The sequence below is a fragment of the Sprattus sprattus genome, assembly GCF_963457725.1.
Source record: "Sprattus sprattus genome assembly, chromosome: 6".
NCBI classification, from domain to species: Eukaryota; Metazoa; Chordata; class Actinopteri; order Clupeiformes; family Clupeidae; genus Sprattus; species Sprattus sprattus.
Window position 1 is genome coordinate 15038115 of NC_137925.1, and position 133239 is coordinate 15171353.

General features: G+C 43.8%; 5 protein-coding genes across 5 annotated transcripts in view; 3 read left to right on the forward strand and 2 right to left on the reverse strand.

The window, feature by feature from the left end:
- Positions 1 to 22776: 22776 nt before the first annotated feature.
- On the forward strand, positions 22777 to 52297 carry kif7 (kinesin family member 7; the record flags this gene model as incomplete). Its single annotated transcript, XM_080840516.1, has 18 exons — positions 22777 to 23107; positions 24255 to 24455; positions 25511 to 25910; positions 26656 to 27238; positions 28069 to 28218; positions 29600 to 29749; positions 30085 to 30215; positions 31011 to 31165; positions 32217 to 32378; positions 32730 to 32932; positions 35614 to 35811; positions 37913 to 38038; positions 43647 to 43823; positions 44632 to 44847; positions 45049 to 45255; positions 49131 to 49329; positions 51035 to 51229; positions 51727 to 52297. The coding sequence occupies 18 exons, from the start codon at positions 22777 to 22779 to the stop codon at positions 52068 to 52070; spliced, it is 4128 nt and encodes a 1375-aa protein (XP_080696642.1). The 3' UTR covers positions 52071 to 52297.
- Positions 52298 to 53053: 756 nt separating this feature from the next.
- Positions 53054 to 56413, forward strand: tssc4 (tumor suppressing subtransferable candidate 4). Its single transcript, XM_080841208.1, has 4 exons — positions 53054 to 53111; positions 53731 to 53885; positions 53971 to 54034; positions 54378 to 56413. The coding sequence occupies exon 4, from the start codon at positions 54413 to 54415 to the stop codon at positions 55415 to 55417; it is 1005 nt and encodes a 334-aa protein (XP_080697334.1). The 5' UTR covers positions 53054 to 53111; positions 53731 to 53885; positions 53971 to 54034; positions 54378 to 54412; the 3' UTR covers positions 55418 to 56413.
- A 1159-nt stretch (positions 56414 to 57572) lies between these two features.
- On the forward strand, positions 57573 to 75867 carry ano9b (anoctamin 9b; the record flags this gene model as incomplete). Its single annotated transcript, XM_080840370.1, has 24 exons — positions 57573 to 57593; positions 62862 to 62930; positions 63389 to 63520; positions 63945 to 64084; positions 64378 to 64427; positions 65006 to 65064; positions 66273 to 66352; positions 66539 to 66673; positions 66972 to 67068; positions 67324 to 67384; positions 67863 to 67945; positions 69072 to 69176; positions 69403 to 69570; positions 69877 to 69913; positions 70003 to 70114; positions 70516 to 70573; positions 70857 to 70954; positions 72134 to 72330; positions 72688 to 72840; positions 73069 to 73216; positions 73727 to 73885; positions 74168 to 74261; positions 75332 to 75444; positions 75834 to 75867. 24 exons carry the CDS (start codon positions 57573 to 57575, stop codon positions 75865 to 75867), a joined length of 2403 nt encoding a protein of 800 aa, XP_080696496.1.
- Positions 75868 to 82654: 6787 nt separating this feature from the next.
- On the reverse strand, positions 82655 to 116285 carry pkp3b (plakophilin 3b; the record flags this gene model as incomplete). The annotated part of the gene is made up of 13 exons (XM_080840113.1): positions 82655 to 82696; positions 86309 to 86396; positions 87094 to 87289; positions 87397 to 87550; positions 88043 to 88225; positions 88842 to 89006; positions 90103 to 90220; positions 91721 to 91895; positions 95472 to 95676; positions 96515 to 96638; positions 98128 to 98846; positions 102247 to 102341; positions 116060 to 116285. The coding sequence occupies 13 exons, from the start codon at positions 116283 to 116285 to the stop codon at positions 82655 to 82657; spliced, it is 2490 nt and encodes an 829-aa protein (XP_080696239.1).
- A 9889-nt stretch (positions 116286 to 126174) lies between these two features.
- The window catches only part of cd81a (CD81 molecule a), a 32598-nt gene continuing 25533 nt past the window's right edge, over positions 126175 to 133239 (reverse strand). Inside the window, exons 3-8 of the mRNA XM_080840106.1 lie at positions 132283 to 132380; positions 131334 to 131408; positions 131032 to 131148; positions 130627 to 130725; positions 129465 to 129548; positions 126175 to 128927 (exon numbers count right to left, since the gene is read on the reverse strand). Of these exons, the coding sequence (XP_080696232.1) occupies positions 128865 to 128927; positions 129465 to 129548; positions 130627 to 130725; positions 131032 to 131148; positions 131334 to 131408; positions 132283 to 132380 (536 nt within the window). The 3' untranslated portion in view covers positions 126175 to 128864. The remainder of the gene's footprint in view (positions 128928 to 129464; positions 129549 to 130626; positions 130726 to 131031; positions 131149 to 131333; positions 131409 to 132282; positions 132381 to 133239) is intronic.

A 133239-nucleotide genomic window follows, 5' to 3' on the forward strand; every position in this document is an offset into this window, starting at 1 on the left:
TGAACCTGTGCATCCTTGATTTTGAAGATTTTTGAATTCATAGTTCGCGAGATATTTGTATTTTACCGTTTCCCGTAGGCACTATGGGTTATCGTTTCCCGTAGCAAGTCCCACTGACCGATTGTGCACCGAAATTACGTCACAATCAAACAAGCTACGTCACGCGCAGAACCTATAAAATCGGATGGTCAAACTCGATTGTCAGTTTTTGCAACAAGACAATTAAGTGGCTTATTATTTACACATACTGGAACAAGAAAACACAGACTACATATGGCAGTGAAACAAGGTGAGTTTCCTATAGATCAAACATGGTCTGAATGGAAACCATATGGGACCATCATACCTTTCAGAGTATAATGAATGGTAAACTGTTATTGGTTACCAAGGGTCTTACATTAAAGTGTTCTCAGAGATTCTAGCCCCGGATCTCAAAATAATGATATTTAAAAAGTGCCCCGTATTATTCTGATAATTCAATACAGACTTCGAAAATAATATGACATTGTTGATCAAAGTCCAACCGCACCCCGTCAACGGACATATGCTTAATCTATCTATAAATCCAGAAATCTCTGTGTGTCTGTCTGTCTGTGACAGGCGTATCTCCCTGACGGTGGTTACGTTAGTTATGAGATTTCGTGTGTAGCTTACGCATGTCATGAACCTGTGCATCCTTGATTTTGAAGATTTCTGAATTCATAGTTTGCGAGATATTTGTATTTTACCGTTTGCCGTACGGTGCAAACCCATCACCGTTATGAGCGAAGCGATTTCTAAACCCAATGCATTTCAACGGGAACCAATCCATTGTCACGTAGACCAGCGATTTGGGCGTGAAATTGTGTAGGCTATTCATGAGGAACACATGAACACACACTTCGACGTCTGGAGTAGGCCTGCTCATCTGTAAGTACATTTAACCTGTTTACGTTAATTGCTGTGAAATTAGCTAGCCTATGCATCGAACTGATTAATTTTAAAGTTGCATAGGGACGTATTCTTTGAAAGTTAGGGACCTATGTTTTATGCATCCATACATAATCTCAAATTGTTTTTGTTGGTGTATCTCCAAAAAGGCTATACAACATTAAAACATTTCTTAATGAAAAGGAAAAATGCATCACAATAATACTTCAGTGTGTAACCTGTACCTATGTGGAGTGCAAATATGTCTTGCTATTACCCTACCCAACAGCTACACCGACGTCTGCTAACACTACAGAATGCACAATTCCTACGGGCACTGCACTAGTATTAAAATAAATAGAGCCTGTTATTGTACCTACCATCCCCAGATAAATAAGCATGCCATATTACCCACAGGTCTTTAAGCATCCTCTTTGCTCCCAAAGGCTTCATAGATGTTTCTGTAAAATGATCCTGAATGCCACTTAATGCCAATTTGACTTCAAATGAGGAAATGTCAACCTGGGAATAGAACAACTTACATTGATTTTACTAATCATAACATTTTGAGGAGGTAAAAAGATTGTCAGACAAATATTGTGGTATTCTGAAACCCAGGAACTCTGGGACATATTGCAACTACACAGAAACTCTTGGATATATGGAGAAAAATAAATAAAAGCCTGGCAGATTACGATTTTATGACATTGTGACTGAGTCTGCAGCACTTGTGGGCTTTAGTGTTTCGCTGATGACAAACTGGCCCAGAGCATAACGTGACATTCCTTTGGCAACTCAGCTATCTAGAATAATAATTAATATTAGTAGCCTAACTTGTCGCATTGCCAGGCAGAACAATCCTGAGCGAACGGCACTTTTTTTCTCTTAAACTTCTCCCCGAACGATAGCTAATTAGGCTTAATCAAGGTTTCATGAGATTACCTATACAGCAGACACTTTTAGTTCCCTTGCTAGCATGCTAAAACCATTAACTAGCCAGATGACTACCGGTAGGCTATATCCATTTCAACAAAGCAAATCGTCCATCAATGTTTTCTCTTCGCAACTAAACGACGAAAACTTTCAACGTCTGCGCCCTTTAACATTTGTAGATGTAGGCTACACAACAAGGTCTGCCACACCCTAGCAGACACTAATTATGTTGCTTTTACGTCACTTTTCGGAGCAACAGTTGTCGCCTGGACTATAAATTGGCCAAGTTTGAAAAGCACCTTGACAAAAGCAGTCTCATTTACAGCAGCAGACCAACGACACCGTAGGTTAACTGCTCTCCGTTCTAGCGGGCCTGAAAGCGTTAATGGTCTCCGAGACGGCTCGGATGATCAGCTGTCAAAATGACAGGACGCTGTTGCCTAGAAACGTGACTGTTGAGTCTGCTGAGTGCTTCCTCCGGTTGACAGCGTTTGTAGCCCTCTCGTTCCCGCGAATGTTTACCCACAATTGCTACCCTGAGCCTGGCTACATTTTCCTCCGAACGAACCAACGTGTGCATAAAAAAAAAAAAAAAACACCGAACCACCGAAATATTGTCACGACATTGCTGCTTTACGGTTTGACCTACATAAGGCCATGATGGAGTTGGTTGACAAAACGTTTCTTAAAGTAATGTCAATTTTTGTCTTCCTTTATTGTGGTTACCATGGATACGATTCAGCGCTAAGGGCAGAGAGAGAGGAAGAGGGGGGAGGAGAGGAAACAAGTGAGGAAATTGAGAGACTGTGTGAAAGAAAAAAAGGTAGAAGGAGTGAGAACAGAGACAAAGTGAAGAAGTGATGAGAAAAAGGAGAGGAGAGAAGCAAATGAAAGACAGAAGGTGGAGGAGGGAATGAAAGAAAAACAGGAGTAAAGAAGTAATACACACACACAGACAAACACAGAGTCATTTTGAGGAGGTGGTGTGTGTGTGGGACGTCTGGTGTTTTGGGCATTCAGAGATGCCTCTCCACACTAGGCTACTCACAGAGCTGTTGTTGCGGAGAAACCTGCTTGCCTGACAGACCTTCCTATGGCACTCCTGTCAGTGCGCTCATGCAAACATATTTATGGATCATCAGTTGCTATGTTGCACTGAATTATTGGATTATGGTCTTTGGTAATTACATACTGAGGAGTAGAATCAGGTTTTCTGTCGATAAGGAAACCCGGTCTCGGGTTCTTGGCCTGTTCTGGTGCTGTTCTACTGGACCCAAGCCAGATTGGCTCCTGATCCACTCCAGACTCTGATTTGTGATCCTCTCAGCAGAATATTTGGTTTGATGTCAGCGCTAAATTTGGAGGCCTGATGTCCTAAACCCATGTTACAAGAAAGCTGGGTTTGGCATTCACCAAAAATTAAAAAAATCCTGGTCATTATTGTTATTGCATCCATGCAGTGGTATAGAATGTTTCTTTCGTGGAGGGCCTAATGTTGTTCATTCGTTTTTTGGAAGAAATGCTTTTTCTATTATATAGAGGTCAGCCTATTCTCCTGCCAGGCGTACTTTTCAGTGCCACATGTGGGGTTAAATTGCTTCGAGGTTGAAGTGTTTTTTAGATTTAAAAAAAGGAGCTCTCTCTCTCTCTCTCCTTCTCTCTGTTATGTTATGCATAGCCATAGTTTTGTCCCTGCTTCGCACAAAAGTTCAAAGAAATATAGACAGGGATGGCAGACCTTCCTTTAAAGAAGAACAAAAAAAATATAACAATGCAGAGATTCCACCCAGAACATCTGCGCCTTGACCCTCAGATATGGAGTGCTTTGCATGATTACTTTGTCTGGGGGAGCTTAGGGGATGAGGGACATTAACAGCTCCTGACCTGAAAGAAATATAGTTTTATGCAGATGTGTTTCTGACATAGCCAGTCACTGGTCAATGTATATCTGTAAGGTGAGGTAAGAAAACATCTGTCAAAAAAAGCAGAATCACAGAAGATGAGGTTGAACTGAATATTGGGTCTGCAGTATGCAATGAAAACAATTCAATTAATGAAGATTACTATTCAATAACTCATTAAACACTTCAAGCCATCCATCTTTTGTGAGTTAAACACCTTGGTGACTGAGAATAACAGGTGTGCACTGAGATTAGGATTAATCCCTAACTCCTTTGCAATTTTGAAATACTATCTCAAGCATAATCTCCTCAATTAAATGTGGTCAGTACCTGGGTCCTCCTTCAAAACCTGATCCTATTTCCCAATGATATTTGACATCACGGCGCCAAGGTTACCTCATGAGTGCAACACACAGAACACCTGAGACAGGTGAGGGGGTTGGTCTGCAGCATGGGGAGGCTTTATCACCTGTGACAGATGCTACATCTCCAACCCCCTCCAAGGCCTGTGTGTGTGTTTGGTGTGTGTGTGTGTGTGTGTGTGTGTGTGTGTGTGTGTGGTGCGTGTGTGTGTGTGTGTGTGTGTGTTGCCTTACAAGCGCAAACACAGAGACTGTGCACACACAAGAGAGGGGCTTTCAGTCCACTGATAGGAACAGCTGGCAATGAAACTTCTTAATTCCATGCCCCTCCCCCCTCCTCCACCTCCATCCTCTCACCACCACGGCCTGATTACCACAATCAAGGAACAAAGAAGGAGAAAAAAAAACAATTGGATGGCAAAATGAAGGACCTCCCTCTATGAGGGTTCCTTACTTATTCCGCAGAATGGGCTGAAGAGGCTTTATTAAAAGTGTGGCACAATCTCTGACACAGTTACGGTGGCGTGCAAATGTTGACACCCCTGATTTAAAATTTCAGTTACTGTGAATTGTTAAGTGAGTGGAAGATGAGCTGATCTCCGAAAGGCAAGTTAAAGAACATTTTAAGCAAGATTAGGGTATTATTTTAGTTTTGTCCAATTTGAGAAAAAAGGGAGGAGATTTGAACTCTCAGATAACATTTACCAAGGTCTCATACTTGAATTAGCTTGGTAGGTCTATGGCTTGTTCACAATCATCGTTAGGGAAGGCCAGGTGGTGTACATTTTAAAGCTTTATAAATCTGACTTCTCAGGCCTTGTGCCAGCAGCCAGGGCCTCCTCTAAGCAGCAGAAATAAAAATGTAATGCAATTAAGAAATGGTAGTGAAACGGAACTGTGGACATCTCTGGACATCTCTGGAAGACCAAGAGAACTTTCTGAGAGAGTTACTCTACTGTGCTGCTCTACCGTGCAGTGACACCTGCACAAATATGACCTCCATGAACTTCCTGTGTCCTCACCACAACATTCAGCATCATACATTTGCAAAGGAACATCTCAACAAGCCTGATGCATTTCGGAAACAAGTCCTGTGGACAAGAATCAGAACTAAAAGCCTTTTGGAAGGACAAATGGGTGAAAATCCCCCGAACAAGAAATTAAATACTCTTGGCTGGCTACAAAACATTTCACAAGCTGTGATACTTGACAGAGGATGTGTTACTAAGTACTGACCATGCAGGGTGCCCTTTGCCTTGGGCCCTTTTGTTATTCTGAAACTAAATGAAAAGATGGAAAAAGAAATGCCATATGTAACTTTATGCCTTTAGGAAATCAGGTAATCTTTTTTCTCATTTAGGGATCAACATAACAGTAATTTTTACACCAGGGGTGCCCAGCCTTTTGTATGCCTCAGAGAAACGGCAAGAATCTGACACAGCTTGGGCAATTCTGAATAAGAGAATTCAGAATTAGGGCAATGTGTTTTTTTCCCACTCATTAAAGGCTTTTAAACCAAGTGTATGAGCCATGCATGGTTAGGGTTTGGCCATGCTGTGCGTTTTAGGGATCACTGCTGCCTACATTTTATGTGCTGTTTGCATTGGTTGACACCTTATTGGTTTCAGTATCACCTTTCAGGAGATTTTTAGGGGACAATCTGTCTCTGAGAGTTGTGAAAATTATGAGTCAATTTTCTCACTCACCAGTAAGTCTTTACTACCAACCATCACATGTCCACGCAAGCCAAATCTATGAATCTGACAACAACATTTTGACAAATCAATAATCTGCCATGTTCTTCCCCAGAAGGAGAACGAGTGTGATGATAGCTGTCAAAAGCAACACAGTTCTGTCTTTGAAAGTGAATAATTTCAGCTGCTTTTAGAAAATGACAGTCAGAGTTTTTGCTGTAGACAAAAAAATGTAAACGTGATTGGCGGGCTAGATTTAAATAGGCTTTGCTTTTGTTTAACATGCAGACTGGTGGTTTTTGTTTCTCAAAATAAGAGAGTAATAAAACACTTTTCCTCAGGAATAATTGGAAAGATTTACATTTAAAAATCTAACAGGAAAAAAAAAACATGAAAGAAATTTGCAGAATTTATTTATGCTCCAAATATAATTAAATAAATTAAATGTTTAGAAAAGGTTGATATTTGTCTGTCTGTGTGCGTGTTTGTGCGCTTGTGCGTGTACATGTAAGTATGAATGTTTGTGTATCATATATACAGTATAACGTATATATTATATTATGTTATCCAAATATACTATTAAACATTACACTGTATGACATCCCACTTTATTGTGCTGTGTATTGCCTGACCTCCATGTCACTATGACCAACCTAAACTGGCTTCGACATTCTGACAAACCTTAAACACCATTTTAGCTATGAAGACTCTTAATTTCTTAATTTGAAATGCCATATTACCAGTTCAGCTTGATCAATTTCAGGTAGAGATATAATTCTGCAAATAGTCTTTGTTTTGGAACCATTTCAAATACCAGAACCAATAAAGATTCCACATTTAATGAAAGACATTTACTGTAAAGAGAGCTATAAGGAGAGCTTATTACTTGTCACTATACTGTTACCACATTATGTGTCGTTCTGTGGGAGTATTATGGTGTCTGTTTTGCCAAGCTCTACAATCTGTGATACTGTAAAAACAGGTGCTGTCACGTTAAAACACACGGATTATTTATGTTAATATATGAATTTTACGTTACAATATACATTTGATGAAAAAAACGTACATTGATGATAAATAGTATAGAACACAGTGCAAAAAATATAAACTGCCAATTGATTCAACAGGTGACAGAATTAAAAAATAAATCCCGGGGGGGTTGGCAAACCCATGTTAAAGGCGGCTGCATGCTACAGCGTTGGGGGTTAACGGTTGCGCAAAATTTACTCGGTGCAGTTCATGCTCCCAAAGGTTGCGCGTGTTGTCATGAGCCTGCCATTTGCCTGGCAGAAAGAAAGCTGTTTCCCTAACAGAAAGTCTGAAGCTTGAAGTTCTTTTCAAACCTTTGCTTGGGTAGCACTGTTAAACTGAGCAGACATGCAGACTACATTTGAGTAATCTCATCACGTAACATTCGTTTTCTAAAAACAATCACATAGTATTGCATGTTTAACTGTGGTAGAAAATACGTTAGCTTAATGCTAACGTATATGGAAAATCCTATAGACACCGCGCTAGGTATTAGCATCAAGTAATTCATGTTAATGTTTTTGTATGAGCCTGACATTTGCTCTGCAGATAGATAACAGGTTCCCTAACAGAAAGTCTGAAGCTTGAAGTTCTTTTCAAACCTTTACTTGGGAAGCACTGTAAGACTGAGTAGACATGCAGAATATTTTAGTAACCTCATCTCGTATCATTCGTTGATAGAATGCAGGCTGCGAGGCTCGCGTAAGGGCTTACGTAAAAAATGACGCAAGTCTAGAAAAAGGGGCCGACGCACGCAAGACGTAAGAAGTCGCGCAAGGGTCGCGCAAGGGGCTTGCGCGGCCTCTTGCGCTTGCGCTTACGCTTACGTAAGGAAGCATGAATCAGCCTTAAGAGTGCAATGAGGGGGTGTTAAAGAGGACTGGCCTTGGTTTAAGGGTTAGAGCAGAGACTAGTTAAAGGATTCTGAGGTGTAGGCTGCCTAAGCGGTAATGTGTCTCACTGAACAATTCTTGTGAAAATAAGTGACAATCAGGACAGCTCACTGTGCTGATAAAAGAATCACGCATGAAAAGAAATCTGACTCTATAGAATAATAAAGATAAACTTCAACCGTCAATACGCAAAACGAACCCCCCATGTTCCGTGTCTCCAATCTTCCCGTGGAGGAGGAACAAGCCACCTAAGAGGGACTCTTCTTCTGAAGCATCTCCCTTCACCCCTTCAATTAAGCTGACGTCATGGGTGTTGATAAAACGAATGGCCACCTGTCGGTGGATGAAGTCTTTAAGAGCAGGAACGCTAGCTGTTCTCAACACATGGTGTAGTGTACAGTTACTGGGAGCAACAAAATGGTAATGGCGTGTTTTTAGGTCACACTAGAAATACATTGCCCAACAGCCTGGCGCTCTAATAGCAGGCACCACAGATGAACGATCACAGTGCAGCGCCGCGCCTCCGCGCCGGTCTTCATTGCCTTTCCGCAGCTGAAGAACTCCAACTGACAAAGAGTGAAGAGATCGTCGAACAAAAAGACAGACAGCACCAACAGTACGTATTTAAGATCTTTTTGGGCAGGGCGTGAGGTAATGCATGTTGTAGGTTATGGCTTGGGGCAGTCTAGACGAAGCAACAGGTTGAATGCAATAGGCGGTCAAAAGGTGGTCTACCTTTAACATATCAACTTATAAGTATTTTTAATATTGTACAGTGTAAGGCTACTGCATATAATTGTTAATTGTTTCAAGTGTTAAGCGACACCACCATTAAGACTTCCATCGTTGGATCTCTACATTTTAAATATGTCTCATGTCATGGAGACAGATGACCTTTAGTCACAAGCCACCTTCTCCATTCATCCTGTTTTTTCCTGAACCTAACACGGACTTCAAAAAATCATGTATGCTCAATTTCTTTTCTTTGCCAGTGGAAATGTGCTTGATGCGCAAATACTTGTTGAGCGTAATGATTTATTTAAATGTAATTTAGTATACTAGTAATATCGCGTTGTATGGTGATATTCACTTGAACTGGTAAATTGCACAGAATACGAAGTAAACCGGGGCATACGGTTTAGAAAAGATCAGGCAAACCCATTTCAAATAGATTCGTGATATTGTGCATACTTGTTTACATTCAAGAAGGCAATTTAACATAAGCGTGTAGTTAACATCTGCCTGAAAGTAGACTGCCGACTACCTCGTTTACTATGCTACCCTTTCCAAATCGATTTTCGCGTTTTTATAAACATTGCCGTACATAACGTGCCAAGTCATGTGTTTGCCACCTACGTGTAGGCTAGACTATTCCGTCTGATATCAACAATTGTTACAGGTCAACATTTTCTCAGTTCTTTCCTTCAGTGGGCTAGTCAGCAGAAACTGATCATATAGATCTACTTGTTATTTAAAAATCATTTACGTCACTAACGACTGTTTTATAGTCTTTCATTTCAGCACCAAAGTTGTGGACAGCGACATTAACCCTTCGATCAGTTCGGTGGCTGTTCAGTGCTGTTAGGCTAATATTGTTTGGTCCGGACATTCTTAATTTAATATTTCTGTGACAGATCATGTCTTCTGTGTCGATGGTTTTACAGATTTGAGAGTTATAATTCGCATCTCGCGAAAATAATCTATTGTGTTTATCTTTATCTTTTCAGGATGCGAGTTCAAATCAGCCCAGTGGAGCTGGCTTAATATGCTTATCATGGTGTTTAATATTTGCCAGTTCATCCCGGTTACTCGCCTATTATCAGCCTTTGTCAACACGGCGGCTGGTAATTATCACTCTCACACTGGCAACAGTAATCACCCCCGTAAGACTAAACCCGGACATGTTTAAAACGCTTAAACCGTTACACGATTAAAAAAAAAAAAAAAAAAAAAACACACACACACACACACACACAGATAAAGCAAGTCTGTAGCTTTGTCTGATATTTAACCAGTAAAATCACTTGTCACCCAAGTGGGCTACACCTCGCATAAAAAAATAGTAAGCCTTTTGAAAATAGCTATTTTTCTGTATTGCGCGCTTTGAGGTGGCAACGTGCGTTGCGAGTACGCGATGTTATTTGATTTTTTTTTTAAAAGTCAAACCAATATTTAATTTAAGCCTACAGTTTTTTGGCGAAAACAAATGGCCATTGTCAAGCAAAAACGATATTCAACAGCTGTTAAAGTACACTGATGTGTAACAAATGTTTTACAGCAGTTTGTGTGCTGTCAGTTCTGTAGGTTGTACACATTGGGGGTTGTATTCAGAATAAAAGTCTCTTGATTCTGTAAAGACAAAAAGGCACCGTTCTGCACGATTTCGAAGCCAGGAGGAACATGGAGAATAAATCCTGTAGCCTGCTATGATATCAATACAGAGGAGGCTGTTAAGACCACATACTGATAAAAACTAACTAAAGTCATTCAGTATTGAGAGGTTCAGGGATTGCTCATAAATGTTTTATATCCTTTTTTTCTGAGGGTTTTATTCGGATCTGTCATCTCACCTGTGTTTGCCCGACTGAGAGTTGAATCAAGCAGGACACTGTGAATGTCCTTCAAATGATGACAAAAATGCTGGGGAGATGGGGGTAAATTGGATGTAATGAGGGGTAATATTATAATTGATCTGGTTGTGCTCACACACAATGACAGGGAGGTGGAGTGAAGTAAAACTGAAGTCTTTACATGCCTCAGCACTCTTGATGCCTAAAATGTGTCCTACGTACAGTTGTGTATTACAGAGATACACAGCGATACACAGAGAAACAACATCATTCCACGCCACAATTGTTAGTAAACAATTGGTCCACAAAAGGCAATGTGGGGTGGTCTTATAATCTGCCCCATTTGCCCTGTGTGGTGCCTGCGAGACCACAGAGGGCCAAGTAACCGTAGTGATGTGGAGTTGTTTGAGGGGAGAGCCTACTCCGTCTGTAGCTGCAGGCAACTTTGAAAAGGGGGCCAGTTTGCTTTTGAAGATGCAGCTCTTTTGAAGCACCATGGGGCATCTACAAAAAGGAGAAAAACAGAGAGAGAGAGAGTGAGAGAGAGTGAGAGAGAGAGAGAGAGAGAGAGAGAGAGAGATGGAAAAACATCAAACATGGCAGAATTTTGTAGAGAGAGGACAAGCCATTTAGAGGAGCATTTGATGTGCAGTCACAATCAGTGGAGACACCAACTGCCATGGGTTCCACACACATTAATGCATGCACGCACACACACACTCAGGCACACACACGTGCATGCATGCATTCACACACTTAGAAACACACACACATGCATGCACGCGCACACACACACACATGCATGCACACACATACTCTCACACACACACACATGCAGGCAAATACACATGGTCTTGGACTGGAGTGTAATCAGCTCTATAATGCGTAATTGTTGTTGGAGAACCCCCGTGAGGTATTTTCTCATACCGCCTAATATAGCATGGATCTAGTCCTAATATAGCATGGATCTAGTCCTAATATAGCATGGATCTAGTCCTAATATAGCAGGGATCTAATCCTGATATAGCATGGATCTAATCCTGATATAGCATGGATCTAGTCCTAATATAGCATGGATCTAGTCCTAATATAGCATGGATCTAGTCCTAATATAGCATGGATCTAGTCCTGATATAGCATGGATCTAATCCTGATATAGCATGGATCTAGTCCTAATATAGCATGGATCTAATCCTGATATAGCATTGATCGAGCCCTGATATAGCATGGATACGTCCAATATGGCATCGATCTAGCCCTGATATGGCATTGGTGCAGCCATGATCTAGCTCTGATCAGACCTTGATTTGGCCCACATTTGGCCTGGATCTGCTCACAGTTCAGCCCTGGTATGGCCTGCACTTGGCCCTGGTATATACCTTGATTTGGCCTTGGTATGGCATGGATGAAGCCCTGATCCGGCTCTGATCCTGGTATAGACCTTGATTTGGCCCTGATATAGACCTCGATTTGGCCCTAGTATGGCATGGATCCGGCTCTGATCTGCTGCAGTGAACCATGCCCAGCCTGAGCCTCCATCTCCCCTCCCCTTCCCTGGTCACCGGTGCAGCGTAGCCTCCCTGGGGGAGGCTAATTCAGGTCTGTCAGGGGGGGCTGCAGTCAAACTGCCCCGAGCCCTAATGATGACATTTCCTGAGCATCACGGCGAACAGGCTTAATAACTCCCACTGCTGGCCGTCCAGCTCTGACCATAATTCCCCTTGATTTGACTGGTGTTAATTGATGCTGAACAGTTAATAACAGGGAGACTGGTGTTTGGCATGGGTCTGTGATTCCAAGACACGGCAGTGGTAATACTCTTGGTAATGATTCATGATTAACTGCTATGTATTGTAGCATGCACTAATGAACACTGCTGGAGCTTTCTGTTGCTTCTGGTTTTATCATCAGAAATCCGATCCTATGTAGATTATTATTTAGATAGTGGGAAAGAGGAAGCAGGAGACAGAGAGAGAGATGTAGGCAGATTTACTGTGGCTAAACTGGTGGAGCAACTATACCAAGGTGCTAACAATACCAAGGTGCCTACAATACCAACAGCAAGGGCTCAGAAATGTTTATCTGTACTGGAAGTCACTTTGGATAAAAGCGGTTACTAATTGTACAAATCAAACTCAGATAGCAGGAAAGGGAGAAGAGAAGAGAGACAGCCGTGCTGTGTGTCTTTGGGGGGGGGGGGGGAGTGAAGAGGAGGCTGTAGATTTGATCAGGGAGAGAGTAGGTAGCAGAGGGGGAGTTGTTGGGGAGGGGGATGGGCGTGAGTGTGGGGAGGGGGATGTGACAAATGTGGAACCAGATGGGTGATGGCGACATCATTGGGATGTGTGTGTGTGTGTGTGTGTGTGTTACCAGTAGCCTTAGCCACCAGCAGATATCTTCTTTCTCCCCCACAGTGACAGTACAGCCCCCAGCACACATGTGTATGCACCCATACACACACACACATACACACACGCACACATATGTCCCACACACACAAACATATGTATATTCAGACATGCAGACACACACACAAGTACTCACACACACACACACACACACACACTATCTTTCCTCGAAGATATAAAGACTCTAAGGGACCTACCTGGCATGTTTTCTAACAGTGACCGTCAGTTTGGAAGGAAACAAACTGCTTGGCATAAATGCGCTTTTGCCTGAGGATGCATGTAGTTCCGTCTGTTCCAGCATGCAGATTTGATAGGTCTCTCATTGCCCCCTGCTGTCTCTGCTCTGTCGACGATCTCCAGGTTTCCCTTCAACACACTGCAGTTTAATTTGAGAGCTTCGTCTAGCCTCCGTCTAAAGAAGACGTTTCCCGAGGAGAGGTTAGGGGGATGCTGGCGAGCTCAGACGTCCACTGAAGGATGACTAAACAAGCCCAGTAATGCCTTACAGGGTTAGGAGAGGTTAGGTGATTCTTCTGTTTCATTCATCACACAGAATTTCTGTCCATGGCGCCACGGGAGAACAAGGGCTCTTGTTTTATTGGTAAAGCAATAAAGATGATCTACTGGCTCAATAGCAGGCCAATGCTGTAACGCTCCTCCAGATTAGAGGGGTTATCGTTGGGAAGCCACAGTGATAGCGACAGTACTCAGCAGCAAAACAATAAAATGTGAGAAATGTTTTGGAAAAGATTCAACATTTTTTTTTGTTGTTTGTTTGTTTTTGTAATATTCCCGTGTGATATACCTTTCCAAAGAGGAAAAGATGTGTGAAATCGTTTTCAAAATACGAATATTCTCCTGTTATATTCCTCCGTAGCTTTCTTAGAGAATTCTCTCTTTGAAAATGAATTAGGGAGACAACGTGAATATTATGAAGACCAATGAAATGAATGAGAAATGAACAAATGAATTATCTCCGAGGCATGCATAGAAATGACATTCACACAACAGATGTCACAGTGTGTGTGTGTGTCTTTGCATTTGGACAGCTTTGAGAGGAGCTGCAGATGATCTCCACACTCAATGGAACGATACACACATTATGGCTCACAAGACGCATTTATACATTACGTCTGTGCTGAGAGGAAAAACCTGTTCACTGCCTGTAGATGCCATGAGTCTCGTGTTCGCATGTTCGGACTTGGCCGATTTCCATTTCTGCGAATTCTAAAGATCATTTAATCACTCTCGAGACTCGCACACCGTTTTCACATTAGTTGAATGTTTTTGAACCTTTTATCTCTATTATCTACAGCTGTGGGGGGTTTCCTTCTTGGGGGAGGGGGGATACGGGTAGGGGGATATTTGAATAGGACATCAGTGAGGGTAAATGTGTGAGTGACATCCATGTGTGTGTCTCAGAGAGAGAGTCAGGGAGCGGTCAGCCCCGAACGCTCCCGCATCCATCACTCCTCTAAGCAGTCCAGTGTCTGCTCAAGAGGCCCAGTGCAAATGAAATGAGAGACGAGTAAAAGGCCATTTATGTCATGTTCACCCAAAAGACAGTCTGATCTGATGGGACAGTAACGTCGTTACAAGGTGGGTGCAGCGCCCAGGCCGCAGGGGAAGATAAATGAGCCGGAGAGATTTTTACATTCAGTTTGCGCCATTTTATTTAACCTGGCAATCACAGAGGTAAAGCATTCGTGTAATAAAAAGGAAAGTACAGGTCAACGTTTTTTCACGTGTATTTGATTATCCAATTTTTTTATGACTTTTTGATTTTTTTTTTTACGTCAAACATGTATTGTTGCCTCCTTCAACGTATTCATTTGCTTGCAAATCTCCAATCATGTGAGTTGCTCAATGGCATGCTTTAAAAAGTATTTAGTCAAATCGATCCTTTTTTGCATAATATAGCCTTACACATTGAATGCCAAAGATAGGCGCATGATTGTTTGGTGAAAGAACTGATTTAATGTGTTGAAAATGGAGTCTCTTTGATTTGTCCTTCATGTTTGATTCATTCGCAATCTGAAGATAGCTGTAATCGTAAGACAGACCAGAAACCCCTGTAGGTGCAAAAGCACCCTGTTTGTATTTATAATGCAATGGACAACATGAATTATCATCTAATTACTCAGTCCGTTAAAGTAAGTCTTTGTTGCGGTGATTATTTAAGAATGAATATTGATTTTTGTAATGCTATTTGACTGAATTTTCTGTGTTTGTGTGTTTTCTGTGTGTGTGTGTGTGTGTGCCTGTGTGTTTAAATGTGTGAGTTTGTGCATGTTTGTGTAGTTGTATAAGTGCACGTGTGTGGGTGTGTGTGTGTGTGTGTGTGTGGCTGTGTGTGTGTGTGTGTGTGTGTGCTTGTGTTCCAGAGCTGGCCGTGTATTGGAGGAGATATGAAAAAGGCAAATTTCCTGCTGTGGACTGAAGCAAATTGCAGCCGCTCTTCAGGTGATCATTATTCCCCCATGTTGAAATGGCATTGAGCCAGCAGTGAATGACGGCCATTTTCAGAGACACACTTTTTAATCCAAATGTCAATATGTAACATATATATTGCTTCTAGAAAAAAAAATACTCATTCAGTATTCAGTATTTTTATGCTTAATTTTGCAGCACATTGTGTAACATAGCTTTTGTTACAGGGTAATTATGCCATTGTATCAAGGCTAGTGTATTGAGTAAGGAAGAGTACCAGCACATTACTGTTTTGCACAGACATAAACAAGGGTTGGAGTTGGAGTTATGACTAGGGTAAGGGTTGAGGATGTCCAGGCACGGAGTATCAAAGTGCCGTGACAGACTGTGCATTACATTGTCTGTAATGGTATTGTTACAGTGTAAAAAGGGCGGTATAGCATTGCAACATAGCGCGTTGCGTTTCATCTGAACACCTCAATAGGGACTTTTTCTTCTACATTCACCAGTTTACCCAGCAGCTGATTTGGCCCTGATCTAGCCTCCATCCAGCCCTAATCCTGCCCTTATCTAGCCTTCAGATGGCCCAGATCTAGTGACAAGTCCAAAAACCTAAAATGTCAAGAAAATCACACGAGCCGTGCAAGAACTGTGTGCCCACATGCCAAGTGCTAGCATGGCTGACAGAATTGTTTTTATGGCAAGAGGCAGAAGCAGTGTCCTTACTGTGTGCAGCCTGTGTAAGGGTGCCGGAGAGTAGTGATTTCTTCCTGTGATTTAATGCAAAGCAAGTGTGTTATTTTATTGTAAGCCAGCATTTTTGTTTTCATAGACAAGCTACCATTCCATCGCATTTAAAACATTATTTTATACATGGTTGTCTTTATCTTAGTGTAGTATAGTACATAAAATGTACTTCGGTCCTGGTCAAGAGATGTCACTGGATTATAGCACAGTGGTTCTATATTTTCTAAATTCATGTATTTACCTGTCTTAATATCATAGTGAAAATATTGATTATTGTCTAAGTGTATTTTTGGCTGATTTGGAGGCATTAATATGGCTGAGCCTGTACTCAAATGGGTTGACTTCCTGTAGGATGGAGCAGAGCATCCTAATTGATTTTTTCCTTCAGTTTTCCATACAAGATACAAGATGTATACATATATACTGTATATATATATATATATATATCTTGTATCTTGTATGGAAAACTGAAGAAAAAAACACACACACACAATATCCCTATTTTAAAATGTTGACACGTCCCAACACTAAAGTGGAGAAGGGAAAGACTAATTACCAAAGATATAACAGAAATAAGCTTAATATTAGCTAGTCTTTGTCAACACAATTCTATTCAGTGGCCTTCCCATTATTCCTGCAAGGTCAAGGACCGACAAAAATAGGATACATGGTCGCCTTGAGAGACCATCTCAATAGATTTCATGTTCCAGAAAGTTCTTTCTTCCCTTAACCATCGTGTCTCCAGATCCGGTCAAAGTGTTTTTATGAGAGCCGCTCATGTGTCGGCAACATTTAACATAAGGCATACAGGACGCACTCCTGAAATTACCATGTTCAGAGCAGAGGCGGTGCACTCTCGCCGCGGAGGGCCTGAGTGACCTAGCAACAGAACGACTCAAATTGCCACCATGCTGTTCCCCAGTGAGAACCTATTACAGACAAACGGGACCATGGTTGGCCTGACTCACCACGCTTTATCCTCACAGCTAGACCGTGACAGTGGTATATTAACTATGCGTCTGATTGAAAAGAACCTTTTAAAACCGTGTGTTTGATTGAAAAGATAATTTATTTAGCTATATGTTGAATTGAAAAGAGTCCCTTTAAACTATGCTAATACAACATCGGTAAAGGTTGAATGGACTAAGGTTAAATTCAGCAGTTGTTGTTCAGAATGCTTAAACCCAAGCCACCAATCCCATGTTTGTACTTGTACTTGTTAGCACATCCGAGGAAACAGCATCTGTTGACACACACTGAGATGCTTTTCTGGTCACAGCTATATGTTTCAGTTTTCCTATCTCAGACCCTGAAGGAGATGTTTACTGTGCAACAGGGTAGCACGTTACGTAAGAGACAGGTTACTAATTCATCAACAGACAGTATTAATTATAACAGCACAAAGTGCCTGGAGTCCTCACTGTGTCTTTCTCCCCCATAGACCCCCTTAGACCACAACCCCCCCCCCGCTCAATTGCTTTTGTCTGAGTTATAATTGCAGCACTGTCTTTTATAAGGGCACTGCCAGTGTATTGATCCTTTTTATTAAACTGAAAGCAGGGGCAGTTAAATCAACTGTGCATCCTGGGATTGGACGCTGGCGGAGCGGACAGAGCAGGGGGTTGCAGGGTCTCAGGTGAGAGAGTGGCGAGAGAACGAGTTAGGGCGAGGGTAGATGAAAGGATACGGGAGCATCCGCAAGCTCTCATGGACGGCGGGAAAAGGCCACAAGGATTCCAGGCCTTGGCATTATTAAGTTCCATCAAAATAGAGATTCTTTTAAGGGCAGCGGCAGAGGCTGTGGTTGTGGCATAGCTAGAAGGGCGTATCTGTGGCTGCCGCGGCAACTCAGCATCTCGTCTGAGTCTTGGCAGTCCTTTGTCAACCTGGGTGATACGTGCTGATACGATAAGAACAGAGTAGCTGTAGTAATTATAACTATTCTGTACACAACTCGTACGGAGATTTGCATACACTCACAAGGTTTGGCATACGTTTCTACATTCATGTGATCCTTGTAATTTAGAGGAAGGTGAAAAATAGGCTGTCGCTGCAGCTCTGAATATTTTTGAGTCCCAAGCTCTCAAGCTCTTTGTCAAACTGGCGGATATGTGCTAATTGTGAAAGACAGAATTGAGGGCATAATTGTGAGACTGCAGGATTGTATTTGTCTGTTCATGAACTTGAACACGCATGCAGGTGTAAGGATGAATAGGTACAATCATATTTTTGATTCAGATGACATTCACTGTGTGCACATTCAAAATTCAAAATGGCCGTCACACATTTTTGCATGCTGACAGCTGTCTAATAATTCTCTTTTCATCAGTTCAGCTTGCCTCGCATGTTCTGATATTATTTTATTATATATTATTTATAGGAAATGAGGATCACTTATTAGTCATTCTTCTGATTAGCACGTTTTGCTTTCCCAATCATCCGAAAAAACAGGGGGAGATTTTACCTCCAGGCAATATCCTGCCATGAGGTGACGATCTCCATTAATTATCCTGACACAAAACCCCTCTGAGCTGTGTTTTCCGGTCGGAAAAGCAAACACATGGAATCCATAGAAAGCACTCATGTCAGTGCACTCACGGGAGTTTTTATATCACTCTAGCGACTGAGATTCAGAAATATCATTGGTTCAATGAAATTGTTCAGTAGTCTACATAAAAGACTTAACTGTCTTCATGTGTTACTTGTTTGAACTAAACCAGGTTCCTCTCGTATTTTCAGATAAAAGGTATTTTACACAATGGCACCATCAGCAGGAGGATGTTTTGATGAATGCCTTTCTGCCTCAGAACCACTGTTCCATCAATAGTGGTCAGCTATGTAGGCATTACACTTATGTTTTTCACACCACAGTAACCTTGAGGTATACAAAACATACATACCATAAAAATAAACCCTATATATTACAGTGCAAAGTAATCAATTTCTTCCCCAAGAAGCACAACTCACCATTTGTCACCTAGGGTTGTATTCAATTCAATTCAATTCAATCTTATTTCTATAGCGCCAATGACAAATGAAATTGTCTCAAGGTGCTTTACAGAGCCCAGAGCCAGAACCCTGTAAAGCAAGCAGAAAGGCAATCCCTTATAACAGAATCCATAAGGGAAGGGTAGAGAAGAGAGAATCAAAAGCAAGCAGAAAAATTCACAAATGCATCGGGATAAACATATAAGCATAAATGTGGCATACAAACATGATGCATACAAGATGGTATATGCATGACACATATAAGATTGATAGTGAGTAAAAGTGGGAAGAGCTAGCAATTCAAAGTAGTGGTTGAAGAACAGCTTAGTGAGTACACAATATCTTCATAGTGCCAGCATGCAATTATAATGGCACAGAAATGGGTAGTTAGGCTGGGAATCTGAATGCGTGTGTGATGCATGATAGGCAATGTGTAGCAGAAGTTTGGACACGACTGCTAGGTGGTAATGGGCTGCAGGAAGCAGCATATTCATGTTAAATTACACATCCATGACATACTTCCTTAATAACTGAAGAGTAAAGCACAATAGACTAATATAATACATCTTAAAAAAAAGATAATTTGAACATGTTAACATTATATATTTAAACTGTGGAAATAATGCTCTCAAGACACACAAAATCCGTCAGACTTGCATTCAGTAATCTTGCACCATCTGACCATGTGGACTCATACTTGTTAATTCACATTTGCACTGAATTAATATGGATATGTTATCAGTGAATGCCTAATGTCGTTAGCAACTGCAAGCTTTCACCTCTGGGCGTGCTGAGAGATGCCTGTCGAGGCACTGAGCGCTGTGGAAGACTAGTGATTTTGTTGTTCATCTGTATGCTGACAACAAGTCTCAGTCTACCTCAGAGACCAGTGCCCTGCTGCGGACGTTTCCGGTTTCCTGGTGACCCCTCATGCTCTGATGACTTCTGTTTGTGTGTATTCATCCAGCAGACCCTTTAAAGCAACCTTCAAGATAATGCATAACTGAGATCACAATAAACAGCTATAACAACAATAAAAGCTTTTTATTATCTATCTGTCTTCTTATATGTCTACTGATCCATCTATCTATACTTAGTTAGTTATTTTGATATAACTCTGGGGAAATAAGGCAGGGAGGCCCTTAATCCATATGTTTTAATATCATGATTAGTGGTGTTTCAGACTAATCGTCATCATCACCTTCAGACTTCTTCAAGAATAAAGGAACCAGCACCTTGGTAAGGAAGAATAAAGTGCAGAAAAAAATGTAATATAAAAATGATATGTGCATGTTTTTTTAAATACTGCAAATAAATATTTTCAGAAAAGCGCACATGATTTTCTACTATCCTTTTTTGTGTGGTGCAGATATGTTCTTCAATAAGTATGTGGTCTAATTATAATAAGCTAAATAATATGCTGTTCTGAAACGTCATGATGGGATAAACAGTACAGATTTCCTACATTGATATACTGAGTAATATCTTATAACATTTCAAATAATGTAAATAATCATTGCCGTTACAGAGAGAAAATGCTTTTAAAACGTACAGGTTAAGAAACAGCCTTTTTATTCCAGTGGCACAGCTTCACTGTTGAACCCAATTCAATAAGATGCTTTGTGTTGCTTAGCCATCTCCAACCAGCCCCCTCAGGCTGTGTCTGTGTGTCTCTGGTGCTCCTTGCTCCCTCCCCTCTCTCCGTCTGTGTCTTCATCAGCATAGATCTAGTTTAGTCTCTCTTACACACAATAGCCTATCTACTGCCATCCCTGCATCAGGTTGATACACCAGTTTATGAAACATGTTTATACAATTCATCATCTGGTCTTGACTTTTTCTGAAAGGTTTGGTAGACTATAACGTCCAACGAATTATCACAAAGCTCATTGCTGTCCAGTACTGACATTACCTAACATTGCTGCACAGTGGTCTTAGACACGGTCCAATTAGTCTCCCATGCATGTATTACCTACAGGCTTATTTGACTGACTTGCATATTAATAGGTAAGTGGACACGTGGTTAGATGATGTGTTAGTAAGTACAGAATATTAAAGGAAGGCATTTGGCCATAACCGTAGTCTTCTTTTCTGTCCTATGGTCAAATGGACATTATAAATGAATATGACCTACTGGCCACACTACTTTAAAAGCTTATTTCCCCCACACTGTTGGTTGGTTCCAGCATGGGGATTGCCATTTAATTGGCGGCGGGGCCATGTAGGAAGCCTCGCAATGACATCACTGCATCCTTCTTCTGGGGAATCTCGCAGCTGGATTGAGGATGTGCCCTCCTACCTTGGACTGGAGATTGATGAAATAGGAAACAGTAGTAACAAAAGTTTGGAGAACTTCTCATGTCTTGCTACACTTGGGGAGGAAAGTAAATGCAAGTTGAATCACGCGTTGCATTATTTTAGGAGACCAGTCGGAGGTAATGTATCTGGCAAAACACGAAATGTAAAAACAGATTGGACATTAGCTGGCTCGACCTTTTTTGTTTTATTATTTAGCTAGCACAACTTGGCTAGCCTCTTAGTGGCTATGCAGAAAACAAAATAATTTGTTAATGCTTCGAATACGATTCAAACTTGTTTTCATGCACGTTAGCACCCTATAAAGAAGTTGGTTTATTTTCCAAAGGAATGCAGATTCTCGCCATCAAATCTAACAATTTAAGTATGCACACTGTTACTTTTGCTAACGGATTATGGGGATACAGCAGCTATCGCTAGCCTGCCCATAGAAAGTTGATGCATAAGTTACTAGATAGCTTAGCACACAAGGCTAATGGGTGGCTAATCAGGCTACTTCATAACAGTACAGTATGGGTACCCTTTCTCTTGATATAAAGTTCATTTTGCCAGAAGAAAATAATGGAACTCGCGAGCCGTTGTTTACCGTTGTTTAAAAGCATCATGCAAATTAACGTTTAATGCGAATTACTTAAGGTTTAACACTTGAACCCGAGTCGCAGACCCCCAATACTCTCAACATGATGCGTATGAGCTCATAGAGGCGGTAACTTTATCCAACAACTTTTCGTCTTTTCTCCTGTGCTTTCCTCAAAGAGATATGAATTAATGGAAAGACATTTACTGTGAATAAAGCCATCTCGCGCAAAACATTCAAAGATGTATTGTCGCGGCTTTGATTTGACTAAAACTATGATGTAGAAATGAGGTTGCGCTCACGTGTGTAACTTAGTCGGGCGTGTTGTTTTTCGCTCCGGTGTGTGAATGCATTGTTTGGTGAAACAGATGCAAAAAGTTGTTCACAAAATCCAAACAACTTGAAACATCAAAAAAAGAAACTACAATGTTACTTATTTCCGAACATTGGAATGATCTCACACATTTACTCTGGACAGAGAATAGTAAAATAGTAAAATTACTTACTTCAGCCAACTTTTATTTTTACAGGCTAAAGCATATCATTTTAACGGGGGATTATATTAACCTTATGCTATTTGATCTCGGTAATTACTTAAATGTGGATGAACATTAAAACAATTATTTTGCAGTTTGGAAACTGCATGCTTTCATCTGTTTATTTGCTTTAACAAACTCAAATAGGAGACATGAAAATTGAACAAAATTGTGTTTTTTGACACCTCACTGATTCTTGCAAGGACTCCTGGTGCTTTTAACTGTGGTTTGTGTAGGTCATTTGACATTTACAAAGCTGTGGTCTCCTGTCTGTGAGATACATGTTTACACATTTTTTTCTTGCTGCAGGGGCTCAGCGATGACTGTGGCAGTGGTCAGAACACAGACCCATGTGTTTATGCCACATCAAGGTGGAAGAGAGGGCCAGATAGAGGGACATACCCTGTAAAAAGCAAGTGTGTGTGTCCCAGCTGACCGAGCACACACACACACACAGGTACGCAGTCGTTGCCCGAGGCGGCCATGTCCCCTAAGGTGCCAGGCCCTGGGCGTGGGATGGAGGAGTCTCCTGTGCAGGTGGCGGTGCGAGTGCGCCCCCTGCTGCCCAAAGAGCTGCTCCATGGCCACAAGGGCTGCGTCAGCGCCGACCCTGCTGCCCGGCGCATCACCCTAGGACACAACCGCCACTTCCTGTGCGACTTCCTGTTCCAGGAGGCCAGTGGGCAGGAGGAGGTATACGAGGCATGTGTGGAGCCCCTGGTCGAGGCCTTTCTGCAGGGGTTTAACGCTACAGTGTTTGCCTATGGACAGACCGGCTCCGGCAAGACCTACACCATTGGAGAAGCCAACATCTGTGAGAGTCTTTGATATCTGTTCTACGCTCCTCTATTCTCCTCTGTTATACCAATCCCTCAACTCTAGTCTATTCTATTCCGTTCTACTGTCCTGTAGTCTACTCTACTCCACTCTAGTCTACTCTACTCTGAACTATATCTTGCTGAGTCTCTCTGTACAGTTTTCTTTCTGTGTGTCTGAATTGCAGTCTCTCTTGCCTCTTTTTCTGACATCATTCACTCTGTCTCTCTCCCACAAAACAGAATGTGTGTTTCCTCATCTCAACCCACTGAAAATCCAAATTCATGAATTTATAAATACCCTGTGAGGAGGCACTGTGTGTGTGTGTGTGTGTGTGTGTGTGTGTGTGTGTGTGTGTGTGTGTGTGTGTGTGTGTGTGAGCCAGTGCTTCTGAAGAGTCACACGGAGGCCACGCCATCCGCACCTCCCACTTCTCAGCTGCTGCTGCTAGCAGGGTTCAGTTCATGGAGGGCAGCTAGCCAACCATCTGAAATCTCCAGCTAATGTCTGCTAGTCTGTCCTGATAGCACTGCACACTGCTAGCGAGCTTCAGAGAGTGCAGCCAGCCAATCATTTCAATCTACAACTAACATTTTTTAGCCTCTCTTCACAACCCCTACCCACTGCTTGCGAGGGTCTTGGGGAGGGCAGGTAGTCAATCATCTGAATCTCCTGCTAATGTCTGCTAGCCTCTTCTCATAGATTTAAACACTGCTAGTGAGGTTCAGAGATGACTGTTAGCCAACCGTGTGAACCCACAGCTAATATCTGGTAGCCTGTTCCGCCACTATTGACAAGGTTCAGGGAGGCAAGAGAGAGTGGTAGAGAGGGCCATTAGCAAACCATCTCAATCTGCATGCTTTTCCATGGACTGCTAGCCTCACCTGGACGCTCTGCACACTGCTCTAGAAGTCCATGCAAGTAATAGCGAGAGAGAATATGGGGGAAGCTAACCAGCCTTATGAATCTGCATGCATCTCTTTTTCCCAAGTTTGTGTCTGCTAGCATCTGGTGTTAGAAATGCTAGCCTCTGGTGTTAGCATAGCTCGAAAAAGCCCCAGTTGAGCCCCAGGAGCACATCCCTCATACTTTGCTGAGGTTAGGGTTAACCTATCTGCTGACCTCTGTGCCCTCTGCCCTCACAGCTGCTTTCAGGGACGAGGAGCAGGGCATTATCCCCCGTGCCGTGGCTGAGGTCTTCAAGCTGCTGGACGAAAACGACCTGAACTACTTCTCCGTGCGCGTCTCCTACCTGGAGGTCTACAAGGAGGTGTTCAGGGACCTCTTGGAGGTAGAGACCTCCAGCAAGGACATCCACATCCGCGAGGATGACAAGGGAAACATAGGTGAGACACACAGACACACTGAAGTTTTGTCTCTATTTGTTTGTGTTTCATCCCATTACATTTTTTTCATCTAGTAGATGCTTTTATCCAAAACACCACAGTGCAGATATTCATTTCCCTGAGAGTGTGTGTGTGTGTGTGAGTGTGTTTGTTTGTGTGTGTGTGTGTGTGTGTGTGTGTGTGTGTGTGTGTGTGTTTGTGTGTGTGTGTGTGTGTGTGTGTGTGTGTGTGTTCCATGGATGTTGCCCCCATGAGCGACAGACACATGGGTGTTTGCCTCCTTGATAGTACGGCCATCTCCCATGCACAAGTTTGCGTGTTCGTGTCTGGTTTTAGAATGGTTCTTGCACAGGTGCTGTGCTTCAGATGCTCACCCTTTGAAGTGGCTGAAGGAGGTGAAGGGTCATGAAGGATCGGAAGTATATATTAGACTGGCCGAATACTCCGGCCGTGTTGGGCTTTGTTTTTAATATCCTGGTGTAAGCCCAGTGAGCAGTGTGATTGGTGAGCAAGGGTGATTGAGGGCAACAGCAGGAGCACATGTTCAGTGGGTAGGCCAGTCCCTGGTGAGTGACGACCACTGGCGTTAGTCACGGCCGTGAAAAAAGCCGCTGACGACCGAGCCATCCATCCATGGCTAAATATAGCTTTGATTTTGTACCGCGCCGCGTATGATGGCAGCTGACAAATGTGATTCAGGGGTTGTCAGTTGGGGCGACGCTTACATGGGAGAGGGACACGCATGAGGTGTTGTGTGGTGTGAGTGTGATTGAGTGAGAGAGTGTGTGTCTGTGTGTGTGTGTGTGTGTGTGTGTGTGTGTGTGTGTGTGTGTGTGTGTCTCTCTGTGTGTGTAGTCTACCTGTGGGCCCTTTAGTAGCATTGAGCAATTGAGTTTTCCAGTGTTAAGAATGCAATCAATCAGGAAATTAGTTGATTGTTAATGTACCCATGTGTGTCTCTGGGTATGTACATGTGTGTTTATGCGTATGTCTGTGTGCATATGTTTATATGTGTGCGGGCGTGTTTGTACGTGTGTGTGTGTGTGTGTTTCCAGTGTTATGCGGTGTGAAGGAGAGTGAGGTGGAGTGTCTGGACGAGGTGCTGAGCCTGCTGGACAGTGGCAACATGGCGCGTCACACGGGGGCCACGCAGATGAACCCCAAATCCAGCCGCTCGCACACCATCTTCACAGTGCAGCTGGAGCAGCGGCGCAGCCCGGGGGGGTCCAAGGGGGGGGCGCGGGCCAGCCCCAACCACCTCCTCTCCTCTAAGTTCCACTTTGTGGACCTGGCGGGCTCCGAGCGCATCCTGAAGACGGGCAACACCGGCGACCGGCTCAAGGAGAGCATCCAGATCAACAGCGGCCTGCTGGCGCTAGGCAACGTCATCGGGGCGCTGGGAGACCCCAGGAGGAGAGGCACACACATCCCCTACCGGGACTCCAAAATCACCAGGTAGCGGGGAAGAGTCCCATGTGTGTAGAGTTAGTGTAGAACTCTTCAAATTGAGTGTAGAAATCTTTAGATGTAGTGTAGAAATAACTCAGGCCTACCATAATGATGAACGTTTATTCTAAAGGCACACTGAGAAGAGTATAGAGAATATATTTATTTGTTAAAGGTTTTTTATGGAATTATTGAATTTTTTTAAGGCCCAAATAATTATAAACGAACAAAGCTTAAATTCAACGTGATATGTAGAATAAAAGGTGTTGTTAATCCAAAAGCATGTTTTGTTTTGGTCAACAAAAACTAGATGTTGGCCCTTTAAGTGGGACACTTGTGATCGGTTGTTTAGAAGATAAGACTGTAAGCGATGGCTAATTTTAATCAACATGATTGTGTTTTAAAGTGTATGTGTGTTTTATTTCAGCCATTCAGTGTTTGTTTAAGGCTGTTATCCTCATCACTGTCATTGTTATTTATTATCACAATAACATTGATGCATTATGATTATATATATATAATTATCTCAGACTCTGTTATTGGTTCAAGTGTTTTACACAACAATTCATCTAATTTCCCTGTATTGTATGGGCAATGAATCGGATTTTGGAGTGTGTTTAGATGAGTGTGTGTGTGTGAGTGAGAGTGTGTGTGTTTGTGTCTGTGTGTGTGGGGGGAAAAGCACCTTTGATCCGCTGCTAAGTTCTGGTGTTTTTTCCTCTGCTTCCTCTCCTCTCGACGGCCCTGCGCTCAGGATCCTGAAGGACTCTCTAGGTGGTAACGCCAAGACACTGATGATCGCCTGCATCAGCCCGTCCTCCTCGGACTTCGACGAGAGCCTGAACACACTCAACTACGCCAAGCGGGCCCGGAACATCCAGAACCGCGCCACGGTAAACCAGGCCAATGAGCCGGGCCGTGTGGAGGGGATGGAGCAACAGATCCGAGCCCTACGTCGGGCCCTGGAGACCCGGCACCGGTCAGAAACACGCATCATCGTGGCCCGGTCCGACCGGGAGCGCTCCGTTCGACCCAACCCGCAGCGGGTAGGAGGTGTGGGGGGCGGGGCATCAGGGGCGGAGTTAAGCCGGCTGCAGATGGAGAGCGCCCACTACAGGACGTGCACGGACTCTGCCTATAGGCTGCTGCTGGAACTGCAGGGAGAGACAGGGCTAAGCACGGCCCAGGTGCAGCGGATCAGGGCGTGGCTCTGCTCGGTGGAGGAGGAGCGAAGTGGCTTAAGCTCCGCCTCCGGGCCTGACAGTGGAATCGATAGCGGCTCCAACGAAGACAGCAATGCCCTTCGGAAGAGCAGAGGAAACACCCTCAGGAACCAGGTGTGTGTGTGTGTTTGCGTCTGTGTGTATATGTGCATTAGTGTGTGTGTATGGAAGTGCGTGTGATGTGCACAGACGACACTGCTGCTGCTATGTTCCCTCACCAAAACAAGCTGTCTGAAAGGTACAGAAAGCATTTGATAAAGAGATCCAGGATGATCCTTCTCTGAATGGTTTAAAATAGAGAACTGCTGCTACCCTCGCAAGGGTTGCTGTTACCTCACATACACTTCACATTTAACAACTGAATTTACTATGGGATATCCTGATATATTGATCAAATAGGAGATCTAGAAGAAAAAGAAACTAGTATCCTACTGACCAATGAAAAAGAGAAGTGGCCAGCTGGGAACTATAACCATAGTCTTCACTTCACCTGGGCATGAAATAATGATGTGTTTGATTTGACGATGAGGAATTAAAACGACATTTTAAATAATATACAAATAGAAATATGATATGGTAATATTGTTTTGTTTTTTGTTCATTTGTTAAATAAAGGAGTCATTATTTACAATTCCAGGTCAGTCCAGGTCTTACAGTATATAGTGCAGGGCAAGTAGGGTTAGAATTTCAGTGTGTGAAATCCTGCACTTATGTTTGTGTGTGCATGGACCATAATAGGACTTTATGTTATGTATTATGATGTGTTTTGTATATGTGTTGTTAAAGTGTTGAAGTGTAGTTTTGTGTATGTGTGGTGTGCGCTACTGTGTGATTCTCTATGTCTGCGTTTATAATATATATCTAACTGAATATTTTTGTATGTGTGTGTGTGTGTGTGTGTGTGTGTGTGTGTGTGTGTGTGTGTGTGTGTGTGTGTGTCTCAGGACTCGGAGCCTGCGCAGGTGGTGGAGGAGTGTTGTCAGGAGCGTGAGGAGTGTATCGCCGCCCTGCTGGCCCGGGTGCAACAGCTGGAGCAGGAGAACACTGACTTCCTGTCCGCCCTGGAGGATGCCATGGAGCAGTACAAACAACAGGTGTGCCGCCGGCATTGTCGTAGCAACTGCATCAGCACCGCCACAATCCCCATCAGCACACATTGCAGTCCACAATTGAAAAAGGACAAATGGGCCCGTACACAGAGCTAGGAAAATGGGGAAGGAGGGTTCCAGTAATTGTATGTTGTTGTACAGATCAGCGCATTAGTGGTTGTCCATTTTATTTATTTATTTATTTTCTATTTCTATTTTTTTCGCTCATTCTTTTTTTAAATAGGCTGTGATGGGTGGTTTTTTAGAGTGGTTTTGAAAGCTCAGGCAGTGGGGTTAGAAAAAGGCAGTGGACCACTTGAAGTACAGATAATTCTATAATGAACCACCATTAAGAGAAGGATTTTTTCGCCATCGCCGTGATGATACATTAATGTTTGGTAGCTAAATTCATTAATGGCTGCTGCCATGCTGAAAACGCAGATGACTTCAGATTGCGGCAATGTACGCCGTAATGTGAATTACTTTAAATGCTGGCCTTCACAGCTGAATGGGCAGTGTGATTTTTAAGTTAAGGCCAAATCCTGATTGATAGGCATCTAAGTAATTACTCCAAAGTCCCGCAATTATGCTAAATACGCAGGCTGTTCTCCTGTGAGAACAATAGGTCATCTTTTCATTCGAAAAAATTCAGACCAGCCTATTTAGCAGGTACATTTTTTTTTTTTAAAGCTGATAGAATTTAACTACTCCTGGCAGCCTGAATCAATTTTACATTGAAATGCTATGCAGCTCGGCTGAATGTAGTGAATTCAGATTGTGTTTGTATGCCTTATCCTGTAGCTTGGTTGAACTGAGTTTGATATTAAGACTGTATATGGCTTCATACGATTGAGTCTGTGCTCCATTGGTTCAGACTGTATATAACCTCATACTATTGAGTCTGTGCTCCATTGGTTCAGACTGTATATAACTTCATGCTATTGAGTCTGTGCTCCATTGGTTCAGACTGTATACAGTATGGCTTCATACGATTGAGTCTGTGCTCCAGTGGTTTGCAGCTCGGTTTTATTATTAGAAGCACAAAACCCGTTGCCAAGGACAGTGGTCATTATCTTTTCGCAGCGGTCTTTATTAAGAAATATCGGACCTGCGAACGTTGGAGTGGCCCATTCAAATCAGTGGTTTGAAGCTCGGTTTTAATCACATTGGAGACACTGCTGTATTTCACCAGCATGTGTGCCCCCTGGGTATTGAACCATGATCTTGGAGTTGTTGGCACCATGCTTTTATGGAGTTCCATGTGTGATTGAAGTATGCTTACATTGGCATGCATATGGCTTGAGGAATTGGTATTACAATGGCTTTTAGTTTAACTGAAGAATGGAAGACAGGTGCAGAGCATCAACCTGTGATTTTGTCCAATCAGGGTGCGAAGCTGCAGGAACAGCAGGACCTGATTGGAGAGCTGCACGGACTGCTCTCACTGCCTGGGGGGGTGGGGCTGACACAGAGACCCCATACTGCCCCCCTGCAACCCACACAACACACACCCTTCAACCCTGAGGGGGGGGAGCAGGTAAGTCATGAGACAAACAAACACACACACACACACACACACACACACAGACACACGCACACACCAAACACACACACACCACCCACACCTTGCCCTTACATGCACCCTCTGCGGTACAGAAACATATTAATGTTGTTAACGTGAGTTTTATTATTGCATTGTTATTAGGTCCTCAATACATGCTTTATTATTGCCAATGTTTTATCATAGCAAGATCATTTGAAAACAAACTTTTAACTGAGTGAAAGACTTTAGTGGTGTATTTTTTAGCATAGATGTGACATGTGTATTCAGATGTTTTGTGTGTATATGTGTGTGTGTGTGTGTGTCTGCAGAGGTGTGTGGACACAGGCTTCATTGGTGAACAGAGCCAGTGGGACAGCAACCAGGAGAGTGTCGTCAGGAGAGACCTGAATGGCAAAGACGGAGAGGACGCCCCCTGCAGGCAGAGCAAGGACAAGCGCAAGTATGGAGCTGATTCACAAACAAACCACTGATTTATTGATTCACAAACAAACCACTGATTCACAAATGAACCGCTGATTTATTGATTCACAAATGAACCGCTGATTTATTGATTCACAAATGAACCTCTGATTCACAAACAAACCGCCGATTTATTGATTTACAAACGAACCGCTGATTCATTGTTTATCAAAGAAACCAATGGTTCACGGATACACACGTATCTGCAACTCGGTCTGATCCAGATGGGAGAATTTCGAACATTTTATAAGCTGCTTATTGTTTGTGTGAGTTTGTGTGGTACGTCCTTTATTTGTCTTTTGTGCTAGCTTTACAGCTAGCTAGTCTGCTCTGGAAGTGTTGCAATGTCTTGCAGTATCAGATTATGTCTTCCAAGTAATGTTTTCTATGGTAATAGATACATTAATTGTACAAGCACTCATGCCCACATCAACAACAATAAAACTATTTGTAATACTATTACTACTCATATACCTTGTGCTCCACCTTCTCCTCCTCTTCCGAGTACTGCTAATACTACTGCTATTACTACTACTATTTCTGCTGCTACTACTGTTACTACTACTACTATTACTGCTCTTACTGTTACTACTACTACTGCTGCTACTACTCCTACTAAAACTAATACTGCTGCTGTCTTCTACTACTAATACTACTGCTGCTACTACTACAACTGGTAAGGCTACTACTACTACTGCTACTGCTACTGCTTGTACTACTACTAAAAAAAAATATGATAATAGTGATGGTGATGATTGATGTCTCTCTCTTGCAGGTTGGGCCTGACATGGTTGAAGAAGGATGAGCAGGGTCAAGGTCACATTCAGGGTCAGGGGTCGTCGGCTGTGGGTGGAGGTCACCTATCTCAGCTCCTGGGCTTGGGCTTCAGCTCAGGGTATCCAGCTTTGTCCAACAGCCTCAGACGCACATGTGAGTGTCTCTCTCACACACACACACACACACACACACACACACACACATACACACACACACACACACAAACCCCAAATCAACCCAAGGTGTCTTCTTCAGTGGAACATTTATGTGATAGTCACAACCATGAACCACCCAAAGCTTAGATTCTGTAAGATTCTGTTTTCTCTCCCTCTGCTCTCTGCTTTTGTGCCTATACATTCACACACACACACACACACACACACACACACAAACCTGCTGCTCCATGTTTGTGTGAGGTAAGAGTGGCAGAGGGCTGAGCTGCTGTTGTGGCCGTCTCTCGCTGCGCTTGCCTCCTGTTAAACCCATCATATTGGCCTGGTCACCGTCACAAAACACAAGACCGCCACAACTCCTCAGGCTCAGTCAGGAACAGTCCTGATAGCTAGCCTAGTTTTACAGGCACTTATCCACAGCAGATAGGGACTAATTGATGTTTATGCACTGTATGTGTGTGCCTGCAATTTGTGTGTGTGTGTGAGCGTGCATGTACACATGCATCTGTGTGTGTGTGTGTGTGTTTGAAATATGTGTGTGTGTGAGCGTGCATGTAGGCATGCATTTATGTGTGTGTCTGTGTGTATGTGTGTGTGCGCGTGTGTCCATGCAAAGAGGGCTTTCTTATGCAAGGCTTTTGAGGCTTTTTGATTCAAGATGTGAAGAGCTGTTATTACAGAAGAATTGTGTGTGTGTGTGTGTGTGTGTGTGTGTGTGTGTGTGTGTGTGTATGTGTGTGTGTGTTACTTATAATGACAACTGTTGAAAAGGCGTGTTGTCTCCATAGAAAACAGAACTGTAGAACAGACAAAACAACAGTTAGATGAAAAAAGGAACAGTATGAATGAAAAAAGAATTGCATGAATATGTACGTATGTGTGAAGTCTGTACATGGTGTGTATATGTTGATAATTGAGGTATAGAGGTGTGTGTTTTTTGATAAAAGTGTGCAGGTTGAAGCTGTGTTTGTGTTCGAGGTGGTTGTGGTGTTTTTGTGTGAAGTATGAAGGTTGTGTGTTTTTCTCCACAGCAAACACCAGTGTGGGGGACAGCTCATCATGGGAGGGGTCCCGGGGTCTCGGAGGCGAGGCGGGGTCAGAGCGGGGCCTGCAACAGGCGCAGCATAAGATTCGGGAGCTGTCAATCACCATACGAATGAAGGAGGAGCTTATCAAGGAGCTTGTTAAAACAGGTAAGCCAGCACCGCCCTCCAACTGAGGATGCACTAACAGGGTGCACTAAGTAGTTTCTAGGGTACTGCTCCATAAGTGATAGAAGATCAGTGAAAAGATAATGTTTTACATTAATCCTGTGCCTGTCAATCGAGTTGATAATTGGATATATGAAAACAGTATGTGCAAAATCCACAGCAGCACTCCACAGACACATTATCTGTTAATTGTTGCTTCAGGGTCTGCGTTTTAGAACAAAACAATGACCTGTTGTGCCCAGGCCATGGACCAGGATAGAGTTTGTGTGTCAGAGAGAGACAGAGAATGTAGAGTCATACGTAGAGTCATATGTGTTGCGTACCTGTGTGCAGGTAAGGACGCGCAGGCCATGAACCGCCAGTACAGCCGGAAGGTGACGGAGCTGGAGACAGAGGCGGAGCAGGCGCGGGGGGAGCTCACCGAGGCCCAGCGGCAGCTCCAGGAGCTGGAGGTACACGGCACACGGAACGCCGCCGACAAGAACCGCGCACAGGAGTGCCGCCGCAAGATCGCTGCCGCACAGAGCAAAGTACAGGTGTGTGACACACACACACTCACACTTATGTTACTTTAGCATTCGTTATTTTTACAGTTGCTAGGACAGAACCCATTTTCTTACCTAGGCATTGTTACAGGTGTGGGGACTTTTATTATTATTATTATTGTTGTTATTGTTAGCAGTAGTAGTAGTACCAGTAGTAGTGGTAGTAGTAATAGCAGTAGTAGTGGTAGTAGTAATGTTAGTGGTAGTAGGAGTGGTAGTAGTAGCAGTAGCAGTAGTAGTAGTTGTAGCAGAAGTAGTAATAGTAGTATAAATGATGTTACAAATATTGTAAGTATATTATACTGTATATTAAAGTAATACATGTAGTTGCTACTCCAGAGTTTTTGATACTACAGCCGGTTGGACCTAACTGAGCCACATCCAAAACTAGCACAAATACTACACTCATCGAGATGCACCTTGTACATGCAGTGCCTATGCCTGGAAACAGCATGTGTATCCAGGCGGAGGAGGTGGAGGGCTTTGCACTGATAGTCTGATGGAATCTGCTGGGGCAGGTTATTTACAGAGGAAGGTGTGTGTATACGTGTGCGTGTGCGTGTGTGTGTGTGTGTGTGTGTGTGTGTGTGTGTGTGTGTGTGTGTGTGTGTGTATCATGTATGTGTGTGTAGAGGCACCACACTCACAGTTGTATCTGTAGGTTTTATTGCTTCTTAAGACTTTAATACCACCAAACTCACACACACACAACAAGCTGGGCTTTGTCATGGCTGTTGGTAGACTTAAGCCTCCATGTCTTATTGAGTGTGTCGAGAATAAGTGTGAAGCCCTGTGTGTGTTTGAGCGAGAGAGAGAGAGAGAGAGAGAGAGAGAGAGAGAGAGAGAGAGAGAGAGAGAGAGAGAGGGAGTGATATTTTTTGTGAAGCTGTTGCATGTGAGTGTGTGTGTGTGTGTGTGTGTGTGTGTGTGTGTGTGTGTGTGTGTTTGTGTGCGTGTGTGTGTGTTTGTGTGTGTGTGTGTGTGTAAGAGAGAGTGTGATATTGTTTGTATTGGTTGTGATCCAGGGAGACTAGATGTTTTCCACTTGTTGATTCCCCTGTTTGGAGGGTGTGATCTTGATCATGACAGAGAACCCAAATGCACGAGGCAGGAAGCAGGTGTAGAGCAAAAGCAACATTTACTGGCTATGTAACCTAGGGTCCAAGTTTACACACATCAGGCAGGCAGTCAAAACACAGGGAGAAGACTGGAGACAGGATACAAGGTAAAAAAAACAAACATGGGGGGGCACTGTGGCCGGGCCAATAAGCCCCCCATATACGGGCTACAATGCCCGTGTGAAGACAGATTCGACTCCGGCCTGCTGTTGTTTCCCGATCCTCTCCCCACCTCTTCACTCCTCCTCACTTCCTGTCCAAAATACTTCACTGTCCTTTCCAAATAAAGGCTAAAAAGCCCATAAATAAATAAATTAAACATTATCAGGAACAAAACAAGGATGAAAAAGACAGTTAACAAAAGGACAGGTGACAGGAGGAGAACAACTACTATCACTCTCTCATCTTCTCTCATCCTTCCTCACTATCACTCTCTCATCTTCTCTCATCCTTCCTCACTATCTCTCTGTCATCTTCTCTCATCCTCCCTCTCTATCACTCTCATCTTCCCTCACCATCACTCTCTCATCCTCCCTCACGATCACTCTCTCATCCTCGCTCACTAGCACTCTCTCATCCTCCCTCTCTATCACTCTCTCATCCTCCCTCACCATCACTCTCTCATCTTCTCTCATCCTCCCCCACTATCACTCTCTCATCCTCCCTCACTATCACTCTCTCATCCTCCCTCACCATCACTCTCTCATCTTCTCTCATCCTACCCCACTATCTCTCTCTCATCCTACCTCACTATCACTCTCTCATCCTCCCTCACTATCTCTCTCTCCACTCTGTTGTTCCACTTAAATATGTCCTCTCTTCTTTCTCTTTCAGCCTCCTGCCTCACTGTTATTTATTTCTCTTTCTGGATCATTTCTGTCTCGCCCTCTGTCTGTACCTCATAGACTTCCACCCCAGCATATTTGGCTTTCTGCAGCCACATGATTTCGATTTCTATCCCTCCCTCATTTTAAAACAGATCTACTTTAATACCCCCATTATCAAAGCAGGGTTAGCAGCACAGCAGCAGTGCTTCTGTCTTTGTCATTCGCCAACACCCTACCCTTATGTCCCTTGCTCTCTCTCTCTCTCTCTTTCCCTTCCCCCAGTTTACCTTCTTTAACCCCCTCTGTGCCCCCCTCCCCCCCCACACATACACACATATGCCACCTCCTCCCCCGATTAATTAAAGCAGTTTACCTAGCCTCCCACTAACCCCCCCATACCCCTCAGGCATTGAAGCATATTAGTTGTACCCATCGTAGCGTCTTTGACTCCCCCTCCCCATGTCCTAAAGCAGGTGTAGAATCAATGTTGGTGTCTTCATCTTTCTCCTCCCCCAGGTCTTAAAGCAGTTTACCCTTATCTAACCCCTCCCCTCCCCCCCCCCCCTCTCTTTTCTCTTTGCCCCCTCAGGTGTTGAAGCATATTAGTTGTACCCATCGTAGCGTCTTTGACTCCCCTCCCCATGTCCTAAAGCAGGTGTAGAATCAAAGCAGTTTACCCTTATCTAACCCCTCCCCTCCCCCCTCCCTTTTCTCTGTGCCCCCTCAGGTGTTGAAGCGGCGACAGCAGGACACGGCGCAGCTGGCGGGTCTGTCTGCGCAGAGCGAGCGGCGGGTGCAGGAGCTGGAGAGGCAGGTGCAGAGCATGCGACAGCAGCAGGAGCAACTACAGCGACGCCTCAAGGAGGAGAGTCAACAGAAGAGACGCCTGGAGAGCGAGATGCAGAGAGGGAAACATAGAGTCAAGGTACACACACACACACACACACACACACACATACATACACAGATACACACACACACACACACACACACACACATACACAGATACACACACACACACACACACACAGATACATACACAGATACACACACACACACACACACACACACAGATACAGACACATGTGCAAACGCGCACACACACAGCTGTAGCAATGCCTGAGGCAGGAGAGCCATAAGAAGAGAAAGTGATATACAGAGAGGGAAGCATGGGGGAAAAAACATGGAAATACACGCACACATTCACACACACATTCACACTCACAGAAAGTCTAAGAAACACATACACACATATACATGGAAATACACACGCACATATAAACTCACAAAAAGTCTAAGAAACACAAATGTATTTGTGCTGCAAATGACATGTATAAATTAATACGGTATTTCAATTTTACATTTGTTGATGAATCATATCTGCACAATAAAATGAATAAAGCAATACTCTAGCGCCGGTAACTAAGAACAGACCCATCCCAGCTTGAGAGACACAGATTGTGATTGTTTAAAGCAAAATCAGACCACAAAATGGTGCATTTTCTGTATATTGATGTTCAGTTATTTGGTGACATTAATTTGCATCATTATTGTAGATGTTTACATTATTTTGTTACATTGGAAGTTGAAGTATACAGGAGTGAACAACACACAATGCTACCTGTATCAGATACACAGTTTCCAAGGGAGATGTAATACTCCTAGCCTAGCAGCTGTGTCAGAGACCTCAGTCCAGTTGTCCATTATCAGAGAACCCGGTCCAGTTGTCCACTACCAGAGAGCCCAGTCCAGTTATCCAGTACCAGAGAGCCCAGTCCAGTTGTCCAGTACCAGAGAGCCCAGTCCAGTTGTCCAGTACCAGAGAGCCCAGTCCAGTTGTCCACTACCATAGTGCGGGTCCAGTTATCCAGTAGCAGAGACCCCGGTTCAGTTGTCAACTATACCAAGTTTACCTTTATTCATCTAACATCTATTCAGTCTTTCATCCAACTGCATAATTTTAGAAATATAACCATAGTTTTGGTATTATTATTATTATTATAAAAAGTCTTTCTTTAATATACTTAATATTGTTTTATTTATTTACAATAACATTATGATTTATGTGTCATTGTTGTTTTTACTATATTTGTATCTAATGTTTTATAAGACAAAAGTGTCTGCTAAATACCTTAAAAATATATGTGACTAGGGTAAGGTATACATTGTTTTTACTATGTTTGCTCCCTGGGAATGGAACCCATGATCTTTATCCTGTTTTACCAGAACACTGAGTGGTTTTCTATATTGAGCACAGGGTTCACAAGATTCAAGTGTAGGACCATAGTGTCTGAAATTGTACCAGAGAGCGTAGTTAAAAGAGTTGCTGTATTAAAGTAGCCATTAGAGTAGCCTCAGTTCTCTGCCTCAGTGTCAGACTGTAAAAAGAGTAGTCTCAGTTCTCTGCTGGTACTGAAACCCAGACTGAACGACGCCAGAGGACACGGTAGGAACAAAATACAGCTGTAAAACCTTCTCAGTAATTGTACTCAAATCATAATTTTGAAATAGGTCTGTAATCACTTATTACAGTGGCTTCAAGGGCACTCTGTTTTTAAAGAGGTTTAATGCCTGTATTTTTTGAAGCTGGGGAATTTTTTTTTTAATGACAAGTGAGAGGTGTTGTTCAAAGACAATCAGTTGCCAAGCAATTGAGGGCACTGTTGAAGAAGCCAGTAGGAAGCTCAAGAGTCTATAGTGAGTTTAGTGTTCAACAAATACTGACACACTCACACTCACACACACTTATATACACACACACATACAAACACACACACACACACACACACACACACACATGCATACAGGCACAGACATACACCACAAATGGTGTGTGTATGAAGGGGCTGCAAAATTAACAAACATATGGAGATGGAAATGTGCACACACACACACATCCACATGACACAACCACTCTGAAATACTGCATTGAAGAGACATCAGATGCAGATGTGGTGAGGCTGAAAGTATTTCACTCATCTCTCACATTTTTGTGTGTGTGCGTGTGTGTGTGTGTGTGTGTGTAGGAGCTGGAGATCAGGAACGAACAGCAGCAGAAGATCCTTCGCATCAAGACAGAGGAGATTGCCGCCTTCCAGAGGCAGAGACGCAGCGGTAGCAACGGTTCCCTCATCTCACTGGAGGAGCAGCAGGTCTGAACCAATCATACTCAGCTTTACTGCTCCTCTAGCCAGTCACGTGTGGTTTTACTGTGGTTTGACACAGAGGCAGAGCTTGCCGTTTCTGCCTATGATCAGAACCAGTGGAAGAGTGGGTGTTCTGTTTATGCACAAAATGCACACAATGTTCAGTCCCTGGGCTACTAAGGAAACTTCTCTTATGGCTCATTAAACGAAATGTCTCTGAGCTGTAGTCTATCAAAACAGCCCATTGCCAAGCTTAGTGTGTGTGTGTGCACACTTCCTTTTCTGAAGACATTTTGAAACATGTCATGTGTCCTGTGCGCAAGCCTTGAGTAGCATCGACACCAAAGTGAAAACAGAGAAAATCTGCGTTGCACGCGCAGCCCTCAGGCATGCTGTGTGTTTCCGTCTTTGCGTAGCTAGCTAACACACCGCTGTCATTTTGCATGCTAGCAGTGACTTTGGTTGAAAAACAGCAGAAACTGTGGTTCACACATTTGTTGAACACATCAAGAGATCAAAGTTTAAACCACCAACACTGCTGTGGGGCCGCATTGGCACTGATTGAAGCTCCGCTAGTGGTTAGACACAATCAATTCCATTCAAATCCATGTTATTTATTGTAAAAACGCTGTCACAAAACATTGCCAGAATTGTTTCAAGGCGCTTCACAAAGCCCCGGGCCTGAACCCCCTTAGAGAAGCACAATGGTGACAGAGACAAGGAAAAACTCCCTGTTAATCAGGAAGAAACCTTAAGCAGAACCGTGGCAAATAAGGGGGGGCCTATCTGCTTGAGGCTGGCCGGGTAGAGATAGAAAAAAGAAGGTAGGGACACAGTGTACAATGTACACAGAATACATGTGGTAAATGTACACTATACAGCCAAACATAATATGGTACATACAAACACGATACATACATAATTGCTAGTGGAGTGTGAGAGAGCATTTAAGTATTGTACGGCATCTTAGTGGGTCTACTGTGTGCTGGTTAGGTTAGTATTACAAGAGTAGGTAGAGTAATGGAACAGAAAACTATGTCGATGGTGCCAATTATTTACATGGCAAGGAGTGTGGGGTAGAATAAGTGTATGACAGTGTGGTGGGGGTGGGTACATGTAGGCCGAGGGTTTCTACAAGTAGATCGGGTGGAGAGACTACAGCAGCATCCCACAGCGAGGATAGTCTAGACTAGGAGGGGGAAAAAAGAAACAAAGCGAGTGGGTAGAGTTCCGATGCCAATATGCGTCAAATGTACTTAGTGGATATGGTGATGAGGAACAATGTTTCCACAGCCATTAGCATTTGCAAGCAAAGGTCATGCTATAAAAGAGAGGAAATTTGGTTAGTAGACATCAATTTGATAAACAGACACATTTATGTAAGCAATTAACAGTAGGTAATATTGCTACTTCATCAGTATCCGTAATAGCATTAGCAATGTAATATAGAAGGAGAAAGAAAGAGAGAGTCTACATGGCAAGGTGTTTGGCAATAATATTTATGTTTATTATACGGCTCTTCAGAACGTTCCAAAAAGCCCCGTTGATTTGAATGGGCCATCCCCAACGTTCGCAGGTACTTATTTTCATATAATGACCTGCATATAATGACCGCTGTGCTGTCAATGGCAACGGGTTTTGTGCTTCTGATATAGGTCTTTCGTATCATTCCGAAAGTATTGAGTCCGGTAACTTATCAATGGAGTTTCAGCGGACGGTTGAGCAGCTGTGTTCTAAAGAATGTTCAACGTCTTTGAAGTTCAACGTCTTTGGCGAACTATTTCTCTGCTTTTTAACACTACGTATAGTAACAAATACATTGTAAAAAGACACACTGTGTTAAGTTATTTTTTTGTTTTGGCAAGTTGCCGTATAATAAGCGGGATAATGTATAGAACGCAGGTCCTTATCGGAAAATAAGTCCCTTCAGGGCGAAGCAAGACACCTCCGCTTAGCGTCGGTGTCCGGTTCACCCTGTCGGGACTTATTTTCCGATAAGGACCTGCGTTCTATACATTATCCCTTACTTAATTTTGAGGAGTTATGTGTAGTTATGGTTGGCTGACATGATGCACAAAGATTTGATTAGGATTGAAGAGTGGCAGGCTCCACAACAGTGCCCAACTGGCGACAGCCGCAACACACGTCACATACTGTACCGGGGATCCGTAAGGGCACTCCTTCATGGTACAACACGCGCTGTAGCCCAGTTTTATTGATATTGGGAATGTTATATGTGTTTAGTTGTGATGAAATATGTTTACTTATGTTGGCTGGCTTGGGGCATGGGGAATTTTAATGATCATGCATAGTAAGGGTGGCAGGATAAAATAGCAGTGCATAACTGGCTGGTGACAGCCGCAACACGCACCATATGCTGTACCCGGGAACCGTTAAGGCACTCCTTCATGGTACAACATGTGTTGTCTGTAGCCCACTCCTGCTAAACACAACAACATGGCCAGCAAGAAAAAGTGAAGACTGTTGCGACAGGTGACAGGTTTATGATGCATTATTCATGACTATGGGATGCACTAAAAAGGAATGTCTTTAGTCTTGATTTGAATTAGGGATGCACCGATCTGCTTTTTTCACCTCCTATACCGATACCGATATCTGAGGTTTAGTATTGGCCGATACCGATCCGATACCGATACAACAAACAGCAAAAAACTGTGCGAAATGATGGTAACAAACTGTAAGTTTCATTGGGGGGAAAAGACTGGGATCATGAGACTTGACTTAAACATTTATTTCCTATTTAAAAAAAAAACAAATAAACAAATATAAATGTACTGAATTACTTATTTATTTAATAATTTTGCACCAGTAAAACAATCTTAATCATATAAATATAGTGTAACTGGTTCAGTCAGTGCAATGTAAAACAAAATAAATAATAAAATAATAAATAGCTCCAGATAGCAGATCCTTTCGCTCGCTCCATTTTGTAAACACTGTAAGCTCCGCACGGCGTGTTGCTTGTGTATGACGTCACTCACAGCCCATAGCATAGAATTACACTGAATAGATCAGCCCAGTGGTCCCCAACCACCGGGCCGCGGCCCGGTACCGGTCCGTGAGGCATTTGTTACCGGGCCGCACAGAAAGAATAAATAATTTATATCAATTCCGCTGTATTAATTATTAGCGTCTGAAAGGTGTTTTATTTTGAAAAACGACCGGATTTTCCCGGACGTCACATTCGCCTGTGCCTTTTGTCACGTCAAGACACTTCTCGTTCAAGTGATACGTCACTCAAATAAGCCCACAAACTTAAACTAGCGAAAATTAGTAAAAAAAAAAACAAACATCTTTGGAGAGCTTCTTTTCAAAGGTGAAAAGGCCAACTAAGGAGCCAGAAGAGGAGCCTACGACCTCAAAAAAAGAAAGCTTCTTTCAACAGACAATACCTGGAGTCATACTTAAAATACGGATTTATCGCAACAGGTGATTCTCACGCACCAATTCCGCTCTGTTTAATATGTGGCGACAAGCTAGCACCAATGAAGCCTTTAAAACTGCTTCGGCACATGGAGACCAAGCACTGATTCAGAGTTTTGGTGAGTTGTATTTTTCATGCACTTAACGTTCGTAATACAATGGTGTTGGCAGCAAATTAACTCCACCTAACGTTAATGTTAGCTTTTGTGTATGAGCAGACCGGGCTTCATTCTATCAAATTCGCGGTTGCCTCACGGGTGCAATTGAATGATTCACATCAATATGAATGGATGACGTGTAAAATGACACCTTGAAGCCGGTCCGTGAAAAAAATCCGTACATTAAACCGGTCCGTGGTGCAAAAAAGGTTGGGGACCCCTGGATCAGCCAATAGATAGATAGATAGATAAACTTTTATTAATCCCTTGAGGGAATTTGAATTATCAAAGCAGCAAGGTAATAGGATTCAAGTATATACATAAACATAAATATATATATATATATATATATATATATATATATATATATATATATATATATATATATATATATATATATGGATTGGCCCATTGTCACCAATACCCGATCTGGAAATGTCTTCAATATCGGTACCGATACCGATACAAATATCGGATCGGTGCATCCCTAATTTGAATATGGACAGAGTGCCTGCATCTAGGATGGAAGCTGGAAGATTATTTCATAGGAGGAGGGCTTGATAGCTGCAGGCTCTGCCTCCTATTATGCTTTTTGATATCATTGGAATTACAAGGAGACCTGCACTGTGGGAACGAAGTGATCTTGGTCGGCAATAGGGCACAATTAATTCCTTGAGGTAATTCGGAGCTAAACCACAATTACTATCAAGATTACTGTTACTGACTTACTGATTTTTCATAATGTATTGGAATCAGTGTAATCACTTTCTGCTACATTCACAGACAGGATATTTGAAAATGAAACATGTCTGACCCCATCACTCTTAGCCATCGTAATTATCCCGCCCCCCCCCCCCCCCCCCCCACATACACACACACACACTTTGTCTAATGGCAGCTGTCTCCGGCCCTGTTTTGGTGCAGGTCTGGTCCCGGTGTCTGCCACACTTCTCCCCTAACCCAGCTTCCTGTCATCAGTCTTATCGTCCCCCTCAGTATAAATGAGCAAGGCATTAGAGGAGGGTCAGTGCTGATATTAGCTAACTATGGCCCCCATCCGGCCCTGATGCGGTCCTGACATGGACCTGATCTAGTTAAGACGGGTTATGAGTCCATTATTCATCTCTCAGTCTGTAGGCGTGAAGAGCACTTTCACTTTCGGTCCTTCTGCTCCATGTGTCCATGGCGAAGCTGTCTGGTCAGTGTTTTCGTGTTTGTTGTGGGCACTGGGGGTTTTACGTGCAGGAAACAAGCTGACGGAAAACAGGGATGAAATGTGCGTTTTAGCTTGCAGGCAAATAGCTCTGCACATCGGCATGTTGAAGACAGACACACTCACAAAGAAATACATCCACACGTTTTCACACCCCCTCACACACACTCTATCTCACACACATACGCACCCTCACACAGACATACTGTTACAGAACAGTGGTGCCTTTGGATAGCAGCATGTTGAAACAGGCCCGCAACTGCCTCACCATCCCACTCACACCACGGCTCATCTGTTTGCACCCTGTGTGTGTGTGTGTGTATGTGTGAGTAAGTGAGAGTCTGTGTGTGTGCATATGTATATCTGTGAGTATGAAGAAGTATGCCTGTTTGTGCAAGGCTGTATATGTGAGAGTCTGTCTTTGGGTGTGTATTTGAGCGTGTGTGTGTGTGTGTGTGTGTGTGTGTGCCATCAATGTCTCAGCCTGTTGCCGAGGAGCAGATGTCCTTTTTGGATGAGGAGCTGGAACATGTGTGTGTGTGTGTGTGTATGTGTCTGCGTTAAGGTGCGTGTGGGTGTGTGTATGTCTGTGTGCATATGTTCAAATGTATCTGTCATTTTCATCTAGTGTGAGCATAGGTTGGAGACACATAACCATAGATAAGAGATTAATAAGATTAATAAGGTTATGATATAGAGCATGTCCTCATCTGTGTGTCTGTGTGTGTGTGTCTGTGTGTGTCTGTGTGTGTCTGTGTGTGCCTGTGTGTGCCTGTGTGTGTCTGTCTGGTGTGAGTAGAAGATCGAGGAGCAGAAGCGTTGGTTGGATGAGGAAATGGAAAGTGTGTTGGAGCAGAGGCGGGGCCTAGAAGAGCTGGAGGAGGAGCTTTGCAAGAGGGAGGAGATTCTGGCCAAGAAGGAAGCACTACTGGCGGAGAAGAGTGGCCTAGAGACCAAACGCCTACGCTCCAGCCAGGTCAGATAAACACACACACACACACACACACACACACACACACACACACACACACACACCCACCCACACCTTGACACTCTTACATGCTTCAATATACACCTACACATTCACATGACAGACACACTATACATGACACAGACACACCATATACACACAGATGTAATCATTAAAACACACAAACGGTGATTCTGGAGTTCTAGAAAACATACACACACACACACACACACACACAAACACACTGTTTCCAGTATCTCTCATTAGACACCACAGCACTGTGAGCAGGTTTTCTTTGAACTTTTCGTGCTTTTCGTGTTCTGTGGCACCTGTCCCTGCCAAGTTCCGCTAATTAAAGGGTCGATTACTCAAGGGTCGATTGAGTTTCAACTCCTGACAAAAATCTGACCTTTCAAATCTCAGTTCCGCACCCCTGACTTCTCCGGCTACCAACATAACCTCCCCTCCTAGTCTAACCCTCTAAGAGAGTCACAGTCCTCCTCCTCCAAGGGTGGAGAATACGATATCCATAATCCTCTTCTGAACAAACATGAATTTTATGACAGCATAGTAACGATTTATGGTAATGAGTATTCTACTAAGGGCCAAAGTAGAGAGCTTACATTAACTAAGACCGAATTGTAAAGAATTAACATAAATATGAATATTGATTTTTACATTAGGCTGTTTTTGTAACTTGTAATAGTAAATTGTCCACGACCATGCATTGACCTAATTTCTCATAAACCGCTGCTTAACGTTGACTACACTTCCCGCAGTCCTCCTGATTGTCTGCTGCATCTGCCCATTGCAGGCACTGAGTAAGGACCTGGTGATGCTGTCGGGTCGGATCGACGGTCTGGAACGAGAGCTGAGCGAGCGCAACAGCCAGCTGCGCAGTAGCTCCGCCCAGGACTCGCAGCACATCCGCCAGGAGATCTCCAACCTGCGGCAGGAGAAGGACCAGCTGCTCAAGCAGAGGGTGGAGCTCGACGACAAGCTCCGCCAGGGCAACCTGCTCTCGGCTGAGGTCAGTGGCGTGAGAATAATCATGACTAACTTCTACTGCTACTACACAGCGATGGACTGATTCGCCCTCGCATCACCCTACTACAGCCAAGTCCTTTGTGAAATAAGAGCACAGACTCTTCAAGAGAAGCACTCTGTATACTGTAGTTTGACATAAACAAAGCAACATGACTTCCTAATAAGCCCCCCCCCCCCCCCTCAGGAGGAGCGCAACCTGTTCCAGCTGGACGAGGCGATTGAGGCTATGGACGCGGCCATCGAGTACAAGAACGAGGCGATCACGCAGCGCCAGCGGCAGCTCCGCGCCACGGGCAGCATGCTCTCTCAGTGGGAGATGAACCTCATGGCCAAACTCACCTACCTCTCCGCCTCCGAGACCAGAGCACTGCTCTGCAAGTACTTCGACAAGGTGTGTGTGTGTGTGTGTGTGTGTGTGTGTGTGTGTGTGTGTGTGTGTGTGTGTGTGTGTGTGTGTGTGTGTGTGTGTGTGTGTGTGTGTGTGTGTGTGTGTGTGTGTGTGTGTGTGTGTGTGTGTGTGTGTGTGTGTGTGTGTGTGTGTGTGTGTGTGTGTGTGTGTGTGTGTGTGTGTGTGTTTGTCAGGAGATTGTGCTAGATAATAAGGTGTTCTGGGGCGTGCTGGCCCCCAGTGAGGTGTTTGAGAAGTACAAGTACCTGCTGAAAGTCTCAGACGCCTGCAACTGGAGTGGAGAACAGAAAGATGGCGCCCCCAAGTCCACCAGGTCAGATAGCAAACTGGTGTCTCTCTCTCTCTCTCTCTGTCTCTCTATTCGATTCCCGATCGCTTTTGGACATGCAGATACATTAAAAGCACTGTATTTGGTATAGATTTGTGCGTGGGTGTGTGTGTGTGTGTGTGTGTGTGTGTGTGTGTGTGTGTCTGATTGTGTGTCTCTGTGTGTGTGTCTGATTGTGTGTATGATTGTGTGTGTGTGTGCTCTGTCAGTGGTAGATTAAGCTTAGGGCCAAGCTCACCTACCTCTCTGCATAAAAGACCAGAGCACTGCTCTGTTAGTACTTCAAAAAAGCGTGTGCCCGTATGTGAATGTGGGCTGCGTGTAATCATATGATGAGGAACCTTGCCTGCAAGTGGCAGATAAGTGACCTGGAGTGTTGAATTAATGATGAAATTGATTTAATTTAACTGTATGTATTTAAGTGACCTGGAGAGTTGAATTAATGATCAAATTGATTTTAATTTAACTGTATGGATTGCTGATGGGTAAATTGTGCTGTTATTTAAAAATACCGTGGGACACAAGAGTCAAGTTGAGTCAACTGTATTTGTATTACATTTAAAAACAATGGGACCAAATGATCAATAGCACCAAATGTACATTACAAAGTGTTATATGAGTAAATGGAGTAAAAAAAACAGTAAAACGCAATTAAGGAGAATTAATTAGAATTAAATAGAATGGAAATGGAATTAGAAATGGAAAATACATTAATAAATACAACCATACAAAAACACAAGTTAAACAGATAAAAGCACTAATACAGTAAAACACAATAAAAGACCAACAAGTTACAAATATAGCTGCAAGCAGCGATGGCGGTTTCCTCCTCCAAACATTGCGAACCAGGGGAAAATTTTATTTTGTGACAATTTGTCACTGTATAGAAAAATCCATGCTGCAGACTTGCCAATGGGATATTACATTTCAAATCCAACATTTACAATGCTTTTGCCCTGAAGTTTAGACTGAGTGGAGGTTGTGTGTGTGCGCTTACCCTGTGTGTCTGTGAGAATGTATGTGTGTGACACCAAGCTGTGTGTCTGTGAGAATGTGTGTGCGTAAAACAAAGCCTGCGCGTGTGTTAAGGGGAGACTGAGTGTGTGAGATTTAGGAGCCGCGCGGATGAGGAGACAGAGAGACATTCTATAGAGAACCCCCTAGCAAGTAGTCAAGCATGCATGTTTCAAATATTCACCAAAAATCTACTTTTCATCTTACAGTCAACTTCAGATTTGTGTACTAAACACTCTCAAGTGTCTTCATATGAACTTGTGATTGAATCAGAGTTTCACTTTTTGACCTGCAGATGTGTAAAGCATTATTTTAGCATTAACAATGTTTCCAATTTGCTTTATATCAATCATTTTTCAAGATGTGAAGTTGCCTTTGCACATGGCAACATGTTGTAGTGTCTTCCAAGTGACATACCAGTTTGGTGTTGATACCTCAAAGATTAGCTGAGATATGACTTCACTTCCTGTTTGGCTGCTTTTCTGCTGAATTTGAGTGGCTGTACCGGACAAACCATATGGTAACTTTTTGTGAAATTCGGCACAATTATTAAGGACAGTCCCTTCTTTATTCATACAAAGTTTCATGTCTCTCATTATACCACTCTAGCGCCACCAACGGGTCAAAGTTGGACTTGTGTTAACACACGCAACTTTTGAACCGCATGACCGATTTTCAAAAATGAGGTACCATTGGATTCCCTGGATCAAGACGAATTACACACACCATGTGGCGTAAATTTCACTCAAATATTTGCTGACATATGACCTCACTTCCTGTTTGGCCGCTTTTCTGCTGAATTTGAGTGGCTGTACCGGACAAATGGTTGTGAGGATCAAAATTCTAAATAGTAACGTTTGTGAGGCTAGGTCTGAAGCTCATCTCTGGTGATTTTGAAGAAGATTTGCCAAAAATTGTAGGAGGAGTAGGCTTTTAAAGGTTTTTGATAAAACCGGAAATAGCAGAAAATCTATATAACCGGAAATTGACGCCATAGGGTGTGTTTAATTCGTCTTGATCGAGGGAATCCAATGGTACCTCATTTTTGAAAATCGGTCATACGGTTCAAAAGTTGTGTGTGTTACAAAAGTCCAACTTTGCCCTGTTGGTGGTGCTAGAGTGGTCTAATGAGAGCCATGAAACTTGGTGTGAATGAAGAAGGGACTGTCCTTAATGAGTGTGCCAAATTTCACAAAAAGTTACCATATGATTCTAGGGGCTGCCATTGACTCCCATGGTACTAACATAATAAGAAAGCCTACAATAACAATAGGTTGCCTCCTACCGGAGGAAACCTAATAACAATAGGTTACCTCCTACCGGAGGAAACCTAATTAAGAATAGACCTGACCAAAACCATAAAACCTCAGACTGAACTAAAAGCACAAATAAATGTGCAACCTCAGACTGGACTGAAGTGAACTAAATAGACACTCAGGTCAATTAAAATCCAGGGAATGCAAGTGTGTGAAAGTGTGTTTTCAGTCTAGCTTTAAAATCTCTATGCAGGCAGCAGATCTGATATGTAATGGGAGACTATTTCATAATTTAGAATCAACAACAGTAAAAGCTCAACCACCCTTAGATTTACAACCAGGAAAAGTTAATTGGAGGATCCTAGGTCCCTTGAAGGAGCATAAGGGGTCAATAGATTTAAAATATTGGCTGTACTTTTCACAGTGGGCGAGTGGGCCAAGCATAGTGTGCACTAACCCTAGGGATACCAAAGATATTTACTTCTGTCCTGTTTTCTTTAAGCTTCAGGAACTATTACCCATCCATAACTTAATCAAAAAGAGGTTGTAATCTATTCAGACAGAAATAAATATGAGTATCATCAGCATAGAATGATAGGAAATCCCATGCTTCCTGAATATCTATCCAAAAGGCAATGCATACAGTGAGAACCGAAGGGGACCTAAAATCAAACCCTGAGGAACTCCACACGAGAGGGGGGCAACATTAGAGAGGACACCATCAGTACTTACCACAAAGGTCCTATCAGATAAATAACAGGCAAACCACTGAAGTGCTTTTCCTGTTACCCCAACACAATGCTCTGACCTGTCAAGCAACACCATTAAGTAAAAACAAACTATTATTTCAACTATTGTATACTATATAATTAAAACAATGCCTTTAACCTAGGCGAAGCAAAGTTATAAGGCACACATTTTTTGGTGACATAAGTTCGCAAGTAAGCCAGATTGATCCGTGCTTATATTGTTGTTGTCGTCTGACTAATACATTTGATTAGATTAATTTGATTATTTTATTGAATAGTTTGACAGCCCTAATATTGTACTGTATGTCATATACATCTTCCACACATAGCCACGAACAGTTGTGCATCAGACATAGGTACAGAGATTGTATAATGGATTTTTTATGTTTGTGTGACTGTGTGTGTGTGTGTGTGTGCGCATGTATGTGTGTGTGTGTGTGCATGTATGTATGTATGTAAATGTGTGTGTGTGCATGTATATATTTGAATGTATGTGTGTGTGGGTGTTAGGTGGTGTCGCTGCGTGAGGAAGAGCGTCGCCTGCAGGTGGCGCTAGCGGAGCTGGAGATGCGGGTGGAGGAGCAGCAGCAGCTGGTGGGGTGGCTGGAGGCGGCGCTGGAGAGGCAACACATGGAGGCTGACCGCCGACTCACTCAGCAGCAGCAACAACACGAGAGGAACGTGCAGCTCCTGCTGCAGCAGTGCAGAGGTACACACACACACAAACACAGACACGTGCACGCACACAAATACACGCGCACACACACACACACACACACACACACACACACACACACACACACACACACACACACACACACACCTGTACGCACATACACACACACAGACACACACACACAGACACACACACAGACACACACACACACAAACACACACACACACACAGACACCTGTACGCACACACACATAGACACACACACACACACAAACACACATAGCCCCATATAAACACACTCACTCCAGATGCCTTGTTCAACAGCAGAAATTACATGAGAAGAACATCTGCTCACACACACACATGCACACACACACACACACACACACACTCAGATAGGAATGTGCAGACGCTGTTGCAGAAAGGCTGAAGTACACCTGTCTCACACACACATTACCTCATACAGTACCAGAAACAGCACAAGAGAGTTGTACACACACTCCGGCACACACACACATACAGGAAAGGCACGTACACACAACCCATCTATGGACATCTTCCTCACGAGGACCATGCTCTTCAAATTGAGTCCTCTCCCAGGAATATAATTACACCTGACAACACTCCTGCTGATCAGAGGTTTTGACAGAATACTTGCTCATGAGTGTGTATGAGTGTTCGTATGTGTGTGAGATTATGTTTGTGTGTGTGGGTGTGTGTGTGTGTATGTGTTTGAGTGTTGTATGTGTGTGAGTTAATGTTTGTGTGTGTGTGTGTTTGTGTGTGTGTGTGTGTGTGTGTGTTTGAGTGTTTGTATGTGTGTGAGTTTATGTTTGTGTGTGTGTATGTGAGTGTTTGAGCGTTTGTATGTGTGTGAGGAGTGACACAGGACCATTCCAGGGGGAGCTGGTTAGGGGTAATGATATACAATCATACATTTCCCATCATGCAATTACACAATTCAGACAGGAAAGGGGGGAGGAGCTGGGGTAGAGGCTTGAAGAGTGGAAGATTTCATAGAATCATGTTGTGATATTTAGAGAGTGAGGAAGTGATTTATGAAAATTACTTTGATTGGAATGTACGTGATCATCTGATTAACTTATTGGCATCCAGCTGACTGAACAGGCATGTTTGAATTGAGATTTTTCTTCTTTTCTCTTTTGTTTTACTTCATTAATTCAGCAGTAGTCTGGGTTAGTCATGCCAAACTCACTTGTACATGTATACATCACATTTCTCGTGTCTATGCAAAGAGCTGTGTAACACATGCTGTCAGTGTGAGGGATCCCTGGGAATATGACCCATGGCCTTGGTGTTCATAGTCTCTCTGTGCAGCTGTGTGAGGAAGTAAGGCTAGTTTAGGGTGACGTCCTACAGATACAGGTGATTGGCTGCGTGGCCTCCCTGATCCGAGTGAAGTATCATGTCTGTCAGTGTATGTGATCCCTGGGAATCAAACCTACAACCTTGGTGTTGTTAGCACCTTGCACAACCAGTTGAGGTTTATGCTTGTGGCATCCTACAGTTATGTAAGAATTGTGTATGTGTGTGTATGTATGTGTATGTGTGTGTTGTGTGACCTGCCTGCTCTAGCCGAGGTATAGTGGTAACTACCTTGCACTTCCAGTTGAGTTACACTTGTTCATAGAGGTGTGAATACAGAGATTGACATGTGTTGATTTGCGTGCTCGTCAATTCCCTTGACGTGTGTGTGTGTGTGCCTTGTCTGCCTCAGAGCAAATGGACGAGGGTCTTGCCGGGAGACAGCGGCAGTATGAGGTGCTCATCCACAATCTCAGCAAGGAGCTGAGCCACTGCAAAGCCACCAATCAGGAGCTGCTCAACCACTGCAAGCCAGCCAATCAGGAACTCAGCATGTGGCACAGAGAGCCCTGTGGGCCAACCAGCCAGCTCGGGGAACCGCCCAGAGGTCAGGCTCAACAGGATGTTCTGTTCTTTTCTTCTCTGTTTTATACTATTGTTCACAATTCTATTCTAGTATGTTCTGTTCTTTTCTACTCTGTTTATACTATTGTTCACAATTCTATTCTAGTATGTTCTGTTCTTCTCTGTTCTATTTATTTACTGTATGTGTTGAATCCAGTGGTAAACAGGGTTTAAATATGTAAAAAAAATCGATATTTTGTTGTCTTTTATTCATGATCAGTGAAGTAATTGTATGTATTTGTATACGGTGTATGTACAGAATATAATAACTAAAGAGAGGAAAGACGCTCCCCGAAAATGTGTGTGATGTCATTATATGATAAATATGGACACATAAGAAAACCTATTTGTAATAAACATGCTTCTTTTATGGGGCCTCGTGGCTTTAGGTAGGAGGTAATTTAAATCTGTTCTGTCTTGGCAGTGTTGTGTTAAACATGACTAAACGTCGCCCTCCTGTGTCATGTGTGTGTACTGCAGTCTCCAGCAGCGAGGGAAGGAGGCCCAGTAGTGTGGCAGAGGAGGGTCGGAAGGGCACCCCTGAGCCCGACCGCCCCGCACGTTCCCGTGAGGAGATCCGTGATCTGGTCAACGCCCCACTGCCCCCTACTTGGCGTCGATCGTCCCTGCCCACGGAGGACCCCAACGGCATGGAGGAGTTGCGTCTGCGTGCCTCGGGAGAGCTCCCGGCCAATCGCGTGCTTCCGCCCAGTGTCAACCTCAGCATGGGCGGCACCACACACTGGGGTGTTGGAGCCAAACCCTGGAGAGACCTGAGGAGGTCAAGTCCAGAAATCATCGATGTGCGGAAAAACCCGGTTTGACACACACATCACGGACTCTGTGTGTGTGTGTGTGTGTGTGTTTGTGTGCGTGAGTGTGTGTGTGTAATACAGGACTGACCACAGCCACTCTGACTTTAGACTGGTACTGAATATTCTTCCTGCATTTTTTTTTTCATTATTTCTTTGTTCAATTGATGAGTTTTTTTTGTTTGCCTTTTATACAAATTAGCTTTTTTAAATAATCGCGGAAAACATTCTGCCTTCATTTCCTGTTTACAAAAGCACTTTGATTCTCTCAGTATAGGACATTGTCATATTTTCATCTAATCTATGATGTAATGGCGTCATATCCTTCTGAAAGGCATTATCATATATCTCGAAGATGCTGAATAACAATATGTCATTTAATAATGCTATCTGAATACATCAAATGGTTCAAATGACCCACTATATATACATCAGTGAGTGGTATGCAGTATGTTGTAAATAAAAGTGTCCATTCTGACCTTTATATGCTTGTCTTAATGCTTTGGTAAGCATTTCCCATCTGTTCCACACGGGGTTGTAAGATACAACACTGCTTGTGAAAGAGAGGAGGGACTGTATTTGAGGCATACATTGGCTCACAATGGTATTAAAAAGCAAAGCCAGAGTTTGGTTTAGGTGAAAGAATGATTATCAGATCTAAAAGGTTGTGCAATGTGTTGAGGGTGTGAGACAAGCAGTCAGGGGAGAGGCCCTTTTCAAGGAATCATGTAAACAAGGACTATGTGCCCTCTGACGAAGGAGGGTCATCATTTTTTAGTACTTTAAATAATTTTTCACCAGGTTGTTGTTCATAGTGTTGCTGTTTTTCCAGACAGCTGTGCTTTTCACATTTTTTTCAGTTCAGTTCAGTCTGGATTGTCAGGAAAGGGTGGCAGTGTATCATCTCATGGCAATCACAATAGATAGTATTTCAGTCTGAGAATCCATCAGAATATATTAACCTCCAATCCCCTAGGTGGTAGCAATGCGAGACTTCCAACTGAAATGTACATGAAGAAGCTTGTATTACAGAAGGAACGCTATCTACTGACGGTAAGTCAAGTTCATGAGATGCTCACCATCAAATTGGCTGACTTAGCTTAGATTGAATATTTGATTGAAGATAAATCGGTCGTCTGTGATGCACTTACTAACGCTAAATCAAATTTTATTGCAAAGGTTTTCTTAAGAGCGCTATATTGCCACACTAGCTGGTTAGCTAAAATGCCAATGGTAGCTAGCTCAACTGCGCACTCAGGTAACGTTAGCTATGCAAAATCAAATGGTTGGGTTTTGCATTGCACTTTGGTGAAGCACGTCGTTAAACGTAACATTATCGTTCTTAAATGTCTTGTTTGCAACGTGTAACGCTGTGGTAGGTTTAACAGATTCAGTTATGTTGTTGCATTGGTTGTGCCGATGATGCTTCTGCTCACCTAGCTAGCCAGATCCTGTTACATCAACGCAGGCAGGTAATTAGTACACCACATAGAGTCGAAGTCGTCTGAATTGGTGTTGTTAATCTGAAATTCTCCTTGTTAACGCTCTAAAGAAGCCTAGCCTGAAGATGTAAAATGCAGTCCCCTGTTAAGCATTACTATAAGAGTCGAGCGCAACTGACTGTACTGTCAACACGCCATCAAACTAAACAATGTCAACTACACTTCAACAGATCACGTGTTGCCCGGACTCTGAGACAGCGGAGACAAGTGATCATTCGTCCGGACACAATGGCTGGATTCTGGAACCACTTTCAGTCGCAGGATATCTTATGCGAGATGCGCTTCGCCTTGAGCCACTCGCAGAATCTGTGAGTCAACAGCTCCAGTAAGATACCTCCGTACACACCAATGCACATAGCTCCCAGCGAGAGCCATCGCAGTATGTCTCACTTTAATCTGGTTTATTTCAGAGAGAAGAGGCTGCCGTTATCGACCCTAAGTTATTCCATAGAAGGATAGGAATCACAGTCTAAGGTTGGTCTGTCAGTCACAAATAGGGTGTATGATATTTTAAGGCACAATACACTTCAATGCAAGTATAGTGCCTAGTTTGCCAAGAGTCTATCTTTAAAATGCCTAAGGGAAAATCTGGATTGTTAAAAGCCAAAATTGTATTCTGTGATATTCTGTTTTTCTCTGTGTTATAATGCTTGGCCTATAGACTGCTTGTGTTTATCATTGGTTTGATAATTCATATTCAAGATGAATGATCTACATGACCATAAATGGATCTAGTCTATGTCCCACTGCATTCCTACTGCATGCTTACACTGTATAGTCTTCCGAGGTGAAAGATTTATTTTTCTTCCCCACACAGTTCATCTTGCTTCCAGATCTGCTAGTTCGTTCAACATGTGTGATCCAGAGGGTCAGGGAGAGAGCGCCCCCAACAGGCTGTCCAACAGGGACACCATCCAGCTGCCCGATGAGCTTTCCCTGAGTGACTCGGACCCGGACGATGCCTTCACGCCCTTCGGCCAGCGTGTGGAGGACCTATCATCCTCCTCCGACGAGGATGAGGCCAGGGCGCAGAGACAGCAGGGAGTGCTGCCGCCGCTGGGCCGAGGCGAGGGCGTCTTCCAGCTACGAGGAGGGAGCATGGGCTTCTCCGACCGCAGCCGCAACATCTTTGAGAGCCTGGAGAGCGCCGTGAAGCTGACCTCAGCACAGCTCGGAGACGACAATGTCCTCAGCGGCACGTTCGCCCGCCCCGCCCCACCCTCACCTCCGCCACTCTCCCGAGGGAGGAAGAGCGGAATGCCGCCCACAAGAATCCCACCAAAGCTCCCGCAACCGACGCCACCTGCAGCCAGCAAGCTGCCAGACTACCTGGCCAACCCCGAACGCTGGACCCGCTACAACCTGGACGACGTGCCCGAGACCAGTGACCGGCGCAACAGTCAGGTGGCGACCCAGTTCATCCAGGGCCTCAAGGAGCAGAGCCGGAGTCAGGAGGACCTGGGGGAGTCCTTCTTGCCCACCTTCAACCAGTCACAGGCATCCGGAGACCAGCACAAGATCCTCTTCTCTAAGCCCAGGCCGAGCTCCAAGGAGGAGGGGGCCGGGGGCCAGAAGCAAGGCCGCCAGAGGAAAGCCGGAGTTGGGCTGCTCCACCTAGACGAGGGCCAGGAGGAGGAGGAAGGCACTAGGCCTGATGGATCTCGTCACAGTCTCCCCCGCAAGGAAGACCGGAAGAGGAAGTGGGCTCCCAGTAAGGAGTGGGGGGAGAAGGAAGACCAGGAGGAGGAGACGGAGAAACCAGCCACTATCGCTTTCAGCATCAGCAAGAAAGTGAACCGCAAGCAATTCCGCAAAATGGCTGAACGGCAGCCTAGGGATGAGGAAGAGGAGGACTAGCACCTTCCTCAGTTACCACATAATTACTTAGCCCTAAACAGCATGAAACGTTAGCCAGTATAAAACACCGCCCCGTTTCCCAAGAGCCAGAGAGAGTGTGTCCTGATTTTAAAGTTTAGCCTCTCTGCGTCATGTTTAGATTAGCGTAAGTGTTTGTATCAGTGTAGTCACACCTCACTTTTCACCTTGTGTGCAGTCCCACCTCACATTCGTGATCAGTAATTGTAATTGATTAGCAATGTCAAGAAGAAATGTCATTTCAAGCCATGCATTGTTAGGATAGTTGAGATTCACATAAAAGAAATTACATTTGGCCCCAAGATGTTTGTTATTTAAATGCTGCCTACACATTAAGGCCAGTTGAAGGCTATCAAATTGGATACTGGAATACTACATATCCCAGTGTACTGTGCAACTCTATACCGACAGGTTTGCACACCTCCACAGAAGCACAGTACTTTTATCTTCTAGCATACACGGCCATGGTCAAGATGGCAAAAGCAAGGTACCCAACAGCACCCAGGTGTTATATAGACCATGCTGATTTAGAGAAGTGTAATGTTAAAGGGTCATGCCTTGAGTAACTATAGATACTGTCATGCATGAAGTCTCCTGTGATAGTTTTCTCCTCTGGAACTTCCCTGGCATACCTAGGCACAGACAATGGGTTGAAGAATCATATGATTAAAATAGTCCTGAGGCAATGAGCTGAGGTATGCTCCTGTTGATGAAGTGTGTTTAAAGTGTTTTTACAGATTACCTGGATACATCCCTGTAGAAGTAAAGTTGTATTATAATTGTTTATTTGGTTTACATAGGACCGAAACAGAAGCTTATACACAGACAATGGTGTGTGAAACTGTGTGATAAAATAGTACATCCTTGTAGAAGTATTATTTAAGTGTTCCTGTGGTTTACATAGAACACAACAGATGCCACTGCTGAACAGAAGCTGTGCTGTAATGAAATGCAATAAAAGTTATCATCCAAACAGTGTTTTTTAGCCTTTTATGGTAGTCCTTACCTTATCTCGTCTGCTGTTTGTCCATCCCTGAGCACTTCATGATGCAAAGAGATGGTTCATTTGCGTGCTCCAGAGACTGTAACAGATGCAAATAAGGCAGTTGGAACATCGCATCAGTGGTCTGGCTGTCGAGCAGAACCAAATACACCACCAAGCTGTGGTTCTGGTAAACCTCTTATTCAGTAGTTTATTTAGTTTGATGGGTCACATTCGTTAAAATATTCAACAGTCGTAGGCCTATATCTTTTCTTCTACATTTTAGACTTGTAGAAAACTGCTGAAAACCTCTTAACGAAATCATGTTAAACAAACACAGCCCTTAATTACCAAGATGGTAAATGTTATTTATTTTTTGCAGTAAGCACACGGGAGCAATGACATACGGAAGAGAAAAATAAATTAAAGACGCTTTCGGGGGCTCCTTATAATTACCTAGCAAGGCTTTGTGCAGTGAAGAATGGTCTTGGATGCACTTGACCTGAGTATACACTATAACATGATGGGAACTTATTTTTAGTTGGGTGTATGAGTCGAGACCACATCAAATGTTCTTGAGTTTCCTCTTAAATCATAACATTGTGCCATGTATAATAAACAGTCCAATAAAATCTATGCAATGTGGTATGTGACATCCTTTAGAGACATATAAGTAAATGTGGCTTCCGTATGTCGTCATGTAAAACAGGATAGCTCTAATTGACTGAGTTGTGTAGAGGGTATTATGACACAACTTGTCCCACTCTGAAGATCGTGTGTTAAAATGTACTGAAACTGAAGCTGTTTGAATAGGGAATATTAATAAAAAACTTAAGTCACGTGGCCAGACCATGTTTCACGACCTTGTATCCCTTGCATTCTCGGGACAGTCTCCTACCACTGATCTTGCACTGAAGCCGGTGACATCACTGCTGATAACTGCCCCATACCTGTACCTGGATGCCGGAGACGTCGCACCTGGATGCGGAAGTCCTCACAAAGCAGGCTACGAGTCGTGTTTATGGAGGAGGTCGTAAACTTATCTCCCCGAAGAATAGGAAATGTTTTAATGCGGGAGAAAATGTTGAACCGAAACTGTCTGGAAATATTTCTAAGCTGAACGGAAGGAGTTGAAGATTCGTCATCTCTCTAAAGATGTTTTTCAGAGATCGGGAGGTAAGAATCAACTGCCCTCTGTTTCACCTAGGCTATATCATGAAAAGAAAACAAAGTAGCCTTACTACACCGGTGCAGTGAATAAGACCTCATGTCTTCACGGACCCTAGCCGATAAACAGTTGTAGAGGGGTTGAACAGGTAGCGTGGTTATAATCGATCGTGGTGTGCGTGTGTATGTATACCTCAGCCAATGATTGCAGCTTGATGTGAGTCATTGTATAGCCAACGATACATTCCAGAGCTATGTGGCCCTTTAGAAAGTGGGCGATATCGGTAGCCTGACTTGAACACCCATTCACCTTTCTGTTTTAGCCATTGCCCAGAAACAAATGAGACCAGCTATGACATTGTGTCATTGATATTTCATTGTTTCGTAGGACATTCAGCAAGAACAATCATAAAGACAGCAGTGCATCGATGCAGTATCAGGTCTAACTTAGGCTGTAGCCTATGGTTTATTGATCAGCTTCTGAATGGATTATTTTCCTGCTCAAAGGGGACCACTTGTGTAAGCCTAATAATATAAGATGATCAGATTGCATGCGTGCAACGCTCAATGAATACCATAAGATGAATAATTTACCTAGAAATGGGTGAAATGAAAAAAAGAAACTGTTGATGGATTGGTGTAGGTGAATTCATAGCCTTATGAGGAATGTTCCCTGGATAAAGCAGACTGGTTGTATACAAACATTTCTCATCAAGATATGAATTCAGTATGGTAGTATAGTATAAATATGGCCTATGGTAATCTGGCATTGAATTAGCATGCATAAGTCTGTTTTGTATTCTCTAAGTGGCTGTTATGAGACATGCCTTAGAGAAGACTGTTTCTTCACCTCTCCCTTGCCTTTTAGTATGACGTGCTCAGTGTAGGTCAGACCAGTAAACTCACTGAATTCCAAACACCCACAGGGTGGCTTGTTGGTGTCTCACCGCAGGCCAATGTCATCCCAAAGGTTCAAATTATTCACTTAGCTTGGTGCTAATAAGTGAAGATGATATGCTTCCAGGGACGTCAGTTTACTGTAAATGAAACTTATAGGAGTAAGTTAAACGACTGAAAGTTGTGGAACTAAGGGAGATTCATATCGGTCTATTGTTCCCATTATCATGTCACATGATGGACTAAAAGAAATGACAATGTGTGTGTGGGATGTGGATGTGTGTGACAATGTGGGTTTTGTGCAGCGAAGCTGTGTCTCTTCCTCTGTGTGTGTTTGCATGTGCATACATGCTGTTGAGGCACCCGTTTGGCTCAAGTGGTAATGGTTGTTGGAAAAATGTGTGGGAAACAACAGCACATGACAAGATGAGGGTTTTGTCTTTTGTCTGTCTAGAATTCCAGTGTGTGTGTGTGTGTGTGTGTGTGTGTGTGTGTGTGTGTGTGTGTGTGTGTGTGTGTGTGTGTGTGTGTGTGTGTGTGTGTGTGTGTGTGTGTAATTGGTAAATATATGTTCTCTTGATTCTGTTGCAAATTTGTGATTATCATAGAGACACTTCTCACATGACTTCTCGATATTTACCTCCAAATGACAGTCACACACTCTGTCGCATGCTTCAGTTCTGAGTCATGGTAAAACCACTTCAGTTGTGGCATCATGTGCTGGGAAAGTCACAGAAACACCAGAATTGGTTTCAACTTCACGTGTTTGGCACTGACACTGGTCTTATTAGTGGGCCAACACATCTTACGTACTCAGCTGGCTGGGTGAGGATTTCAGACTGGAGGAACTAGTTACTGAAAGTCAATCTGGATCTATCAGCCATGACAGTTAAGTATAGGAACCCTTCTTCTGAGTGTTAAACCTGGTACAGAACACACAGAACACTCCTGAGCCCAGTCCATCAATGCATTGCATCTTTGTGGAGTGTGGTTCTGATGTCATGTAGCCAGTGTGTTCAAGCTTAGAACTGAGAAGTTGAGGTGAGTTAGGTTCAGATGTTAGAAAGCTAATGTTGTAGAACTTAGAAGAGAAACAGAGTTAGGTTCCGACGCAGGTAGCTAAAGTGTTAGAACTTAGAAGAGAAACTGAGTAAGGTTCTGATGCTAGGTTGCACAATTTTAGAACTTAAACTTGAGCTCAAGCTCAAGGCCTAAAATCCCCCAGTAGGTGAGGACAAAACAAACATGATTTTATCTCAGTACTAGACAGAAACATTTCCTTTAAAAGTGAAAGCATTGGACACAATGTGTGGGATAAGCTCCTGTACAATGGCATGAAGGGGTATTAATAAGTGTGTGTTTGCTGATATGTACCAGTCTGTAGTACAGAACATTCAAATTCGAAAGGATGAAGGCAATGGAGGCAATGTGAAATCTATTAGGATGAAAGTTAAATGGTTAAATGTGGTACGTCATGGAGAATGTACAAACTTACCGAAGCAGAACATGTGTTGGTACATACATTCTTACAGACTACCACACACAGAATATGCATTAGTACCCATAACCCCTCCACACACACACACACACACACACACACACACACACACACACACACACACAAATACACACACACACACACACACACACACAAACAGAATATGCATGACTACCCATAACCCCTCCACACACACACACACACATACACACACACACACACTGCTGTAGTCAAGTCTGATCATGCCCACCACACCACTTTCTTGTTGTCGTGTCTGGGCCTGTTGTCAGAGCAGGGTGAACGGAGAGACCAACTGAAACCCAGAAATCAAACGACTCAAATGACGCACATCTGAATCCTGGTTCTACCATGGATCAGCCTGGACCACAATTAAACAAAAACCTCAAATTTGAAACTTTAAAAAGAAATACTGCCTTAAACCTAAAATGTTTAGTGTGCTCTGGCAAGATATGTCCTTTAAAGGACTGTGTATGTTCAAATGGTTGATGGTCAGTATCTAACCTCATATTCAAACACTTGTTTGAACACAGCACTATCACCTATACTTCAGCGAAACTGACATTCAAATTAGGAATTACGGTGAATGTTCCTTTGTCAGTTAAACTGTTGTCCTTTTAAGCTATGTGCCAGCTCTAGCTGGCGCTGATCAGATAACATAAACCAAGTATTCTAGACATTTCCATATCTCTGAAGATTTTTAATGTGACCCACACACACACAGATACACACACAAAGCGATCATTCTCTACCACCGATATCATGTAGAAAGTGTTTATATCACCGTGTATAACTACCCCTTTAACCACCCCTTTCCAATTCTCATGTAGAGCCATAGTGTTGTGGTTGAACTGTTGTAGGCCAGCATGGAGTTAGCGGCTAAGAAACTCTCAAGGTCTTTTTTTCAGTTCTTCTTGTTAATGCATTGAAAGTCCACCCCAGTTCCTGCTTTGCCTTTTGCTCTGCTTGTCTCACAGCACAATAAAAAGCGATCACTGATAACAAACCGAGAAGCAGATAAGCGGGTGTAGATGTTTGTTAGCTATAAATAGGGATTTGGATGTGTTGTTACGCCCAAATATCATGAGAAAGTACACAAGTAGTTCCTTTCACTATACCAGTGAGCCTAGAATTACATAGTACCCAGAAATATTGCTGGTGTGTATGAATGCGTCATGACTACTATTCCTAAAAAAGGCCACCTTTCAGAAAAAAAATGTTTTTGTGTGTGCACTGTGATTATACAGTAGGCTTTCCTGTTGTATTAGGGTGTGTGTATTTGACCACATATCCTTTGTAGTGTTAATACTAATGTGTCCTGATGCATCCCTGACAAGGCAGTAGGCAGTAGGGATGCATAGGTGGTAACGAAATCTGAACACAAGTGGTCAGCTGGACTTTTTGGAGATGCAGGATAGACACGGGTGTAAACAGTGATGTGTCTGCTGCCCTCTTTTGGCCCGACCACCCAAAAGGCATTAAATCAGGTGTAAACAGGTCCTATGTGTGTCTGTGTGTCTGTGTGTTTTTGTGTTTGTGTTTGTGTTTGTGTTTGTGTTAGGGATGCAAATGATTAATCGACTTTAGATTAATTGTCGATTAAGAGGTTGCTCGATCAAAATGTATTAATCACGATTAATCGCTAGAGGGCGCTAGCGCGAGAGACCGGTTGAAAACAAAATGAAGCGAGCGAGAAGAAGTGCGGTGTGGGACCACTTCAACATTGTTAATTCAGGCAAAGAAGTCAAATGTTCTCTGTGTAATGCGGTATTGAAATACAATAGTTCCACTAGCTCACTCAGTTATCATTTGAACACTGTGCATGCTGCTGTCCTGCATGGCACCACCAGTTCACCTGGTTACTGCCGCGAGTTAAGACTGTAGTCTTAAAACTCAAGTTAGCTATTAGTTCGTTAGCGGGCTAGCTCACCTAGACTTCATAGAGTTAGCTACCTAGCTCGTTAGCGGGCTAGCTCACCTTGCTATGAATATGAATATCTCTGTCTACTCCCGCGCTAACGTGTGCCCGCGAGTTTGGCTCATGAGAGTTAGTAAGTAAGTAAGAGTTGAGTTGGCTATTTAGCTTGATAGCGGACTAGCTCACTCAGGCTTAATGATATTAGATACCTAGCTCGTTAGCGGGCTAGCTTACCTTTGCCTGATGGCTTGCCATTAAGAATGTAACTACTCTATCCCTCACTAACGTGAGCGCGAGTTAAATTTAGCTTGTAATAGCCTAGATGCAGTTTCTTCATAATCTATCCACAAGTTAGATACAAGATTACATATATAGTTACAAGATAGGCTCAATAATATTCTGTTTGGCTCTCTATTTCATTTCTTCTATTCTTTTTTTTTTTTATGTCTGTTTCAAATGCAAGAACTGAGCCAGTCCATAATTTATTTCTTTGTTTTAAATTAAAGAATGTATTTTGTTATACCATAAAAAAAACTTTTCTGCTTTCTTTTCCTAATGCATAATTACTTGAGGAATGTATAATAGAATAGAATAGAATTATCATAATGTAATGTAATAGAATAACTCAACTATTTAGCTGATATTTGTAAAGGCCCTATTGAAGCACTGAAACTCAGGTGAAAAACGCCGCTTATCAATTAATCGAAAGTCGATCGATAAGATTATCAACTAATGATTAATGAATTAATCGATAATTTGCATCCCTAGTTTGTGTGTGTGTGTGTGTGTGTGTGCATGTGTGTGTGAGAGAGAGAGAGTTTGTGTACACCAAGTTTCTCTGTCTCTGTGTGTGTGTGTGTGTGTGTGTGTGTGTGTGTGTGTGTGTGTGTGTGTGTGTGTGTGTGTGCGTTTTAAATATGATGACCCAGTATCTGTGCTGTTGTAGGATATGGAGCTGAGAGAGCGGTCTAAGGAGCTGGATGATGGCTGCGGTGAGCCCCTCATGCTCGGACTGGTGAGTCAAGGGCCACGTCTCATCATGGCCTTCTGTGATTGGTACAACACAAACAAGCTAACCAATAAAAAGATATGCTGTCATGGTAAATCTTGTGAGAACAAGAACTTTAACTATAAAATGATACATTGTTATCTGTACATAGCAAATTTAAACGGAAGATTTAAAGGGAAGACACATTTAAGGATACAATAATTGTATATACTAATACATACATGCTATACCAAACACACACATACACACACACACACATACACACACACACACACACAACTACACACACACACATACACACACATACACATACACACACACACACACACACACACAAACACACACACCCTGTAAAGTGTGCCTTACTCAAACTCACCTTCCTCTGATCAGTTTGATATTGCAAATACATATGTACACATACTGACAGATATATTTCCCATCATCCCCTCTGCTTTGTGCCGTAGGCCAGCATGTACTCGCCTATGACGTATGACTACGTGCTGGTGGCAGACAAAGTAGAGGACAAGGAGGACGTGGTGCACAAGAAACAGGTGGCCTTTATGGAGGAGCTCAAGAAGAAGAACATGAAAGTCAACGTGAGTTCCCACCAGAAGCAACACACAGTTCCACGTAACTGTATTTTACCGGAACCATTTCATAGAAACTCTCATTGAGACGTGATATAAGTGGAACTAAGCTAAGTTCCTATGAGAAGTGAAAGACAAAATTCAAGTAATAAAACCAGTCCAGCTATGCATTCATGTGCATAAGATTGATGAAAATACTTCTCCGGTGGATGGGTGGAAGACTTTGTATAATACCTTAAAACAGACTGATGGTGTGTGTGTTTGATGTGTGATGTGTAGAGAGAAACAAGGTCTGAAATATTTATTGTAAAGACAAAACAGATGGACGTTGACTGATTCCTTGTGTTTGTGTTTGTGTGTGTGTGTGTGTGTGTGTGTGTGTGTGTGTGTGTGTGTGTGTGTGTGTGTGTGTGTGTGTGTGTGTGTTTGTCAGGAGATTGTGCTAGATAATAAGGTGTTCTGGGGCGTGCTGGCCCCCAGTGAGGTGTTTGAGAAGTACAAGTACCTGCTGAAAGTCTCAGACGCCTGCAACTGGAGTGGAGAACAGAAAGATGGCGCCCCCAAGTCCACCAGGTCAGATAGCAAACTGGTGTCTCTCTCTCTCTCTCTCTGTCTCTCTATTCGATTCCCGATCGCTTTTGGACATGCAGATACATTAAAAGCACTGTATTTGGTATAGATTTTATCGTCAATAAAAGTTTCTATTATTGTTTTATTTTCTCCATGAGAAATTACATTTTTAATAAACATGTATTAACTTGGTTAAGCTCCACAGAAAGCATTTTTTGTTATTTTATCTTAGTGTTGCACACAAACACAAACAACAATGCACTTCATTTAGGAAAGCCATTATTTTGTTCCTTCAGGATCAGGATAGTCCACTTTGTGTTACTCCACACGTCCCTCAACACAGGAGGTGAGTACAGCAGATGGACATGTGTATTAGTCTTACTGTACTGCGCTCTCTTTCTCTCTCTCTCTATTCTATCCATCTATCCCTTTCTCTCTTTACCCCCCTCTCTTTATATATCCCTCTCTCTTTATCTACCCCCTCCTCCTACTCTCTCCATATATATTTCTCTCTCTCTCCCTCTCTCTATTTTTCTGTCCCTCACTCTACCCACCTCTCTCCCTCTCCCCTTCTCTCTTTCCCTCACTTCCCTCTCTTTCTGTCGTTCTCTCTATTTATCTATCCCTCTCTCTCTACACCCCTCTTCTCTCTATCTATCCCTCTATCCCTCTATCTGTCTTTTTCTATTTCTGTTTCGCCTTCATCTGTATCTTCATCCATACTCCTTCCTCATTCAGTCACTCCTATGGAGTTCAAGTCACCATCCATCTTTCTCTTTTTCCTTTTCCTCCCTGTCCACACGTCTGTCCGTTGTCTTTCTCCCTGTATTCCTGCAGCAGCTCTCCTCTCCTCACCCCCATATGTGTGTGTGTCTCTCTCCCTCTCTCTCTCTCTCTCTCTCTCTCCCTCTCTCCCATCACCAGAGGACCTGAAGGAGTTAATAGGGAAAGGGGTGTTTGAGTCCATGTTTTGCCTGCATGAGGTACGTCCACACCCTCCATTATTAGCCGAAACACGCTTTTTTTGTGTGTGTGTTTGTGTGTGTTGGTTGCTTGCACCTCTCTCACCCAGTGGCGGTTCACGCCCCTTCACGGTGAAGCAACACCGTGCTGTTCGCCCTGTCGGGGCTTATTTTCCCGACAATGACCTGCATTCTATACATTATCCCTTACGGCAAATGTTCGTCTTTGAAACTACCTACAGAAGATATGAACATTGGTCGTCTAATTACAGGGCCCAAATGATGGAAATAAATAGTTACTGAACTTGTCACAGTTTTGTAAACCAATTCACCTTGCCCTTGGTGACCACATAATCGTTCTGTATTACCTATTTGTATTAGCCATTTCCCAAAATTCAGAGAAACAAAAACGTGCAGAGATCCCAGAGGTGAACTGTCCCCCACCACACCCCCTCCTCTTCCCCCTTCTCATACAGCGTCTGTGCACGGAACCTTCTTAGCAAGCAGGGGCGCCTGCGGCAGCAGGGGGGGTCAAATTGCCAATTCCCCACACAGTGATATGATGGATAATAGAAAACCGCTTCGCGGCCCAGATGATTTTTTTTTTTTCTTAAGTGCTCGTGCCGCCCCCCTCGTGTCATGAAAAAGTGCCACCCCGGGCGGGCGGGTGCCCGCTTCTCTCGTGCCCAAAACCGCCCCTGCACTCGCCCATCAAGTCTAGCTCATGGTTTCAGCCTAACTTGTTCAGTATTCTGAAGGTGACCTCAGGACCTGCTTCTATTAACATTCTCCATTATAAGCCTAGCACCCTCTCGTGTGTGTGTGTGTGTGTGTGTGTGTGTGTGTGTGTGTGTGTGTGTGTGTGTGTGTGTGTGTGTGTGTGTGTGTGTGTGTGTGTGTGTGTGTGTGTGTGTGTGGTAGTGCCAGGGCTGGTCTAGTAGAGTCTGAAACTGGAGCCCAGGGCCTGAAGTGTGTGTACTGGGGTGGTCAAGTCGCTGTAGTGCGATGGAGGATCAGGTAGTGATGATTCAGCAGCTTCCTGCATTAGCCATTAGTTCATAGATCAAAGGTCATTTATATTATTTAAAGAATGGTTTTGTGTGACCTTTGTCTTTCTCTCTCCCCATCTCATCCCTATTTAATTCTCTCTCTCTTTTTCTCTTTCTCTGTCACCCACTCTCTCTGTCTCGCTCTCTCTCTCAAACACATGTACACACAAACGCACACAGAGGAAACAGCAGAAGGTCTTGAAACAGAAATGGGCTCGCTGGACAGCTCTCTTCACCCCCCAGCCCTTCAGTGAAATCAGGTAAGACACACACACACCTGGCCTGTCTGTAAGGGCATCTGTCAAATGCAGTGTGTGTGTGTGTGTGTGTGTGTGTGTGTGTGTGTGTGTGTGTGTGTGTGTGTGTGTGTGTGTGTGTGTGTGTGAGTGAGTGAGGAAGAGAGTATGCCTATTTTATTTATATGCTTTGAATGTGTATGTGTATAGAGGGTACTTTGGTGAGAAGGTGGCACTGTACTACCTGTGGCTGGGCTGGTATACCTTCCTCCTGGTGCCAGCAGCTGTAGTGGGGGTCATCATCTTCCTCTACGGCCTTGCCTTCTTCAAAACCAGCCCTCTCATGTGAGTCACACACTCCTGTGTGTCTGTGTGTCTGTATGAGTGTGTGCATGTGTGCGTGCTTGCGTTATTGTGTGCATGTGTGCATGCTTGCGTTATTGTGTGTATCCATGTGTCTTGTCTTTAAGTGTATGTCCCTAAGTGATTGTGTAATTAAATGTGACTGCATGGTTGATGCATGTGTTTACATGTGTGTGTATGTGTGTGATCATATATCTGTGCATGTATGTGTATGTGTGTGCTAGTATATCTGTACATGCACATGTGTGATCGTACACTTGTGCGTGTGTGTGTTTTGTAGACAAGAGGTGTGTGCGTCATCAAATGTCATCATGTGCCCAAGATGTGATAAGGGATGTGAGGTCTGGAGGCTCAATACCACCTGCTCTTACGCCAAGGTGAGTACATGACTCAATAAGACAACCCTAGAAGAAGGGGTTCTTACACATAATGCTTTGTTGTTGTTGTTTCCCAAATATGCTTCACTGTACAAAAGCAGTTGGAAAATTCCCTAACCATAATCCCAACCTAGAGGAAACATCCAAGTTTGGCAAAGGGGAGACTGAAAGACAGAAGGGAGAGAAGGATGAAGGAATACAAACATTAATTTCGGGGAAGGCTGACCGTCGTGTAACTACTTAATTTCTTTGCAGGCCAGCCAGCTCTTTGACAACGAGGGGACTGTAGCCTTCGCCATGTTCATGGCTATTTGGGGTGAGCTTTCCTTTTTCCAAGACTCAAGGCAGGTTTGTTGTATCAAACCCTGGACCAGTTTCACAGAGGTGTTTGTGAGTTTGAGAAGATAGTGGTGGTGGTGCTGACGAGCGTTAAAGAAAAGCCTGCTGAAGTAGCAGTTAGCTCTCATTCAATGATGCTGCTGATGCTGATGCTGATGATGATGATAACGACAACGATGCTGACATGGTGGTGTTGGTGATGCTGCTGCTTCGGATGATAATGATAATGACGATGCTTCTGCTGCTGATGATGATGATAACGAGGATGATGATGATGGTGATGGTGGTGGTGATGATGGTGATGGTGGTGGTTGTGGTGGTGATGACGATGATGATGGTCACAGTGATACTGGTGATTTACTGGAGGGATTTTGGTGATGAATGATGATAACTGAACATACTGCTCACTGACCTAGAAGACAACACTCATGTCTTGCTGTGTCATTTTCAAACAGCCACCTTGTTCCTTGAGTTGTGGAAGAGACACAGGGCGAAGTACGTGTCCAAGTGGAAGATAACCGACTGGAACGACGAAGAGGTAAAATCACAGAGAAACATCATGCATGAACTCTTTCAAGTGCACTGGTTTGGCAAGTATTACAGACCAATGATCACTCTAGTCTGAAAACACAATACGGCTTCTGGTTAACCTTGATATCCTAGGTATAGCATAATTTATCTTGAATCATTAATCACTGTTGAATTCAGTTGGTGTCATTTTCCTGGAAGTGTTTTCTTATCCCTTCACACCCAGAGTAGTAATATTCAGCCTGTTGCTCACACCCAGTATGAGTTCCAGCCTCTTATTCCCTCTCATCCGACCAGTTAGGCAGGCTATAGAGAGAGAGACAGCTCATTAGTAATGATCTATGACAGTAAGCCAAGCATCTACGTGACGAGCTGGATTACTGTAAGTAATGACAGCACTTAGCTGCATTAGTCTGTTTGAGACTGAACCATTGTAGTCATACATAATCTAGGTTCAGGAAGTAGAAGTTGGGTATTTGAGTTAAACCATGTAGATCAGTGCTCTAGTACTGTAAGCAGCTGTATATTACAGCCCTTGAGTTCACTCTAGGTCACTTTCCCTCCATGCTCTAAACACTTTACTTTACCTCCATGTATCCGTTATACGGGCACCTAACAGCTGAATGAGGCGTGGTCTTAGCGAGCAGAAATGAATGCTGGGATATGTGGTTTTAATGAGCAGAAATGCATTATTGGGACGTGTTATTAAAATCTGCAGAAATGCAGGTTGGGATATGTGGTCTTAAAATTAGCAGAAATGCATGGTGGGATGTGAGGCTGATCAAAATTTACAGTTTTTCTGACTTGCCTCAGATCAAGGGTTCTTGGGGATGTTAATAGTTACCTGAATTTGGCAGGAGCAGCTTCAGTTGTTTGCTTGAGATTGAGACACTTGTGATGGATGTAGTTATCCCAACAGGCTGTGTCAGTGGTGCCACCAGGTGGCAGTACTAAGAAATGAATTAATCTCTACACGTTAGGAGACCACAAACTTACAGTTCAGTTATGTGAACTAAACTCACTAAACTAAACTAAATTGCAGTGAAAATGTTCTTTGTGTGTGTGTGTGTGTGTGTGTGTGTGTGTGTGTGTGTGTGTGTGTGTGTGTGTGTGTGTGTGTGTGTGTGTCTTCGCAGGAGGAACTCATTATGGAGATTGTGAACGACCCAGAATGCAAACCCAAGGAGTTCAGACACTCGTACTTGCGGAGTGCTCTGGTCTTGGCACTGGCTACACTTGTGGTACTTTAGTTAGCATCTCTGTGTTCGCTATTTTCCCTCACACACACACACACACACACATACACATACACATATGTACACACAGTTCTTTGTTTGCTGGTTGTCCTCAGCCTAGAGTATTTAAGTTTTCAGCCTGACTCATTAAATGCTGGTGGTCCTGTTATATGAGTGCCTGTGTTGTTTGTTCTGTGAAGAAGTAACCTGTGTGTGTGTGTGTGTATCCCAGCTGATTGTGATCATTGGGCTGACCCATGCGCTGGTGCTGTCGCGGCTGGTGATACGGGTGTTCCTGTCAGAACAGGACCACTGGGAACTCCTGCAGAAGCATGCCGATAGCGCTGCCGTCATGCTGGGTGCCATCCTCCACTATATCACCATGCAGGTCATGACCCGGGTGAGAGTTCACGACATTTGGACCTCTAACACAACACATCATTCACCTGAAGATCATAGAAAGGGAAAGATTCAAATTCGAAATCTTGCACACATTAAGCACACATACAGCACACATAGGGCACACATGCGGCACACATATGGCACACATACGGCACACATACAGCACACATATGGCACACATACGGCACACATACGGCACACATACGGCACACATACGGCACACATGCAGTATACATAAATGAGCTGTATTCATGTACTTGCGTTGAAGGCTAGTGTTAATTTTACCTCTTGTTTGTTGTCACAGGTCAACCGGGTGGTGGCCTTTAAGCTCTGTGAGATTGGTAAGTAGTGAGGATGATATGGTTCACATGGGTTTACAAAGACGATGGAATGGTGAGTGGTGATTGGTTGAGTTGGTTGTTGTTTGCAGAAAAGTGCCGTTCGTTTGCAACCACTGAGAGGAGCTTCACCGTCAAGATGTTCACCTTTCAGTTCTTCACCCTCTTCTCCTCGCTCATATATATTGCATTCTTCCTGGGCAGGTACGGACTGTGTGTGTCTATCGTTTACCACTGGTCTCGATCATGTAAATTGCAGTGAAAATCTGTGTGTGTGTGTGTGTGTGTGTGTGTGTGTGTGTGTGTGTGTGTGTGTGTGTGTGTGTGTGTGTGTGTGTGTGTGTGTGTGTGTGTGTGTGTGTGTGTGTGTGTGTGTGTGTGTGTGTGTGTGTGTGTGTGTGTGTGTGTGTGTGTGTGTGTGTGTGTGTGTGTGTGTGTGTGTGTGTGTGTGTGTGTGTTGGCCCCTAAAGTACATGTAAGTGCCTGTCTACATGAGGCCAAATGCTTCAACGTTTGTGTTGGACATTATTTGCACAGACAAAAATTGTGAATGTAAATGAGTGAGTGTTTGTGTGAAATTGTCTCTCCATTATATCCTGATACAGGATTAATGGGCATCCTGGGAACTATGTTAGACTAGCAGGGAAATGGAGACTTCAGGAGGTAAGACCCCCCCTTCACACAGACACACACACACGCTCACTCATTGTAGGATATTGTATCTCTGTACGTAGGCAGCTTATATTTTGCCCCCCCCCCTCTCTCTCTCCCCCTCTCTCTCTTTCTCCCTCTCCTTCTCTCTCACTCACACACACAAACACTCATGTACGCGCCCACTCACTCTGTCTCTCTCTCTCTCTCTCTCTTTCTCTCACACACACACACTCTCTCTCTCACTCTCTCACACACACACACACACACACATCTTGTTTATGTCCTGTTACAGTGCCACCCTAGTGGCTGTGTGACTGACCTCTTCATCCAGATGGCCGTCATTCTGCTGCTCAAACAGACACTCAACAACATTTTTGAGTTCACCATACCGTAAGTTTCAGTTTCAGTTTGTTTATTTGATGAAGAGGGACCGTGTACATTAATAAACATTAAAATGTAAATGCACCCAATTATAGCCAAAAGGCTAGTTTCCATTGGCAGTCCCCCTGCCAGAGTGAAACTTAAAAAAGGCATTAACGTATGTATGAAACAGAACATTGACAAAAAAAATAAATAATAAAAAAAATGAATCCCAATATAAGTTCTACTGCTTACCCACTTATGATCAAATATTTGGTTATTTATTAACCATGTTTTAAGATTTCTTTTAAAGCTTTTGAATGAGGTTGATTCTGTAATGTTCTGTGGGAGATGGTTCCATTCCTGGGCTGACCTACCTGAGAAAACCGACTGTCCAAATACACTTTTTTTTAAAGGAATACCACAGTCTCCTCTTGCTGCCCCTTGAGTAGCACTGGTTGCTGCTGTTCTAAACTTGACTTGGCTGCATAGTGGTGGGGGAGCTAGGTTTAACCACATTTTGAACAGTAAACAGCAGTTCTCAAGTGTGATCAGGTTGTCCCAACTCCAAAAATCTGTACTTATGGAGGACTGAACAGTGATTTAGTTTTTTTTGTCAAGACATGACTGGTTTAAGAGTAGTGGAGTTGGCAGTAGACTATGTGGGTAAGCAGTAGATAATGTGAGAGAAAATCAGTGAGAACATATACATTTTAGCAGCCTCGGTGGACATGTGATTTCTAAGATGCCTAAAGTTGGCCAATTTTTGCATATTTTTCTTACTTTAAAAAAAAGTAAGTTGATTATCAATCAGGATACCAAGATATTTGTATTCCTTCACAATCTTGATTCTTTGATCAGAAATAAACACATCGGGTTCAGTGTGAGGCTTCATGGTTTTAGAAAAAAAACACACATTCTTCTGTGTGTTTGTACTTACCTGGCTGTGTATGTGTGTGGAGCTGTGTGCATGTGTTTTTCTGTGTGTTTCTGTGGGGGGGTTGCCATATGGACACGTTTATGTGAGTGTGTGTGTGTGTGTGTGTGTGTGTGATTATGTTCATGTTTGCCTGTCCAGCGTTACCCCTACAAAAGGAAGTGAGTGTATAAGTGTGTGTGTGTGTGTGTGTGTGTGTGTGTGTGTGTGTGTGTGTGTGTGTGTGTGTGTGTGTGTGTGTGTGTGTGTGTGGTGTGTTTGTGTGTTTATAGCTGGTTTCAGCGCTGCTTTAGACAGACCACAGCTAAGAAGCTGCAGCGTCGTTGTGGCAACTGCTACAGGAAGGCTTGTCGCCGGGAAGATGGGAAGGTGGAGCCATGTGACACCTGCAAGATACGTGATTGGATGAAGAACTACCATCTGAATGATGTCAACGCCTTCAGCCTCTTCAACGAGTACCTTGAAATGGGTGGGTGCAACTCACACCCCAGTCATTGTTACTTCTAGGCCTACGTCATTCAACTCAGTGTGTGTGTGTGTGTGTGTGTGTGTGTGTGTGTGTGTGTGTGCGCTGTCTCATCAAAACAGATTTCATAGTTTTGGGTTGGTTGAAATGGTTGTGATAGGGCAAGATTTCACATTGGTGAATCAAGTAATGAATACATTAATTAACGTCTGGTCATTGCCTTTGCTGAACTGGCTTTGTAAAATGACTATTTCTGCTTGATGCTTTAGTTTTAGTGAAGTGATTTATGAATTGGCTCTTTGTTCTTGATGCATTAGTTTTGGTGAAGTGACTGGTGAACTGACTCCTTCTGCTGTTCAGTCATGCAGTTCAGCTTCACCACCATCTTTGTGGCTGCGTTCCCACTGGCCCCTCTGCTGGCTCTCATCAACAACCTGTTTGAGATCCGCCTCGACGCCATCAAGATGGTCAGCCTAGAGCGCCGCCTAGTGCCCAAGAAAACCAATGACATTGGTAGGCCACTGGAATGTGGGTGTGGGTGTGGGTGTGGTGGGTGTGTGGAGGGTTATGTGTATTATGTGTGATTTTAATTGAGTGGTTATGGTATAATATTTTCTTCCTTTTTGGTGTTTTAGTCATTCTTTAACATTTCTCCTGTGCTGTATGTGTGTATCTTTGTGTGTGTGTGTGTGTGTGTGTTTGCGTGTGTGTGTGCGTGTGCGTGTTTGTGTGTGATTCCAGGCGTATGGACTAAAGTGTTGGAGGCCATTGGTGTGCTGGCGGTCATTGCTAACGGGTTGGTGATTGGCGTCTCTTCAGACTTCATCCCACGGCTGGTGTATCGCTACCACTACGGCCCCTGTGCCAACGGCACTGTCACTGACCTAGAGTGAGTTACCCCCCTTAATGTTACAGATTTAACACTACTATGACAATTACAGAAACTCCAGCATAAAGAAACCATTCAGGGTGTAGTCTTAATCTAGCAATAATTCAACAGACCAGGGCAGTTCAGTGCACAGTGCCCCACAAACCTGTGTGTGTGTGTGTGTGTGTGTGTGTGTGTGTGAGAGTTTAAATATGTGTATGTTCTTCTCTGTGCTGTTCCCAGGCTGTGTGTGTGTTTAAATATGTGTGTATTCCTCTCTGTGCTGTTGCCAGGACAACTTTAGCCCAGACCAAAAAGCTGTGTCAATATTAACCTCTTAGCGAGAGAGATGTTTGTGTAAGTGTATGGAGTGACGTGATTGTGAAGTGTTTCTCTCTCTCTCTTTCTCTCTTTTCTTTAATTTTTTAATTTTATGTATCTTTTATTCTTTTCCTTTATCCCTCCGCTTTCACAATCGTTATCTATCACTCTTCCTCGTCCTCGTTCTCCCTCTCCCTCTCCCTGCTCCAGCTGTATGACGGGCTACATCAATGACACGCTGTCCACAGCGTACATGTCTGACGAGAGGGTCAGCAAGGACTTCACCCTCCAGCAGATGAACTTGTCACAATCGGTCGTAGTTAATGGAGTTTATAATAGAACAATATACATTAACGTCACACAGTGCAGGTGAGCACCTGAGGAAGGGGCTCATTACTGCCACCTTCTGTTGAAGAGGACTACTACCACACTAGATCATTTAAGTGTCCCATGAAAACAAAACATTTTGTCATCGTAGATCTTACAGGAAAAACATACAAATACCATCAGATTAAAACATTGTATCCTCCTTTGAGTCCAAAGCCATGATATTAGTGGGACACACATTAATAATGATTGAATCATTGTTTCTGTTACTGTTGTGCCATGGGATATGTAGTGATGGGGCTTGCGTGGTCATTTGTTTTTCAGTTATAAAGACTACCGCAGCAATGAAGACTACGCTCTCACCTCCCAGTACTGGTACATTCTGGCCATCCGTTTCGCCTTTGTCATTCTGTTTGAGGTACAGTGGTGTGTGTGTGTGTGTGTGTGTGCTTTGTGTGTGTGCTTTGTGTGTGTGTTTTATGTGTGTGTGTGTGTGTGTGTGTGTGTGTGTGTGTGTGTGGTGTGTGGTGTGTGGTGTGTGGTGTGTGGTGTGTGTTTTTCCATTTTCATTCTGTTTGAGGTAAGCCTGAACCCTACAGGGGCTTGGCCATCCACGGAAAGGTCTGAGTGGAAGCATTTAATGGTGGGGGCGAGGACAGAGCTGAATGACTCAAATAAAAAATAAAGAAGATCTTTCCTGACACCACTTGACATCATGCATATAGACGTGTTTCATATGAAGAAGCATTTGAGTGTTTGTCTGGGAATTCCCCGCCCCTTCACTGCATTTCATTTGCTCAGTTAGTCTGGCGAACTTCTCATGGAGGTCCACTTCAGTCACGTAATTGGACACTCCCTTAACCAATCAGACCAACGATACTATACAACGATACAACGATCGGTAATAAAGCAAACACATCTTTTTTCTGTATGAATTGTTCAAGGGCAAGTTTCTGTTCTATTTTCAAAGAAAACTTGTCTTTGAAATCATCCAAGACAGCCGCGAGATCAGTATCCAAGTTTTGCTGCGCTTCTCTCTTTGCCGTCGCTTTTGTTACGTAGTCGTGGATAGTTTAAATCCGCCAATGGCGCGCCAGGTGGCCAATAGCCAGTTTGTGATTGGCTCCAAGGATCCTTACACTGCTGAACTAAGTTTGTATAGACGCTTCGCCAGACTGAGTTTGGAGGCAAAATCAAATTGGCCGGAAAAAGAAGGGCGGGACTTCCCAGACAATTTGAGTGTGGAAATGAAGTACAACTTATTTAAGAAATGTTAACACAGCATTCGTTAATCATTTACAAAAATAAATATCTTATGTTGATAATTGGTTTATTAGAAACTAAAGGATTATTAACGCATTACAACTATTTATAATTATAGAGTGTTAAGCTCTTAACTTCTGAATTGTAAGGAGATCTTTGCAGGACTTCTCGGTAAGGGTAACATTATGCAGCATAACCCTGTGATGTCTTGTTTGGTTCCTGCAGCATGTGGTGGTCCTGTGTAAGTTCATCGCCGCCTGGTTCATCCCCAACAGCCCCATGAGGGTGAAGAACCGCAGACTACAGGACAGATTCAACAGACTCAAAGAGGAGCTCAAGTTAGTACATACTCAGTCTGGGAGAACAGGAGAGTGCATACTCAGTCTAGGGTACATACTCAGATTGAGAAGGATCAAATGAGTGCATAGTCAGACAGGACAGGAACAGGGCAGTGCGTCCTAACTGAGAAGGAATGAATGAGTACATCCGCAGTCTGGGTGATCAGGTGAGCACATACTCAGATCGAGTGATCAGGTGTGTGCATACTCAGTCTGAGTGAACAGGAGAGTGCATACTCTGGGAGAACAGGAAAGTACATACTCAGATCGTGGAAGGTCAAAACAGACCAGACAGCCTAATTACAGTATATCATAGCGATGCTGATGACCCTTCTATCATCAGTAGACTTCTTCACAGTGGTGCTGATGCTGCTCTTCTGTTTCCACAGGTTTATGAACTACAGGTACGACACCCAGGTATGACACCGGAGGCTCCCACACTGGACCTCAGCCAATCAGAAGAGAGAAGCTGACCAACGCTCACACACACCTAAGACGTGACTTGCGCCATGGATAAAGGAACTTCTGCTGAAGCTGGACTTTAAGGACTGATCATAAAATCAGACCACAGCTTCAGCTAAAAAGTTAATTTGACACCGTCGTCACTGTTCCCAGATCAGAGCATCGGGAAGGAAGTAAGATGGCAACCAACACTTCATTACACACATGCTAAACTCTGTACAAGTGTTTATGCGCTGTACCAGTAATAGTGCTGGTATCTTAAATCCTTTTTAATCGCTCAGGATTAGAATTAGGTTAGAAAAAAAGATTTATGTGCCTAGATTTGTTATGCCCAGGGTTAGCTATAGGCTGTTATGTGCGTTGGCTCTGTGTACATAAGATCCATTGCAATGGATGAACCTTGAAGACCATGCCCAGCACAAGTGGCAATATGTGCAAACTGTGAAACAGTTTTTTAACCAATAATTGTGTGAGTGTGAGTGTGTGAGAGAGATTTGTGAGAGATTTAAGCATATGTATGTCTCATTTAATCCATTGAAAAAAGTCCATGACATTTATTTCTTATGCTGTGCTCACTGAGGATCACAAAGTTCTCGGTGCGTTAGAGGCCTTTAAATAACGAATCATGTATTTGTTTACGCTGTGTGCTCAGTACGCTCTGATGCACAGCAGTTTTATGACATGACCAAATATGCACTAAAACAATTTCAACTTTTTATTCAGGATGTTTATGGTACACTGGAGTGTTTTTATAATGATGTTGTTTTTAACTTCTAACCTGTTTTGTCTATATTCTGAAATCATGTTTCCAAAGTGCTGAGTTTAAAAAAAAAATCCATTTCCAAAGTGCTGAGTTAAAGGGTTTTCTGTATTAGTTGGCAACATGTGTCCTGTGGGAGGCTGAGAGAACCATGGTATCACACTTAGCACAAGAACCTCCAGCCCTTATACTGATCATACTGTATTTATACACATGCCAGGTTTAACTTTGTAACATTCGTGATGGAAATTCACTCTGGTTTATTGTTCTTTACAGTTTAATTCTGCTAATAAATCTTTTTTTTATTTAACCACACAGTGTATCAATGTCAAACGCATTAGTGTCATGCCACAGGAGTAGTTTCTGTCAGCTCAGGTGAATCACACACTTGTCAAGCAGCATGTGTGTCTGAGTTCTTCTGTGAGTGTTTTTCAAATGAATGAAACAGGTCACATGACTGTGTAACGGCCTGACGTCTTAGCACCAACTTCTGGCACGTATTACTGAAAACTCTTTCGTCTTTAGTCTCTTCATACTGCTAGGACAGTGAAGTGGTGATGGCCAACGCCTGGTTGAGACACATGCAGTACTGCCATCTGGCCACAAGGAGGCCATGCCTTTGCAGTGAAATCCTGAAGCTGAGCATGCTCAGCAGCACCTTACTAGCGAAAATGGCAGTGAACATTGTGGTCATCGTTCATATGATGACCGCCTTCGATTTTTTTAAACACATCGTTTTAAACAACCTTTGCTGAGAAACTCTTTCTCTTTTTATGACCAGAAACAATTTCTGGTCATAATCAACATGTTGAATGGATGCGTGCTCCACTCAAACACACTGTCTGAATATGAATACAGACAAGGTTTCTGAAGTACATTTTTACTGCCACAAGAGGGAGCTGTCACCACACTGGAAAGCCTCTGAGGCATGGCGATAATTGTTAAGTCAAAACAGGCATGACTGTCGCTGCCAAATGTGAGTCCCTGCCTGATGTGAGTCCGCATGCGCAAACACAAACGGTTCACGCATAATGTGGGTTTATTTACTGGTATATTTAATTGTGTTGTAAACGGTGACAAGCGCATTTGTTTACGTTTGAAATCCACCAAGGTTTATGATGTTACGCTTCAAGTTTATTGAATTATTAGTTAAGCAGTGCATTCATTACTAGTAACAGTAATACAACATAGCCTTATGCTGTTAACCGTTTACAACACAATTAAATATAACATTAAATGTAACGGTATTATGTGTTAAAACCAGCCCCATATGTTGACGGTGAGCCTTAGCTGGTCACCGTTTACAACACAATTAAATATACCAGTAAACAAACCCACATTATGCGTGAACTGTTTGTGTTTGCGCATGCGGACTCACATCAGGCAGGGACTCACATCTCTCACCGAGTCATCCGAGTGGTGAATGTTTTCATATGTGTCTCTTCTGATGGATCTCAGATGGCTGTGGATGGGTTGCTTCTAAATATCCCATGCTTAGTACAAATATGAACTTACAAACTAGCTTGTAGGATCCCCATATGCAAAAATGATTCCTTAAATTTTCTCAAATCTGGTACAGTGTGCAGTGACTCGCTTCAGTAACTCACATTTGTTCCTTCCATGTTAGTAGGCTATAGCTGCATAATTTATTTCTACAGAATATTGTGTCATTCTTTATGTATTTAAGGCTACATGAGGGCCTCTTACACAGTGCCCACATATGGGAAACTCACTCATACATCTTTCTCAGAGCCCAGTGATTTGCTTCCACTTTTGACCGTAATGATGACGGACAAAAGACGTCTGCTTCAAAGAGTCCACCTCAGTTTCCAAACCTCCGTCAGAGGGTCCAGCAATACACTCCCTGATCCGAAGAGGCAGCAGAAATGCTCCTACTGGGCAAAGCCTCATCAGAACTCACTCATGTAGAACAGCACCAAAACCATAACTCAGTCATGTGGAAAAGAACCAGAATTCAGTCATGTGGACAAGAACCAGAATTCAGTCATTTGGAAAAGAACCAGAACTCAGTTCTGTGTAACAGTACTAAATCTGTATGGTGCATTGTTGAACCAGAATGATGTGATGTTGGCACGGAACCAGAGCCAGCATTCATTCATTTTGAACCGAACCAGAATCAAAGATATGTCAAACATGAAACAGAATCAGAGACATAGACTCCAGAGCTAGGAATGAAGAAGGTAGAACTCATAGTGTCATGGTTTCAAGATCAGCCGGAACAGAAGACCACTGTGAAAGTGCTGTGTGAGGTTCTCCGTTTAGATTGTACTTTAGATCTGTGCTATGTGCGTGTCTTTCTCTATGTGTATGTGTGTGTGTGTCTGGTATGTTTGAGTGTGTGTCATCTTCATGATTGTGTTTGAAATGCAATAGAAAGCACTCAAGTGATGGTGTGTGTCTGTCATAAAGACTTGCTGTTTACTTAAAGTGATAAAGTGTGTGTGAGTTTGAGAGAGAGAGAATGTGTGAAAAAGCGGGAGGCAGAACTGCTGAGCCCATGTTTGTGGGAGGTCAGCTCTGGACACCCCACCCCAACCCCCCACCGCCACCCCCCAGCACTACTCCCCCGCCATCTGTCTCTGGGCCCAGCTTTTCCTCTGCTCTTCTTCAACAACTCAAGAAAAGAAAGCAAACCCCCAGAACCACCCCTACCACTGCCTCACCACACACCAGATAAGCAGTCAGGAGACACAAACACACACACACACACACACACACACACACACGTGCGCTCAAATACACCCACACACACACACACACATGTATTTACACACACACACACACACACACTCACACAATCAACAATCTACTTGTGTGTTTCTCTGCCTATATATTACCTGTGTGTTCATCTGAGCACCCAAACTCCCTATTAAATAGGGACCATTTAGAAGTAATGAGGTAGCCTTAATCTGGCCCTGATGTGGCCCTATCTGGTCCTGAGGTAGCCTTAATCTGGCCCTGATGTGACCCTAATTTGGTCCTGAGGTAGCCCTAATCTGGCCCTGATGTGACCCTAATCTGGCCCTGAGGTAGCCCTAGCACAACATCTGGGCCAGACCAGGACCCCCTCCTCCCCAGTGTAAGATTCTTATTTAGATAATGTGAATGGACACATCTATGCCCCTGGTACAGACCTGACACCACAGAAACACGTTCATCTCAGTTAATGACACCAGTGGAACGAAGTTGTAAATTCCAGTTTCTTTCAAAACAGCAACTGGATTCAGTGCTGACACGCTGGGATCTTCACACATGTGTATCTGATCCACCCTTCTCTTATCCAGAGATGCAATCTGATAGGAACTGTGAAAACTGTTATGGTTCAAGTTTATAGTTTAAAAGTGTAAGCGTCTTTAATAACTTTGAAAAGTGCTGTATAAATGTGATGTATTTATTATTATTATTATTATTATTATTGATAAAAGGAAATGTAAAAAAAAAAAAAGTGGTCTGTTAGCCTTAGTTACAATGCAACGATAATCATCCTTCAACATTAACAGGTCTGGCAACATACACACCACTGATGCCAAACAAGTGATTGATGACTGAGACTGAATGACTGAATAGTTGAAACATGATGGAGAGTAGATTTTAGTCAAGCACATCCACAGGCCTCAGAATGGACCTTGGGGCAGAAGAATGGGGCTCTTTTGAAGCTAGTAATGCCTTGCCTTGTGGCTTTTTAAAAGACAGTACTGCTCTTAGGGCTTTTTGAGGCCAGTCCTGTTCTTCTTTTAATGTTGCTGCTGTGGATAGAGAGGCATTCCACTAGCCTGGTGGAGGAGGGTTGTGCGGCGTCTCACAGAATGTGGTAATTCTTCATGGTCATAAATCAAGGCTGACCCCACAACAAACCCACAGACACACACGCACGCGCACACACACACACACACACATGCACAAACACACACATGCACGCACGCACGCATGCATGCACACACACATATAAATGCACACATAGACACACACACATTCACATATGCACAAGCACACACTCAAACACACACACACACTCCCACTCAAATATGTATGCACTTTTACCATCATACACTGTGAACATGCTAAGGTTACAAGTAAGCTTCACTTGTACTGTTGTTTAATGCTCGAACTCTGTGAATGGAAGCGTGTGTGATAACACATCCTTTGTGATACATCCCCTACCTGGAGATGGCTGGGCAATTGAAATGTACTGTTACTGAATCCTGTCAGAGTGTGGTTGGGATTGTTTTCATGTTGAAACCCACAAGAAACTGAAACCTACTACAACAACCACAACAGAGTACATAAACATAAAACATTGTTTTTTCAGTTGTCATATAACAGACCATTGGTGCCATGAGGGATGATTCAGATTGATTATTTCATTTTAAGTTCTAGAACTATCTGAGCAAAGCCAAAGTTCTGTCACTTTATTCTAATTGTTATAAATGATGACTTTATGTGTGGGTGTTTGCATTGTGAACAGCTGCTGAAATATCTGTTATCAAAGTCAGGGTCACCAATCCATGTCCAAGTTCAACTTTTAATAACATTGTGAAACATTTGTGACAGCTCAGGATATGCAACATTACTTCAGCAAGAAACAATCTGCCACACTTACACGGCCAAGGGGAGATCTACATCAACACAAGACTGTAACACAATCATCACATTTCCTTTTCCCAAAGCTGTTCATTCAGTCCAGAAACTAAAGGTTTCCAAGCTGGAGCTGCGTAAGAACCTTGCTCCCCACCCACTGAACTCAATCATGACCCAGAAGAGTTCTGTGTTCCAGTGCATTCTAGAACATCTAGGAACAGTACAGTCCTGGAGATCCTACTGAATTCCCCTCCTAAATTGCAGAAAGCTTCGCTACACATGAGAGCAGTAAGGCAGGATTAGGGGTGAGATGGTCTCGGCTGGGGTGTGTGTGACGAGTACGTACACACACCCAGAAAGCCTCTGCTACGGCTTGTGTGTGTGTATGTCAGGGATTAAAGTGAAAATAGCTATGTCTGAAATAACCTCTACATGCTAAATGCCAAGTAGGATTCCCACCTGACAGACCCCATGCTCCTGTCATTCCAATTCTTGTCTTTTCTATTGTTTGTCCAAGAAAAAAAAAACGTTATTGTGATTTCATTTTGAACGTCTATCCCAGAAGTCCATGCCCCTGTATGGTGCCCACCCCATAGAGTATGGTTACGACAGTAGAGAGATTAAACAGCGGATAAACGTTCTAACATGACCGTTACTTTAGACTTACAGTGATAACTGCTGGTGGTGTGAGTGTTGAGTTAGAAAGGTGTGCCTGCGTTTGTGAAGCCAGAAGCCATTTGTAAGCGTCTGGGGCAAGGGCATGCCCATGCCCAACCAGGACCAGTCCAGTGTTTATCCACACATACACACGCACACGCGCGTCCAGTTCTATGGCAGGTTAAATCAGCGTTTTCGTCCTTATCCGTAAGCTCACTCCTCACTGAAGCAGTTGGAGGTTCACAGTCCTTCTCAAACAAGCCACAAAAAGTTATCAGAGCACAGGTAAAGAGTATGAATACTAAGGTGCAGTCTCAGCACGGCTGTGGTGGTTAGGCGGTCCTTCAGGGGGTTATCCTGCTGTCATTAAGCACCTGGGGAAGCGTGGATGTCCCAGGTCCTCTCATGAAGACAGATGATCACTCACTCACTCACTCACTTACTCACTCACCCAATCACTCACACAATCACTCACTCACTCACTCACTCACTCAATCACTCACTTACACACTCACCCACTCACTCACACAATCCCTCACTCACCCACTCACTCACTCACTCACACACTCACACACTCACACACTCACTCACTCACACACTCACTAACTCACACACTCACTAACTCTCTCATTCACTCAATCACTCACTCAATCACTCAATCACTCAATCACTCACTCACTCACTCACTCACTCACTCACTCACAAAGTGAGTTCACTCCCTCACAAACATGCTCAGAGGGTTGGGTCCATGAAGTCTTGTCTGGTGAATCCTTTCTGCAAAAGGGAAGCACAAAGAGACACAGATCATGAGGACAGGTTTTAAGTGAAGCTGTGGAAAGCTTCGTAACGGTGGAACACTTAAACACATACATTATTACATTTACAAATAAACAAGTATTGTACTAATGTAAATTTCTTATCATTATGTACTGAACCCAAGATGGCCTCGTTGTGGTGTTATGAGCACCCTGCTCTACCAGTTACACAACAGGAACACACCATTTTATGATCTAAAATTAGATGTGTTCAAGTCATCCCTACCGGCACAGGTCAACTAGAGGTCAACAGTGGCGTGGCTATGACAGAGATGTATACCGCGCAGAGTGTCTGGTGTGACTGGGCAAAAACATGGGTAAGACACATCCTTCCTAAATGATCTCACACTGAACCATTGATGGAGAAATGAATGGGGAATCTGGGTCTGTAAGAAGCGAGAGTCAGAGGACAATCTGCTGGCTGTGTGTGTTTGAGTGGTTGTGTGTGTGTGTGTGTCTGTGTGTCTGTGTTTCTGTGTGTGTGTGTGTTACGTGTGTGTGTGTATGACTGTGTGTGTGTATGTGTGTGTGCATGTACTTTACTGTACTGCGTGATGTGTGTGTGTGTGAAATACATATCTGAAGTGAAGCGTGTTAATGGATGTCAGAGGTTTGACAGTTAAATAATAGTGGTGTTGCTGATAGATGGTGTGATAACAGAGGCCAAGACAATGACGGCAAACATGTGTGAACTATGCATCAGCGTAGGTGTAAAATAGGACCTCATAAAGAATGCACCAGACTCTGTTTTTATCAGTGTAGGTGTAAAATAGGAACTAAGTATGCAGGTGACAGGTAACTGTTATCGTTAGTCGGCTCCAAGACAATGAGACCAGCCACGGCCCTGTCATCGATGACTTTATCAAATGGTGTGAGGAGTGCTATCTGCAACTAAATATATCTAACACTTAAGGCGTGATCATAGATTACATTAGATAGAAGACAGGGTCAGAGATTGGAATGTGTGCAATCTTGTTTGCAAATGTCTGGGGACAATAATTCACTCAGAACTGAACTTTAAAGCAAACTGTCAACGCGTATGCAGAAATGGGAACCAGCGGGTCTGTCCTGTTATCACAATGACAATATCATGATGTCCTTGTACTACCGTCCTTTTATTGAATCGGTACGATCATTCGCTTTGGTGTCATGGTTTGGAAACAAGCAGAAACTCTTTGAATCAAACTGTTCAATGGGCTGATTGGTGGGTCAAAGCTTAACCTGGCATCCCTGTCCCCCAGACAGTTAAAGCGGAAAACTGGCTCGATTTTTTTTATGATGACTCTCACCCTTCCCACCCTGAATCTCAGCTTCCTACCTCTGGACAAGTCCCAGAACAAAGCAGCATAAAAATAGCTTTGTTCCAGCAACCATTACTCAGATAAACAAGTTGTAGCAACATTGCAGAAATTATATGGAAGCAACATTTATTTTTTTATTCTTTAGTAGTGGTTTAGGAAGGATTGAAACCCTGAATACTCTTATTATGTGTGTCCGCTGTTTGTGTTGTTTGTAAAAATGTGTGTTAAGATGGATGATGATTTGTCTACTGGAAACCCAATCTAGCTACGGGTACAAATCAAGTAAACCTGAACCTGAACGCCTCACATTCTTGCTCGGCATTTCACACACACATACCATGTGACCACATCGCCTCTGCACAAACATCTCACAGCGGCAGCGACAGGTTTTGCTGAGGCAACACGACTCTCTTCAGATAACTACTGCTGAAAACCAAACCAATCAAACTCCAGTTACTGCCAGATGTAGACTGTATGACTAGTGACAGCATAGTAACTATGACAATCACTATGCACCCTACACACTCCTGTGCACCCTACACACTATAAACCCTACACACACTATGCACCCTACACACTATAAATCCTACACACACTATGCACCCTACACACTCCTGTGCACCCTACACACTCCTGGGCACCCTATGCACATTATGCACCCTACACACACTATCCACCCTACACACACTATAAACCCTACACACATTATGCACCCTACACACCCTATGCATCCTGCACACCCTACACACACTATACACTCTGCACATCCTACACACACTACCGTGCACATCCTACACACACTATGCATCCTACACACCCTACACACCCTATGCACACTACAGACCCTACACACACTATGCATCCTACACACCCTACACACCCTATGCACACTACAGACCCTACACACACTATGCATCCTACACACCCTACACACTCTATGCTCCCTGGACACAGCATGACTAGATACTATGGTCTGTTTTAACAAGAGGGATATGGAACTGTAGCCACTAAAATGATCCCACAACCTAAAGTTCGCCTGAAGGACACACTACACAGTGTAACATGAGGCCCGGTAGAGAAATAGAATGGGTGGTTTGAGACAGTAAGTGGGGTCAGCTTTTCCCTTGAACTTATGTTAAGCATGTGGTGTATGACTCATCAGAAAAACGGAGAGAAATGAAGAGGGAATGTGAAACTCGTGATTCCAAGGGTTTGGGAAATGCTGTGGTTCCATATTGTTGAGACAACTGACCGCCATCTGATGTGTGTCTTCGAATTGCAACAATACCAGTAAGGCAGGAGAATCAGAACAAATACAGAGGGTGAGCGACAGATAGAGAGAGAAAGAGATAGATAGAGAGAGATAGAGAGAGAGAGAGAGAGAAAGGGATGGAGAGGGAAAGAGAAAGAGAGAGGGGGGATTGAAAGATATACATAGATAGGAAGAGAGAAATGTTTGAAAGAGAAAGATGGAGATAGAGACAGTGAGAGAGAGAAAGAGAGAGGGGGAATTAAAAGAGAAAGAAAGAGAAAGAGCTATTTACTGTCACTCAGAATCAATGACACGCTCCCTTACCACCCAGCCAAGGCTCACCAGGCACCTCACCGTGTCATTTGTGGTCACAGCCTGTGACAGATAAAAACTATCATCTGAGATAATAATTAACAAGCTCAGAGTCAATGTTTGTGCAGCTCTAACACAAACATGGAATGGCGTTTACTATTCTGAGGGCAGCTCTTACAATGCAGAGCAATATGACAAACTCACTGTTTCTAGAAGGATCCTTGGGAATCTTTATCTTCTCTCTTTTATCTCCCTTACTGCATCTTGCCTTATCCTGTCCAGTATTTTACCCTTTGAACTAACAAAAGATGAATGAAACGTTACCTTTCTAAGCTTCAAGGCCACAAAGTGATCAAGGACATGTTTATATACTCCTATACATATACTACTCTATTAATGTCACTGCCTTTCTCAGTGGAAGTAACATCCCACTTCATTCTCCCTGTAAAGAAGGGGACTCCTGTGGTGGCTAGATCTGGTCACAGTTAGCAAGAACAACCCATGTGTGGGTCGTGTAAGTACTAACTAGTAAAATGGGCCCAGCAGCTACAGGGTTCTGCCGTGAGTACTAGTGTAATGGTAGTCAGCGGGTACAGGGTTCTGCAGTGAGTACTAGTGTAATGGTAGTCAGCGGGTACAGGGTTCTGCCGTGAGTACTAGGTCTGTGCAGCACTATGCTTCAAAAAAGCAGGCTCCTCTCCCTCACCTGTTTGTAGTCCTTGTGCAGTTTGGAGTACTGGAACATGTTGGACAGCACAGTAGAGGCGGCCTTCGCAGCTTTCAGCTTCCCGGGGCTAAAGAAAGGCAGAAACAGTAAACAACACTATAACTTAAACTACAAATGCAAACAACTAATAATGAAAACAACAAAACAGTAATGACCATCATTGGGATTTTTGTTAAATTCGTATATTTGTTCTGCACAGGAACGTTTTTTAGATTAGGAAACACATTGATAAGATCTGATGCTGGATTGACATTCAATCTCTGACACAGTTCCCAAAGACACACCCAGTTTAAGGACTGAGATAAAACAGGGTTGGGTTGTGTGTTATCTCTCTGTGTGTCCTACCCATACTTGTATATGTGCGTGTGCGGTAACATCTGTTACAGTAATCTTGTAGTGTGATAGCACATTCATCCTTGCATTTTTGTCATTGTCAATGACTGATTTTTTTTTTACAACAAATCCATAGAGATTTCATTGTCTTTTCATTTAAGTTGTTACTCATTGATAACTGAATTTGTAAAACACACACACACACACACACACACACACACACACACTTTATGATACCTGAATACTAACATGGATGAAATACTGGAAGTACACAGAAGAAGAAGAAGAAGAAGAAGAAGAAATAGAAGAAGAAGAAACAGTAAAGAACCAGATGATCAAGAAGAAATTGAAGAATCATAAGAAGAAAGAGATGATGAAAAAGAAGACGTAGAAGAAGAAAGAGGAAGAGAAAGAAAAATCATAATGAGTACCTGTTGTCGTGGGAGGTCTTGATGGCCACGAGTTTGGGCAGTCCTCCGAAGAAGGTGATGTCTCTGGCGGCAAGCGAGCTCCCGGCCACCAGGTTGTTGAGTGTGCCACAGATGTTCACTACCGCCTCACCGGAAGGCTCCTTCTGGTGCCCGTCGCTCGGCAACTTAGTCACCAGGATGTTCACCACCTTAGTGGCTGCAGGGGTCAAAGGTCAAAAAGATTAGTGGTCAGGGGGAGTGAGTGTGAGTGTGAGCATGAGCATGTATCCGTGTGTGTGTGTGTATGTGTGTGTGTTTCCTCACCCATGTCGTCCTTGTTGCGGGTATGGCGGGACAGGTTCCTTAGCAGGCCTGTGAGAGAGCGCAGCTCCAGGTCACTCTGGGTCCGGAGCTGGTCCAGAACCACTGGCAGCAAACGCTCTTGCTCCAGGGCCACTCGACTTAACACAGATGCCCACTGCACAGAACAGAGGGGTTAGAGTGAGTGTGTGTCTGTGTGTATGCATCTGTGTATGTGTGTGGTGTGGTGTGGTGTTTGTGTGTGTGTCTGAGTGTATGTCTGTGTGTGTATGTGTGCGCATGTGCACATGACAGAGTGGTTAGAGAAAGAGTGTATTTGTGTGTATGTGTGTGTGTGTGTGTGTGTGTGTGTGTGTGTGTGTGTGTTTGTGTGTGTGTACTCCTTATCCAGGGCCACTAGACTTAACACAGATGCCTACTGCACAGAACAGAGTGGTTAGAGTGAGTGTTTGCCTCAAAGTGTATCCACGCAGTTTAACTCTGACATCCATCACATGCGTGAGGGGAAGAGGTTTCCCTCTCAGTCTGTCTGTCTCTCCCTTCCTCTAACTCTCCTGTTCTCTCCCCACCTCTGCAGAACTGTATTTGATGCAACCCATGAGTCTATGTGACTAACGAGAACACACGGATCTGTGCTGCTGTTCCGTACCCGGCTGTCCCCGGCGGTGATGTTCTGCAGTGCCCCGGCGGCCGCCTCCCGGGTGGGTGCGTTGTTCTCACAGGTCTGCAGCACGCGGCTGTACACCCCCAACACCAGGGGGTGCCACAACCACTCCGCCCCCTTGGGCTGCCTGGCCACCTCTGAGAGAGTGGACAGCTCCTGGTTCTTCTGCTGGATGAAACACACACACACACACACACACACACACACACACACACACACACGCGTCACATAGGTATATGTGGGCACAGTGCCCAGAATAACGTAAAGTACAGAAACATGTAAACAACTATGCACAAATACTTACACACTTACAGTCAGTTCTGATATATATATATACATACACAATGCACTTTATGCCTCATACTTTAGAGTAGCAATGATCCTTCTGTAGTCATTTGACTTTATAAGGATGTAAACCTTCTATCCTCATGTGAATGATGTGATCTTACTCTGATGGACCTCCTGCTTTGACCTGCCTCTTGCACCTAGTTCTCACCTTTTGACCTTCCTGCTCTAATGTTTAAGATGGTTGCGGATTTATTGGATCCGGAATTTTTTTTTTGTAAGTGTCAGAATCAACTTTTTCTTAAAAATGTTTAGGGTAAGGGTTAGGGTGAGGGTTAGGGTTAGGGTTAGAGTATAAGGCCAAAAACTAGGTCTCGGTACCCCTACCAATGCCTGAAAGTACGTTACACTTCCTGTATGACGTCATATGACGCGGATATTTAACTGTTTTGGGATCCGAATAATCCGCAACCGTTTAAGATGTGTAGGGTTGACTGACCTCTTTGGCCTTCTTGCTCTGTGGTGTGAAGCAGCCGATGGCGGTACTCTCCTGGGTATCCTGCCCCCTAGTGGGCCCTTCCAGACGCAGCATCACAGAGGGAGACATTTCGCTGTAGAGCTGGTAGGACAGGTTCCGCAGCACACACACACAGTTCTCCACACCCTAAGGCACACACACAAACAGATGTCTACTGTCTGGACCATGTGCAACTTATCGTAACAGCCCATCTCCTCCTAACTGAAGAGGGTTTTCTGGAAGCCTCCAGGGGATATGGAGAGGTATGACTGGGCCACACAAAGCAACCGAGCAACCACAGAAACAGCAGAGTAGCACAGACGCTAGCAAAAAGTGTGAAGGATCATAACTCATAGTCATAACTCATACACAGACACATACACTCACACAAGCACACTCATACACACACACACTCAAATATAAAAAAGATACTCTCTCGCACACAAATACATTCACCCATATTTACTCACATTTAGATACACACACACACACACACACACACTTACATACACACACCAGGGATGCATTGCGAATAGTGCCGTGTTTTGGGCCGGTTGAGAAGCCTCTTCTCTCCCATGACCATCATAGGAGTGTTTTCTTAATGAATGGGTTTCATAGAGAGGGTGAGTGACAGGGGGGATGCCCGTGCCAAACACACTGTTACAACACACTGTTACTGACTGACAGATTAGGACTGAATGCTGAAAAGAGTTGCCATAGTTCAATTAGATATAGCAGAGGACCAATGTACACACATCTGCTGGTGCAGACCAGGCTAACAGCTTACACACACACACACACACACACACACACACACACACACACACACACACACACTGTAAATGCTAAATCTTTTATATATCTCTCAGCCCATCCCCATTAATGAAGATAATCTCTTTACATGACACCTCTTGTTTCATGAGTTAAAACTGACCCAGAAAAGACTGGAATCCAACCCTCTCTATATAACAGTCTATAGGTGTATGTCGGTATAGGTGTATGCCGATGTGTACTCATATACTCATGTATAGAGTAGTACATACTGTAGTTGATGGGGAATAGGAGTATAGAAGAGATGAGTATAGAGGAGGTGAGTATAGATGAGGTGAGTATAGAGGAGGTGAGTAAAGAAGAGATGAGTATAGAGGAGGTGAGTATAGATGAGGTGAGTATAGAGGAGGTGAGTATAGAGGAGATGAGTATAGAGGAGGTGAGTATAGAGGAGCTGAGTATAGATGCTGACCTTGTCTTCAGCCTTGCCTTCCTCCAAGGAGTTCTGCACGTAGGCGACAAGAGCATCAACAAGCCCACGAGTGTCTCTCATCGTTTGTCTAGTCTTCCCATTCACTGAGCTTAGGTTTCTGAGGGAGAGAGATAGAGAAACAGAGAGAGAGAGACAGAGAGAGAGAGAGAGAGAGAGAGAGAGAGACGGAAACAGAGCCAAAGAGAGAGAAAGAGAGAGAGAGAGAGAGAGAGCGAGAGAGAGATTGGGAGATGGACAAAAACAGAGATGGATAAAGAAAAACTGATATTTTCTTTAAAAAAGCCCAGTCAACATTTGCAGCTTTAGAGTACAGCCCCATCCAAAGCAAAGAAAAACAGCATAAGACAGAAACAACTAGAAACACATCAAACTGGCTGCCTACAAGAAAGAAGTGGGAAACCTGGCAGTCTGGTGTTCAGAGCACAACCTCAGTCTGAACATTAAAAAAAAAACTAAAGAAATGATCATCGACTTCCGGCACAATCACCATCTCCCACTGTACATCAAGCAAGTCACCTCTGTTAAGTTTCTGGGTCTTACACTGACAGAGGAGTTGTCCTGGGTAAACAACACAGCTTCCGTCTTAGGGAAGGCCCAGCAACTTCTTCGGCAGTTGAGGAAAGAACACCTTCCTCAGGGGCTACTGTGTAACTTCTACCGCTGCGCTATTGAGAGTGTGCTAACATACTGCCTGAATGTATGGTTCTCCAGCTGCACAAAGGCGGAGCAGGCAGCCATCCAGAGGCTGATTAAAACAGCGGAAAGAATCATCGGAGCAGAGCTGCCTAACATCTTTTCCATCTCCTCCTCCCGTTGCCTGCAGCGCTCCAATCGCATCCTCACGGACCCTTCCCATCCTGCCCATCATCTGTTAACGTTACTCCCGTCAGGGAAAAGGTTCAGATCAACAAAGGCACGCACCTCCAGGATGGCAAAGGGCTAATCTATTAATTAATTATAATTTATTATTATTTAGTTGTGGAAGATAATGTTCACAGCATCCTACGTTTTTTAGCTGTCTGTTACTGCCTCTACTGTCTTGTTGTCTTTGTGACAATGACAATAAAGTACTTTGAACTTGGAACTTGAAACTGCCATCGCTGGCCGTCTAACCCAACACCAGTGAAAGACACATTCTGACTGCCTGGAATGCCTGTCTGTCCGTCAACAACATCCGGTATGCATATCTCAAAAAGGGCGTCGCAAAGAGGTGACAATGAAAGTTATTTGCATGTATGGTATGTGTTGCTCATGTCCTCTTAAATAACCAGTGTTGCTGGATGACAGACGTATAAGGTATGTGTGTTAACTGTATGCACTGAAAGATATGAAATAACATGGATTTGAAGGGGACAAGGGAGTGGTTCTGTGATGTGTGTGTATGAATGTGTTTTGTTTTTTGAATCCCTACTTCAGATAACTAGGGATAAAATATTTGTTTGTGAACGTGGAATGTATCTGTGTGTATGTACTATGTATGTATGAGTGCGTGTATGTGTGTGTGTATCCCACGTCAGTCATCCAGTAGTGCTATAGAAGATGTCTCCCTAGATGTGTGTGTGTGTGTTTGTGTTCATGGTGCATGTGTACATCTCACCTCAGGCATCCGGTGGTGTTGTAGAAGATGTCTGCCTCAGATGGAGTCTGCTGGATGACCCCTGCGTCCCCCCCTCCTGACAGCGGCACCAGCACCTTCTCTGTGAGCTCCGCCAGCGTCTCTTTGGCCAGCTTCTCCTTCAGGTTATCCTTGGATGACAGGTTCCACAGGATCCCTGTGGACAGGAGACACGGGTTGTCACGTAGGTCCTGACTTGTGACGCACAATGATGACAGGGCCAAGAAATCACTTCGGTTTTAGGTGTTATTTTTATTGGTCCGCAGCCAAAGTGTAACAATACAAAGAAAATGTTCTCACAAAACGTATCTCACTTTCAACAAAAACTTCTCTACAAAAACGAAACCAGGCAATGTTGCCTTCTACACTATAATACTACAGTCTTCGATCATCACCAATTCAACTATACCAACAGGACAAAGAGAAGTACGAGGAAAGGCGAAAAGAGGGAGGAAGAAAAGAGAGACAAATAGGAGAGACAAATGTACAAATCTACAGCGACATGAGAAGGAGGAGAGAGACCAGAAGCACAATAACACCAACATGAGACAAAGGAGGGGGTAGGAAAATAGAAAGATAGAAGGAGAGAGGACGAGGGATATAGAGAGAGGAACAGAGAAGGGGAAAGGAAGAGAGAATGAGAGAGATAAAGAGAGAGTGGTAGAGATGTATCTAAAGTCAGAAGGATAGAGAGAGGAAGAGAGAAGGGGAGAGGAATAAAGATGGAGACAGATAAAGAGAGAGTGGTAGAGATGTATCTAAAGTCAGAGGGATAGAGAGAGAAGAAGAGAGAAGGGGAGAGGAATAAAGATGGAGAGAGATAAAGAGAGAGTGGTAGAGATGTATCTAAAGTCAGAGGGATAGAGAGAGAAGAAGAGAGAAGGGGAGAAGAATAAAGAAGGAGAGAGATAAAGAGAGAGTGGTAGAGATGTATCTAAAGTCAGAGGGATAGAGAGAGAAGAAGAGACCGAGGGAGAGACAGAGGGGTGTGGGAGCATTAGATGCCATTCATATTTCCCCCCGATCCTCAAGTCGCTGCACTCTGAGAGACAGTAAACAAACATGTGAGTCAACTCCGGAGTCGACACCACTTCTGGCAGCACAAACCACTTCATCTAAAACAGCTGTGCTACACTGCATTGGGGTCAGTTAAGATGTCGATAAAAACCACTACATAACATGCTCCAGTGTTTCACATAGCTCCCCAGTCTCCTCCCGTAGTCGCACAGTGGGTCTTCCCAGTCAAATAACAACATCTGAACACACACAGCTGAAATAGCTAACTGGAATAGCCGCATACAGAGAACAAGATCAGGGCCAGACCAGGGGCAAGATCTATTCTTGAGACGCCCAACTAAAATAGCCATCTCATACACCAGACCTATTCTAGAGACACGCATCTAAAATAGTCATCTCATGCGCCAGATCTATTCTAGAGACACACACTTAAAATAGCCATCTCATACACCAGATCTATTCTAGAGACACACACCTAAAATAACCATCTCATACACCAGGCCTATTCTAGAGACGCTCAACTAAAATAGCCATCTCATACACCAGACCTATACTACAGACAGACAGCTAAAATAGCCATCTCATACACCAGACCTATTCTAGAGACGCCCAACTAAAATAGCCATCTCATAAACCAGGTCTATTCTAGAGACGCCCAACTAAAATAGCCATCTCATACACCAGACCTATTCTAGAGACAGACAGCCAAAATAGCCATCTCATAAACCAGGTCTATTGTACAGACACATGATGATATTCAATATTTACTGTTCCAAAACCATAAACATAAACGTAAATTACAGACTTAAGATGTATTTGTGCATTTATTAGTATCCATAGTAACAAGCATCATTGCGGTACCAGTATGGTCCCAGTAGAGTAGGAAGTACTGTGCACAGAGGAAAGTCTCCCTCTAACTCTATGTACTCCCCCTAACAGCCCCTGTTCTGCTATCCTTAACTCCCTTCCCCAGCTGTGAGGCTACTGCCAGGTCACCTCCATCGCCATGGTGACGGCACTGATGTCATAAAGCACCCATAATCCCTTGAGCCAAGTCAGCAGCCCTGGCACCTTCTCCAGCTTCTTCTGCTCCAAGTTTCCCATGTCACTTTCACTTTCACAGTAACCCCCCTCCACACACACACACACACACACACACACACACACACACACACACACACACACACACACACACACACACACACACACACAGGCACACACAGGCACACACACACACAATTCTCCATGCACCACCCCATCTTTTCACCCCCCAGACAGGCCCTGATAGAGAGACAAGTTTTCCGAGCACAGGACAAAGAAGCCAGAAGGTCTCCAAAATTCCCACCAGCACATTTTTACCCCTTTGACTACCATCACCCTGTGCAGGACTGTGAGTTCTAACACTGGGCTGCCTGTATGTGTGATACACACAACCACAACCCTGCTTGAGTTAAGATATGTGTGTGTGTTTGTGTGTGTAAGTGTGTGTGTGTGTGTGTGTGTGTGTGTGTGTGTGTGTGTATGTGTGTGTGTCTGTGTGTGTGTGTGTGCAGGGGAGCGAGGGGTGCTTTGCAATGAGTGCGGCCATTTGAATGTGTTTGTGTCAGTGGGCGGGGGCGGTGGGGAGGGGGGAGGTGTATGTTTGTGTGTTGGGCAGGGTGAAGGCAAGGTCTGAGGGGCTGGCTGTGTACTGTGTTGCAGTGAGCTAAGGATTATTTCTCTCACCTTCATGCTAGCCCACTGGTATGCCAGGGTGAATTTACAACACTAGCGGGCAAACACACTCCCTGATAACAGCCGAGGGTCATCGCCACTCTCACTCACACACACAGACACACACACAGAAACACACACTCACACACACACACTCACACACACACACACACACACACACAGACACACACATACACACAGGGCCCTGTTCACAAACACATTGACTTGCTGATCACACACACTGCCCTGGCAACCACTCACCACACCACTAATACAGCAGCAACAAGGAATGTCAAGGACTGTTTGCTATGAGTGTGTGTGTGTGTGTGTGTGTGTGTGTGTGTGTGTGTGTGTGTGTGTGTGTGTGTGTGTGCAGGGGAGCGAGGGGTGCTTGGGTAGAGGAGCCCCAGCAAGGCACAAAGGCTGCTGGGAGAAATGCAGCGGGCCCTCTGATTGGCCGAGAGGTTTGGAATGCAGCCAGGTCACAAGGTGCTCTGTGTTTTTCTGCTGTGAATATCGAATGCTGCTGGAGAGGCTCTGTGCCTCTCATTCTCACAGTAATACATTCACACACACTTACACACACACACACCACACACACCCACACCCACACACACACACACACACACACACACACACACACACACACACACACACACACACACACACACACACACACACACACACACAGGCATATGTTCACAACAACACACTCTTACAAACACACACCTGCTCAAGTTTCATTATTTGATACTCTTCTACACATTACCTCTGATCTCCTTTGGGACGAGGCCTTTGGGGGGGGGTTGGCTGTGATATTAGACTCTCTCTGTGGGAGATGTGTGTGTGTGTGTGTGTGTGTGTGTGTGTGTGTGTGTGTGTGTGTGTGTCTGTGTGTCTGTGTGTCTGTGTGTCTGTGTGTCTGTGTGTCTGTGTGTGTGTGTGTTGCTGTGTGTGTGTTGCTGTGTGTGTGTGTGTGTATAAGGTAAGTGTGTTGTTGTACCTGTTATGTTCTTGCGTAGCTCGTCGTCTGGTTCTCCGAGTGCCTCCATGAGTTTGCCGATGCCCCCGGCCTGGATGAGGGTGGCCTTGTTGTCCATGTTCTCGTAGATGAGGTTGCGCGTGGCTCCAGTGGCGTAGCGCTGCACTTCCTGACTCTCACTGGTGAACAGCTGCACCAGCGCAGGGATGCCTTTCAACTGCCGGACCTGCGCACAGACACACACAAACACACATACACACACACACACGCACACACACACACACACACACACACACACACACACACACACACACACACACATATGTATATATATATACAAACACATACACACACACACACACATATCACTTAAAAGATCTGGGGGATTTCTGGTTGCGGCAATAACTGTCAAACCACCCCTCTTCATTCCCATGGTGAAAATTAAAATGGGGGATTTCTGTTCAAACATTTGACTTTCAACAGCCTGATAATGCAGACAGTGTGACACTGAGCTCAATTCTAGGTCTAACATGTGGCTTGGCAGGTTCTTCCCTCCTGTGAAAGTACTGGCTTCCGAGAAGCGTTGCACAAGACAAGCTGGAAGGATGGCTAGCCAGACACACACACATTCCTGAGGAAAAGTTAGCCTGGCCCATACCACACCAGCTCATACCTTCACACGCCGCTGATCTTTAATACCATTATCTGACCAAAGTGGGACTACACCTGGTTGGTTTAGGTGTGTGAGTTTGTATCTGATTGTGACAGTACTTTCATGACCTCAGACACTGTGTGACTAAACACTTTGCTTGATGTTTTTTTTTGTTTTATTCAAAGTAATTTTCTCTATCTTTTTTTTTTTTTACCATTTTGCACCATAAAATACGAAATGCTCAGGTGTCAGCCACAAACTGCACATTTGCTTACTAGTTGGTTCCTTAATAAAAAACACCTGAGCATCAAGTGGACATGTTTTTTTTTAGTTTGAGTTCTGCATGTTGTCTTACTATGTCTGTACACTGTACGTCTAGGGACACCAGCGACCGATCCCTTTCCATAGTTACCTGGCTCTTGGCGTCGGTACTATGGTAACACTGATGCTGAATGTAGGCAGCTCCCAGCATCTGCATGGCAACGTCCGTGTTGCTAAGGTAACTGACTGCCGTCGGCATGTCCAGGTTCTGCATCCTATCCAAAGAACACACAGAATCAGAAGGATAGATTTATGTTCACAATATGCACACCAACAGGCCCTCTGCAGACAGACTCTAAAGCCCAAACACACACAGACAGACACACAGACAGACACACAGACAGACACACACACACACACACACACACACACACACACACACACACACACACACACACACACACACACACACACACACACACACACACACACACACACACACACACACACACACACACACACACACAAAATACAACCATAAACACACACATTTTGAGATACATGTTCTAGACTGTTTGCTCCAAGACATCTCACCAGGACCCAAAGAACATTAGGACCAAGTCAGGGTCACATGGGGGTTATTTGATCATTTGAAACCCTGGATAGGTAAACCCCTTTGCAGCGCTTGGTTGCAGTGCACTTTTAACAGAGCTTATTGAGTTCACCTCAGTGCATCTCAGTGTTCCAACTCACCATGGGTCCATTAGGCTTGCAGCGAGAGAATAACACACATCCATCACAGGGAGATATGCAGCCATAACGATTAAAATTAACTGAAATGACTGTATCCAAATGCATTTTCTTCACCTCTTATATATCATATCCTAACATATACAACGAAACGATTATGTACTTGTTCGACCCCCTTCTCTGACATATAATCCGACTTTCAGAAAGAAAATAGACCACGGCATATGACTTGCTTGCAGCAGTAGCGGTTAACACAGTTGGGTGTCGAGCACATAATTGTCCTTCCCTTGGTTTCTCAAGAATTTTCATTGCATTTCTCTTCTGCTGCCAAAACTGAATTGTGTGAGGAAGACAGGAATGCATCCAATTGAGAAAAACAAAACAATTTACTACTTAGGATGTGAGTGTCAACAAAGCAGAGTGGACACATTGTGGCAGCCCTGTCCGAGGTCATGCTGGAGTGTCATCAGTGATGAAGGGCAATATCAGTAGCTCTGGAAAGTTACTGGTGGAAGCGTCACTTGTAAAGCAATGAGCTTCATCACGGCTGTTCCAGGCTAGGAAGGAGGTCTATAACATCTGCATGAGAAAACTGGCCACTTACCTATCTGCACCAGCGAGTTACTCACTTTCTCTCCTGTTTTTGACAATGTCGTTACAGTGGAGGACTTAGCATATCAGTAGTAGAGTGATAGAACTGTGTATCTTTCTGGCACAGAGTGCAGGGGGCGTATACTGCTTCTCAACTTTAGAGATTCAGTTAGTTTGGTCTGTTAGTCTCAAATCAGTTCTTTCGAAGGCCCAGAGAAATGGTCAGTGGTCATTGTCCCATCAACACACTGGCTCATTCTACTTACCAGTTTCACCTCTCCGATTGACATGGTAAAAGGTGTAATTGGCATTGTTTTCTGAGAGCTGGCATCACTGGAATTAAATGTTGAATTCCCCTATCCCTAAATGGCATTAGTCTGTCCCAGCGAGTGTGAGTGTGTATGTGTAAACTCTGCCCCTCACCCTCCGAGTGTATCGCTGCCTCCGCAGGCATCTCCGTCCGTGATGTCGCCGCCTCTTCCGACACTCCGCAGACTGTGCAGCGACCCGGCGCGTTTGACCGTGCCATGCCCGTGCACGCTGCTGCCCCCGGTGGCCACCTGCTGGTACTGCATTGTGCCCCGGTTCATCTGCTGATGCTGGTACTGCTGCTGCTGCTGCTGCTGTTGCTGCTGTTGATGATGGTGGCGGTAGTTACTGAAGCGGTTGAGGGTTCGCTGGGCGGGGCCTTTGTAGGAGTACTGGTGAATAAGCTCCGGCTCTCTCCATCCGCCCACTCCACCCCCCCGTGCCAGGGTTCCGCTAAGGGTGCGCCGCATAGGGGCAGGGTTGGGCAGAGTACCCACTCCACCCCCACCCCCGCCGCCTCCAGCACTGCTGCTGCTGTAGTAGCCATATTGCTCCGCGGTGAGCCCCTCTCGTGCCCCCCAGCTGGAGACCGGCGACGGCTGCCGCGGGAGTGTCGGGACGCCTAAGGTCACGACATCATGCTCGGCACGACTGGCTGCGCGGGACTGCGTGTGGCCACCGTGGTAGCTGCCCACTAGCGTGTCGTCGTGGAAATGGTAGGGGCGCTGGGTGGCGGCTACTAAGGGAACCCCCGTGCTGATCCGGCGATGGTTGCCCACCTCGACCGCCGAGCGTGAGGAGAAGCCTCCGGAATACTGAGACATCCGAGGAGCCTGGGAAGAGAAGATGGAGGAAGAGGAAGAGAGAGAGGAGGGAGGGAAAGAAGAGATAGAGAGAGCAGAGGAGGGGAGAAGAGGGAGAGAGAGACAGAGTAGAGAGAGAAAGAAGGAAAGAGGAAGAGAGAAAGAACGTTTTTTTCTGTGTATTTAATCGGTTTATCAAGTTTGCTCTCTGCTGTCAGGGGTCACTAATGCAGTTGAGGTCATCAGAGGTCATAGGTCAGAGGTCACTGCTGCAGTTGAGGTCATCCACTGAGGGGCATCCCAGTGTGCACTTTGGAGAAGTGGTCAGAACACACACACACACACAACAATGTCACACACACATATACTCACACACACACACACACACACACACACACACACACACACACACACACACACACACACACACACACACACACACACACACACACACACACACACACACACACACACACACACACACACACACACTTTGAGACCACATGAGGTGACTGCTCTCTCCTTTGGCTCTACTCACACTGAGACTTAAAGTCTCTGTCAGGAGAAGGACTTGGCTAGTGCGGAAAGCACTGTTCTTCACACAACACACAACACACAAAGCCAACAATCACGCTCCAACTGAGAGAGGAAGTAGAGGGGCGAGGGATGGAATGTGACAGACGAGAAAGAAAAAACAAATGAAATGAGAAGAAGAGGTGAAGAAAAGAAAAACAAAGAAAAAAAGAAGAACAAGGGAGGGGGGCGGTATTTATAGAAGTGAAAGGAGTGTAAGCGGTCAGTGGAGGAGAGGAGTGTGTGTAAGAATACAGGGAGTGGGAGCGGTCAGTGGAGGAGAGAAGTGTGTGTGAGAATACAGGGAGTGGGAGTGGGAGTGAAACAGCATGGAGTGAAAGTTGAGAAACACTCTTTTCCTGGCCAGAGATGTGTCAGTCTCTCCCTCTCTCTCTCTCTCTCTCTCTCTCTCTCTATCTCTCTCTCTCTCTCTCTCTCTCTCTCTCTCTCGTCTGTCTCAACCACTTCCTGTCCAATGCACTACAGTCTTAATATTACTCCACTCAGCTTGTTTTGGCCATGACTTCAGCATTCTGCAAGGACAGAGAACAATACCGATGTTTGAACACACGCGCCCAGTCATCTCCTCGAACTTAGTTCCCTGACAGCTCAGACTCCTTGTGTCCACTGACAGCTTTGGGTAGGTCACCTCCACACAGAACTGGTCCAGCCTTGACCCAAGCTTAAGTGGGGGCAATAGTGGGTCAGGAGGGAGAGGAGTCATTTAGCAATCAGAAGGTTGCTAGTTCGACCCCAACTCCTCCATCCACCCCCCACCCAAGTGTCAAGGTGTCTTTTTAGGAAGACACTGAACCCCCAAATGCCCCTGTTGTGCAGGTTGGCACCTTAGATGGTAGCCTCTGCCATCGGTGTGTGAATGGGTAGATGTCTGAGACATTAACATGTAAAGCAAATCTTACATCAGGGCACAGTGGCAGCAACATAAAACCATCAAATCATCAAGTTTAAAAAAACAAAACAGACACAAACAATTAGGTAGGTTATATAAAAACCTTTACAGTGGTACACCAACACAGAATATTTTTTCAAGGGAAATTGGAACTGAAAAGATAGTGAGAGTCTCCACAACCCTGCGCATCTTATCTGATGAGCTCATTAGCGGGGCATGGATCCAGCTTTGGCATCTGATCTGGATCAGACCTGAGCTTGGTCCAATCCACTGACTGCCTACCCTTGACCTGGACCAGATACAGGCCAGAACAGGGCTGGGTTATTTTGTTACATCATTATCCGTGCTGTGTTCTGCACTTAGTTAGACTCTGCCAGCCCCTCTTCATGTTGCTAATCTGCCTAACTCATGCATGGCTGGTAGTTGAACAGAGCAGGGCCCTAACCCTAACCCATCAGATCAGAGCAGGATTCAGGGCATCGTTACCCACCGTCCAGTCCCTGCCCTGTAACGAGCAAGTGTCTCTGTGACCCCTCCTCCACCCCACCTTAGCTGACTTCATGTGTAGGTAATAGCTCTAGCTTTGACCCACAACATATTCAGGCCTTGTCTGAGCAGGGTCTGTCAGTGTTAGCCACTACCCAGGCTGCTTGCTAATCTGCCAAACCTGTGGAGAGGTGATTATGTTGGGTCCACTATCCGGACTGGTCTGGGTCAAATCTGAGCAGCCTGGTTCTATCCCAGTTAGCTACTCTCTCCCAGTGCTGCTCTGTGCAGTGAGTGAGAACGGTGGCCTCCCCTCCCCGGCCCCAGGCTGCTAATCAGACGGACTCCCATGAGGATAATGGACTTTATGGAATCCGGGCCAGCTTTTGGCTCATCTATATACAATATATGTATCGTCTGCAGACGTAGCAAGACAACATGCTGTCTCCCACAGTTAGATCCTTTACATGCAGCTCACTGCAGTGGGCGAGAGTCTCCGTGGCCCCTCCTCGTGTTGCTAATCAGATGAGCTCATGTGTGGGGAATGTGTGTGTGTGCGGGGGTGGGTGTGTGTGTGTTTTTGCACTGGGCCTCATCCACCGCTACCCTTCACCTTCTAAACCGGGCCGTGCCAGAACCGTGCTAAATACCACGGGGCTGTGGCGACGGGGCGCGACCACCATAACGTGTCACCGCCGCTGCATTGCGGACTTTCCCGCCTGGCCTGCAAATGCCGGCTTATAAATACACAAACCCGCATCCAGACGGCCCCACACCCTCTGGCTGGCCACGGCGAAATGCTGAGCTGAAAACGATGTGTCTACGTCAGAACCTGAGTCAGAACCCGTTCTTACCCACACTGCACATTTGAGCTTCTGTGTTATTTGTGGTCAAAATGTCTGTCACCCTCACAAATGGCATTTTTATCTGTGCGATGAGATCTCAGAAAGAGAGGGAGAGAGAGAGAGAGAGAGAGAGGGTTTAGTGGCCTGTGACCTAGGTTACAAGCCAGGGAAATTACATCTTTTATCACCCAGATGCTACAGAAAAACAACTAAGCTCTAACATAGATCTGGCACTGGAGAGTTCATTAGAGTTGAGAGGCAGAGAGTTCATCTCTATCTGGGGTGGACAAGATAACACAGAACTGGAGGGGGAGCTGTCTGCTTTACACCTGAAGAAGATCAGTGATGTCCCAGTGTGGCTTTAATCATAAAAATTCCTTCATGGAGCACGTCAGTGAGAGTGTGTGTGTGTATGTGTGTGTGCAAGCCTGGATGATTCTGAATGCACACTTGTATATGTGTGTGTGTGTGTGTGTGTGTGTGTGTGTGTGTGTGTGTGTGTGTGTGTGTGTGTGTGTGTGTGTGTGTGTGTGTGTGTGTGTGTGTGTGTGTGTGTGTGTGTTTGTGTGTGTGTGTGTGTATGTGTGTGTGCAGATTGTCATGATGTCAGACTCACAGGCTTGGTGGTGCGGGTGGCTGTGTTGGCCATGGAGACGGAGCTGAAGCCGGGGTTATAGGTGTGGTATCTCAGACTGGAGGAGCCGTTCAACTCTGCAGGGAGGGAGAGAGAGAGAGAGAAGAGAGGGAGAGAGAGAGGGAGAGAGAGAGCGACAGAGAGAGAAGAGAGGGAGAGAGAGAGGGAGAGAGCGAGAGAAAGAGAGAGAAAGAGAGAGAGCGACAGAGAGAGAAGAAAGGGAGAGAGAGAGAAGAGAAGAGAAGAGAAGAGAAGAGAAGAGAAGAGAAGAGAAGAGAAGAGAAGAGAAGAGAGACAAAAATAAGAGAGAGACAAACAGAAAAGAAAAGAAAAGAGAGACAGAGACAGAGCAGGGGAGATAAACAAAAGAGACAAAAGGAGGGTGAACGAGGGAGAGGAGAGAGAAAAACAAGAAAGGAAGTGAAACGGAAAAGGAGAAAGGGAGTCTTGGCATTAGTGTAGGTCCCAAATGACCGATCTCTGATTTCAGTATTACATAAAGGGAAAAACCTTTTGTGCTTGTTTGGGTTTTACAAGAGGGAATGACATCAGAAATACCAGGAACACCCATATGACTTTAACACACTTCCTAAAACGAACACTCAACATGTCATTGGATCTGAATGTAAATGCTTCTTGTCCCTTCTCATAAATGTTCTTGGACTTGTGAAAGGGACAGATGTTGTCCACTATATTGGTCTTGATGCACGAACTACGCGTGCTCTGTCATTATAATCTGCTACAATGTAATGTTGTTCCTGACCCATATTGATAAATAAACCAATAAATAAACAAACACTAGTATAGAGGCGTGTCCTCACATTCTAAAGGATACATGACCCTGCATGAAACCCGACACCCCGCGATGTGATCTTCTTCATTAGCCTTCATGGATATCAGTACTGCTGTCGGCCATCTTGCCTTTCCACCCAACGCCGTGAATAGTTAATAAACCATCCAGACCTGCAGGGGCTATACCTGACGGGCATCTTATGTGTGCTTTGGCACAGTCTACACCGGGCCCTATGGACACCCAGGCGCCAGGGTAGAGAATTAGCGTGAAACAGGAGAAACTTGGAGGGAAGATGCTACGCATGCTAAGGAAGCCACTGAAGGAGCAAAGGCAGACCTGAGTGACATCATTTTGTCAAGAGCAACTGCTTGGGGATTCAGTGACAGACAGAGAGCATTTTGTCCTTACCGACTAGACCGTTTGAGAGACTTACTGACAAGACCTTTTTAGAGTCTGCAAAGTACTTTCACCAGGCTCTATTTGTTTTTCCATATTTTCTAAGATAAAAAGTCTTTTGAAATACTTTTAACCTCCATAAAATCTCCTAAGCCACATCAAATAATTCCCTTGTCTAGAAATATGCACACAATTTCTGCATTGTGATTTCTGAGTGTCACCAGACACACCTCTAAATGTAGATTAATAAGCCACCTATTATAGACACAATATGCAGGGCCAGGCAGATAAGGACTGAACCAATGATCCTGAAGACAGAACAGCACCTTAATTACTGGAATAGAGAATTCAAGAGGGGGGTAGTTCACTCTGGCCAGAAGCCATGTTGGCTGTGGCACTGGGTAGGGAGGGGGGATGTAAGTAGGAGAGATGCAGGGGGGTCCTGTAACAGGCGTCTTTGTGGTGAGGCCCTAGGAAATGATAAGAGTGAATGTGCAACTCTACCCAAGGCTTAATTACAATGGCTAACAGTGTGGAAGAGACCTGAGGGACACTACAGACCTGATCTGACAGGGAGGGAAAAGACTGGACTGAAAATAGTGACGCTACCACACTATCTAGTTACCAATAGAGAGGGAGAAGGAATTGAATGGATTGAAAAGGACTGAAAATTGTCACATTAAGACACAATGTACTGAAGCTAGAGACTTAATTAATTAATGGCCTAATTCTAGGCTGGATCCACCCCAACACCATCTGCAGTCTAAAATCTGGATTTTGCATTTAACCCACTAAGTGCCACTGGTGACCAAAGATTAGAGACCACCACTCTAAAAAGTTAAATATACATATGGTTGAGGACCTCCATGAAAAGAAATGCTCTTGTTAATTCTTTGTCTTCAAATCATTTGGACACACACACACACACACACACACACACACACACACACACACACACACACATACAAAAATACATACATACATACATACATACATACATACATACATACATACATACATACATACATACATACATACATACATACATACATACATACATACATACATACATACATACATACATACATACATACATACATACATACATACATACATACATACATACATACATACATACATTTAGCTGGTGTAGGTGAAACCCTAAAGGCCTCTCTTAGCGTGAGAACATGAGTAAGACTCAGAGGGATGAGTCTGTGAGTGAGAGAAGGCTGATGGAGTGTTGATAAAGAGCAGACCAACTCCCATCCTCACGGTCAAAAGGTTTCACTCCCACAGAACGCTCACCAACAGACAGAGGAAAAAAAGCCCAGATAATTAAAGAGCAATGATCCCCTCTTTAATATGAAAAACACTCCTTATCTTTGACCCAAAGCCATCCCTGCCTCTCTTCAACTTTTTCTTCAGATCTTGTTTATGTGCCTGCTATTAAAGGCTAAAGCAGCTAGGCTTAGTGAATAACTGTTATATCATGCTTCTCTAATAGCCTATCAGGACAGATATTTCCTCTCTTTTCCTGGAGGATTTTAAAAGCTGAACTGCTGTTGCTTGCAGCCTGTGTTTGTGTGGATCGGTTTCCATGGAAACACTCAGAAGTCAGTAAGGAGTGTTTTGAACTTCGTGATTTGGGTTTCGTGATTTCCCAGCCTAGCGTGATGTCATTTTTTAACTCTATTCTATTTTTTTTAAAATTCAAATTTGAGATGTTCTTATCTGAGGTCTTTTTCTACGCTGTCCTTCCTTTAACCTTCCCATCCTCCTCTCCTCTCCTCTCCTCTCCTCTCCTCTCCTCTCCTCTCCCTTACACAAACATCCTCTGAGAATGAAGAACATGTGAGAGTGACTTCATTGCGACCTTAAAATTAAAAAGGGGACCCCAGACTGCCTAAGACTCATAAACACAAAAGAATTTTTTTTATCAACATCAGGGAGGCCCCCCACCCCTGCTGCCCCATAACTACGGCCCCGCCTCCCAATACGCCCCCCACCCCACCCCCTGAATCCTGGCATGTGAAAAGCAGCGAAATGTGGCGATGGGGCCGGGCTGGAGAGGTCCGCAGAGATAGAGTGGGTTTTGAGGCGGAGCGGAAGAACATTCTGGAAGGGATGTAAGCAAAGTGGCAGTTTAGGCTCCGCTACTGTGGCCTGTGTGGGGAGAGGTTACGGGCTGGATGAGGGCCAGATCAGGGCCAGAACAGAGATGAAAGCTATGTGGTAGTTAGGGCTTAGCCACTGCAGCTGGTGGATAAGGGTGTGGACGGATGAGGAATGCTTCCAAGGAGAGAGAGAGACGGAGAGAGAGGAATGGAGAGGGGGGCAGAGGGAAAGAGAGGGAAACCTTTAACTTAAGAGAGAGAGAGAGGGAGAGAAAGAAAAAAGAGAGAGAGAGTGAGAAGGGAGAATGAGACAAAGAGACTTGGATTGAAAGGGAGTAAGAGAGACAAAGAAAGAGTGAGGGAGAGAATTAAAGAGTAGGAAAGACTATTATTGTGAGAGACAGAAGGAGGAAGGAGAAGAGATTTATAGAGAGAATGAGATGAAGGGAACTTAAGAGAAAGAAAGAGAGAGAGAGAGAGAGAGAGAGAGAGAGAGAAAGATAGTACACCTAATGTTAAAAACATCTGCTTCTGTTCCAGGTCCCGTAGCGTGTTCACATCATATGAAAACTCTTTGTCTTCAGGTTCATTAAAAGCGACCTGAAGCTCTGAGCAGCGTAGCAGGAGCCCTGGGAGGAATGCAGGCAAGACTCGCAGGCCACCACTTATTTGTTTTCAGTCTGGCCTAGATAGAGGAGGAAATCAATCCCCGTAGCAAGCTATACACACACAAACACACACACACACACACGCTCTCACACACACACACACACACACACACACACACATACACATACTGCATGGTCAATCATTAGTCAGTCACTGACTAAGTAGTAATTTAGTGTCCTGTCTGTCTTGTGAAATACTTTAATTTGGTATATGATGAAAACAAAGGCTAATTAACATTTCCTTACATATGTCACATCCTGGACAAGGTCTATATAACGTTTACTGTGGAGAACTGTGCATGGTGCATGATGTAGGACTGCCCTTAAGGAACTAAATGAAATATGGAGCGATGGAATGGTTGGCAAGCTAGACTTCCCAGAGAATCTGATCGACACCTGACCATCCGGTGTCGACACATTATTCATCAGATAAAACATCAAATCATTCCGGTTTCAAAAAAATCGACCACATCTAGCCCGGATTCGTCCTAAAATCAGCAACATCTGTGCCAGATCTGTGCCAGCTCTATGACCAATGGAGAAAGCTGTTTGAGGCTTTGCAGCAAAATCAACCACAGCACTTTTATTGGAATTTGGTTTTTCGAGGATGGTCACTCAAATGAGCTTAGAAGGGGTTGTCTGAGGCCGCTGAGAAAGCGAGCCAGAGGCTGCAGCTGAGGCGCTCGCAGACTACCTGTGCTCGTAAATCAACCTGAGCTAAAACTGAGATATGTGAAATCTTGCCTAGGTTTATCTTGAGGTGTATTTATTGTTCTCTCTGGTTGTGACAGTATTGTAAGTAACCCATCATGAGTGTGGAGGGGGGTGGCTCTTGGACACCAGATACCACTGTTGAGCCTTCTGGAGGTGGCGTGAGCCTACTTCAATTAACACTGATGAAGGAAGGTGCCTGATTGTAAAGCCCAATGAAATGCTCATGAAGGCAGCTTTGCTGTTGTACCCTGCTGCTAAGATTCTATGGTTGAGCAGCCATGTTGTTGTGTTTAGCACTTGTGGTCTACAGACAGAGCATGTTGTACTGTGCAGGGCCTTTACGGATCCTGGGTACATGCAACGCGTGTTACGGCTGTCTCCAGCCAGTTGTGCGTTGTTGTTGTATCTATGTTTGGGCAGTTGTTATATTGGTTAGGTCGCTGGCTATGAGTACTTGCATGTCACATTGAAAGGATTGGCCGCTATGGGAAGTCCCCAACCAATAGCACAATGAAATGAAATTTTTTTTCTGTGAATAACTAAAAACTAATCCCGTTTACAGAGTCTGGACTGTGTACGAACACCAGATTTTATTTTAGTGCAAACACTGAACGGACAATTTGCTCAATGTGACAAAAAGTGTATGGGATTAGAACTGAGGACCTCTCCTTTAAGGATCTTGAGGATACTGATATTACAAACCACTGCTATACCCCTACTCACTGTGTGAGCTAATTAAGAAAAATCTTTATCTTGGAGCATTTTTAAAACTGAAATTCTTGGTGTGAATGACATTCCGTCTCTCAGATGACACCCTAAACTATTCAAACTGAAATGTCAAAGGTTTCAATAAACAGAGAGTGGGAACAGATTTGGAATATTTGAGAAAAGTCAGGGAATGACCGCTGTGTTGGAGTTCATCCGACATCCTCAAATATCTGAATCTGTGGGAGTAGACCATAGCTCTCTCAGCATGCCTTCAAACCATTAAAAATAAATCATAAAATAATAGAATAAACCATTATAAAATAAATAAAACATTTGTTGATGGAAAACCATGTCATGTACTTAAACATGCAGGCACACAGTTACTGTAGTGATGTGAACGAACATGCCACAGAAGGTAACGCCTGATCTTTATCAGATCAGGGTCAGATCAGGGTCAGATCAGGGTCAGATCAGGGTCAGATCAGAGTTAAAGATAATTTCTGTCAGTGGTCCCTCTCCTTAAATGGCTGTATGAACTTCTGACCTCTCATGACTCCAAGCTATGATTGCAAAACAGACAGCATATCGTCTCTAAAAAGTGAAACAGTACAAGGAGTAGCTCCGCCCATCCCCATGTGTTTCAATGACAAATTACCCTATTTTCCATGTGATTTTCCTCGTCTTAACTTTCTTTACATCTACAGTGTCTAATTCGACCAATTTTAATACGCTGATATCTGCATATTTTTTATTTTTCCCTAGAAATGGGTTTTTGAGGCGTGGATACACTTGGGATTGGGAATGAAGTGATTGACAGCCTTTGCTGGAAGAGACCATCTGCAGGACCCTGAATCGCACTCATTCTTCTTCATTACATGGAGTAACAGAGTCTGTGGTTGCATGTGGTCGAGCTTGTCAGGCAACATAATCCAACCAACCACTGTTTTTTGTCCTGTGACGCTGTCGGTTGTACTAACAGACTCTGCGGAAAGTTATTTGTAGATTTCCCGATAAGTCTAATGTTTTAATAATGAGTTCTTAACTCCCACTGCATGACGAGAACATTCCGTACCGGTATGATGAGTTAGAATGTTAGTCACATCAATGTCAGCGAATTTTCAGTTCATCTGATACTTGCCCTCCTTAGACGCGTCCCTAATAATGGAATATCTAAAGCTGAAACTGGTTATGCTCTCTGGGGAGAAGAAATGAAGAGCCTTTGGGGATGCAACCGCTGCCTATTCGTCTGATCATTTACACCAGTGTAAATGTAACAACTGAGGACTGTAAAAAGCTAAGAAAATGAATATCCTGATGGTCACATTTTGGCATGCTGTTGCTGCACGTTCAATGACGGGCCTTGGTATTGAGAGAAGGGGGCAGGCCTACCACATTAGTAGGTGTACCTGACCTCTAACATCTGACCTCTGACCTTTGACCTCAACTCTTCTGTGCAGACTCTGGCTCCAGATAGCACAGAGAGTCCCTGCTGCGCAAACTCTAATTCCAAATTTGACAACATGGCTGAGGTATTTTTTTAGCTTCATTGCTATGGAACTGAAGAGAATGGCACCACACCGTTACAGTGGTTGAATCCAGCGTAATCCGTACGCATCACCTCACATCAGCTCCGTATGCCACAACAGGGCCCGACAGAACCCAACAGGACTGTCAGGAATATCACATCATGCTTTACGTACCAGTACAGTACCGGACTGGATGGAAAGGAATGGAAACGATGATCAAGCTGATTCAGGGTGAAGCTAGTGTCTGATCCGTACTCGTACCTCTCTTTAACATTTAGGACTGTGTGTGTGTATGTGTGTGTTTGTGTGTGAGAGGGTGTATATCAGTGTGTGTGAGTGTGTGTGGTGTATCCTTTAAAGAGGCTGTCTGGGACATACTCCACACGTTGCCTGTGGTCTAAAATAGCAGCTGAGTCTCTGATAAGTCACTGGCTGTGTCACCACGGGGCGGGGTCACACATCACACGGGGAGACGAACATAATGAACTCACATACCTGGTCAATCTGATTCATATTCACCAGGGGATGAATGATCACAAGACTGCAATTTACTAACATAGCTGACCACCGGATACCAGCCAGAGCTGAGCCAGACCTACAGTAAGACAGACGTAAGACAGATCTGAGACAGACCGAGACACGGCTACACCAGGGTCAGAGGTGCGTTCAAAATACAAAGCAAAGCAACCATTCGCAAACACTGTCAGACAGTTTTTTTTCACCGTGAACGTCTGCGGACACACACACAAACACACACACACACACACACACACACACACACACACACACACACACACACACACACACAGAAACAGACTGAGGAGGTAGCTCGTGCTGAACAAACTAAGGCTAAACTTTAAGTCATTCAAATTCAAAAGTTCAAACAAAAACACTGCCGTCCTCCTAACTGGGAAAGCTGAACAGGCAGGTGAAAACAGAGGGCTGTGTTAGTGTGTGTGTGTGTGTGTGTGTGTGTGTGTGTGTGTGTGTGTGTGTGTGTGTGTGTGTGTGTGTGTGTGTGTGTGTGTGTGTGTGTGTGTGTGTGTGTGTGTGTGTGTGATGGGGTTAGGGTCGAACAATGAAGCATCTCAAAGGAATGTATCACCTCAGCTGTGAAACCCTTACAGAACATATTCAGCATCTGTCACTGTGTGGAGTTAGAAGTCCCTTCTGGGGGAAAAACACTACTTTAAATGGATTCTAACAGTTACTCTGTGATGTTCTTTGACTGGTAATAGTTTTATCTTGTATTACAACAAACCACAGGTTTTTTCCTCTATTGACGCTCCCTGTGTGTGTGTGTGTGTGTTTGTGTGTGTGTGTGTGTGTGTGTGTGTGTGTTGCCAAACTGCTGATGGTTAGAGTCTGAGGTCAGTGTCCAGACCTGCCCTGCTGACTGAGAGATTATGAGGACACATTTACAGCCACACAAAGGACCACATAGCTCACCAGCCTCAGTGTAGTGGGACTGTGTGTGTGTGTGTGTGTGTGTGTGTGTGTGTGTGTGTGTGTGTGTGTGTGTGTTCGTAGGGGTCAAAGGTTAAATGCCCAGCATTTCTCAAACTCAACGGAAAGCCCTGAAACTGCAATGAGTTAACTAAGGCCTGAGCCAATAGTTCATTTTATAAACTTCTAAACAGAACCATAAAACTATATTTAAGCAAAAACAAATGTTCCCCTCAGTCTTCACTTACTGTGGAGAGAGTACGCATGAGGTGTAATCACATTATAGGCAAGATTTACAGTCCCTCGCTATAAATCATCAAGCTCAACTCCAGCATTCACACACAGTTATGGGGATGATTATAGACATCTGATTTTGATATTGTATAATTATCCTCTGTACTGCCCAATTATCATATTTTTATACCAACATTTCAACCCAGCATAAAAGATTACTGTGTGAGGAGGGTAGAATATCCTATGAGACATCACAGTGTAATACAGTATATAACATACAGTAGGACCACAGTCGTGTAATACAGTATAACAGTAGCTATAGAGGACCACAGCAGTGTTATACAGTATATAACATACAGTAGCTATAGAGGTCATTTAACTGACCAGCACTGCTTTCATCGGGGACAACGCTCCCCTGTCCACCCTACTACCAAAACGGCCAGTTGTAAACTTCAGCTCAACAACATCCCAGGGTCCTACAAATGCTTGGTCTAGATAAACTGCCTGTTCAGGCTGCGATACACACCAAAGGGAGGAGAGCAGCCGGCCATTTACATTTAAATGGAGGCTGGCAGCATTCATTGCCATGACAACAGAGGTAGTCAAAGATCACGAGGGAGGGTGTGCAGGTATGAGCAGAAGAGGGGCCGTGATTGAATTATGCCCTATTTTCTGCTTTTAGGATGTGTACATGTGTGTGTGTGTGTGTTTGTGTGTGAGTTTATGTGTGTGTGCCTGCTTGAATGTGAGTGTCTTGTGTGTGTTTGTGTGTATGTGTATGTGTGTGTGTGATTGTGTGTGTGTGTGTATGTGTATGTGTATGTGTATGTGTATGTGCATGTGTATGTGTATGTGTAAGTGTGTATGTGTTTGTGTTTGTGTATGTGTATATGTGTTTGTGTATGTGTATGTGTATGCGTATGCGTATGCGTATGCGTATGCGTATGCGTATGCGTATGCGTATGCGTATGCGTATGCGTGTGCGTATGTGTATGTGTATTTGTCTGTCCGTGTGTGTGTGTGTGTGTGTGTGTGTGTGTGTGTGTGTGTGGTGTGTGTGAAGTTTGAAAAGTGATACCTAGTCCCACGAGACTGTGCTCCCCTGTGTTCTGCACACACACAATGATGCTATCTGACAGTGGGGACTCTGCCCAGTCTGTGATGACCCATTTAGGGATTAATGTGCAAAAGATGCCGCACCTGAGACTTCACAGGCTCTTAAACCCCAGCAGACAAGCACACAGCAACCTAGTCATTACATCAGACGTGGCTGAATGGAGGGATAAGAGAGAGAAGGAGAGAGGAAGAGAAAGAGACAGAGGGGGGTAGAGAAGAGAAAGGGAGAGAGAAAAGGAGAGACAAGAAGAGACGGAAGGAAAAAGAGCGAGAGAGAGAGATAGACAGACAGGCTGAGAAAATGAGAGGGAGAAGAGAGAGGGAGAGGGAAGGAAAGAGAGAACAGAGAGGGAGAGATAGAAAGAGAGAGAGGCAGAAAAAAGCGAGGTGGTGGGATACTGACTTTTGCAACATTGTATCAAAAGACAGAGCATGACAAAGCAACTTTGAATAGATGAGCGAACAAGAAATAATAAGAGGGAGAGAGAGAGAGAGAGAGAGAGAGAGAGAGAGGGAGAAAAGAAGAGTGGGAGAGAGGGAGAGGGAGGGAGAGTATTTAAAGTACAATGAACTTCTATCCGTCCCTAAAAAGTATTTCTCTCTGTGTGAGATACGAAACAGCAGCAACTTCTGCCTAAGTACAGGCTCAGTGACAACAACCTTGCAGATGAAACAGGTAGACCGAGAGCAGCCTGGCTGCCAAAACAGGACAGAACATGTGGTCACTGCCAAACAGGGAAGGTTGAGGAGGGGGAGACAGGAGCACTTGGCTATCCTCTCAGGAGAGGGACCTTCAGCTGCGTTGGCAGCACAATAGATTTCATTATGTCAACCTTAGGGACACTACTTTAACCTTCCATATGTAAATATTGTATTGTTTGTAAGGTTTGTTTGTTTGTTTGTTTTTCCGTTAATTTCTGTTTATTTTATGTAAGTCTACACAAAAACATGTAGATCTATGTAAGTCTACACATGTAGATGTCTTGTTCCTTGTATTACTTATCCGTGTATAACTGCTTTGGCAATACATATAGCCTACCTAGTTTGTTATGCCAATAAATCACACTGAAATGAATTGAAATTGAGAGAGAGAGAGAGAGAGAGAGAGAGAGAGAGAGAGAGAGAGAGAGAGAGAGAGAGATAGGTCAGAGTGTCCCTTCACTCACCGGTCCTTATCTCCTGAGTTCTTCCCCCCATACAAACTAACACCCCACTAACACTTCAGGAACAGAAAAGCAACAGAACAAATTTGAAGATAAACAACATAATCCACTGGAAAACAAACAAAAAAACTAAACAAAATTCTATTCTATTTGCATTCTAAATAGAAATTATACTCTAGCACCCTATACAACCCTAATCACAGACACAAATCTGACACCCACGTTGCCAGACAGAAGTACAGACTCAGTGAACACAGCCTGGCCATGACGGTTGTCTGACAAAGCTGGCTGCTCAAGGAAAACGGACTGTGCTCCCACTGCGACTGCTACCAAATGCTTTGGTTATACTGTAGAACGTTATGGTCATGCCAATAAAGCTCCTTTTGAATTTTGAATTTGAGAGCGAGGACAGAGAGAGAGAGAGAGAGAGATAGAGAGAGAGAGAGAAAGTAAACCACACAAGTAAACCACACAAACTACAGAGAGCTTATTGTTTCATGAGGAATATTCACTCATGTTTGAGTTTCATCTCTTGCTCTCTGCCTGTAAATCCATCCTCACATCCTTGTGGCATCCTGGTTGCTCCTAATCTAAATACGTCTCCTCTGTTTATTTTAATCCCAATACTCTCACATCTATCATAGGCCATCACCTCCCTGTCACCAGCCTCACAATCAACTATAAAACCCATCATATCCCTATTTCACCGGACAATACATATTATGGACAACACAAGTTTGCACCACTGCCATCCTGGAGAAACACAATATGCTTAGCTTTGAAAGCTCCATAAGCTATTCCATCCTAAAGTTCTTTTTCAAACGCCTACGTGGTCAGGCTCCCTCCCGGCGTCATGGAGATGCCTCAAGACAGCAGCACTCCAGTAGAGCCTGAACGAACAGCAACTGTCACAAAACCTCATTTGGACAATCAGTCTTCTCTGTTAAAGAAGCTGAGTGTGTAAAATGCAACACAACTTTACTGTTTTGAGAAGCACAGTTAATATCCTTGCATAGACACAGCTGTATTTTTATTTCATATAATTTTTATACCTGTTTTATTTTTGAACCTGTATTTTATTTCTTGTTTTCCTTTCCTTTCTTTTTTACCTATTTTTCCTTTTTTTTTTTTTTACCTCACAAGTGTTGTAAATTAGCGTTACTCTACAAACACTAAACACAGTGCATATGGTGCCTGTGCAAAATATATGTTGCAGTTTAAATGCTACTGTTGTGTCCATGTCAAATTCATAAATTCTTTTTCTATTACAGTGTAAGACTGAAATATGTGCTCATAGCAGCGGAGGGTTCAGGACAATATGATTTAAATGTATAACTAAAGACAGCACTAAATTCAGAGGTTTGCTGATTTGCCAAAGTGCTTTAGGCCCATAGGTCAGCTGGGGTTTTATTCAGTAACATCCATTTCTTATCTTTCCTCTCTGCCCACTTTCACTTCCATCATTTCTAATGATTAACTGCATGATGCAACAATTCTGTTTCTTTAAAACTTGGCTCACAGGTGACTAACACATGGTGTGGTCATGCACATTCTTACACTTAGAACTTGAGATTTCTACACTGAGTGGTCCAGTGGTCAACAATCTCCCTCACACACACATGTCAGTATCAGTTTCATATGCTTTATTGGCATGATCAATTTTAGTATTTATTCTGCCAAATCACTTCACTAAAAGTGTGTTATAAAAAAAAGTATTGGGGGGTAATTACAATTCTGACACAAGCAAGTGAGTTAGGCAGCTAATCACTGACAGCTGACAGCTGACTCTGACTCTTTGTGTGTGTGTGTGTGTGTGTGTGTGTGTTTGCTTGTATGAGTGTGTGTGTGTGTGTGTGTGTGTGTGTGTGTGTGTGTGTGTGTGTGTGTGTGTGTGTTGGGGGGGGGGGGGGGGGGTGCAGGTGTGTCGCTGGGTGGCTGACAACCTGGATCCATATCAAAGGACATGCCTTTCCCCTGCCAGTGTAGGGCTTTAACTAAACTGATTGCCTGAAGTTAGACTCAATCAGCAGAAACAAGCATCACACCAAGCCAAGGGCGAGGCAGTGACTTCACTCACACTTTCTTTCTGGATTGCCTCATCAGACAATATAATTAATTACAGATAGACACATCTGTGTAGGAATCAACATTGGTGTTTATGCTTAAAGCTTCCACAGTGTGTTGTTGGCAAAACGAGAAACCCAAACCAGTGAATTCACAGGACATTTCAATACAAACTTCACATAAAGACATCTTTCAAACAGATAAAGCATCTTTCTCTACAATGAAAAGGTACTAACTAACTCTGGCAAATGGATAACACTGTATACCCATATGTGGGATTACTACTTGATGTCATAGTTATAGAGTAACACTAGTCTTGTGGAATAATAAGTGATTCATAGTTTGGTCACAAAATCTACAGATGCTCAGATTATAATCAAACTATCTGTTGAAACTCTATAATTAATGATTAAGGTAAGCGTTAGGGGCTGGGTTTGGTTACTTTAATTTCAACAAGCCATCTGTATTTCTGCGGTTGACTCTCGTGTGCCTAAGTGAAGCACAGTGTGTTCGTTGACCTGAAAACCACGTCAGCCTCACACGCCAGTCGTCACGCTGGTGCACAGAAGTAGCTCCACTCAGCCACAAACTGATACACCCGAGACCGCCCGCAAACATAACGGATTTCCAGATTTTACCAAATCCCCACAAACGTTGACTAACTCTGAAGGAGGAGCAACATCACCAGAACGCTATGGCAACCACTATTTTGTTTCTTTTAAACTTACTGAACAAACACCTGCCAGAAAAGTCAACGAACCAAAGCAATTTTTATATATATATATTTATAAAGTCAGTAGCATCTGATGTGTGAGCAATGTGCAGGCAGAACATTGAGTAATTCAACAGGTACCTGAAGCGGCGTACTGTGGGGTGTTGGTCCGGGGCAGCGACCCGCTCGACCGCTCCGCTAGACGCATCTGAACCTGCTGCTGGACCCGCTTGACTTTAGCCGCTTCGGCCGATGCAGAGCCTCCGTGTCCGAGCTGGTGGTCAGACGGGACAGCGTAGGTGGTGACCGAAATGTTAGGCTGGAGAGCAGAGAGAAAGAAACTGTCGTTGGCCACGACGGCACTCATGATGAAGATAATCAGCAAACAAAATAAAAACTGTGTTGAAGTCCCAAGTAATCCTTGCGAAATGACTTTTATTTGCGCCGATGCATAAAACTCTCCGACAAAATGCGCATTATAAGGTGAAAGGGGTGTGGCATCCCACAACAATAGCAGAGAGGAAAAGTTGATCCGTCTTGCGTGTCGGTCTTGACATACACAGGCAGACTCAGAAGAGCCCGATACCCCACCGAGTCTCCGGCCCCTCTGCTCGGACTTCCAATGAGAGACGCTGGGGCGGGCCAGGGCGGAGTCAGCGACCGGTCATTGATCACCTATCTAGGTATACTCACAAGCAGAAAATGTCCGAGCGACAAGGTCAGTAAACAAATCTAAATAAAAAAAGCACGTCATATGTATTGTATCCCAGAATAATAAGGAGGAGGCGACAGCGAGTCTTTGCAACTACACTGTCTCTGTATTAGGACTGTCAGAGTTTTTGCCTAGGAAAATTATTTGCAAATAGTAATGTAATGAATAACACACTATCAGCAACAAATAGGCCCATTATTTGTTTAAACTAAACTAAAGATTAGAACAGCAGGGTGATTCTTAATAATCTATCTATAAATGGAAAACATTTGTTGTACTGTACATTTGTATTGTGTATATTTTGTAAGAATATTTACTATATCTTCAAAATCCAAAGATAGCTTATATCCTTATAATGGTAAGGTGCACCTATATTTCAACTATGAGAGTAAATGTTTGTTAGCAGTGTAACTTTCAGATTCCCTCAGGACATGGTAACGCAAGCCTCATTCTTTGCGACAATCGGAAATCTACTCTCTTGGCGAGGCTACTGCCAGAGACTGTAATAAGCACTAAACAATCTGAATGGGCTTGTCTGACATTTAGCTGCCATATGAGATCTCAGTCAAGCATGCTACCAAGACATCAAGCCCTCGTTGAACTGTCACATAATATCAGTCTGCCAATTCATTGTTTGATTACATTAACCTAATGCAATGCTTTGAGCTCTCTCAGTTCTGCACAGCTCTGAGCAGGTCGGCCAGGAATGTGGACACTAAACTTGTTATCCTGAGGTTGACCTGTGTGTCAAAGATTTAGTGCACATGTTAAATATATACCTTGAACAACTAAATACATGCCCTTGGTTGTATGTAAAAATAAAAGTGAATAAACATACATGCACATACACTAACTATGGTCCTCACAGATAACACATCACACACATCTAACACAAAGAGATAGCGCCATTCTGCTGCTTGATTGACAGCTGCCTGCCCCCCCCCCCCCCCACCCCCCCCTTACTGTTGGGTTTGGTTCAGATCAAGGCTAAAATTTGGTCCAGATCTGACCCACCCAGACTCAGCAGAGTGTGTGTGTGTGTATGTGTGTATGTGTGTATGTGTGTACTGTGTGTATGTGGGTGTGTGTGTGTGTGTGTGTGGTTTCTGAGTCAGCGGCCTCTGTAATGGATAAATGGCATTGATCGAGCCGTATGTCAAACGGCTGGTCTCCCTGCATTAGACATGATGCGTGGAGAAATGGATGTCTAAGCACGTTCCAGCGTCCTGCTGCAGCAACACTTACACTCGGCCTGTCAGACCCTTTGACACAAACACAGACACACATACACACATACACACACACACACACACACACACACACACACTTACAGATCCCATTGAACACACACACACAGACACAGACACAGACACACTCACACACACACACACACACACACGCACACAAACACACACACACACACACACACACAAACACACACACACACACACACACAGAGGCACACACAGACAGTCACATAACAAATACACACAAATGTATCTTGCATCTATAGTGTGATAGATCGATAGACAGAGAGAGAAAGGGAAAGAGAGAGAAGGTTGTGATATCTGTTCAGCTCTTCCTTAATCATTTTTGAGAGAATTAGCCCTTTTTCTCTTTTGAATTGTGCAAATGGCTCTGGTGTCCAGCTGTAGTTTCTCCAGAGGAGTGTGATCCTAGAGGTCATGCCGATGGCGAATAGAAAGAGGATGGTGCACATCGTCAACCCCCCCAGAAACAGACAGGCCACAGGAAAGCCCATTTAGCCTGTGTCCCTCCACATAATTACACCAGTACTTAGTTTGAGAAATAATCTTAAATTTATGGATGAAATTACACCCTTGTGGAAACGACGCTGAACCACTTGACAGAGAGGAACCTCTGTGGGGGGACAGAGGGAGGGCAGTTACTCACCATGAGAGCGGAACCAGCTTGCCAAGCTCACAGGAACTGTTCTTGGTTCTTTGGTCTGTGGTTCCTCAGTGGGTCTGTGGCTCTGCTGGTCCAACTGTAATTAAGGGTTTTCCTTCAGTGATGTGGATGCTTTTCCCCTTTGCCTCTGCCTCACTCACGCACTCTCTCTCTCTCTCTACCTCTTCTCCTTCTCTCTCTCTCTCTCTCTCTCTCTATACCTCTTCACCTTCTCTCTCTCTCTGACCAGCTGTCTTTATTTTTTCTTCTTCACTCCTCTCTCTCTTTCTCTCTCTCTGTTATTCACTGTCTCTCTCCCATCCACTATCTGTCTGAACTCGTTTTCTTCTCTCGTCCTTGCTCTCTCTCTTTCTCTCTCTGCTTTTTCAGATAACTCTGTCCTGCTACACAGGGGAGTGGATGTGTTTGTTCTGTGTATGTCCTCCTTATGTGTGTGTGTGTGTGTATCCCCGCCCGATGGCTCCTCCTTGTGTGTGTTTGTGTGTGTGTGTGTGTGTGTGTGTCTGCGTGTGTCCGCCGATGGCTCCTCCTTGTGTGTGTGTGTGTGTGTGTCCGCCTGATGGCTCCTCCTTGCAGGGAGAGGGGAGGTAAGGATGGGTATGATGTAGGAGTGTGTGACCTGAAGGGCGGAGGACTGATTCACTCTCTCCACCTTGCATGGTTCAACGGCGTATCACATAGGGGTGATGGATATATCTCTCTCTCACACACACACACACACACACACACACAGATCTCTATAACACACAGACACACACACGCACGCACACATTTCTATTTCACACACACACACACACACACACACACATCTCAATCACACATACTCACAGGCACACAGCCACACACACACAGTTATATACCCAATGACTGTATATCCAGTCGATGTTACATCCCTGCTTCGGGAAGGAGGAAGGGGTGAGTGACCGGTCTAGGCTGGCACTGTAGAACATCACTCCAGCCCTCCATGCAGTGCTCTTACTTGGGGTTTTATATCATTTGAGTCCTCACAAAGTCCAAAGGGCCCTGAGTGTCACCAGGCCTCTCCGTTGGGTCCAGAATTAGAGCAGCCTACTCCATGGCAAGTATGTCCATAAACTCATTTTTCCAGTGGTCCATGTTAAAGCAGTTGTTCTTGCGTTCTTTCCAATTCAAGAGAATAGTCCGCTTTGCCACTAGGAATGCTAGAGACAGTACATGTTGTGTTTTCCTTGCTTGTAATCCTTCTATCCCATTTCCAAGCAGGCACACAATTGGGCAAGGGGTAATCCATATATTAAACATTAAGTTCAAGATATTAACAATGTCCTGCCAAAATTGCTTAACAGCAGGACAATTCCACAACATATGTGCCAGTGTCCCCACCGAGCCACAACCATGCCAGCACTTATTTGACACAGAAGGGTCTATTTTATTCACTGTTTCTGGAGTCATGTAGGCTCTATGGATTATTTTTAGCTGGATCAATTTGTATCTAACACATTTTGAACTTGTGGTGCTCTTTCTAAGTGCTGCATTCCATTGTGACTCGGAGATGGGCATTCCCAGGTCACGTTCCCATTTACTTTTTATAGGTATATTTACACATGGTTTCACTGAGGACAGTAGCTTATATATGAAAGACACAGTGCCCTTTCCTTTTATGGCTAAAATTAATTTGTTCTCCAGATCATTGTGTGTTCCCAGTTGTATACCCTTTGACAATAATGCTTTTGCTATGGAATAAAGTCTATTATAAGTTAGAAAATGTACATCTGTCAACCCAAATTCTGCTTTCAAATAATTAAAAGTTACTATTTTTCCATTCCGTATTATTTGTCCCACCTGTTTTAAACCATGCTGTTGCCACTGTTTATCTTTAAGTGTTGCACCACCAGCTTCAAACAAACAGTTTCGCCACAGTGGGCAAGATGGTAGTGAATAACCAGTAAATGATAAGCATTTTTGTAATACTCTCACAATTTCGCATGAAAACTTGATTATTGGGTTATTCATTCGAGTCTTTGGGTTATACCATAGTTTATCTAGTGTCATCTCTTTATTATGTTCTGAGATTATCTTTTCTTCCAACCAGTCCCAGCTTCCAGTTTTTCTCTCTGTATTATAGGCCCACTGCAAAGGATAACGTGAATTAAATGTAATATAGTACTGGTAGATGTCAGGTAACGCTATTCCACCCCTAATCCGTGGTTCACTCAGTTTTTTCTGGCTAATCCTGGGCTTTTTGTAATTCCATAGGAATCCATGCAATATTTTATTAACCTCCTTAAACCAGTTAGTGGGGAACTTGAGTGGGATGGACGAGATTATAAAAGTCAGTCTTGGTAAAAGATTCATTTTAATAATTTCCGCTCTGGCCCAGAGAGATAAAGGTAACACAGTCCATCTCTTGGCGTCATCTCTCATAGACTTAAGTATCGCTGAGGTATTTAGTTCAACCACTTTATCAATAGGGGCTTGTATCCTGATTCCCAAGTATTTCATTCCTCCTGGTTTCCAGCTAAAGGGGGCGGAGCCAAGGTGTGATTGAAAAGTATAATTGTTAAGAGGAATAGCTTCTCTTTTAGAATAGTTTACTTTATATCCAGACAATTTACCAAAATTATCTATGGTTTTTAATACTTGTGGAATTGATTGATGTGGATTAGTTAGTGTTAATAGGATGTCATCCGCAAAATCACAACTTTAGTGAAGCGTATCCCATCAATTGCTCAGTGTCAGTCTACATCTCATTTCATGGCAATGCCACGTTTCATCATTCACCACCTCATGAGGCACGTCTGCAATGTGTCAATAGTTGTCGTTCCCAGAGGTTGAATGCTCTTCCAGGTTACTGTGCTATTTCACAATGTTCTTGAGAATCACAACTGTGAAAGTGAAGTGATTCACAACTTTGGAGACACACCAAAGTATACATCATCCCTGGACCAGGCTGCCCTGAGCTGACATTCACCTGGAGCGGACTCACCAGATCAGTTTGCGACAAACTCAAAACTGAAACGGGTTTAAGCTCTTGCACAAAGCAACATGGTAGTGTCAAAATGGTACACTTAACTCGTTTCACTCTCAAATGAGTAAAAGTGGGTGAACTACTGTAAAAGTGAGTAAAAAACTGTAAATTCGCCTTGTGCTTTGATTAGGCTAAATGCAGTTTCCTCATTTAAGCACCCCCTGATCAGTGCAACAGGATCCTCATTAGTGTGATAGCAATGACCCAACAACTACACTTTACCTCAGTGGAAGGCCACTGCCCCATGACATGCACACTTCCTGCTTGCTGTGTGATAGATGCACCCAGTGGTGTAGTCCAGGGTATACGCAGGTATACGGAGTATACCCACCCACTTATTTTTCAGTCAGCATTGAGTATACCAACTTCTCAAAACAGGGCGTATATCCTGTGCTGTATAGGCTGCTAAAATGTCTCCAGGAACCACTACACCACTGGATGCACCATCAAATGTGTGACTTAGCTAATGCTAGCTAGCTGAAGCTAACCCTCTAAATTCAACCCCAGTTAAATAAACAGCACTGGATTGCTGTAGGTTATTTACATGTTTGAACTTCTTAGCTTTACTGTAAGAACTGCCTTCATTCCTCAGAACACAGTCCAGGCCCTGAGGTAATTCAAACGAAGACGGCTCTATGGAACAGGTCCAATTTAAATCGTATGATAATCCTGCTGACTTGTCGTCATGATGACGCTATGAATTCAGTAGAATGTATTCATCCCGCTCTTTCTCACTCTCCCCAATGAATCACTCTCCCTAGTTTCTCCCTCTCTAACCTGGGTGTGGCAAAAGTTATTTTTACAGCGTGTTCTAAAAAATAAAGTGTATTTTCTTTCTTTCATTTCACGCTGTTGATGGTGTTTTCACACATTCAGAGTAATATTCTTGCCTCCCATCTTTAAAATTGAAATCCCCACTACCATCCATAGCAGGGAAAACCCGCAGAGAAGCAGTAAGTAGTTGACTAACTCTGTGACACCTTCAGGTGTGATGATCAATGCTGCTTTCCGATCAGGTACTTTAAAAAAAAAAAATCTCACACGCACACTTCGCCATATCCCCTTGCTTGTGTTCAGTTACCATTTTGAAACTTCCGTCTATAATAAAAATCTTTTCACGTCAGATTTGCTCATAAATATATATGCTGACACTTTTAAAAAACGGTTTTGAACAATGGTGTGATGCAAATAGACTACAAAGTAATTGATTAAAGAGTTAAAAAGGGATCAGGCTTCCTTCAGGTTGCGAGGCGGGCGAGTTCATGTGGGGCAAGGACGTCATCGTGTCAGAAAATGAACAGATCGGGCGTCCACAGGAACACGGATCCGCTTGCGTGTTGAAATGTATCCATTCTGGAGACCGGATTCAAAAAGTTATGGATTCAAGAACCCAACCCCGCCGGGTTCGTGTGGATGGAAGGCAGATCCGACAAAAAAAAATATCCGGATTTCGGCAATCCAGGTTCTGTGTGTTATTTGAGCACACAGAAAAATTCAATTAAATTCAATTCCTTTCAATTTTATTTATATAGCGCCATAACAATACAATTGCCTCTAGGCGCTTTACAGAGCCCAGAGCCTGAACCCCCTTAGTGCATGCACAATGGCAACAGGGGCAAGGAAGAAACCTTAAGCAGAACCACGGCACATAAGGGGGGACCCATCTGCTTGAGGTCGGCCGGGTGGAGATAGGAAGCGGAAAAGGTGGAGGGTTGTGTGGCAGAAGGGGAAGGGAAACAACAGGCAGAATTTGGTCGATGGACATAGTATATATACAGACATCCGGTGGTAAATACATGATACAGGCAAGACCAGTTTACTTATAGGGTTACTGTTACAGGGGTAAGGGATGTAGGGACAGAGAAACATTTCAGTGGTGGCAATAATGTATATTGTATATAAATGCTAGCATAGGGTATGGGGTAGAGTAAGTGTAATTGCAATTGGCCGAGGGTTTCTCCAGGTAGACCAGGTGGAGAGACTACAGCAGCGTCCCATGGCGGAGATAGTCTAGATTAGGAGGGAAAGAAAAGGAAGAAAATGAGTGGGTAGAGTTCAGCTGTCCATATGCGTAGATGAGGAGTGGTGGGGGTGAGGAGCAATGTTTCCACTTCAATCAGCAATTGGAACATGCTTTAAGGGAGAGAGAACATTTATGTTAGTAGACATCAATTTCAGAAACAGATAGGGAGATACCTTTGGGTAGTAGATTTAACAGTAGGCAAAATGGCTATTTTATCAGTGTTGTTATAGGCATAAGCAATATGATATGAAAGGAGAGAGAGAGAGAGAGAAAGGGAAAATATATGTTTAGTAATGCTGGCATTTATCATTTTGTTTGGTAGTGTACATATGGAGATATCAGTCGGAAGCTTTAGGGTTGCAGGGTACACAGCAGTGCCCAATTGGCTGGTGACAGTCGCAACACGCGCCGTATGCTGTACCCGGGATCCGTAAAGGCCCTCCTTCACGGTACAACATACGCTGTCTGTAGCCCAGTTTTGTTGATTAAGGGGGTATTGCATGTGTTTAGATATGTTTAGTTATGCTGGCATTTAGCATCTTGTTTGGTTTAGTACATATTGGGATTTTAGTCATAAGCTTTGTTAGGGTTGCAGCAGGGTACACAGGCTGGTGACAGTCGCAACATGCGCCGTATGCTGTACCCGGGAACCGTAAAGGACTTCCTACACAGTACAACATACGCTGTCTATAGCCCAGTTTTGTTGATTACATTTCCTTTTTTAGCAATAGGGCTTTTCCATAAATGAATGTTAATTTTGACCAAACTGATAAAAAAAAATCACCTACACATGCTTGAGAAGCAAGACTAAACAGTTAAGAGAAGAAAAAAAAGACATCCATAATCCCTAGAACCAGGAACTCATCAGATGTCACCACTGCAATGAATGGCTCCTTAGCATACTATGTTGTAAATTTAACTTTAACATATAATCCTTTAACTTAACATCAACCTTACAACAAACTTTATATAATTTCATCTTTCAACACAAAACTCAGCTGATAATTGCTGCCATTACTTGTGTCTGGTTAGGTCAGGTATTTATACGTCAGGTGTTGAGCGCTACCATCGCTGCCAAGGCTCATATTCAGTTAATGACCATACTAGATTATTTATAGTCTTTGAGGGAGTGCTCTGAAAAAAACGTGATTGTGAATTTCCTCACTATAATTGTGTGTAAAAATTGTTGCCTCACTTTTTTAAATAGTTTCAGCATTTGATTTCTTGCAGTGTACCACTGAAACAGAAACAACTCAATTAAAAAAGAATAAACTATTTCACGCCGTTCCCATTTCAAAGGGAAATGTGTTCTCTTTATTTTTTTTTTAATCAGTAACTGAAAGAGAAGTTTGTGAGTTTGATGAAATCTACTCGCCCATAGGTTTCATTTTTTTTAAAGAGTATTGAAGCATTGTCACTCTCTCACACACGTACACAGATACACTGGGTATTTATACTTGTGTCTCTCTTTTAAACACACTTGGTCTGTTTTCCATGTTCCCCTCTCTCTCCCTCTCTTTCTCAAAACACACACACACACACACACACACTCACACATTTACTCGGGAGGGCTGTGTGTGTGTGTGTGGGGAGGGCTGTCTCTTCAAAGGCCTCTCACGGGTGCAAGCTGTGAAAGATCACCCCACACTGGCCTTTCATGTCCCCAACCTCGCATCGCCCTGCTCTTCCTAGCCCTGACACTAGAGGCTTACAACATCTGTGGACCTCTCTTTAGCTATGCTCTATAACACATCGCAAGGTCACGTTACACAAATAAATTAAAAAAATCATTACTCATGTCAAAGATGCTGACAATTATGACTTTGGGTGTTTTCCATCTTTGTACCTTTACAAACACCATTTCTTTATCTAGACAGAAAAATTGTGACATCTCTGTAAGAATTATATATATATATACTGTATATATATACCCTATTGATACTAAGCATGGTAATACTATGAGAGGTGATCAGATGGCAGGATGATAAGCCACTCAGGCTATGGCTATGAACATTCAGGCTAGGGCTAGCATATCCATACAAACTGCACTGTTTTACTATTTTAAATACTTTAATTAAGTATAGCTTTATGACCATTGTGACGCACACCTGCGCCCCCTTCAGGCTTGGCCCTGCTAGTGCTTTATCGTCTGCACCTGTATTTAGGGTGGGGCTATGAAAGGGTTTCGCTCTCTCTCTCTCTCTCGGTACTTCTGTATGGTTCTCGTAGGCACTATTTTTTATATTCTCTCTCACACGGGCGCTTTCACTTCTTTCTCTATCTGTCCCCCTTTCTATTTCTTTAGCTCTCACTTTCTCATTCATTTACCTTAGAAACTGATGCATTCATTCACCCATTCATGCACAACACTGAACATTACCTTTTTCATAGCCCTATTTGAATGATTATTGATATTGGTACAAATACATTCTTATTATTGAATTTGAACTATCTTGTGTCTTGTCCCTCATCATGTGATGGTACCCTAAACGAGCCTGCCGTTACATAATTATTTGAATTGGAAGCATTTGTTATTACACTGTTCCCTAACAGGATGTGAAACAGACAGTCAAGAGTCAGGGTTATTTGTAAAATACATTTAATCCCTAAATATCTGGGCAACACAACTTTAACTGTTCGGCAGGGTCAGAGATTTGTGTGGAAGCAGACCTGAGGGAACTTGGCAGTTGGTCTGAGAGAGAAGTGAACAGGTCGGCCATGTCTGCTTCAGGATCATATAGGTATAAGAGCCTCTGACATTATACAGATGAACTGGAACATCCTGCACATTTAAAGTAAAGGCACAGTTACGGCGAGTAACTGTGATCTTGCTGTTCTAATTCCTACACAGTGAAGCCTTGTTGTTTCCCATCAGACTCAATTGCCTAGATACCCACACAAGTCATGCTTCCCGCCAACTCTCCTCCCATTTCGTTCTTCTGTCAAAGTACCAGAAAAGATATTACAATAACGGCATACGTTGTCTTTACATAGTCATTAATTCAATAATATAGAGCTGTACATATTACAAGACACTTTTCAGCATATCAGCATAGGCATACGTGTTAACAAGACAGGATTGCAGGTTGCATGTAAGATTACACAAAGGATGATGTTGCTTGTGTGTGAGTGTGTGTGTGCGTGCTGGTGTGTGTGTTCGAGTGTGGATGATTGGGTGAGTATGTGCTATGCATACAGGCTGCAGAACACTGCCACCCAAGAGATGAAAGCTGAAGACCAGCTTGCCCCCTGGAGGACTGGATGTGTTACTGCAGGGAACACTGAGGAGCTCGGAGTTGAGATCGCCCTCTTGTGGAACAGAGTGGGAGTGGCAAGTCAAATTTAACCAAAAAATGTGATGCTTTTTTTCTTGCATGGACTTCCTGATAAAGTCCTCCGCGAGTAGACACACACACATATAGACACACACACACTCTCTCTCTCTTACACACTCACACACCTTGTCACTACAGCATTCTCAGTAGAGTAATATAGCCTCACGTCACAGCTACCAGCCTTGCCAAGCAACTCCCAGCACAACAGGAAACGTCACTACTGGCGCAGCATCATGAAGCGCTAACAGAAAAAAAAAAACTTTTTTATTGTCTCTAAAAACAGAAGATTGTAATGAAACTCTACAGGAGATGATACGCAGAGGAGAGAGGGGAGATTTGCACTGTGATGCTGAGGGGGGGGTCTTTCCCTCCAGGACAATATTCCTCTGTAATGTTTAAAGTTGCTAACTTCCTGCTATGGTAAAACTTTGTTCTCCAGGAATCCTGTAGCCCTCTCCTGTTGGATAAGATGAGGACTTTAACCTTCATTTATGCAGTTTTACCCTTCTTATATGCAGACAAGTTGGAGCGCAGTGCTTGGAGGATGTATGAGTAATTTGGGGCATTTTTTACGGTTCCTATATGGAGTTATTTGGGGCGAAGTCCAGTTAACAGGTGTCTTACTGCTGCGCAGCGTCTTTAAAGCTAAGACAGGAACCTAAGACATTCGAGGGAAATCAGACAGCCCAGGAGCTGAGAACCAAGTGACAAATAACATTTTCCCACTAATGGAGAAAGATCTAGAACCGTCACCATGACCGCAGAGGCTCATGGCATGGACCTGGATCATGATCTAGGTCACATCCAGTCCAGACTCAACTGCTGTCAGGGTCCTGATGAGGTAACATAAACTATAGTTAGATAGCGACTGTTGTCGGCCAATGGGTGGCACTGACAGAAACTTCTTTTGCAAACGAACATTCTTTTATCACTTTGGATACTGAACCCCCAAACATGAACTTTCACCCTGAATAACAGCCCTGCCCATCGGCCGCATGAGTGTGTTTTGGATTAGCTGGGTCTGCTCTTGTCGGTGCAGTTAAGGGGCATTCAAACAGCGGGAGAACTGTGAACTTTAATAGCACGGTAAAATCAACCTCTGTTCAGCAAACAACGGTGACTAAGTTTGTCTCCAACGCTCTAATGGCAAATACAACACTGTTTTTATAGTGGTCATCTAGTTAAGAGCGAACACAGGGCGACAGGCAGCTCATATATATATATATATACGAGAGGGAGAAAGAGAAACAGAGAGGGAGAAGTAGAACACAATATCCATGCTCGAATGTCAGACAGCACTGCAAATATATACAGTTGAAACATGTACAGTTGAAAAAGAGAAAAGAACACACTCATATAGCAATAGCAAAACCTAACCGTGAACACAAGGAAGCTATGGAGGTCAGGAGAGGAACTATGCCAAAATATAACTTCTGATCGAGGCATGTGTGCGTGTGAATGTGTGTTTGTGTGTACATCTGTGTGTGTGTGTGTGTGTGTGCGCATACGAATGGTGTGTGTGTGTGCGCATACGAATGTTGAGTGTTCACCACAGCTCTTCATTATGCATCAGAGCGTATAGTACAGTACAGTAGGCAGAGAGAGAGAGAGAGAGAGAGAGAAAGAGAGAGAGAGAGAGAGAGAGAGAGAGAGAGAGAGAGAGAGAAGATAGAGGCAGGCAGGCAGGTGGTAACCATTTTGGATCTACTAGCTATACTTCAGGCAGATTAAAGAACCACTTCATTATCTGTTCCCTCCATTGGACTGTTAAATGGGACAAGCGACTACATCAGGGAAAAGAGAAGAATTACAAAAGAGAGCAGAGGAGAGAAACACTTTCTCTTCCTTCTTAGTAAAGGGGGGAGGGGGGGGGGGGGGGGGGGGGCGTGTCTTCATAGGTCAGAGGTCGTGACCCTTCAGGTTCCTCCCTCTGGCCCTCAGTACACCGGGCTGTTGCGGATGCCACAGCAGAGGACCATGCTGAAGATCATCTCAAAGAGCTGTGGTGGGAGGAGAACACAGTTACACACTGGACAAGGCATGCAGATACACATACAGCCCAACAAGCAATGGCACGCACACGCTACCCACACGCTACACACACACACACACACACACACACACACACACACGCTCTAGACACCATTGACCACATCAACTATGTAACATAATGCTAATGTAAAGCTAATGTTCCTGAAGCTCAATAGATATGTAATCGCTTTACAAGCAAGCACTTTAAAGCAAGACACAACCTACAACTTTGCTAAACCAACAACAGCACAGCTGGCATTGCTAAAAAGCTTGCTAGCATGCTAACTGATCTGCTGTGAAACCTTTTCCTTTACACAGTATATAGCACATAGTCTGGACGGCTAGTGGGAATAGCAGTTGGGTTTGAGTGTCCTTCATTTGACCATATACAGTACCACTAAAATAAGTTTGAAGATGATACCTAAGGTAGTTGCCTAGAAACTCACAGAAGTGCCACATTCTTACTGCCTACTATTGCTGTAATCATGCATCTGTTTCACACTCACCATGATGACAGCGACTGCCAGGGCAGCAAAGCCAATCAGGTAGACTTTATCGGTAAAGAGCGACCTGATTCGCTCGTGACAGTTCTATACGAGGGTCAAAAGAAAACAGAAATGAACATTCAAAGCAGGATGTGAGGAATATTGTGGGTTTAGGTTAGGAGCTGTGAAGGACACACACACTTGAGATACTGTGTGTGAGGCATTGTAGGGTGATTGTGTGAGGTATTTTAGGGTGATTGTTTGAGGTATTGTAGGGTGACTTGTGTGAGGTATTTTAGGGTGATTGTGTGAGGTATTGCAGGGTGATTGTGTGAGGTATTGTAGGGTGATTGTTTGAGGTATTGTAGGGTGATTGTGTGAGGTATTTTAGGGTGACTGTGTGAGTCATTGTGAAGTGATTGTATGAGGCATTGTAGGGTGACTGTGTGTGAGTTATTGTGAAGTGATTGTGTGAGGTATTGTAGGGTGATTGTGTGAGGTATTGTAGGGTGATTGTGTGAGGTATTTTAGGGTGATTGTTTGAGGTATTGTAGGGTGATTGTTTGAGGTATTGTAGGGTGGCTTGTGTGAGGTATTTTAGGGTGATTGTGTGAGGTATTGTAGGGTGATTGTGTGAGGTATTGTAGGGTGATTGTGTGAGGTATTGTAGGGTGATTGTGTGAGGTATTTTAGGGTGACTGTGTGAGTCATTGTGAAGTGATTGTGTGAGGCATTGTAGGGTGACTGTGTGTGAGTTATTGTGAAGTGATTGTGTGAAGTATTGTGAAGTGATTGTGTGAGGTATTGTAGGGTGATTGTTTGAGGTATTGTAGGGTGATTGTGTGAGTCATTGTGAAGTGATTGTGTGAGGCATTGTAGGGTGACTGTGTGTGAGGCATTGTGAAGTGATTGTGTGAAGTATTGTGAAGTGATTGTGTGAGGTATTGTAGGGTGATTGTGTGAGGTATTGTAGGGTGATTGTGTGAGGTATTTTAGGGTGACGGTGTAAGGTATTTTAGGGGGACGGTGTGAGGCATTGTGAAGTGAAGTGACTGAGGGTGTGTTGTGGCGTTGACTGTGTGAGATATAGGTGACTGAGAGATGGTCGGAGGTGCAGGGGGGGTGCAGGGGGGGGGGGGGGGGGGGGTTGTGACATGATGTGGGATGGCCCCATGTGTCTCACCTTGCTGGGGTTGAAAATAGAGCTCCCACCGGGGCACAGGTCAGTGCCCAGTTGGCTGAACAGGTTTACGATGGTGTTATCCTTTCCACAGCAGTCCAGCTGTCAACAAACACACGCACACACACACACACACACACACACACACGAGAAAAGGACACAGGTTCAATGATGATGACTGTAGTGCAGGTGTTCAAATATCAAGGATTCAACAGTCAATAACTCACTTACACACACGCATGAGGTGTGTGTATGTGTGTGGGACAGCGTGAGATCTCTGGCGTATGAGTGTGCATGTGTTAGACAGTGTGTGTTTTTGGGGAATTAGAGCACTGGTGTGTGTCTGTGTGTGTGTGTGTGTCTGTGTGTGTGTGTGTGTGTGTGTGTGTGTGTGTGAGAGAGACTCACTGTCTCGTGGATCACCCTGAGGACCCCGGTGGCAGCACGCTTCTTGTCCTCCTGCAGGGTTATACTCATTCCTTGCTCGTACACGTTATCATAGAAGTTGATGAATTCCTTGGCCACCTGGAACAGAGAAAGACACAAGATATGAGTGTAGAACAGGAGTGTGTGTCTCCGTGTGTGTGTGTATGTGTATAAGTGTGTGTGTGCATTTGTGTGTTTGGGGCGGGGTGTATGTGCGGGAGAGAGAGTGTGAGTGAGTGAGTGTGAGACAGAGAGAGAGAATGTGTACTTTCGTGTGAACTCACCGAATCCCTGTTAGTGAAGCCCCAGATGCCAGCAGCAACCTCACAGGCAAACAGCAGCACCAGGCAAGCAAAGAACTGCAGACACACACACACACACACACACACACACACACACACACACCAATACAAAAGAAGAACCACATACTTATTAATGATTACCATCCACAGTGCCTAGTTCTGCATGTACTGACACACAACATACTACTACTTATGAAGCCTTACACATTTCCTCTAGAAGGACAAGTCTTATACGACACCTCAAAAGTAACAATGATGCTTCCCTTCAATGGCGTGTGTGTATGTGTGCATGTGTGTGTGTGTGTGTGTCTGTGTGTGTGTGTCTGTTTGTGTGTGTATGTGTGTGTGTGTGTAAGGAAGTACTTGTTAAAACTCTGTGTCAACTAAAACCTAGACTCCATTGTCACGCTTTGATGAAGGTCGCTAATTAGGCCACCATTAAGTGACACTTTGCAACTTCATGTGCCACGGTGTGCTGATACTTTATCTGCTGGGATCCCTGACCTGACGCGCGTCAAGAGTGAGTCTGGACGCGTGGATGCCTTATAGAGAACAGTGAAGTAAAACCAAAACCCCTCACACTGTATAAACGGCTCTGGTCTCCCATGTGAGTCTTGAGTAGAGGGTCTCTCACAGGGGACAAATGGCCTCAAGCCTGAGTCTTCGGTTGAGACAGTCCGTAGAGACTCAATGGCAGGTTGGGGGGACAAATGGTAAAAGCCTAAGTAAACTGCATTAGTCTATTAAGCACAGCTGGGATTTAATGAACTAATGAATAAGGAGGATGACTGTGTTGTGTTTGTCTCTCCTAGCTGCTGCTAAACCGACGGAGGAATCCTTGGCCATTGTGGAGAGGACACCTCATAACGAGTGAGGACTGGGGGTCGTTACCAAAGTAATCACACACAGAATTGTGGATAATTTCACACACCGTTCCAAGGAGGCATTGGGACTCCTGAATGGCACCATAGCAACCAAGGAATCCAACGACCATCATCACGGCTCCGACACCGATGAGGATGTAGACACCTGGACAGAGACAGACAACGAGACAGATTAGGATTCATGAACACAAATATAGTATAAATAACAGGAGACAAAATCACATTTCCAGTACATTTCCTGTGAACCAGTGTGGAAACATGAAGAAAAACATACTAATTATGCATTACTGCCATGTTACCACTAGGTGGCAGTGCATGCGTCTTTTTGCCCGAAACACCATTTTAAAGATGCAGTATGCAATTCTGTTTTGGTTTAGTAGAGGGTTGTTGATATATGAGCTCAACAGCCAATCAAATTACACCCCTCCCTTCTGTGCTCCTGATTGGTGGGTTGATGGGTTGTGTATGGCTCGGTCCTATCCACTATGTTTGCTTTCATTTTATAGAGCCAGGGGCTGTGCAGGAACACCGGAGTTCTTTTGAGAGCAAACACTGAATGGACAGCTAGAGGACCATGAGGAGCAATTTGCTGAACAAAATGTTTATGGGATTAGAATTGCGGAGAGCACCTTTAATAGAACACTGTTCCAACACCTTGTGACAAACCCTGCAGGCATGGTGACTGTATACACACACACACACACACAGTTTATATTTTAACACAGAGCTGTTGCCTCATTAGTATGTGGGCACAAGATTCCTCTTTGCCTGACAGCACTTATTAGCTCACAATACAGTGAAGACATCCACATACAGTGGAACTGCACATGGAAACTGAAAGGACTGGTACTCAACATGTGTGTGTGTGTGTGTGTGTGTGTGTGTGTGTGTGTGTGTGTGTGTGTGTGTGTGTGTGTGTGTGTGTGTGTGTGTGTGTGTGTGTGTGTGTGTGTGTGTGTGAGAGAGAGAGCGTGAGTGTGTGTGTATAAGTGAGTGAGTGAGTG

Excerpts from the sequence above, each read along its gene's own strand:
- tssc4 (XM_080841208.1), top strand. The coding sequence starts at position 54,413 with ATGTGTGATCCAGAGGGTCAGGGAGAGAGCGCCCCCAACAGGCTGTCC.